At 41.1% G+C, this 144,179-nt stretch overlaps 3 protein-coding genes across 3 annotated transcripts; 2 read left to right on the top strand and 1 right to left on the bottom strand.

The window, feature by feature from the left end:
- The first annotated feature begins 24,070 nt into the window (after positions 1-24,070).
- Positions 24,071-54,148, top strand: wnt2bb (wingless-type MMTV integration site family, member 2Bb). The gene is made up of 5 exons (XM_088922189.1): positions 24,071-25,045; positions 39,294-39,514; positions 43,250-43,527; positions 44,355-44,619; positions 52,930-54,148. The coding sequence occupies exons 1-5, from the start codon at positions 24,852-24,854 to the stop codon at positions 53,157-53,159; spliced, it is 1,188 nt and encodes a 395-aa protein (XP_088778315.1). The 5' UTR covers positions 24,071-24,851; the 3' UTR covers positions 53,160-54,148.
- A 17,829-nt stretch (positions 54,149-71,977) lies between these two features.
- LOC148830832 (suppressor of tumorigenicity 7 protein-like) lies at positions 71,978-106,983 on the bottom strand. The gene is made up of 15 exons (XM_088921871.1): positions 106,795-106,983; positions 105,087-105,169; positions 104,357-104,516; positions 103,865-103,919; positions 102,469-102,584; positions 98,525-98,603; positions 97,719-97,807; positions 97,137-97,237; positions 96,894-97,008; positions 96,282-96,354; positions 95,060-95,162; positions 87,528-87,678; positions 87,095-87,187; positions 85,499-85,638; positions 71,978-75,434 (listed from the first exon to the last, which is right to left on the bottom strand). Exons 1-15 carry the CDS (start codon positions 106,961-106,963, stop codon positions 75,339-75,341), a joined length of 1,623 nt encoding a protein of 540 aa, XP_088777997.1. The 5' UTR covers positions 106,964-106,983; the 3' UTR covers positions 71,978-75,338.
- Positions 106,984-109,613: 2,630 nt separating this feature from the next.
- Positions 109,614-143,905, top strand: capza1b (capping actin protein of muscle Z-line subunit alpha 1b). The gene is made up of 10 exons (XM_088920147.1): positions 109,614-109,699; positions 129,578-129,641; positions 130,651-130,702; positions 132,307-132,370; positions 132,968-133,174; positions 136,237-136,316; positions 137,406-137,484; positions 138,529-138,600; positions 139,415-139,477; positions 141,243-143,905. Exons 1-10 carry the CDS (start codon positions 109,661-109,663, stop codon positions 141,381-141,383), a joined length of 861 nt encoding a protein of 286 aa, XP_088776273.1. The 5' UTR covers positions 109,614-109,660; the 3' UTR covers positions 141,384-143,905.
- The last annotated feature ends 274 nt before the right edge of the window (positions 143,906-144,179 follow it).

Here is a 144,179-nt window from a genome sequence, read left to right as displayed (position 1 = left end):
AGTGGTAGGCAACCCCAAGTTCCTGATTAATACCTGGTCTGACTGTACTTCTTCCACTCTTAATTGGTTTATTTAAGTCTTTAAGCAAGAAGGACTTAAAAATGGAATAAAAAATGATGGGGCTTAGAGGCATCGAGGACAGAGACATCAACCCTCAGATTCAGGTCTTGCTGAGCTTTGAGATCTAGGCACGTCAGGCTGTGGCACAGTGTGTGTGAAGGCTGTCTTGGAAACATCTGGGTTTATGCATTTGACTAAACATCCACAGGTTCTTGACTGCTGTATAATAGACAAGGAAAAAAAGGGTAGAGAGAAGAAAAACATTTGATTTCAAGACAGAGGAGAGAATACCAGGGATAGCGTCCTGATGGAATGCTTGTAGAGAGCTGTGACACTTGCGCAGTGCACTGTGGGAGTACTGGGCCTAGACAGAGAAGACTGAGAAAGAAAGGGCAGAAAAGCGAAGCTGAAAAGCACAAAGAAAGTGTTAATTGAAACAAAATGCAGCAGCCAGGCAAAGCCAAGGATGGGCAGAGATCCCGCTTGGCTCCAACTTCAAAGGCTGCCCTTGCCTGGCTCTTCAGGAACACCTGCACAGTCTTAATGGCCTGGTGTCATCGCCCGGGGTGCCGAGAAGGCCGCGTCGTTCTCTGACAAACTCCTGCCTGGTAGATTAGAGCTGGGAACCTCCCTCGCACCCCTTTCAAGGCCCTCAACCTGCTTCCCAGCCCCCGGCCGTCCACATCTGCTCTCAGTAGACAATACAACGGGGCAAATGACAGCCTTCCGCATGGAGCAGCATCGGTTCCAAACAGACAGAGCCAAAACAAGCTGTCAATAACAGGGCAACAACAGCACAGATACTGGCACCATTTCATTACTCCTACATGGAAGGGTCAGGGATGCGGGATGTGGAACCTGAGCCGTTATTATCTATTTTCAAATCAGATGAATGCAGGGCCACATTAGAGGTGTTTTGACATCATTAAACCTGAGAACCATTGTTTTGCCTTAGTCCTGCTGAGTAATACAGGCTGTTCTGTTTTTGAGCAAATATTCAGAGAGACTGAAACTCCAATTAGTCTGTGTCTGCTGTTTAATGCTTTAATCTCCTTTTCCCACCTAAAATATTTCAGGCATATGTAATGTTCTGTACAGACATCTGTGTGGATGTGACTTCTTCTCAAACTTAAAAAAACCAGGTCAGATCACAGCAGACCTAGGCACAGTTCCAGGAAAGGTTTCCCCAATCGTGATCCAGCACACTTTCTAGGTCTCGTTAAATCACCATAATCTGCTCTCACTACCACAATGTTGTGAATTCAGGCACCCACTGAGAACAATGGTGTTAAATTAATCCATTTTCTAATCGCTTTATCAAATACAGGGTCACTGGGGAGCCTGAGCCTATCCCCCCAAGCAAGGCAGGGTACACCCTGGACAAGTGGCAGTTCCAGCACAGGATACATAAACACGCACACACCAAGGCCAATTACTCCAGAGGCCAATTAACCTGCCAGTATGTCCTTGGACTGTGGGAGGAAACCTGAGCACACAGAGGAAACCCACGTGAAGGCAAGAGGAGAATCTCCATCCAGTTCTGCGAGGCAGCAATGCTGACCCCTTTTTCCGATGCCACCTCTTAATGGCATTATATCTTTTACCAAAATACTTCGCTTTGATTGCCTCAGTCCGGCCAATGATAAAAATAGTTAATGGGCATTGATCAGACTCCAAGACAAGGTCAGACTCTGTGAGTCAATGGTCTAGATGTGGTCTATAACATCTGGAGAAGGGCACATCAGTGTATTAGAGTCTTAATTTGAACACTTTACCCCTCTTTTTAACGTTTTAAGATGTTGATGATTTAAAGAGGCTTAAAAATGGCGTTTGTTTTCCTTGCAATAGACTAGCATCACATCTAGGGTGTAGTATCACCTGGTGCCCTGTGCTTCTAGGATAGGATCCAGATTTCTGGGAATCAGCTGTTTTCTGGTAATGGATTGGTAGATGTATGAGTAGCTGTTGGGTTGTGGCCCTGAGGAACCTCTGCCAATGGTTTAGTCTGATGCAGCTCAGCTGTATGGTCTGACTGTTCACTTACTGTAGATCAAAGAGACCGAAGTCCGTATGCAAAGGGAATAGTATGGACAGTTTTGTGTTTTATTTTTTTATTGTGGGTTTTTTTTTCCTAAAGGGCTCGGAAGCAGAGGTTTATTCTGCTAAAATAAACAGTTGAGCAGCTCAATCTGGTACGCTGCTACAACAATGTCAAGGCCAGCAGTTCACAGGTCTAATCTCATTCCTTCCTCTTAACTTCACTTGGCCTGCAGCCTGCAAGTTGACTGTCTGGACCCAGCCAGCCAAATCAATAGGGCATGATTCCAAAGTGAGATGACAGTTCTGCTGAAAGGGCACTTTTGAAAAGCCTCCATGCTTACAGATGACCCAGAGAGCATTAGTTTACGAAGACTTTAAGGTTAGTTTCACTTGTTGCACCTCCACGCCCCTAAAAAGAAAACTCCACAGGAGGTTTTCCATCCCTACCTGGTTTATGAGGTTGTGAATTCACTCCCTGCCGCTGCTCATACACCAGTGTGGGAGTGAGGATACCCCTGCACACATTCTTCCCATGCAGTGAAGGAGCCATCTGCCATATTACCTGCTTTAAAGCCTACAGCGCCCCCACTGATTAGTACACATGCCCCTCACTGATCATACTACAAGCTCACAGGAGCCTTGAATGTGTTTGCAATGCAAGCTTAGGATTTCAGCCATCCAGCAAGTTTTCATTTTGTAAATCACTGTTTCCACATCCTCATCCCGAAGTGTTCCCTTCTGGTTTTAATTCCAAACGGACCTTGTAAAAGCTCTTGAATTGAATGGTTTGCCTGTATTTCCAAAACTGTTTCTGCTCCGAAAGAGTAGAGCAGGTAGACATGAACATCATGAATTGCATTCCAAGGAAAAAAAATATGCTGATGCACAAACGAAATGCAATACTCAAACAGCAATGTCATGAGGTGCTTAGTCAGCCACTGTTTTTTGAAATGAGGTTACTGATAGTTACCATCTCAGGCTATTTTGCGGTCTGGATATAGTGACAATGCAGGTGTTTGTCTTGGACAGAAAGGGCCTAGCAGAGGCTGAGTGAGGCACCGGCACTGTAATGCACAGGAATGGGTAGACAAACACACCAGGAAGGAAAAGATCTGTCTCCCTCATTTATTTAATTCAAACATTGTGAGGACAGTGGGCTAGAAGGTAGAAGATCACTCTAGAAGGAAGTGAGGTTGAAGTAAAACCAATGGTCTGAGAGTAAGACGCAATTATGGAAATAAAAACAGGATTTTGCTTTAGCTGAATAGGCCAGATTCATCTTTTTTGTTTGTAAGGGTTCATTTATGGAATCTATAATCGATCCATTATTAATTTTATTGATTATTTTGATATTTCTAAGAAGTCAGACGACGGCTTTGTGTTTTGTTTAATGATTTAAGCTGTTTGTCCAGGGCTGACCTGGCCATCACAGAAAAGCTCTTCTGGGAGGGACAGTGAGTTTGGAATCCTGTTTTCAATTTGAGTCACAGTCATGTGCATTGAATTGGTCTGTTGCACCTTATTCCACTGGTGTTGAACTTCAGAGACTTTTTCTGCCACATACTGCATTTTTCTCATGATAGAAATGAATGATTGTTTTTATTCTATAAAAGAGAGCTAGAGCTTGCCTGTCCTTAGTAGGTGGTGAAAATACTTTGTGTGCTGAACAACCGGGACTTTGACGTCTGCAGATGCTCCAATAAATGGACACATCACCTCCCATCTATCTCCATTTAAATGTGTGAGACAAAACTCCAGAACAAAACACAAGCAGAGACTGATAAACAATGGTATCAGCTTGGCCTTGTGCTTCTTGCAGACCCTGATATTTGTAAGCTAGTTCAGGGGGAGCTCATTTTCAAACGGCAGGACTTTCTGTCACGTCCACATCAATGAGCTCTCTACTGTTGTTCCTGCTCAGCTATGTGACATTCTGGCAAATCAGTGTGGTGTGAATGAACGAAAGGATTTGGGATAGTGGAAGAATAGCTGCAGAGCAACAATCCATCAATTGGTAAACAGACACAGGCAGAAAAAGCCCTTCCTGGCAATAATCTGAGTTCTTATCATGAAGTGTTGTTTTGTTGGAATGGTTGGTTAGTTTGCCCAGCACTTAAACCTTTAAAAGGGACTTTCATCTGGTTCACCATTGAAGATCTATCCATCCATCCATTTTCTGACCACTTGATCCAATACAGAGCTGCAGGTGAGCCAGAGCCTATCCTGGAAAGCACTGTAACCCCATTAACCTAGTATGACTGGTAAATCTGGGAGGGAAATGAAGCACCTAGAGGAAACCCACATGAACACGGGGAGAACATACAAACGCCATACCAGGAGCACCCCGGGAATTGAAGCCAGGGCCCCAGCGCTGCATGGCAGCAATGCTAACCACTGCACCACCATGCCACTCTACATTTTTCAATAAAAACTAAGACTCAGGTGGACACTGGCAGTGTTAGTGCCCACTAGTGTCCTCTCCTGTCCAAAAGAATCTGCTCCCATTTGTCCCATCTGATGATGGAATACAACTTGTCAAGCAAGCCAATTAACTTGAAAAGCATGCCATAGATTACCTGATACCCATGCAACATTAACCTAAATTTGCCAAGCCTTATCTAATACTTCCAGCATGGCAGCACTTCCGTATCAAATACTTCAAAAAGTGATTTGCTTTTCTGAAGTCTTGAATTACTTTTTCATAAATAGACAAAAAAATACATCTGGGACTCATACATTTCCACACTGCACCTGTTATTTATAAAAAAAAATCTAATTTGGCAGAAACTTTTATCCAAAGTGACTTAAATATACTTTTAAGTGAATTTAGGGTTTCAGTAACTGCAACAGTATCTGAAAGATGAGACACAAAGATTTTGCATTACACTACATACAGTTTTTACTTGTAATTATCTTGCTCACCTCCTAACAATTGAGGTTTTGGTTTAAATGAGTTGACATGTGGGCTAAATAATAAGAAAACAGGGAAATATTGTAATGCCACTGTTAATGTTTCAGGCTCTTGTTTGTCCTGGGGCACTGTGTGAGAAGAGGAAGCAGGATTTTGTGGTCTTTTGCCGGTGTTCATTGGTCCCTTATTGTGAAAAACTACTTCATTAATCTCCTAACTGACATGTTCATTCCATCTACAGCATGAGAGAAGGCCAGGGGCTGAACAGGGGCCAGGGGGTTGCTTTCTAAGTGTTGTTCAAGTAGGTAAATTCATCAGCATGTGTAGGCTGCAAAGGAACAGATAAAGGTTTATTCCATGGTGAAGAGACACCTGAAGAAGGCTCCACAGTCAAAATATGGTGTCTCTTTTCTTTTCCTTTCTGCGTGGAATAAACCTTTACCTGTTCCTTTATAACAGTGGTATTTCTTAAGTAATTTGAAATCTCCAACTTTGGAGTAGAAATAAGAACAACTTGCAAAGGTTATGACCCAGCAGCTTGTTGGCTCAATTAAAGATTCATTTATGAAAAGAGCTTAGCTACAATAAAAACCAGGTGTGGACCTCCAGGCTCAGGATTGGGCTCTTCTGGTGTAGTGAGTAAGCCTTTGGTCTAATGCCTTATGGGTTGTGGGGTTGTGTCCCTGCTGCAGACACTACTGTTGTTTCTTGAGTGAGGTACATTACTACAGTTGCTCCGGCGCATCTAGCTATATAAAAGGGAACCAACACTGCAGGGGGAGAGGGGGTAATCCCTGTAATGGACGTCCTACCCAGGAATAGAGAGACACACATGTTCTCTGCTTAAGTCCGATGAGCATCTGTGGGTCTGCTATGGACTTTACCTTCTTTAATGTACATGTGGATTTGTTATATTATACTGTTTTATGTGCTGGGTCTGCATAGATTCAGCTTTGTCAACTCTTGACTTTCAAGTATGTGGTTTACTCTTGAGTGAAGGGGCTTCATAACTTCAGTTCAGCAAGACTGTCTTAAACCACTGATTACAAAACAGTTTTCTGCCTTACTCTAGCAGGAAATATCTTTGTTTCTCTTGCAAACCTAAAGCCATATTAAAAAGAGCAAAACCATCTCCCACCTAAAGCAGTGTGACCGTCGCGGTTCTGTGCAGGCTTGTGCCCTCACCGCTCTATCCCACACCACCTGGGGTGCGAACCCAAGTCTCTGGCATAACACAATAGGGAACCAGCCGAATGACCTAAAGGAGACTTCCCCCAGCCCAGGTGACTGAGGTCCCTGCTACGCGCGGGGAGGGCGATGACATCACCGTGCCCAAACTAGCTCTGCTACACCATCAGACACTCCTTTGCAACACTGATAAAAACTATTGTGTTTTTGTATTGGTTGTGATGTTGCATGTGATGTGATGTACAATACGTTGTAGAAGTTGTACAATACCTCCTAAACATGTTCTGTATGCCACTGATTTGGCAGGCTCTGTAGCTGCAGGAACCACCTGTGAAGTCTAAGCCAGCAATGTGATCTGTAGCATTACCCAGCCATAATTTCAGGCTGGCCCTTGAGTGGCTGGGCACCTAATTCACTGATATGGATAAGCTGGCCAATTGTTCTATGAAATAAGTGAGGCACATTGGTGCAAACAAAAGGAGTACTTGGAGGCTAAAGAGAAGTACTAAAAGTTGGATAACTTTAAATCCCCCAGTGATCTAGAGATGCAAAAATAAGTGTTCAAACACCTTGTGTCTTGAATTAGTTCCACTGGACATCTTACCAACTCAAGATGAATAAGTGTTCAGTAGACTCAGAAATTATGCCATTGTCAGATACTGTTTATGTAGAGTTTCATTCTCTAAAACTAGTCAATAACATTGGTTGAGATGGGTGGGGTCTCGACACAAAGAAAGAGAGCTCCATTGTAGCTCTTACATACTGAGAAGCATTAAGAAGCTTTTGAGCTATCAGTGGACAATATTTGTCATCATAAGTAATGGAGCGCTTTCATATTTAATGCAATAGTGGACATGTAATCCACTTCCATTTAGATACAAATTTCTTAGAGAACCATTTCATGACCTAGGGCATGAAAAAGGTCTCATTCAAATGGAAATTATCATTCTGTGATTCAACTAACTTACTTCTTTGACTTACATTCTATTAATGTTGCTGTTCATCTTGAAAATCATCTTGAGTTATATTGGGCATATTATTTTCCAGATTTCAGTATTTACTTCCATTGGGGTAGTGAAAGCTATTATTAAACACACAGTAGGAAATTAATTAATTAAAAAAATACTACCTCAAATAATTGCACCACAAATCAAATGACAAAATACCTTCAAAATATCTTGATAAATTATATTTTCTTTCTCCTTTTCTGGTGTCAAATACATTTTTCCACAATTTTCTGTATTAAATGTCAAACTGTCAAACAGCTTTTTTTTTCATACTCTTTTGTATTTTGCTTTTGGAGGGAAGTGAACCATTAATATCTTGCAGGCCTTTCTTGTGCATCTCTTGATGTAAAATGTCTGTACACCTTTCGTGTTCTCTTATGCCATTTGTGTTTATTTTAATAATTGGACATGAAGCAGAGATGAGTGCAAAACACAGCTTTCTTTGACTTTTTTATTTTTCAACTTAAACATTCTTCAAAGTTTCCCACGGTCTTTTCAATACTAACTACGGCAAGTCGCCAAGGACAAACATAACACACCTGGTATTTATTTCCGCTAGCACCAGAAAGGGGTCCATACTGTATTTGTCTAACACTGAGAGCAAGACATTTCACAATCATGAATGGTTTATCACCTAGTAAAACACAATCCTTGCAATGGGCCCAGTGTGTGTCTTCAGTTCCCGTTAATATCCACAGTCCTGCTTGAAAGATTTCAGAGACAGATCTCCAGGAAATATTTTCATTTGTGCTGTCACATTGTCATCTCTCATCTCATAGCTTTGTTGAGCTATCAATGGACAACGTCTGTCCTCATGAAAATCATGAGGACATACTGTATTTTGACATGGAATGTCATCACCTCAGGATGGGCACACTGGAAAAGCAGTAAGTGAGGTCGCATGACGTGATCAATGTAGTTCCATGTAATGATGTTACCATTAACCACTGCACATGGTGTTCTGTAGCGATTAGACTCTCCTGCCAAGTCCATTGCACTTGGATTTCCTCATCAATTTGTTTGCTTGTATGTCTAATTGTTGATTCAAAAGACAATATCATTCTGTATGTCTGCCCCACACTTATTCACACTGACCTCTATCATGGAGCTTGACCCAAAGTCTTGATTCATCTCTAAGGAAGATGCCACTTCACTGCTGGCGAGTCCACCTGAGGTGTTGTTCACTCTTTAGGAGGAGCATATGCTTTCCTCTCCATGTTTCTTTCTCTGTTTTCTCCAGGCCTGACCTTCAACAGATTGTCTCGTCCCATCACCAATCAGCTCCCTCAGTAATTGGGTGATTTTATCGCTTTTACAACAAAGTCAATTGAGTATACAGTACCACAGTCGTAAACGCTCAATTAATCATAGTGGTGCTAAAAAAACTTAATTTCTGAAATTCATATACTGTATTTCTTTCATGAAACAGACATGCATAAACAGTGTTAGATTTCTTTTCATGTTCAGTATATACACTATGTGTATTATATATAACATGCAGTCTATTATTTCTGGGATATTATATCACAGTATCCTGTCATATCTGGGGTTCAAGAGGTACTACATGAGATTGGGGATGGGGAGTGGCAGACAGACAGACAGAGCCTGACAGTCAGGCTTGTCTAGACATTGTGTATACTTAGCTAGCAGAAAAGTCATTTCTGCTTACCAGGAAAGTACATTTTAACCATTGGGAATGTGGTTCTCTGAGCATTGGATCTGACATTCTTTGCATTAAAGGGGAAGCTTTTCGTCGTCTCTCACGACATGTTGTTTTAGCCCAGCCGTGCTCACCAGATCCCACACTCTGGAATAAAAGATCTGGGAAAAGCCCATTCGAGTGTTGTGCGTGAGAATTGTTACACACAGCTCCCAGGGCTGTTTGAGCCATCGAGTTAAGCACCCCATTCACACATGCTATTGTACCAGCAGGCACTGCAGGCAACAAGCCATTGTTACGAGACTCCTAAGCGTGCCTCACATTGTCGCCCATTGTATTTGGCTTATAAAATTTACACTGGCCGAGGAGTGGGAACTGGGAGTTTCGTCAGTTTAACCCTTGCTGCCTCCTTTTTTACTGGTGGATCAGGCTCACGAGAGGCATCTAGTGAGAGCTCAGTTTGACAGATTGGGGGTTAGAACCTGGGCTGCGACAGGAAGGAGCTACCAGGGGCTAACTGCCACTTATTCCGACCCCGCCAGAGATGGGCAGAGTTTGAGATCGTTTGAGATCGGCTGGGAAAGTCTTTGGAGATGCAGTTTGTTCCCTGGGATTCCAGGGCAAGTACAGTAGAATCAGAGGGTCTTGCCACACATCCAAGCGTATAAGATTCATGCAATTAAAATATAATGATATCTTAATATATCATATATTGTATTTAATTACAATACTTTAAGATATACTAATATCTTCATAGATAAATAAGGGTAATTGAAATGTTTTGTGCCCTCCCCCTGATCTGTGCCCTTATAAAATGTAATCCCTGAGTGGTTTTGAAAGCTACTGGACCTTAATCGTTGAATCTTTGCCTGAAATTCACTAGCAGACTGAGACCTTACTTAGACGTGTATTTATTCCACTGTTATTGCACACATACAGAAGCCACTCACCTTCTTCTCGTGCCTTGTTTAGGCACAACTAAAGTAGATTTGTCATGCTGAAGAGTGTGCATACAGTTGTAAAGACTATTCTGTTTTTATTTCTACTGTAATAAGCTATTTTCTTTTTTCTTGTTTTTTGCACTGAATGTGTGAAGTGATTTGTATATATAAGAAATATTAATTGCCACTTCAAAGTGTTATGAGTGCAAGCTTTAAAACACTGTGTGAAACCGCTTAAGGCTGATTACTTTAGCAAGGCCTTGTAAAATCCATGTAAAAACATCACTACACACCCTCCACTTCTTCCGATTGTTTTTTTTTTCCTGGACCGTTACCAGCAAGAGGAATTTAAACAGAATCCATGTGGTAAGACAAGTCAGATATGAGGATAAATCAGAAGGTAGTTAAATGGGGTTTGCGATACACCAGACACGTCTTCGGAGCCAGCTAGAGGCAATCTTCCATGCCTCACACCTGATTCACAACTGAGCTGTCTAAAATAGCCCAGCACTCACAGAAAGGATCCTCAAAAGGATGCCATAAAGGGATGACACTGCGTTCAATTCATTTATCATGGGGGTGTTCAGCTTTCTGAGTCGGGGGGGTGCTGGTAAAAGCGTTGGTGTTGCTGTCAGTTCACCTGCTGTGGGTCTTAACTGGCAGGGCTGACGGCATGCCCCAACGATCTTGGAACAATTTGTTATAGAGTTGTCACTGTAAAATCTAATTCTGACTGCCCGTCCCGGGGATAAAGACAGAATGGGTCACATGTGGTGTGGATTAATCTCTCCGGACTCTGTCTGATGGTGATGTAACCAAAGGGGACATTGCTTGGGAGCTTGCCTGGTGTGTGTGTGTGTTTTGTGTTTGGGCATGTATAACACAATGCAAAGGCTAGCCAGAGTCAGTACTGGCCTATTTTGAGAATTATAACTCCACTTTCTGGAGGGTGTACTATCTCCTGTCAACAGAACTATATATATATGAGACAATAAAGTAAAAAAAAACCATGGAGTAGCTGTTAGGAAACCAAATAGGAAACCCTTTTTGTCACCTATCTCTTACTCCACCCACCCTTCACCGTCACTCGTGATATTTTTAGGGTTCGGCATTGTTGCTGACCTTTAGTTCAGTTTCCGACTAATGCTCCTGGATTTGTGCTGATTAATTAGAATCCAGCTGTTTATGCATGCTTCTCTTCTCCCACCAGGCCCCCAGACCCTGGCTGCCCGAAATCATCCTGCGCTCAACACTGGGAAGCATGCACAGGGAGCGGTAAGTAGTACAAATGTGTTCCGGTTGCAACTGGGCTTTTACTAACTACTACCGAAAAAATTAAATAAAGGAGACGCCTGAGGTCTTAGGCTAGTCTGGACAGCCTTACGGGAAAGGTCTCTCTGAGTGAACAAGAGCAGAATTCCTGTGTCTTCTCTGGAACGACAGAGAGAGAGAGCACTGATTTTATTTGGGCTTTTGCTACTGCTGCTGTTTGTGTTGTTTCATTTTTACTTTTTATTACCAGAGTTTGTATTACCTGACATTTTGCTGAGCAATTTACTCCAAAACCCTGCTAGGACAATTTCTCCAGATGGCTGAAAATAATTAACGGTTTCATCATTTTTTTTTTTTACATTTTGATTTGTGTTTCACAATGTTTTTCTACAGTAAAGCCTTTCCTTTCCGATCGAAACAGTAATCCTGATTGAAATGTGAAATCCCTCGGTTAAAAATGATTGTAAAAACCACACTTAAAGTTTATGCTCATGTACTTTAGCAAGGGAGGGCAATTTATTTCCTGTTAGAAAATCTTGCGGCAAAGAAGATGTCAAGTCTAATTACCATCTAGGTGCCTTTCCTTTTAAGGGCTGTGTCTTTTGGACTGGTTTGCTCTGTCAAAAAAACAGAAGCTTGATCTCACAGGTAGTAATATGGAGTTTAAATTCGAGTAGATTTTTGTTGTATTTCTTGTCTTACCTTCTTCTTCCCTATTGTGGTTTGGTCCATAATCATTATAGCTTAATGCATGTTATTTAAGTAATCATCAAGAAAATAACCAGTTAGCCCAATGCCCCTTCCTAAACATTGATTTTGGTCAGCCATTTCTGTTACTGATAAAGTTAGTTTCAATACAAATGTAATTCCAATATTAACAGATAGACTGGTAACTACATAGATGCTATAGAATTGAACTTCACAGAGCCAGCCAAGATCAGTTTTACAGCAAACATCTAGTCAAGCCCAGAAATGTTTTCCGGTGCTGTGCAAAATAACTTCAATTGGAAAATAACATGTCATATAAAATATTCAAAATTATTCAACTGTATATTATTTATTACATTTCAATTTTAATATTTAATTGTGTAAAAAGCATGCATTATATACAGTTGGAATAGAAAATATTGACACCCTTGGACCTCCACCACATTTTGCTATGTTACAACCTCTGAATGCAACACAAAAATGAAAATACAGAACTGAAAAATCCAGCTAGTAAAGTATTCACCCTTCTGAGGCCTTAAGCATTTAATATTTAGTCCCTCACTCTTGTGCAGCAATTACAGCTTCAAGTCTTTTGCAGTGGTTGTAATCAGGTTTTTACATCTTGTGGGACTACCTTTCACCCATTCTTCCTTACAAAATGCCTCCAGCTGTTGCAGGTTACTGGGGGAGTGGTGGCGAACAGCAACCTTCAATTCCTGCCACAGATTTTCTATGGGACTGAAGTCTGATTTTCACTGGGCCACTCAAGGTCTTGCACCTTCTTTTTAAGGCACTCAAAGGTTGCATGGGTTTTGTGTTTGGGTGCATTGTCCTGTTGAAATGCGAATCTCTGTCCCAGTTTCAGATCTTTTTGCAGACTGTTCCAGGTTTTGCTCCAGCATCTGGGCCATCCATTCTACCCTCTATTATGAGAAGCCTATCCAGTCCCTGCCATTGAAAAGCATCCCCACAACATTACCCTGCCACTGCCATGCTTCAGTACAGGCATGGTGTTTTGCGAGCGATGAGCAGTGCTCTTCTTTCACCAGGCATAAATCTTGGCATTAAGGCCAAATAACTTTTTTTTTTTCTCATTAGAGCACAGATTTTTTCCCCACATATTTTCAGAGGCTCCTATATGCCTTTTTGCATATTTAAGACAGGACTTCATGTGAGTTTTTTTTTTCAAATATGGCTTCCTCCTCACCAATCTACCATACAGTACATCACAGATTTGTGGAGTACCAGAGTTGTTGTTGACTCACTCAGTTTCTCCCATCTCAATTATGAGACATTGTAGGTCTTTGAGGGTTGTTTCTGGCCTCTTGACTGCTTCTCTGACCAATGTCCTTCTTGTCTGGCTGCTGAACTTTGAAGGGACAATATGGTCACTGAAGATTCTGGGTAGTTTTGTGTGTCCTCCAATTCCTGAGAATTGACTTAAAAGTGCTGCTTTGAATACTCAGTGCCTTTGGAATATTTTTATATTCCCTTGCCTGATGTGTCTGTCTACAAATCTGTTCCTTTCGAAAGCTCCATCATCTTCATATTGCTTTGTACAGTATGCAATGTCCAATGGTGGGAACACACAGACAGGTGTGTTAAGCTTAAAAAGACAGGTGTGTTCCATCTGAATGGTTAACCACTTTAATTGCACACAGGTGGATTTCAACATATTGAGCAAATTCTAAAAGCAACTGGTAAAGGCAGAGCTTATTAAGGAGCATTAATGATAAGGGGGTGAATACTTTTCCAATGAAGATTTTTAGGGGTTTTATTTAAAAAAAAAAAAATTTTAGCTCTAATCTTTTAAACACATTGATTTTGTAGAGGTGGCTGCATGGATCAAACGGTGAAAAAATATGTACATCTATCGAGTCTTCCAGTTGTTAACACAACAAAATGTAGCAAAATACAATGAGGAGGTAATTTCATTCAAAACACCCATAATGTTACAGCCAGAATATTCAGAATTTTAGAATTGGTGAAGAATAACAATATATTTTGCAATACCTCAATCTGGACTTTGAGCAGTTTAGAGGTCATTTGATATGCAATTTGCTGCTGAATTGCTCAACCAGTGAAGGTGTCTGTTTGGAAACAGGCTGAAAGCCACAATCGCGACACAAGGCGATTCAAACCTGGTTAGAATTAGCTAGATGTGACAAGGATCAGATGCCCAAGTCATGACTAATACCTAATGGCTGAGATTAGTTTTTTCTGTTCAAAAGCAGTCTTTGTTAATTATTGAGGCCAAAGAGTTCGTTGGTCCAGAGAACATAGTTCCAGAAGTCTTGTGGGTCATCAATATGCTCTTTGGTGAAATTCAGACAGGCAGCAATGTTCTTTTTGGAGGGCAGTGGTTTTCTCCTTGCTATTCTTACATGAACATCATTATTGTTCAGTCATTGTCTGATATTTAAGTTATGAGCATCACATTATCCAAGACAAGAGTTGTCTGCTGTTCCTTGGATGTTACTCTTTCTTGGATGTTGTAACTCTTTCTAGACTGATGAACATCAATAACTTTTTGTGAGGGGACCTTTTTCCAGATTTCATAGTTTCTGGTTCACTTTTTAGTTGATTTTGTGCACCTGCTCCCTGTTCCAGCCTCCCTACAAAAGCCAGACGCTCACTTAGTTCCGGGCTCTGCATTGGAACACGGACGCCCGGAGGCTCGCCTATCACCGAGTCGCCCTACGTCCGCGGCTCGGGTGGCATTCGCCTCCTAGGTGTCCTGAACCAGCCGAGCCCGGGACCTGGAGCATCTGGTTCCGTTCCCCCTTTCTTCTCCCCGCCCCTTCGCCGGATCCCGCTACGGTTTTTAACTTTGTCATGTCTGTCTACAACCCCTTGCCAGATTCCGCTCCGGCTTTTTACTTTGTTTTGTTCGTCTTGGATTTATCACCCGGCTCTGGACCTTCACCTGCACTGGACTTCCCTTTGGATTCCCTTTTGGACTGTTTGCCTGGACCACGCCCCCCGGAGCACCTTCGTCACGCCACCCCCAGTTCCTCTACCAGCCCAGTTCCTTGTCTCCCTCCTGTGTGTGTTCATTCCCTTCCGGATTGTGTCGTCTGCATAGGGTCCTGAAAGACACTTCATAACAGGAACTGGTTACTATAAACCCTATTGGGTATTTACATAAAGAGTGGTTTTGATTCAAGAAGGCTGTCATGGTAAAATTATGAAATTGCCATAGCTATTTATAGGGCTCAAAAACCTTTTCTCAGCACTGTATACAAATTGAGAATTGTAGAATACATCTTGCAGAGTTTTCATTCATGAGAGAACGGACTGCAAAGGCATCACTACAGGCAGTGCCATCAGATGAGGACTGAATAGAACATCTGAGAGCATAGCTGTGTGCTTTTGGACTGCTTTGCTCTGTGAACAAAACAGAAGCTTGATCTCACAGTTAGTAATGTGGAGCTTAAATTTAGTACTATACGGTCTTACATTGTGCTTAACCAAACCTGTCTTTTACTTTCGACTACGACAGGTTTCTTTGTCCTTAAAAAATATTATTGAAGTCATTGTGAATCTAGCCATTAATGCACCCAAGTATTAAAATGTGTCTTTTTGTAAGCAGCTACAAGAGTCTTTCATCACTATCTCTGCATTGTTCTTCCCTATTGCATATGGATAGCATTATGTTTAGCTGTGGAAAAATGACTTTTATATAATATCTCTTTAGACAGCTCAGAGTCCAGATAAGCAAATATCTAGTACTGGGATGGGATACTTCCAAGGAAAACCAGTTCATGGTGATAGTGGACCAGTAGATGGCACTCTTTCCTCTGGACCAGAATTTCCAGCCTAAATTACCAGTATGGTGACTGAGGATAGTGTTGCTGTAACATGTGCTGTCTTTCGGATGAGACGTTAAACTGACAGAAGACTGATGAGGTCAAGACTAGTCAGTCATTAAAAATCCCCTAGGAAAATTTGTAAGTGTAGAGCTTTGTATTCAAAATTCCACTCTGACTACCTTAAATGAGCCAGTTAATTCAGAGGGTGAAGTATTTTCTCATTCTTCCACCTTATTGGCTCTGTTGTTAGGCCTTTCAACCAGGTGGTGTTACTCTTCAGTGGGGGGTGTAGTTGTAACGAACAGTTCTTTCCAGACCCTATGCAGACGACACAATCCGGGATGGAGTGAGGAAACACTATGAAAAAGTCATGCAGGAATACGGGGATCAAAACAGGGGGGCGTGTCCAAAGTGCGCAGGTGTCCAGGGGGGTGAGTCTGGGGCAAACAATCCAGTGGTAATCCAAAGGGGGGATCCAAACACAAGCAGTCCAAAGCCGGGGGGTCCATCCAAGAACAGACAGGATAAAAACTGGAACCGGGTCGGAACCAGCGGCAGGGGAACAGGAACAGAGAATAAAACCCTAACGGGACCAGGCGCCTCCAGGTCCAGGACTCGCACGATACGGAGATCAGATGCAGAGCCCGGATTGACTTCAGCGCCTGGCTTTTAAGGTGGACTGGAAACGGGCTGAAACAGGGCACAGGTGCAGAAAGTCAAGTCCGAAGTGAAAGGGCTGGAACGCCCTTAAGGAGGAAGTAGTGAGAGTAGTGAAGTTATTATTATTATTATTATTATTATTAGGTGTTTGTTGTTGACCATAGCAGTCAGGATTATGAGTATGAAGATAGTATGCTGGTTCTAACAATAGAAAATTCACCTAACCATATACAGTAGATATGTATTAACATTTACAGACTTTTAAACAGAATATTACCATAGAATATTACCATATACAGATTAGTGATCTTTAACTTGTAGGTTTGGGGGAATTTTAAAATGTAAAGGGGACTCAGGGTATGACAGATTGCAAAATTATTAATTTTTTGAGTCCTACATGTAGTCTGTGAGGGAGGCAGATAAATGTCAGAGAGATACAGTAGGTCTTTCACAAAGTGTCTTTTGTGTTTTGTACAGGCAGCCTGACTCCGTTTTGACTCCACTGTTCCAACATTAAGATTTTTAATCATTCAATTTATTCTGCACTTTCAACACCATGCTTATAAACAGCACACTTACTTGTCACTCTAATGTCATATCCCAAAAATAAATGAATAATGGATGTGTTCTGAATGCAGAGAGCACTCTGTCACATTAAAAATAGGTTTCATATGAGCTAATCTAGTGCCAAAGTAAAGGCCATATAGAGTTACCTTTTAAGGTGTTGGCCATTACATACTTATACAGTATCTGTAGTGTTTGTTTAAAATATCAGGCAAGTATGGACAATGGAATAAATATTGTGAATACAGTATAATGTACAGTATATATTAGATATGTTAACATAGATTTTTATAAGTATCAGTGCAATTAATGCCATGTATGCCTGGGATATTGCTAATCATATCATATCTGGCTGGCAGAGGGAAAAGACAAATCTGTTCTATACTCTGCGTTCTCACTAAAAGACCTGCCATTTAAAATTACAGTTAAATCTTAAAAGCATTTGGACTTTTTATGATGGCATGCCATAACACCACAGAAAATTAAAAATTAAAGTAATAACAACAACTTGCTTATAGCCAAGTAAGAACATTCTAAAACTCTAGGATTTCTTTTTGTATTGTACTTGAACAGTAAATAAAGGAGTCAGTTTATCTTGTATCTGGAATAGCAAAAAGTCACAGATTAAGGTCATAATTTCAGGGAAAGTCTAAGTACTTTTTAAACTGTTGTCAAACTCATGAGACTCAATACTATCTGTGCAGACAGAGTTTACATTTTCTGGGAAAGGTTCTTAATTATGTTTTTGCTTTAATTAATTAAATTTCCATTGATTGATTAGCCCCTATGTCAGATGACCTCCAAAACTTGATTTGCCCCTAAAGCGGGCTCTCCAGCCCTTCTCTCAGAGAGCTCCAATCCAGCCAGATGTACATGTCACCTGCTTCTGTAAATGATTGATCAAATAAGCACGTAGTCTGTTGAAAGTATAAACTATTTGTTCCTAGAGGGCTTAGGAGTTAGGTTCCAAATGACCATTTGATACTTAATTTAATTAATCGCCCATTTAATTAATCTCAGTGAAAAGGTCTGTAAAAATTGGCAGCCTTTAAAAAGTGCTGGATTGGTGCTTAATGGGGATTCCCCTTTTCCAGTACATTAGTTGTTAATAATTTTACTACTTACCTATCTCTGTCTAACTATCCATCTATCTTTTTAACTACTTTGGCCGACTGTTGCAGTTTCATAGCTAGTAACACTTACAATGAATCTGCATGTAAATGTTTAGTATTCACAAAGGAGAAATAAAAAAATATATATTTATTTCTGGAGAGGGAGTTAAGGGCTTTAGTCAAAATAAAATGTTCTACAGCTTTATTGCAATGTTTGAAAGGAGTAGTTGTGGTTAAGTCTGTCACAATAGTTTAATTTCCAGAAAGAATAGTTTTGCCATTAGTGTGTTTAGACTGCATTGTCAGTACCGATAAAAACAAATTTGTATACAACACCTTTAAAAGTCCTTATGAAGCACTTTAATACACTTAATTAATACATGAATACACATATCACACATATCACAAGAAATTTAAATTAAAAATTACAAAGCTGAAAACAAAAGAAAAATACAGAAGACAAAACCGTCTAAAAAAAGCCTTTCTTAAATGTTGACATGCTGGATTTAAAAGCACCTAGTCTGGCTGAGTCTCTGATTGCTTTCAGGGTGATGTTCCAGTGCTCTGGGGTTCATCAGTAAGAGGCCCTGTCACCCACAGAATGTGGCTCAACAGTGGGGTACATAATAGACCAGAATCCTTTGAGCAAAGAAGGGGAGTAATGGAATAGTATATCCCTACGTTCAATGGAAGCATGCCACGCACAACCCTGAACATGAGGAGAGATTAAACTAAATACCTAACGGAAAGCCAGTGCAGGGACTCCATGAGAGAAGTGACAAGATCACTTGTGTGAAACCTGGTCAGGATTTTAGTTGCCAAAATTTTTGCGTATTGTAACTTGTTAAGTTAGATTTAGAGGCTCCTGAAAGTAGGACATTACAAAAGTTCTTGAAAAGGTACAGTAAATATATAAAGCAGTCTTTCTATAAGACGTAGCCTGGCAATATTTTCAAAATACAAAAACAAAGTCTTTACAATATTAAAATTTGTTAAAGATAGAGTATGGGAAATTACTGGTTACGTTGTAAAAACTAGACTGCCACACAACACACAAGGATTTGTGTTATCTTTACATCACATAATTTTAAATTATATTAATTTATATCAATGATCTAGATGCTGATGTCTTTACTAAAGTAGTCAGGATCTCTAATGGCCAGCAGCCATGAACCCTGCAACTCACAATTGGCAACCCACTGAGGCTCAGCAGGTGTGAGTCTGGTCAATTCTGGATGGGAGACCTCCTGGGAAAAACTAAAGTTGCTGCTGGAAGAGGTGTTAGTGAGGCCAGCAGGGGGCGCTTACCCTGCGGTCCAGGTGGGTTCTAATGCCCCAGTATAGTGACGGGGACACTATACTGTAAACAGGCGCCATCCTTCGGATGAGACATAAAACTGAGGTCCTGACTCTCTGTGGTCATTAAAAATCCCAGGGTGTTTCTCGAAAAGAGTAGGGGTGTAACCCCGGCGTCCTGGCCAAATACCCATGCCTCCTAATAATCCCCTTCTATGAATTGGCTACATTACTTTGTTCTCCTCCCCCCCCCTCCCCTCTGACGGCAGGTGGAGTGACGCACCGGTTGGAGTATTTCTCGGTCGCAGTTAATGGCAACGTCAGCTCAAAGATTTGGTTCAAACCACCAAATGGAGACTGGTGTGCCGACAAGCGGACCCTGCTGAGGCGGGATTAACGCTAGGAAAGAGAGAGTCAGGATATCTAATGATACCAAAAATGACATAGAAATTACAAAAGAATTTTAAATTTTATTTCTTAATCTTTACGAAATTATTCTTTAGAAATTTTACTTAAGCCATAATTCAAGACTGGGCTTGTTGTTAACAAGCACAGAGTGTTATGTGCAGGAGAAAGAAATTAATCAACTAAAAAAAGATTTTAAAAAAAACTAAAGAAATGTGCAATAGTAAGACTTCATTTAGAATATTGTGTGCAGTATTGGTCACCACTTGATAAATTAAGTTGGGTGCGATGGAATCAGTCCAGATACAAGCAACCAGACACATTCCCAGGTTCAAAGGTATGTTTTAGACTTGAACAGAGAACAGAACAAGATACAGTACACATATTCAAACATATTGCCAAAGTCAACCCAATGCACTTCTTCATAAACAACATTGAAATATGAATGAGAGGGGGCAAGTGTAAACTGCAAGGGAGTGCATTTAAAAATAGTGACAGGAGGGATTTATTTACACGAAGGGCTGTAGGAGTACAGAGCAACTATGATGTTGAAGTCAATACCCTGGTTTCTTTCAAGAAGCAGAATGGATGAGATCCTCAGATCAATTAGCTAGTAGCAGCGCAATTATGGGTTGAATGATCATCTCTCATTTGTAACTTTTAAGATAGTGTGTTTGACTTATCTTGCTCCTTTTAATGTTAGTAACTTGGTGCTCAGGGTCTCATCCATCTGTACCTTGAAGGATGCCATTTAACCTGTGTCAACAACATGGCTGAATCGTGTTGTACCAGACTCCCACAACCTTTTGTGTAAAGACAAGCCACATGCTTAATCCCCTAAATACACTTTCTGCTTAACTTCAAATTGCACTTAAACAGGAAATTATTTTAACAAGGTGTATTGTAGAGCACAAGATGTAATAAAAATATTCAAGTCCCTTTCAAGTAACTTGTTCCGTTGTTGAACCGACTTTGACAGCTTCTAATTGCTTTCCCAGTCTGACCAGAGGTCGGGCGCTGTTCCATTAAGGTGATGACTGACGATTCATTAATTCAACTGTATGCAGCGTGCAGGTGGACAAACCTTAAAATGATAGATTACTGGATAGATTACACTTTGGGGGGGGGGTCGCACTTTGTGAAACGTACAGTGAGAATTAATTACGTTACGCTGATGTACTGTATTCTTGTTATTTTTAAAATGTGAAGAAATTGATCAGCGCGTACAAGTCCTAAATGGTTAAAAAATAAACCCTTTAGATTTGAAACCAGGTTTTATTATGAGGTAGTTTCTGAGCAACACAAATGTAAAGGTGGAATAACACTGTATTAAGCCTGTTTGTAACATCAAGGTGTACAGGTATCGCCCATTGACTGTTCTTTACGATAGGGCTGTTGACAAGTTGTGCTTCTTAGTTACACCTCCAATTGGAAGTTGAACTTGAATGACCGTAAAATACTAAAATATAGTTTTTTTTTAATTCTGTTGTGAACCTTAGGCTGCAGAGTTAATTATACCGGAAAAGAAAAGGGTATTCCCTTTGAGGGACAGGATAGTTCCCAGATTACACTCAGTGTAAACAATTGTCAGAATATTTACATCTTGATTTGAAAGTTAAACATCACTTTAATTCGCAAAACCTTGTTGAATACATGTGCCCAATGATGTACAGAATTGCAACCGGGAATCCGTGCCTGTAATATGGAAGCCGCCCTTTTACGCTTGCCAAGATATTTTGCATACAAATACAAAATTCCTAGAAAACAGACTCCAGTAATTTATGTCTGGAGGAAGAAAAAAAAACGCTGCGATTCGTGACAGAGTTCTTCTTGGTGTGCTTATTGATTCTCTTGTAGAAGTGCGTTTGGAACACGTTTTTACGCACGGATCGGAAGGTTCAGCGAGTCGAGAGGTGTAAATCACCGAGAGGAAGAGACCAACCAGAGCGGTCTATAGACTATGCAAAGGTGTAGACAGTAAGACGCAGAAGTGGAGGCTCAGGTGGTGTTTGGGCTGAAATTGGAGTCGGCGGTATTTATACACAGTCTGCACCATTAGTGTTGCTCGAATCTCCCTATACATAAACACGCACACAGAGGGAGTATCGTTTTCCTGGCGGAATGCATCCCCGAAGGATACGGGCTAGTCTTCCATGGCGACCCAACGTTCATCCGTTGTCTTATCTGATCAGTGCCTTAAATGTATTCCGAGATTTTGAAGACATTATTGTGACTTTAGCGTTTCTAGTCTTATTTTTTATTTTAATTTTAATTTTTGCACATTATTGCAAAGCTGCTCACGTCTTTCAAAATAGTATTAAATTCTGTCTTTAACCAGTGTTGCAGACTATTGTCTTTGGCCATTGCACAGTATTTTCAGTTCTGTATTCTCAGACATTTTCTATTGCGTGGATGTTAGGACCTAGTTAAACGGCCCATACTCGAGTATCTATTCAAGACAGATGGGGGTCACTTGGTTTTCTTGATCCCTGATAACTGACTCTTACTGACCTTTTTCATTCACTGAAGGAAGATCTATTAAACCTATTATTCCTTAATTTCAGACCCCTGCATAGTTGCTTCAAATGTAAACGGGACTTTAAAAACGTTTTATTCTCTTCTATTTTTTCAGTTATACGGTATATGAGCGCTGTACGACTGTTGCCTTTTCAGCATTTAGTGGTTCAAGATGTTAGAAGGAATAACTACAGGAGGACATCGCACTGTAAATCAGACTTAACACGATATGAAACAGTTATTGTTTTAAATTATCTAGGTGAATAGAAACATGCGACAAGCCCCGTTTGTTTCAATATCACTGAATGTGATCACATGACACTGTGACAGATGGAGATTGATGAAGGATGGAGTGGGGAGTGTGTGTGGGGGACATCTTGCCTTTTGAAAAGTTCTGGACGTGAGGTATCACAGGAATGTTTGAGACATGTATCAGCCCCCACGCAACTATGACTCCCCTGTCGTAGTCAGACAAACGCGTTGTTTCTGACAGCACCTAAGTAACGGGGATTAAGCGGAGAAGGAACTGAGTGCTTCGTCGTCGTTCTCTGGAGTTGAATGTTAGAATGTTAAGCATGTAGGTTCACTCAATTGTATCCTATGTCATATGCAGTTAATCTTTCCCGTCAGTGTTCAATGGTGACATCACTTCAAAATTTATAGTGTTATTTAGAGAGCAAATGAGAACGTCTTGGATATTCGCGTAATTGAATTAATTGCATGGATTGGGCTATCCAATGTTGTCTTTTCCACGGGAACGCACACAGAAGTTAAGGTTTGAGAATTATAGCAGCTGGGACACTAAATAAACACCATTTATGTATACTGTAAATTTTAGGCCTAACCACACTAGAGAAGACACTAGTTAACTCTCCTCTGGTGAGGTTTGAATGCGAGCTGAATTAATTAGCAATTTCTGATTTTTACATATCGTGTGAAAAACACATACCATGTACATGTGTTTTCTTTTTGTGGAATGATAAAAGTTAGTAAACCTGTAGGCCCGTTTTGAAGTTCGTTTTAAGTTCCTCTCATCACAGTCAAACATATACTGTACGCGCGCCAATTTCTGCTTTATTAATCATTTTAAAACACAAATTTATAGACATGTTTTTATTTAGTAACAGCAAAGTACGCACTTTTAAATAATGCATAAGGGAACACATAACCGGCAGTACAATTTCCCCCGTAGTGCTAGTGTGTCTTTCTGGGGTGAGCGTCTGTATCAGGCCCTGCTCGGTGCAGTGACCCTACCAGATACCACTGCGTGCGCACTCCAATAAAATACTAATTTAGGTTTGAGACACATGCTATCTCTATATCAAGTCCTTTATAATATAAAATGGCATTGCAAGTTTCGGTCTCTTGACACTGTTTTAGACTGAAGAATGCAGCCGTTTTCCTATGCTTTTCAATATTTCTAATGCTGACAAAGATACGTTGTGTGATTCACTCACAAATACCAAGAAATCGATTTCTTCAGCAATGAGGTATGTTAAAAAAATAAGATCCACGCAACCGACGTGAAACATGCCCATTCTAAAAATGGGCAATGATAAAAAATGAGGTATCTTTGGAGGGAGTGAATTGAAGTGTGAATAAACCCAAAGATTTAGTCGTGTTTTTCTTTCTATAATCGTTTACTCTAAAAGACTAACTAAAAACATCTACGAAGCAGAGATTTACAGTGTTTGTGACACCATTCGTGAGCACTTCCGCACTAATGCAGCAAAGGTTAACCCTCCCTATAGATTAATCGCCTCCAATCTCGAAGTATTATCTCTGTCTTTAATCCGATTTACTGTTTCTGGTAACAGTAGAAGATTTGATTCTTCAGGCGTGTTCAAGTTATCGGTCAAAAGGGACTGTGGCACGAGTTGCGTCAGTATTGACATGTCTGTTATGTGCTGTTTGACAGGGGTGTCTGCGGGTAGCCGGGTACCTGCCTCCTGCCCCAACGGATGACACCTCTGCACTCCTCCCTTCCCTACGAAATCGCACGGCAGCGCATCCCACACAGCAGCCAAAGGCATCCCTCCGTCCCCCACCGACACTGCCCAATGAGGGAAGAGATCCAAAGGGGCTGTCAACATTTTTTTTTGCTTTTTCCCCAACTCACTTTTACAGTTTCTTTAGTTCATCGCTTCGGCTTACCTCACACACAGGAGGGCAAATGACCGTGGGAGGAGAGGAGAAGTGTCTCTTTGGAGGGAAAAATAAAAAGGTTTAGAGGAAGGGATTTTTTTTCTTTTTTATAAAGGAGCAAAGCTTGGTATTAAAGAAAATAAACTCATCATCTGCTCGGGTAATGGGAGAGCGCCGTGCAGTGTCGGAGAAGAGACGGGACTTCAACGAAGCGAAGTCATGCTACTCGCCTGTTCCTGATAGTTCGGGCACCCGGTAGCCCTCCTGGACTGGGATTACAGTGACTTTCTTTAAGTACACGTCTCAACAATGCCAGCTGTCGGAATTGTTTAGGTGGTACATCTTTCCCCCGTCTGGTGAAATGAATATTTAAAAAATTAAACAGTATATGTATAAATATATAGCCTATACAAGGGAATGGAAGGTATCGCCCGCACAACCCTTTTTGTGTGATTGATTTTCAACTTGTCCCAGTACTGAAAACATTCTTTGCACCCAAAGAACGCCTGTGTCCGGTCCCGTAGATAATCTGGGAAAATAAAACCAAAGGAAAATGTTTGGTTTAAGCAGAGGTCAGAGTTTTCACCGGCTTCAAAGCAAACCTTCTTCCAGCGCAGGGGGTGAAGGATTAAGGCATCTGCCCCGACCCGGAGCATCTTCTACAGACTCCAATACCACCTCCAGGCTATATTTCGCCTTTGTTCTTCTCCTTCTCACGCTCACGCCTCGAGTGGATTCTTCGTGGTGGTAAGTACTGCACGCCCCACATTCACTTGTGAACCCCCAAATCCCTCCATTTCCTTCTATTCTGCGGGGCTCGGGATGGTTTTAACTAGTGTTACGTTTGTTTTTTTTGCGGGTGTGATTAAAGTTAATACGGATCTACCTTAAATCCCCCCGAAGCACAGCGGGACTGTTGCACGTTAAAATAAAAGGCGCCCGACTGCTAAGGTGCTTATCTAAATGTGATCCTCTTCTGTTTTCCTTTCTGTCTCTTCTCGTGTTATTTTCTCTGTGCCAAATTAACATCAGCGTATTATCCGGACGAAAAGGGTTTTCTGGCATCAATCTAAGAAGTGCTTTACAATCAACATAAAAACTTGATTTATTCAGGGTTTTTTTTATTTTCCAATAAAAATAAAAATTATTAACTAGGCTAAATAACCCTTTAGTTTCACATTTTAACAATTCGTGTGTGTACAGTCGTAACCTAACCCGCAAGGGCTGTGTGTTAAGACTGTCTTTATTGACATAGAACGTACCTACAGTATGTTGTACATTCAAATTACTTCTAATTCACTCAAAGCGCCGATTTACCCGTGTAAATGTATCAATTTAGTTCTTATCCTGTTGGAAACAATAGTTTTGAATGATATGTGCACCAAACGATTCATCAAAGCTCTTTTTAGTATGATCATTTTTACACAGCAACGAGGCGTAATCACACGTTTTAAGGTTGTAGACTACAAACATATGGTGTATATAGTATAATGACCATTTTAATTAATTCTTATATAGAACTATAATGCAAATTCTTATTAATATAGTATAATTTAACTACAAAGATACCAGAGACTATTGTAATCTTAGTCGATAAATGCAACCCTACGTTCCTGAAAAGGATTAGCACCTGTTGTGAACTACAGTCTCTTCTGTGCGATTGTCTTCCACGTCCTGAGCAAAGAGCGGCGACTGGTGCACTATTTTCACTGAACAGAAGGAATGTCTTTGAGCTTCCAGTAGGTAAGAAGGCTTTTGGCCGGTCTGTACATATCGTTCTAGTGTTCATCTACAGTATAACGATATGGACTATGCATTATAAAGCCTCTACATTAAGTGCAAATCACCTATTTCTATCTCATATAATTGTAGCTCATGCATTATGTGCTGTAGCCTAGATTATATATATTTTTCACTTTAGACATAAATTAAAAGTAGAATTCAAAAACTTTCTAATGTAGCTGTCCCGACCCTTCAAACATAAGCGTGACATTTCTTCTTACTATGAAGTCATATAACCCTTTGCTACCAGGAATTGCAAATGAACACCTTTCTGGCAACTGTTGTCGCGAATACATTATGATTTATGTATCCGGAAAATGCTTGCTAACCAGAAGAAGTGAAAATTGAGAGTTTCATCAGTTTAACCCAGAGCTTTTCTCCGCTCTTGGATTCGTGCGGTAGCAGTCGTGCATTGTCAGCCTCCGTAGCTGGAGGTTAGGCAGTATCGGCACATACACAGTAGCTACAAATGGATTGACTGAGGCTGCAGGTTGTAGACTCGATTCCAAACAGATAAATGAAATGTCCTACATTGAGCGCTAGCCGACACTGCTGTATCTCGTTCATCATCGTGTCATTCTGTCTAAGAGTACTATTGTAGTAAGACCCTTGGTCATTTTAATACCGATTATTATTATGTCCACAAAAATGGCAGAGAATCGGAAATTTGAATTATAATATACGTTTGGGTTTTGAAAAAAAAGCCTAATGTAGAGATTTTCCGTGAAACGACCAAATAAGAAACTGGGCAGTTACAATACAAAAAGCAGGAACCATGAGTCTGGTTTCCAGATTAGAATAACAGAATTAAAAGTACTGTAGATATGATCACCAATCAACTGTACAGCCTGATTTGACATTCGTTTGGTATTGTAGGTAGGCACTAAAACACTTTTCTTATTCAGTCAACAAGCACTGTGTAGAATGCTGTATTCCAAAAACTGGAAGTGCCACATCCGCTATCCGGTTTAAAAAGCTACGATGTAAATACAATCAAGGCTGGATTGTATAACTAAATGGCCTCTACTGTAGATTGATTGATAAGCAGCCTACTGCAGACTGATAGATTGATTAAATGGAGTATACAGTTAGGCAGTTCCTTGAATTTGACTTTTTCCATAATATGATATGATTTTTTTCATGTGGTTTCAACGTAACTGCATTTTGTTCTGGTTAGAACTAAGATCTTGGCATGTGTGCCTTGTTAAGTTACAGTACATATGCTTTCAATGTGTGTGGCTCTGTGAATCACAGGCACACCTTAAACAGTCCAGTGTTGAAGCACTTGGAAAACACAAAATCTGCTTCACTCTCAGCGCACATCCAGATTGTTGATCTTCCCTAGTCCCACATCATTCAGGTTAGAGCAAAGTACCTTTTCCCCAGTAGTCTTAAATCCAAATAGAAATATGGTGCATTCATTCTGGCACTATAGCATTTAGTGTTGAAAATGAAAATTCAATTGCTGATTGTCTATTAGCTTCTCAATGACACATCACAAGCAATGTGACAGATAGGTGCATGGCCCAGAAACAGACATGAGTCAGAATTACCAAGAAAAATGTCTCCACGTTGCCAATGTGAGATTATTCCCTCAAGTGCGGCTCTGTGTCTGGCTAAAAAGCAACACGCAGTGGTTATTTCTGTTTGGAGAAACAGAATGAAAGAAGACAGGTAACACCTTAAGGATGCTAAACAGCCAGAACACTGTTTTTTTCTTCTCTTTACACTTTTCAGCTTAGAAATAATGTCTAGTCCTTCACATATAATACAGAAATACCAGGGCCATATTTAAAATAAGGATATGGTTTGAGTAGCATCTTATAGCATAATTCATAAGCCTCTCAAAGAAACAGAATGATTTAAATTTCCCATTAAAAGAAAAAGCTTTTCAAGAAGTCATGAGCCATGTTCTGTGTTTGCGTAGAAATCAGAATTTTGGCTTTCTGGCTGTGTTTCCTTTCAAAACATGCCGCATAAGACAACTGGCTGGCTAATCCTAAAATAATAAAGCCGTAAATTTAAGAAGGCCCCGCTGGCGACCCTTTTACCTGGCACAGCTGGTTGCCAACAGGCAGAAAGAAATATATCATAGAGCAGAGCAAGAGCAACCTTGCATTTACCAGTTATTGAACAAAGCAGAGATGCCAATCCAAATGGAAATTGGAAATTGTAAGTGAAACATAATTAAACTAGAGGGGATCTGTAAAGAATAAACTGTTTTGAAGCCCCGTATGTTTTTTGTATAAATTGGAAGTACTGATACCATATGTGAGTGACAGCCCCCACTTCCTTGTCTCAGTTTTCACGGTTACAATACAATTTAAAGGCGGTACAGGTTTGCTTAGGAAATGTTCCCAGGAAGATTTACAAAAAGTTAGAATTCTGTCTTATGTGTTAAGGGTTATGATGTAAAGACTGATACCACTATAGACTTTATGATGTCTTGGTTGTTTGGACATGATCAATAAGCAGCAACCTCCCACTGTTATTTTTATATTTAAAAGTCCTATGGAAGTTCTTTTACCATGGTAAATGCCTACAGACCTTCCCCTCAGTCTTGTCATTTTTCCTGTCACGCATTTAGTTCCCTTTGGATTATAATGTAACCTGTGTTTGGGAAAGGATGCCTAACTACACTGTTTGTTTTTGTGTGGTCTTCCAAAGTTGTCAAGAGACTGGCTGTTCGTCAGAAAAAAAAATCTTGTCACCAGGAGGGCAGTGGTCATACTCCGCTAAAGCTGTCAGGCCATGAGTAAAATGTTTGGTGGGCAGTGTTTTGGGACACCACATTCAACACTAATGGTCTGCTGTAAAAAAAAGGCAGTTAGCTCATCCAATGTGCAGGTAAACAACGAAAGGGGAAAAGGCATTCCTAAAGGTCCACACAAAGTCAATATGTATAAACTACAATCTGGAAGGTGTGCACAGGTGTTTACCATGGATTTTTAAAATAAATAATAATACATATCTTCATCTCAAAGGATACCAGAGTTTTTCACATATGCCGTAGGAGAGGGTCCACTTCATCCACCCAGCATTATGCTCTAACTGCTTTAATACAGCAGATTAAAGACACATTTCTCCACCAGCTGAATTAAGGGAGAACTTTAAGAAGGCCGGGTTGTATAAAGTCAGGGTGGAATTTAGCCAAGGCAATCAGTTTACTACCCCTACTTTTCTGACCAGTCTTGGTGTAGTTAATGACCAAATGAACCTTAATTTAATATCTCATTGAAAGACAGCACTGCCTAGAGTCCAGTTTCCCCAGTCACTATACTAGGGCATTTGTTTGCCAATTGTAGTCCAAAGGAAAGAAACTACATTTCCACCAGTAACCGGATTTTCTGGGATGTTCTCCATCCTAGCACAGATCCAACTCCTTCCTTGCTTGGCTTCTGAAATCAGATGAGATAAGGTTATGAGGTGGTATCATTATTGCCCCCAAATCAGGTCATGTTACTAGATTTTGTTATTCGCTTAAAGAAAAAAAGCTCAAATACTTAATTAATTGACCCCTTCATCACATTAATGAGGTCTTAAGAGATGTAAATAACCCCCTTTCCAGATAATGTGCTGTATTAACTGCTATTAGTTAATGTGTGTAATTCAATCCCAGACAATTTGCTAGGCCACAGACGTTTCGCAGGAACAGCACGATTTCACCTGTGTCTTAAATCATGACGTTTTGGAAGCTTGCCATGTTTAAAAACCTCATTCGCCGCTGATGAATAAGTCTCGCACTGCAAGACAAAGCACAGATGAGGGTGGCTGCACAGAGTGATGTTTGTTGAGACAGTCTGAGACACCAGGGGTCTTTGCGGTAATCAGTCAAGTACTGTACATTGGGGCAGGCAGAGGAGACACTTGAGTGCATCTGTGCCGCCGGCTGTGATGGTGACATTTTTGAGACTGATCCTGGAAGCAAGCCTTTACTCAAGAGGTGTCAAATCCTACCTCCACTCCCTGCTCCTTGATCTTGTTTGATGTCTCCTGGCACTCACTTGATCAGAATTCATTTACCCATTAAAGTGTAGAACCATATTATCAGCTCCCTAGATTTATCAGAATGTTGCACCTTCTTAGATTATTAGCTGCTTTCTAAAGAGCATTAAAAAAAATCATTCCGAACAGTGAATGGGACCAAAGTATGTGGGGATGCATATCAGTGCTGCAACTACAGCAAAAGGCTTTGCTTACTGTATAATGCTGCTTTGTCTTTTTTTCCTTCATATCAGCTTTGGTAGATGTGTTTCACTGGGCCACTTTGGCAAAACAGTGAATGCATCCAGCATAAAGTAGTATTCAACCTCAGCTTCACAACCTATAAATAATAAATAAATAGTAGTCCTTACATTTATTTGTGTTTTCTGGACACTCCACTCAAAACAAGCAATGGGAACCCCCCCCTCCACCATCACCAATGTGTAGCACCCACCTGGATGATGCAGCACCTTTTTACAGTATAGTGTCCCTATCACTATAGTGGGTATGACAACCCAGGATGAGCTCTCCCTACTGGTCCACTTCTTTCAGCAGCAACCTTAACTTTCCCAGGAGGTCTCCCATCCAGGTACTGGCCAGGCTCATATCTGCCTAGCTTCAGTGGGTTGCCAGTTATAAGTTGCAGGCTGATACAGTTGCTGGTGCTCTGGGCTTAAAACAGTGTTTATAGACCCTTGTCTTTGTCCTGTGACTCTACATTACAGGAAGATGGAGACCTTGAGCAGTTTGAAAGACTGAAAAGACTGACATGTCTGAAGAAACAGATCTGATCCCAGAGCTTTTCACTTACTCTGGCCGTTGCTGGACAGCACACTTTCGGGTGTCTTTTAGTGTAGTTTCGAGTCTGTCACCAGACGTGCTGATGTGCTGGAAATTGTGCTGTGGTTTTGTGACGAGGGTTTGCGTGCAAATGGGATTAAACACAACAGATCATATGCAAAGTAGTTTGTAGCCAAAAATGAATCTCATTCTGGCATCCAGACAGGAAAAGCCTTTAATAAGTGAGTTCCGACAAATATAAACTATGTTACCGTCTGTGCTGGAACAGGCCTCTCTCTATTGGTTATGGATTGTGCCAAAGTTCATGTGCTGTGCAGAGGGTATGTGCAGCTGTACAAAGATTAAGGTAACCTGCGGATCAGTAAACTGAACAGTAAATTCGGTTTCTGGGGGCATGGCAGTATGGCACATGAGTGGACAAGATTAAATTTAACATCACTTATAGCTAGCCAGCACAGTGGTGCAATGGTTAGCATTTTCAGGACATTGGGGTCCTGTGTTTAGTTCCGGTAGAGGGTTCTGGCCTGGGGTGCTATCTGTGTGGAGTTTGTATGTTCTACCCAAGTTCTCATGAGTTTCCTCCAAGTGCTCTGGTTTCCTCCCACAATCCAGAGACATAATTGGCTTAGGGGAACATTGGCCCTGGTGTGTTTGCAAGTGTACCCTCGCCCTGTGTACTGTATGTGTCCTGCGATGGACTGGTGTCCCATCCAAGGGCCACTTGCACACAGGCCTTGCACCTGTTGCTTGCTGGAGAGGCTCCAGTTTCCCTGTAACTCTGAATTGGAAGAATGAGTCAGAAAATCACTTACAGCCACTAACATTTTTGCAAACCTTATTGCTGTGATCTTTCATTTATACAGTATGTACAGTAAAATGCATTGGGCCAATGCCAAATAACGTGTTGGGCTCCTGCAAGTGTAAAGAGCTCAGTGAACAGAATACAGAAGGTTCTGAAACATTTGCAGCCCTTTCCTTCCTGTTCTTCAAGAAGGGTCACCTTCAGTTGAAGTTGCTTTGAGGGTAATGACGTGTGAGATGGAACTGTACATTCCACCCGTTTTCAGTAAGATTGAAATCTAGGGATAACCTTGACCAGGGATGATGGGATTCTGTCTCAGGTATTATATACTAATCCTCAAATATTTCATCAAGGATGTAAAATCCCCGGTTTAAAGTTCTTACTATTAGAGAAGCTGTACCTGTATGTTTGTTTTTAGCTGTTTTTGTGAGAGACATCACACAGAAAGCAGCCTTCAGAACAGCACAGGATGCATGATCTAATCAAGAAGCTTAAAAGCTGGTTAGGATATGAACACTGATCATGTCTGAGTGCGAAAGGGGCTCTGTCACATAAGAACCGGAATAAAGAACAATGTTGGTACAATAATAGTACTAATAACACAAGGTCTCACCTGTAGGAACAATGAATGCCCAGAGACTCCACCAACCATGGTGGTTGAGAGACAAGAAAAGGGAACAGGTGTAATTGTTTCTAGTTCATCCTTTGAATATTGAACTTTGCACTAATTGTGCCATGTGAATTATTCTTTGTGGAGCCAATGATCCTGCAGTGTGGGTCTGTATTGTCAAACTGCCCTGAGTGCTACAGCCGTGTACACAGGGGTTATACTGAGGTAGTGTGGGGTTTAAAGGTGGGCTGCTCTGGGAGAAAGGTGTCTGATTGTGTTTTTATCATTCCGCACTTGTGGAGGCAGAGCTCTTAGGAACTACCTGCCTTAGACCTCTGAAAAGCAACTGTGTGTGTGAAATAATAGCAATTGACTTTCTTCATTGTCCTGCAGAGACTAATAAAACACACTGCCACTTTTTCAAAAACGTATTTCATCAAGTCCATTGGAATTATTGTACAAACTATTTGGCTCGTCAGAGAAGCAGGCTGTGACACAAGGGGTATGATAATTAAGTATGAGCATGAAAGCGCTAGTTTTCATAGTCTTTAAATGCTGGTGAATCATCTTCTCGTAGTGTGGTATTGGCAGAGTGATATTTTTACAATACATTTTTGCATGAGGCAATGAGGATAGGCATAGTTTACAAATGTTTATCTAGTAAGAATATATGAAAATGTACACACTCACACTGTTCACATTGGATGTATAGCTTTGTCAGCGGGTGTAAAGTAGACCTCCTGGGAAAACTAAGGTTGCTGCTGGAAGAGGTGTTAGTGAGGCCAGCAGGGGGCGCTCACCCTGCGGTCCATGTGGGTCCTAATGCCCCAGTATAGTGACGGGGGCACTATACTGTAAAACGAGCGCCGTCTTTCGGATGAGATGTAAGACCGAAGTCCTGACTCTCTGTGGTCATTAAAAATCCCAGGGTGTTTCTCGAAAAGAGTAGGGGTGTAACCTCGGCGTCCTGGCCAAATTTTCCATGCCTCCTAATAATCCTCGACACGCCGGTTGGAGTATTTCTCGGTCGCATTTAATGGCAACGTCAGCTCAAAGATTTGGTTCAAACCACCATATGGAGACAGGCGTGCCGACAAGCAGACCCTGCTGATGTGGGATTAACGCTAGGATGAGAGAGAGAGCAGGTGTAAAGTAGTAATGTAGGGAAGTAAATCATTTTTGGTCCCTTTAAAGCACCACAACCAGTGGATAAGGGTTAAATTAGCTCAAACTGGGGATCGTTCACAGAGTTCCAACGGAGGATGTCCTTGGCTTCTTTTGCAAGAGCAAGCCCTGGTACTGGCTCGGCACCTCTGAATCAGCTTTCAGTCTCTTCGGTGAGAGCTGGTTCTGTTCTCTTTGTCCTCTTTGCCTGGGCTCAGTCATTGTCACTTGCTGTGTAATCTGTCATTTGCATGATGTGTGCACTGTCTTCATTTGTCCTGCAGTAGTACCAAAGAGGGTGGCACAGTGGTTAGCAGTGCTGTCTCACAGCACCGGGGTCCTGGGTTTGATTCCTAGGGTGTCTTTCACATGCAGTTTGTATGTGCTCTGCATGTTCGCAAGGGTCCTCCAGGTGTTCTGGTTAGTCCAAAGACATATTGGTAGATTAATTGGGTTCTGGGAAAATTCTGCCCTTTGATGGACTGGCATCCCACCCAAGGTGTACCTTAGGGAGGGGTGGTGGCACTGTGGCTAAGGATCTGCGCCTGTGGCTGGAAGGTTACTGGTTCAAATCCAGCAGCTGGCAGAGGAATGCTACTCCATTGGGCCCCTGAGCAAGGCCCGTAATCCCAGCTGCTCCAGGGGTGCTGTACAATGGCTGACCCTGTGCTCTGACCCCAAGCTTCTCTCCCTGTCTGTGTCTCATGGAGAGCAAGCTGGGGTATGTGAAAAGATGAATTCCTAATGCAAGAAATTATATATGGCTAATAAAGTGATCTTATTTATCTTATCTTACCCTGTCCTGTGTCCGTTGCTTGCCAAGATAGGCTCAGGCTCCCCTACAGCCCTGTATTGGATAAAGCAGTTAGAAATAAATGGTACTAAGGGTTTAGCAGTCCTCCAAGCTGATTGAGAGCTGATCATCTCAAACAGGAAGACGAGTAATAAAAAATTGTCCAGTTATGCTCTAATTGATCTGAACAGTCCCAGAGCCTTAAGGGTTTAGCAACCTGCTAAACTGAGGCCTTCCAGGATGGGAATTCTAGACTCCTGCATTAAAGTCCACAACAGTTACAGTATAAACTCAGCATTGTTCCTGGACATCTCAAACCTGCAAAACAGAAAGAAGATCTGGGAGAGCTAATTTACTGAATGTTTGCCAGATAAGAGGAATGTTTGTAAACTGTGAAGGGAGACGTGTCAAGTCTTTCAAACAACACGTACTTAGTGAGCATAACTGTGCTGCACAGCTCCGTTAAAAGACATACAGATCATGTTACTTCTCACGAAACCAAATTGCCCAAGACTTAAAACCTGAAAAAATATTTATATCAAAATGAATTACAGGACATTCACTTAAAATGCAGCGCACATATATACTCCTCGTTTTGGCGTTTTTGTTTAATAGAGTGTTTTTGAATAGGATGGATTTTGTGGTCAGGTCGCCCAATGAATCATTGAGGATTAAGTGTCCCTTCAGGCTTAAAAACACTGTGGTTTCAATGTCTATATACAACAGGGGCATGTTGAGACACTCTGTCCGCACTATCACCATGCAGACTTCAGTGTGTGATAACGACTGAAGGGCTGCATAACTATGTAACTGGCAAGCTAGAGTTCTATATCCATATTAATCTGTGTAAAATGGAATGCTTTTTATATTGTTTTGTTTTTGAGAAACCATCTCTGGATCCTTTTAACAAGGTCTGGGCTTAAGTTATTTCAAAGATATACTGTAAATGATATATACGTACTCACCCTGAACAGAGCCAGCTTTCAGCTGTTACCAATATCTCTCTCCCTTTGTGTATGTACCCTCATATGACAAGCAGGATGAAAATGAGGACAAAACTGAATTTGTTATTATTACATTACATTAATTCAATTTCTGTATGTGTGTGTAAATTTATGCTTAATGTCTTAATTAAGACAAAATGTAATAATAACTGACACCAATGGTGATGGAGTTTCTAAAATAACAGCTGCATCTTAGCATAAGGGGAGATATAAAAAATAAGAGCATTTCCAACTCTATTTCTATTTCTATATATATATACTTATATTAAAAAAGTAGCACTCATATATAATGAATATATCCAAATATTTTTACATGAATGTCAAACAATATTACATTAGATGTAAAAAAATACAGGTCAGAGATTCAAAAGACTTGATCAGAACACATGAAACACGACACACTGCCAAAATGAAATTATTACCTAATTAAGCACATAACAATGGTACAAACCAAAGGAGGATATTCGACCTTTCTAGTCTTTTTACTTGTTAGTAGATAATGGATCCCAGGATCTTATCTCGCTGTCTCTTGAAAGTTAGTATTGGGTATGACCTCCCTGAGCACTGACACAATCCTGGCAGTGCTAACGCACAGACCCCATCAGCCTCTGGACAGATAGCTGTGGGATGTTTTCCCACTCTTCCTGTGCAGCGTCTGCCTCAGTTGTCTATAGTTGCAAGTTGGTCAATCAGATAATCTGCTGGACACAGATCAGGGGAACGAACTTAAGGTCACAGGTAGACCTTAATTTCTTTTTCCTGAAGCAGCGTCATTGTAATCCTGTGTTTTACTGAGCATTTCAGTTTAGTAACCCCATGGATATGCAGATATTTATGCTTTCCATTCTGTAGTCCAATGTAGTAATGAAATACGTATCAGTTTAACACCATCATGCTACTTTAGTTGTCCTACTGTATATACATATATACACAATAAACATTGTGTATGACATGTATCACACAATCTTTCACTTCCCTTCTCAGGTGTGCCTCCTATCGTAAGGATAATATGCCAAATATTGGCACCTAGTAAATAGCCTGGCATCTGTCATAACAACTGTCATTCCACCCCAACTTACCCTCAAAAGTGATTTGAAGCTGCTGTGATGGAAATAAAGGTCAACTGAGACTGATACCCATGTGCGTGAGACAACCTTGCTGAGATCTGTGTTTATTTTACCTTTGCAAGTTTTCCTAAAGGATGCAAATTGTGTGATGACGAGCAATGGAAGCTTATTCTGGCCAATGAGGGACATTTAGAGAGAAATATGTACCATGAAACCATACAGTCTGAATACAGAGGTTGGGCAGAAGATGTAACTGAGTTTGTTTGCCCAACACCCAAATACACTCACTCTTCGGCACCTCTGTACTCCAGTAATGAGCCGTTCCTCGTGGGAAGAGGAGGCATTTTTACAACGTAGATTTCGAAGAGGTTGTATCTATATCTGAACGCCCTGTGCTCAAGTGGGTTCAAGTCTGGACTTAGGGTGCTATCTGGGTGGAGTTTGTATGTTCTACCCATGTTTGCATGGGCTTCTGCTGGGTGCTCCGGTTTCCTCCCACAGTCCAAAGATATACTGGTAGGTTAATTGGCTTCTGGGAAAATTGAATCTGGTGTGAGTGAGTGTGTATCTCTGTGTATTCTGCAATGGACAGGCATCCCTTACAGGGTGTGTCCCACCTTGCGCCCATTACACCTCTCCCCCCACCCTGTATTGGGTTAGAAAATGGATGGATGGATGTATCTGAAGTGGAAAAAAATCTGAAATTGCAGAGATCCCATGGTAATCTAAAATCTGAGCTTCTGGTAAGGCAGGAATATACAGTACCATTCACAAATATTCAAAGTGGATAATTTGCTGCTTTTACATTTCTCCCATGGGTTTACCATGTTTATACCATGTATTTACTTTGCTCTGCTGTGATTTCCTAAGGATTGTATCAGGCCGTACTGTAACCCTACACACCTCAACATGCCTTTGCCATGAGTCCACTGTGTTCTTCAGCACTGTAGTTTTTAAAATGGCAGACTTTAATGAGGGTCAAATTGGCGAAGGGGACTATTGGCAAAAATATCATGTTGAATACAAACCCTTGAGTAGTGGAGCAAAATCAAATGGTTGGACTGTTTATATGGGCTTGATAACCCCCCTCAAAAACAAGAATGCAGGTAATGCTGCCTCATTAACTTATATTACTGCTTCAGGGGCAGACATTTTATCAGAAAATCTAAAATGACTTATTTTGTAACCATGCTTATTGTACTCTGATATCCACAATGATCTGTCTCAACACACCTGTGTTTTTCTTAGGACCCCAAAAGGCCAGATTTGCTCAAAAAAACAGCACACTGTATTGACATGTAGCAGCCAATATGTCTAGTGGGGCTCCCATTCCAAAAAGAAAAATGTTTGTCCAGCATTTTGTGCAGCTTCAGGGGAGGTGAGAGGTCACCGTTCTCTCCCAGTACGCCCATTACTGCATCTTTTAAACAATTCATCTCAGGGCATGGTGAGGCTGGACATTAAGGTCTCCAACCCCAGGTGTGGAACTGACAAGTTCAATGTAAGCTTTAGAGCTACACACAACAATTATGGGATCAGTCCAGAAGTGATTCCTGGGAGGAATGAAGGGCATTGAGTGAGGTGATTAGCACTTAAAATTGAGGAACGGCCCCAAGCGTTTCTGAAGTTTAATCACGACTCTGTAGAAAAAAAGAAAAACAATTGCTTCACCCAGTGAAAGAAGAAAGATATTTACCTCGAGTGCTATGTTGGGGAATTATCCTAATTGAACACAAAACCTAAATATAATTTAGTTTAAAAAAAATCAGTCTCACTCAATCATAAAATTTCCATCCTGAGATCACAAGTGCTGTTAAATAAAGTACTCTAGTCAGTTGCTTATGAAATGCAGTTTATAATCATCCAATATAGCCCTACACAGCTTCTCAGTCGACCTGGTAACACTGCCACACAATCTGATTTAAGATGTAATTGGCTGTCTTAAGGCAAGAGGCGTGATGGACAGGAAGACTGAAGCATCCATCCTTAGTGCTCCTGGGGGACAGAGGCTGATGGTATTAGATGGGACAGGATTAAATGGGTCATGCAGCAGGTGCCTTCACAGATTCCATTTTGTGGGGAAATTAAACAGATGTCATCAAGCATGAGCAGCTAAGGCAAATGTTAAAATTACAAAAAATGGTGATTTGGCAAAACATGTCCAGTTTCACAATGAAAATAATAATAATTACACTTACATAATAATAATTTCACTTACATAAGTTACACTTTTATAGCGATTTTCTGGACACTCCACTCAAAGCCCTTTACAGGTAATGGGGACTCCCCTCCACCACCAATGTGCAGCCCCACCTGGATGATGCAACAGCTTACGCTCACCACACACCAGCTATCAGTGGGGAGGAGAACATATTGATGAAACAAAATCATAGATGGGGATTATTAGGAGGCCATGATTGGTAAAGGCCAATGAGAAATTTGGGCAAGATGCCGGTAACACCCCTACTCTCTTTGAGAAACAGCCTGGGATTTTTAATAACCACAGAGAGTCAGAACCTTGCTCTTACATCTCATCCAAAGGACGGTGCCTTTTTACAGTATAGTGTCCCCATCACCATACTGGGGCATTAGGACCCCACACAGACCACAGCGTGAGCACCCCCTACTGGTCCTGCCAAAATCTCTGCTAACAGCAACCTTAGCTTTCCCAGGAGATCTCCCATTCAGGTACTGACCAGGCTCAGTAGTGATTTGCAGGGTGATATAGTTGCTGGTGAGTTGACTTGACAAGTTGACTCAGAGACACATCTTGGGCCAATAGGAAGTTTTTCTGAGTGATATTTTCAGTAAAAGCACCATGAAAAATTAGTGCCATGACTGGTTTGCATACAAGTATCTGCCTAGCATGCAGTTTTAATCAAATGAAATGGGAATCTTAGCACTACACTGCTTTTGTTGTTGCGTTGATCGCCGTAACTGAAACTCAGTGGGATTCCACTAACGTGCTGTTTCTGGCCATCTCGTTAGGTACATCGGGGCCCTGGGAGCGAGAGTCATCTGTGATAACATCCCAGGGCTGGTCAATAAACAGAGACAGCTGTGTCAGAAGCACCCAGACATCATGCAGTCCATCGGGGAAGGAGCCAAGGAGTGGATCAGGGAGTGCCAGCACCAGTTTCGTCATCACCGCTGGAACTGCAGCACCCTGGACCGTGATCACACTGTCTTTGGGAGGGTCATGCTGCGCAGTAAGTGTGTGTGTGAATTTCTCATATATATAAGTGCAGTTACTTTCACTATTGCTATCTTGAATCAGTATGGCATTACCCAGTTTCTCAACTGGAATGTTCATTGCACCATTGTACATATGGGAGGCAAAGAGTATGTGAGGCTTGGAGACTAAAGTTTGGGGGAAAGGAGAGAGAAGACATTGCAACCTTAAGTTGCCTCTCCATGTTTCTGCTCATCCATCCATTTTCTATTTCTTTCAATTCCATTGAATTGGAAGAGCCAGAGCTTATCCCAGCAAGCAATGAGCTCAAGGCAGGGTACACCCTGCACAGGACTTCAGTCTATCACAGGGTAGACAGACACACATAAGTCAATTAACCTGCCAGTATGATTTTGGACTATGGGTGGAAACATACATGAGATGCAGGAGAACATACAATCTCCATAAAGATAGCACAGCAGGAATTGAACCCAGGGCCCCAGCACTACAAGGCAGAAATGCTAACCACCATGTCATCCAACTATGACCCTCTAAGTTCATTACAGCTTAACACTATTCCACATTTAGGAAATTAGGCATCAGGCTGGGATTTCTGCTGTAGAGTAAACAGCAACTCAAGAGTATTTCCTGGTATCTGCAGCCTTGTAGGGGTGTGAATGAGAGATGTGCCTCTGACTCTCTCCCGACTGGCACTGCACAGCTCTTACAGTGCATCAGGTGAGGAATGGCTGGGCAGGTGGACGTATCTGAAGAGCTGATGTATGTGAGTCATTCTCTCCTAGGAGTTTTCAGCAGTCCCCAATAGAGAACCTTTTAGAGTTTAAATAAGTGAATTTTGGTTTTTTTGCATAGTGTACTCCTTCCTCCCTACACTCACTGTCATGCCGTCAGCAGCATGCAGACGCTTTCTAATGTTTACAGCAGCAAATGGACAGCAGCAGGGCAGAGTCCGTGGTCAATAAACACTCAGAGCGTTACAAGTACTGCTATCATCCTAGATTTTATGCCTGATGCCTAAACAGTTTATGCAAGAGCAAACAATTAAGTGGTTTGAAATTTCTGAGCCATATGTGTGTCATGTTATGTGGTCATTCCTCTTTCCTTTTGTATAGTGTTTACCTTTTCTTCTGGAGAGGATCCATTTTCTTGTTGACCAAATTGTGCCTTGAACATTGAGTTGGTGAAGAATGATCTAGAAGCATGTATTCTATGAATGCTTTCGCGCTCGTTTCCAATACTGTTAATAATGTGGCCAAAGTCAGGAATCATTTCCTTTCAAGTTTTCCTCTTGTTCAGGATCCCTTTATTGAAATGATATGTGAATTATCATAGTTTCTGTCATAATCCTTTTAGTTCTGTTCATGTGCAAAGGGTGTTTGAGAATGCGGAAACACCTGAGGTAGATTGGCCTCAAAGTTAGACTATCCAGTATTGTTTTTTAAATTGTAGCGATTCTTCCTTCCTGGACACCTGCAGGCTAGTAGTGGTGTCAATGAGGAGCACACTTCTTGTCTAATAGCTGCTGTACCCCCCGAATGTCTGTGCAGAACTTGTAGTATGTCAAAAGATAACCAGTTTGTTGTTATGAGAATATGGAGGGACATATCTGCTCCTTCTCATTCTCCCCCTTTGGGTACAGGGTTCATTGCTGTGAGGTGGGACATAAAGCCACAATCATACATCTGTCCATCCAAATTTTTTTCTTCTTCCAATTCGGGGTCCCAGTAAGCAAAGGGTACAAGGCAGGGTTTACCTCCCACCAGGGCCACCGTACTGTATGTACAGTTAATGTAAGCAGTGCTCGCCTGTAAATAAATACAAACAATTAATCATATACTTGAGTTCTAGCAAATGCTTTGCAATTGTAAAGTTATTTTGTACAGATGCCTTCTGTACCCCAAGAACAATAATATGATGTTAACTGTTAATTGATGTTAACTATGATGAATTTATGATGTTAACAGAACCATAAAGAAGGGAGTCCAATCAATATGTTTTTTTCTTTTTCCGCAATACATTTTAATGTATAGTACAGACATAGAGTGACCACTTTGGTTTCACCCCTGGGTGAACATCATTCCTAAATCACTTCTGCACACCACTGTTTGTGCTTAATTTTGCACAATGTACAAGTACAGAGTGATAGCCGAAAGCCATCCAGAGCTAACATATCTCACGTATTTCGATGCATCAAGAATTATCTGTTTAAATGATACCATCCAGATGATCATTTCTTTATTTTTAGTTTTAAAGCTGCCTTCACTTTCACTAAAATCTTCTGATTTGCATAGGGGAAATTGTGGAAACAATAAGCCGCTTTCAGCTTAGATATATCAGATGTGACAATACTAAAATAACACAAGATGGAAAGTACAAAATCTGCACCTACTAGTATTGGACTACAGTCATCCTGTGAAATGATTGCATCCTTTACCACCACCCAAGCAAGTCTGTCGCCCATTTGCGCAGTCAGTGTTCTCATGGTGCCCGAATGCGAGTAGCAGGGAGAAAGATACCTCAGTTGGGGCAATACATAAACAGAAATTGAAGATGTAAATATTTGGAAAGAAGTTTCTGGCTCAGAGCCGGACTCTAACTCCTTGACTTTTAAGCCACATAGTGATTCTGTTTATGAAAGGGAATGAACACACAAAGTCCAAGTCTCGGCTAATAACCTGAGGTCTCTTCACTTACACAAACAAACACTCTTACTGGGAACGCAGTCCCCTGCACATGGACAAGCACAGCAGCTCCTCATTGTGAGGCTTGAGGTCTGAGTGTACACTCTCTACTCTTAATTTAGGGCTGCTAGCCAAAGACAAAGGAAAACGGGCCTCAATCTCAAGATCTATACAGAATGTTCCCACAGAATTCCTGAAAAAGAGGAAAAACCAGCATCATTTTAGGGACCTAATTCTTACAGATTCCTGCGAATTGTCCCTCAGAACTCCTCTTGAAAACACACAGGAAAATAAAGGATTCCTGAAAAGGTTTATCTCACATATCCAGCAGGATTTGTGAATGTGTCTTGTAGATTTGTAGATTTGTGGAAACCATACAGGACTATTTCTTGTGAAGAGTGCTCCTCTGATGGATTACTGTAGTTTGCTTGTAAAGGCAAATACAGAAAACAAACAGTGCAAATATGCATAACAGTTTTTAATCTGAATTAAATACTTGGGGGCTACATGGTGGTAGAGTGGTTAGCATTTCTGCCTTAAAGTGCTAGGGCCCTCGGTTTAATTCCTGACCTGAGGAGCTATCTGCGTGGTGTTTTATGTTCTCCTCATGTTCACATGCGTTTCCTCTGGGGACAAAATTTTCCTCCTACTGTTCAAAAATGTACAGGTAGGTTAATTGGCTCTGGGCAAATTGGCCCTGGTGCACGTGAGTGTCTGTCTGTGCCCTGTGATGGACTGGTGTCCTGTCCAGGGTGTATCCTGTGATCATTAAAAAATTTTACCAGTCATGGCCTCCTAATAATCCCCAACTGATTGGCTTCTCACTCTGCTCTCCTCCCCACTGATAGCTGGTGTGTGGTGAGTGTACTGGCAGACTATGGCTGCTGTCACATCATCCAGGTGGGGCTACACATCGGTGGTGGTGGAGGGGAGACCCCATTACCTGTAAAGCACTTTGAGTGGAGTGTCCAGAAAAGTGCTATGTAGATGTACGGAGTTATTATTAATTATTATTAAGACGGGCATGCCTTCTGTCTGAGTTCAAGCTTGTGGTTCTTCCTGCCACGCAGGCAGCCGTGAGGCAGCGTTCGTCTACGCCATCTCATCTGCTGGGGTGGTCTATGCCATTACAAGAGCCTGCAGCCAGGGGGAGCTCAAGACCTGCAACTGCGACCCCCAAAGGCGGGGGCGAAACCGAGACAACAGTGGCGACTACGACTGGGGGGGCTGCAGCGACAACATCAATTACGGCATCAAGTTCGCCAAGGCCTTTGTGGATGCCAAGGAGAAGAAAGTGAGGGATGCACGGGCCCTGATGAACTTGCACAACAACCGCTGTGGGAGGATGGTAAGCAGTAACTGTCTGTGGTATCAAAGAGCTCCTGGGTTGATTAGTTGCCAATGTCCGGCACACAGATATCAGCTTTATCCAAATAATCCCTTTTAAATTGTATTCAAATGGCAGGGGCTGCTTAGAGGCTAGACAATATCAAATTGGAGGCCACCTATTATTCTCCATTTCATACGCTCTCAGTTTGGAATCATTATTTATAGACATTGCACCACAAAGCTATAACTCTTGAACAATAGGGGATTATTTAAGACATTGTGCTTCTCCAACAAGCCATCAACCTGAGCTGTTCATCCTTTAATGGGACGCAAGCTCTACAGCATATTACAAGAGAGTGAGTCCACACTGCTTCATGCTCACCACTGGCCATTAGATACCCAGCAGGTCACAAGAGGCACTGTTGCACCAACAGCTCAAAGAACTGGCAACATCAGCAGCGCTTGACTAATTATAGACCTTCGAGGCCTCTTGCTGACTGGGCACTTAGGAGGCAGCATGATTGACTTATGAACTTTAGTTTTACTCTGGCTATGGTGTACTGGACTATGGTAGAACGGCCTCTGCAAAACATAGGATCAGCCCTAACATGCTTGGGGTAGTTAATTAATCTTGCCCAGAACATTTTCAGGCTAGCAAACAGATATGTAACCAAGCCCATTTCACTATCTTCCGTGTTGTTTTTAATTGAGCTGTCTTGCAAACAAGGGCTCTATCTTGACAACTGGGTTTCCTGTTTCAAGAAGCTCAGCAGATACAATGGCTTCCATTTCTGTTTCCATGCTTCCCCTCAAACTGTGCTGTTCCTCTTCAACCCCCCCCCACAGGCCGTGAAGCGCTTTATGAAACTAGAGTGCAAGTGTCATGGGGTGAGTGGCTCCTGCACGCTCAGGACTTGTTGGTTAGCCATGTCGGACTTCCGCAAGACAGGAGACTACCTCCGCAGGAAGTACAATGGGGCCATACAGGTCACCACCAACCAGGACGGCACGGGCTTCATGGTGGCCAACAAAAACTTCCGGAAAGTCAACAAAAACGACCTGGTGTACTTCGAAAACTCCCCAGACTACTGCCTGATGGACAAAGCCGCAGGTAGGTCAGAGCTCAGATTGAGCCACTGTTGCGTTCCACATTCACACACTGAGCCCTTCAGTCTTTCAGCGATAGCATCCCCTCCACCTGCCGGCTTCTCGAGCTATGATGAAGAGCCATGGAGCCTTCTTTTGGCACAATGTGGCATCTTTTTGCAGTGGACAAAAACTGAAGTGAAGTGTTTTTTTACACTGTGGCTTGCGTTTTGCTCTTTTCACGGTCTGAGGATCACAGATACTGTAGATTGAATACTAAAAATAAATGAAAGGCAAGAGATTTGAAATGGAATCTAAAAGAGCTGTGATTTGTTACCTTATTTTTTTTATTTCCAGCTGTGACAATCACCCTTATTGTCAAAAGGATGGTCAGGCTGAAGCAGGAAAGCATTTGCAGTCTTAGCAGCTGTTAGCCACATTTTAATTAAGTTGCCGGGTTAGTGCAATGTCAGTTAGAACACAGACATTTTCATTCATTACACTCATTCATGGGTGGCATGGTGGTGCAGTGGGACTCTGGGTTGTATGTTCTCCATTCGCTCACATTGCTTCCCTCCAGGTGCTCCACTTTCCTCCCGCAGTCCAAAAACATACTAGGAGGTTAATTGGTTTCTGGGAAAATTGTCCCTGGTGTGAGTGTGGGTATGTCTGTCTCCGTGTGTGTCTGCCCTGCAACGGACTATCGTCCTGTTCAGTGTGTGATTCCTGCCTTGTGCCCATTGCTTTTAGAGACAGGCTCCAGCTCCCCTGTGTCCCTGAATTGGAAGAAGCTGTTAGAAAATGGAGGGATGGATATTCATTCATTTTGTAGGATGTACAAAAACAGGCTTTGCGTCTGTGATTTAAAATCTTGCCCGTTCACACCAAAGGCACTTCACAAACTCTCATGGTTCAAAGAGAAAATTTATGCGAAATTCTGCATTCTTCATTCTACAATTATTCATACCCACATCTCATTTTTCTGGTTTGTTGAATTCAGAAAAGCAGACCGCATTGTTGGATGCCTTCCAGATGTAAAGTGAAAATATCATTTTGCTACAACACTGACACAGGTATTCGGGTCCCACTGTCAGCATCTAGTCTCTGAAATTCTATAAATTTATTTTGCGTTTTTATCAGAGTGACAGCAGAAATTGTCTTTTGTTTGACATGCCTAACTCTTTATTTTCCCATTCTTCAATTTAGGATTAAAGGATTAAGGATTAAATCTTAAAAAAAAGTTGCAATTCAGTAATACAGTATGTTTTGATCAGCATGGGGTGATCTATAATTGTTTATTTTTATATTTATTTTCCTGTATCCTAAAGTTAATTCATTGGAACGACCATCTGCAACTGGAAGAGCTCAGGATTCTGGTTAATATTTAATGCACGTTTGGAAAGATATATCTCTCCTCATTTATATGATGTTGAAATTAATATTAATTAATAATTAATATAAATGGGTTCAATCCAAGTCAGAATAAAATCAATGCTCATGACAATCTAATCTTGATTGTAGTTTTGTTATGAAAAAATATTATAGGCACATCAGAATTCTCATAGCCACTACTGAGAGGCACACCAGACAAGGGGAAAAAATAAGAAGAGTTTCAAGGGCAGAACATTCAAAAATCTTAAATCAGGACATTAGAAATTCCTTAGAAAGGGCCCTGTGACTATGAAATAAGAAAGCACATGAGGAACTTTTGGAGGTATTTTTCTCCAGAAACTCCAGAAACAAAACAAAATAATAAAAATGCTACATTAAAATACATTTTCAAATGTTAGATTTGTGGGGGCATTCTCAGAGTTTTGTTATTGTACACAGGCTGTTGTTAAAAAAGCCCAAATTGAGCCTTTGAAAAATATAGTGCTGTACATCACCTTGGGTTGCTTCAAATATTTAAGGAATGCTCCTTTACTGTGTTCATATATTAACTAGCTGTGAAGAGGCTGCAGGTTCTCTGAGCTAATGTTCAACATGTCAGCTTGCAAGTGAGCAGTGTGGGATTGTCTGTGAGGATCCTCAGTGTGTTACATCACTTAATGATGTGACAGAAGCACCCATGTTTGCCAGAACTCCTGCCACAAAATTCTTCACAGCAGAAGACCAAGAACTGGGTAGGAAATTCAAACCTGGTGGTCAGTTCCATTCCATCCAAGAAAATGCTCCCACACTCCAGTGTGGCAGTCTCACAGAGGGTCTTGGAGTGCAACAAGCAGGGAACAGACTGCCACCCCAAAGTGAAAATGGGGTGCAACAGGGAGAACAGTGGACAGCAACTGCTAAGACACTTGATGAGTAGCCCCTAGGTGTTCCAAAGGTCAGTCTAGGTTCTACCCCGAGTTCAGAGGAGCAGGCATTAGGTTTCCAGATAAAAACTGTTCTTGACATCAGAATTTGTTGTTTTGGAAGATGAGAGAAAGGCACGCAAAACATTCTAAGCCTTTTTTTTCTCATTTGGCCCATGTTTCACGGTTGACTAGTGAGTCAATTAGGCTTGGGGTAAATAAAGCAGGGGCCTACCCATCAAATCCTGGGCAAGCCGACATGCGTCCCCTGTGGGCCTGAAATCCTGGCCGGCTTAAAGACAGGTTATAATTGTTTGACCTCCTGCTGCCCTGTAATTCCAGCAAGAGGTATGCAGCCATGCCCTGTAGACTGGGCTAGTGCCTGGAGTGAACTGATAGTGCCTGCCACAGATGCATTCAACACTGCGCAACCTGGGATGATGCTGGTTCAAGTTTGCTCATCTGTGAATCCACACTCTCAATCCTACAGTCCCACAGGGGACTAAAAAACACATGCTAGCAAACATCTTTGGCTTTTCCTTATTCTTTCAGAGCCGTGGAAAATTCGGCCTTTCTGTAGCAGGTGGTGCGCTCTGACAAAGTTAGTCTGGGGAGGTGTGACACCATGAGAGTTTCATTCTGCACTGAATGAGGCTGAAATATAGTGTTTTTATTTTCTACCTGCTTTGAAGAATGCGTAGTGTTTTTTTGGTCGGGGCAGGGCTTGGTCAGTAATTTGAAACGTGTCAGCACACTGTAAAAGTAAAGCACCGGAGCTGTTCTGGGACCATGTATTAGGACACAATTTGGCCTTTCTAATCTGCTACTAGAAGCTTTTACTACAGTCTGTTGGGTCCAAGTCTGATAAAAAGAACAAAAAATCAAGACCTGTTACGTTTGGACTATATCCAGGTTAGCGAACTGCTGCCAGACGCTGTCCGACACAAACATGAAAGGCACCACCATAAAATAAATATGTAAGGTTTCCAAAATGAACAAGGTATAGGTTTAATTTTCTGACGATCTGTTACGTGAAACATCAATCACTCCGTAAACTTTTCAGAGACGGTCTCTTTATGTAACATCTGAGCGTAATAATGTGCAAAGGTGGTTCGCTGTTTAGCTTCTTCCCACAGACCAAAACCATACTAGAAGATTAATAGGTTGCTGTAAAAAACACTTGGTCCTGGTGTGAGTGTGAGAGTATACCCTGTGAAGACTGGTATCGTGTTCAAGGTGTATCCCCCCGTGTTCCCATTGCTTGCTGGGATAGGCTCTGGCTCCTCCGCGACCCTGAATTGGATGAAGTGGCTGGAAAGTGGATGGCTGGGTAATGTACAACTTCCTTTTAGGACATTTTGGACATCCAAGTATTGTTGGGGTGTCATTAGTTAGAGCACAACACCTAAAAGTTTAGTGCCAGAGGGCATCATACCTGTTTTTGATGGCTTTTGATGCCCGAAGACATTACCAACCTGATCAACAGCAAAGTGAAAAGCACAGCTCACGTCCTGTTGTGTGTTGTGTGCGTAATATATTTTTATTTGGGACAATGGAGATTCCAGACTGGGGGAGGGGGAGGGGGAACTCCTTACTCATTTTCTGCTTTCTGGGGGTAAAGGCGGTAGTGGGAGTGGGGGGGGGGGGGGGGACATTGCCACAGTGAATTCCACTGTGACCCAAGCAACTAGTTAGTACCGAGTTGGTCAGCTTTTGATTTGTTCATAAGACGAGCCCTATAGTCCAGACATCACTGTTCCCCAAGCGAGAGCACAGAAGAGGGCAAGAACTGCAGGGAATGTGTGTGTTGAGCCAACTGCTGTGTGTGACACAGCAGGAACCCCTGGGACATGTGGGGTACTTGTTGGCTTGCTGGTTTGTCAGAGAGCAGTGTCACTCTTCTGCTCACTCGCAGTACAAAAAGAAAAGCCAAAAGGTGATTCCAAGTTACTTGAAAAAAAAAATCTCTACAAAGTGCCTATTTCTACAGTTGTAGTCACTACAGTACAAGTGGTGTCTGGTATAGTGTACTACGTTGATGACTTAAAGCCAGTCTGGACTGAGTAAGAGCTCTAAGAAATAGATTCATCTTCCAACTGCATTATGAATTGATGAATTGTTCACTATTACATTACACAAAATGTTACTTATGTAATATATTCTGTATATAGTGTGCCACAGTGAAGGGCCATATATATTTCAGCGGTTCTAAGCAATAAACATATCAACACACAGGCTCCCTGGAGAAAACTATGAAAAGCCCATTGAACTGTGAGGGACCATGTCTGTTCTGAATTAAATCACTGAAATTAGATATTGCTCTGACAGGTATTTAAAATAAAAATGTTTGGGATTTAAATATTCCAGAAGAAGTATAGGACAGAATTATTCAACAGAAGAATAAGCAAAAGAGGTGGAGAAAGAGACAAAGAAAATGCTGCAGAAGAGGACCACACATGATTTGTGACTCTTTCTATCTGACGTACACTGTTTTTAGACATCCCTCCCCCACAATTACTCACTCCTGCCCCCTGTTGACATGTCTCAGACAAAAGCCAGTGCCTCCCTGGCCAGTTAATCCTTGTCACTCGGACTCTCCTCAGCAATATCCCCTCTGGGGACAGCTGGGACTGCAGGACCATGGACAGAGGATGCTGGGTTTTCAGAATTTAAAAGGCCAGATCAAATGAATGACCATGTGCATGTACTATACATATTTATGACCATGCTAATCCAGAGCAAGATTCAAAATACACAATAATACATCATGTAAAGGCAAAAAAGAACTCAGGAAATTCACATACAGTAAAAAGTAAAAATGCAAATAACAAGACAAGCAAGCCCTCAGGCATATGTGAGATATGCAAGGCTTGTGCAGCGCAGAGCAGGGTGAAAACAATGTGCATCTAGCAGTTGATTTCTGGAAAGAAGGAATGCCTTTGAGCAGAACGTAGTATCGGTCTGGGGTAGAAGTTCAGAGCAGAGTAGAAGAGATCACAGATGCTTTCTGGACAGATGAGACTTGAGGAGAAGGTGGTCAGGAACTAAGCAGGTCTGGTTTCATTGGGTAAATCATACCTCAAATGTGGAGCCGGGAACGAGAATGAACAGGACCTTGAGGTGTGGGGAGGGGATATATGAATTATGGAACTAGTGTGGTGCAGTGGTACAAACATGTGCTTTGTGGATTTGCAGTTGTCTCTTGCACTGAAACCCACAGTCTCATGATTACTTGCACAGAAAGCTGCATTTTTACAGTATATAATGAAATACTGGAAAACCCTGTAATGCATAAAGGAATTAAAATGTAGATTCGTTTTAATTACTTATTTGTTTAGTTGAGATAACTGTGATCATTAGGCGCTGACTAAAGGAGATTGCTTCTGCAGTACCAGGGATGCAGATCACAAATAGAGAATAAATCCAGCAAACTTTCTATATCAGCCTGAGAAGTCATACACATGAGATCACAATTTTTTTTGGTACAAATTCTTTTCAAATTTTACAGTACCCTCTTTCACCTGATTGCAATACCTGTTTTTCCTGTTAATGTTGCTTACTGTCCAATGGTCAATGACTGAAATGCCTGTAGTTTTGCCCTCAGCATTTAAACCACACTGGACACACCTGCAATATGTAAAAGGACAACTGGAATCCTAATGTGTTTTGCATCTCTCAACCTGCTTCAGACTTATCCTGCTAAGCAGAAGCTTTGGAGCATGTCATAGCATATTAATTGTGCTATCAATCTGCTGACAAATGAGCTTTTTAATCAAATTTAGACTCCTACACACTTTAAAAACAGCCCTAGGTAAGGATGTAAATGCACTGATGGCTGCTAGCTCAGAGTTATTACTTGGTTTTACTCCTCTGGACCTTAATACTTAATTTGATACCATTAATCACGACATGCTCATGATCACTAACATAGCATTTTAGGTATTTTAGCCTCTGATCTTAATTGGGTTAAATTTATTTATTTAACAAAAAGAATTCTGTTAGATAATCTGGTGGTTTGTCAAGCTCTACATTATTTAAAATCAACATTCTTCCTTTCGGATTCAGATTATGATTAATATACCAGTGATGCTCTGTAGATCAAGCCCTGAAAGCAAAAATGTCTGTTTCTGTGTTTCTAGATTATTTCAGAGATTAGGTTAGGAATACTCCAAAGTACTTTGAAGCTGCGCTGTGAAGAGACAGAAGCAATGTTACTTGGTTTTGCTGTTTACCCAGATTTGTAACCATTTCCTGCTGTGTCTGATTTGGAGAACCTTATAAAATTATAAACTATTTTTCTTATCGGAAGGGCCTTCCTTGTGTGTTCTTGATAGACTGGTGTTGTTCAGGTCCTGGCTGCCTTTAGAGTTTATTTTGATATACATGAATGACTCACCCAGTTCCATCACTCAGGCTGTGGTCTGAATAGCCCGGTTAGTGTGGCATTCTGCTACAGTGGACTATTACTGTGAAATGCTCACCCAAAACTTATCAGAGATTCCATCTGTCTGAAATGTATTTCAGTACTTACACCCATATTCCAATGTCCTTCTCTAGGAATATTTAACCTCATGATAATAATATTTGTAATTCTATTTAACTCAGTTCCATACTGTCTCTTATCTCTTTAGAATTCTATTATTTTTTTGTTGAGTGCTTAGAGCAGTTTTCTTAGATTGCTATCATTATCAATTTGCTCCTTTTTCAAATAAGTATTCTTTTTTCTCTCCTTCAAATGATTTTCAAAAGAATACCATTTTAGCATTATTTTAAAATAGTAAGGGCTGCTGTAATGACCAATATCCTATATGTTTGAACACCAAGAATAATAGCACTGCAGGACATTTTCCAGAGTGTTTTTACAGGATATATAGTTTTAGTACTGACTTACATACATCAAAATCTGCTTCTTATGTGCAGTGTAAAACTATAATAAATATTTGTGCACAGATTGCAGGTTTATTGCTAAATGCAAAAAAACATTAAGAATCCAATTTTATTCCTGTTGATAAATGATTGTTCTGAAGAGAACAGAAGTTGCTTCCCCAGTATTGGAGCTAAATAACCATTACTCCTGGTGCTCAGACTCAATCTGCTCCACTGGGTGCCATTTAAGCTGCCCACAGTCAGGAACACAAGCACCGAGAAGCTCTGTAGTCAAAGAAATGTACCTGTGACTCTCTAATCTTTCCCTTTATCACTGAGGCCTGATATGTGCACACATTCCTTGGTGTAAAGTGGAGTCATCTTTGTTTTTTACTCACTTGTGGGGGGGGGGGGGTGCTTGTAGTTCTAGCAGCTCCAAACACTCAAGAAGAAGAGGTCATTCTTTTCCTCCATTAGTCTCCCTGCACTTCGGAATTCACAGCCCTAGGATGCTGCAGTTCTACCCCGTCTCATTTTTCAGACCAGGGTTTTATTTTCATGCGAGGTCTGCGAGGAATATTAAACCTGCTGATGTCACGGCCCTTGAAGCCAGAAGGCATGGTATTGCCACCCCCTGCACAGGCTCACAGATATCTGGAAATAGGTCTGGAAATGGGTAAAACCAGATTCATGGCTTGCAGTACAAGGATGTTTTTGTGGAACTGTAAAAATAAAACTTTGGAAATAAAGAGCTAAGTGAGATCCAGAGCTCTTACCACAAAAGGACTTCATTAAACCATCTCCCAAATGCCTAGACCTATATTGGGCCCTAAAGCTTTGGGATTTCTGGTCTGAAACACCACCAAAGTTAAACCTCTAGATGACTGCAAATAGGATTCTCTAGTTGGCACATCATACAGTAGGTGGCCAGATGCTTTCAGGTTTGGAGGAGTAAGGAATGTCCATTTAAACAGGCCACATATTTTGGACTCTGCTGCATCAGATCTGTTGTATTAGCAATTCACAGTCTGTGTCAGTGTCTTTGGTAGCATGTGGCTTTGTAACAGTACAAAAGCTTCTGCTCATCCATGCTCTGAGCAGTTTGAGTATGTGGATGTCGACGGCGCTGATGACAACGATGGGCGTCCTAACAGGCCTTCTCTTTCTGCTTCTAGGCTCTCTGGGCACAGCGGGGAGGGTGTGCAACAAGTCTTCGAGAGGAACGGACGGCTGCGAGGTGATGTGCTGTGGGCGGGGCTATGACACCACGCGGGTGAAGCGCATCACCAAGTGCGAGTGCAAGTTCAAGTGGTGCTGTGCCGTGGAGTGCAAGGACTGTGAGGATACAGTGGACGTGCACACCTGCAAGTCCCCCAAGCGAGCCGAGTGGGCGGACCAAACTTGAGGACCCGCCCCCGCCAAGGGAACCGCCTTCCTCAGGACTTCCTCTGGGCCGTGGCATTCTGGGATCTGTAGTGCAGTCCCCCTGCCCCTCTCCCCATCTGCCTCTCCATTCCCTCTGTTGCATGGCTTTTATTTAACTATTACTATCAAGCACTAAAAAAAAAAACTACACTTCTCACAAATCGCCCTGGCCCTTTTGCACAATATACTCCGTAAACCCGCTCCTCCCCATATTGTGTTCCGTTAGTTGGGCTGTTGAGGCCAGGCCTTCAATATATGCTTAAACTGTGACCTCCTTTGTATTATTATTATTTTCTCCGTCAGGAAAGTGGAGGGAATTTCCTTTGAGGGTTCTGTTTTGTTTGCCTTTCTACTACTTTGACACAGAGAAGTGCGAGAGCTTGCACAGGTGTGCTGCTTCGAAGATGCATGATTCTTTTTTCAACTTAAAGAACATGCAAAAAAGCATTTGCAGTAGTAGTATGATGGCATTTTCTGTGTATTTACACTTTTTTGTGTGGAAGCCACTGGTTTGGTTCTGTCAAACAATCTACCCGTGACCACTATATTCAGCTTTATCATTAAGTTAACAAAGTTAAGCAACTTATTGGAAGGCCAAGACTTTAACAACATTTTTGCTGGTTGGCTGTGACAGAACAAGGATACACTAATGAACAATGGACTGTGAGAACAGGATTCCTGATGTGAAATTCTCAGGTGGGATCTGGAGATCTGTCCACACAGTGAAGTGCAAACTGCCTCCATTTTTCTATTGTAGCTGCCTAAAAATCAAAGAATCACTGTATGATTCAATGAAAAGCAAAGACAGCAGCTCTGTTACTTCTCTGAAGAAAACCCTGCACTAAGGACATTAGCCTGATAATGGACAAAATACATATATATGTATATAAAAATATATGTGTGTATGTTTATACATATATACATATGCTTATAAAAATAAATAAAAAACACAACACAACAAAAAAGAAACAACTGATGTGGTAACTGAAGGTGTGAATTCTAAAAACGGTAACAAATGTTCTTATGAGAAAAAAAGAGATCAAAAGATCCGAGATCTGTAATCTTTATTCCTCTGGGTTGTGAATGGTCTCCATGCTGTTTCTTGTTAAATTCACCTAATTTAACTTTCCCAAAAGCTATGTGTTTCAGAAGTGCTTCACAAAGGTTCGAAAAAGAAGTCCTGTAAAAGGTTACTATGGGATAGTGCGGTAAACTAAAAGGAAGATCTAGTAGAATCATGGTAAAGCACACAGAGGTATGATTAAGTATAAATCTGACTTTGTAAAGCAACGCAAATGTATGGAAAAACCATAGGAAATAAAACATAGGTCCCATGTAAATAGACATCAGCTGTGCATCTTGTTTATTAAAGGAACCAGAAACGTCTCTTCTGATGCTTCTCAACTGTTGGCTGTAAGGTTTGATACAAAAATGGACAAGAATATCTCAGCAGCTGTGTCCAGTCATTCAAATGGTGCATTAACGAAGTAGATCTCGCCTTTTCTTTTTAATGTTTTCATTGTAAGCTATTCCTATTTTGTCCCGCACTAGGTGTTTCGCCTCAATAAGATGCAGAGTGGTTGGGGCCTTGAACTCAATGCAGTGGTTGTGGGGTCAAATCCCAGGTGGGGTGCAGTTGTTCTTCTCTTGAGCAAGGTGCTTCACTCAGAGTGTACTAGGAAAATGCCCAACTGTAAAATGGTTACTGCCCAGGTCGTTATTGTCAATGAGAATTTTGTGGTGGTGTTCCCAGTTTGAAGACTACTGATTTGTGACTAAAACAGAGGGGCTGAAAAGCATTCTCTTGTCTCTCTTCATTTTGAACACAGGGAGAAATAATGTTGTTTGCTATTTTATTTCCTCCAGCATCGATTCCCGCATAATTTGTTCCATGTGCACAGCAGCTGACAAAATGCTGGCATCCTTCCTTGAAAGCACTGTAGTTTTTTTAATTAACCTTCCATCCATTTTCTAACTGCTTTATCCCATACAGGTTCACAGAGGAACTGGAGCCTTTCCTGGCAAGCAACGAACAAAAGGCAGGGTACACATAAGATGAGACATCAGACAATTGCAGGGCACATCCAAACACAAGCACACGCACACTCATACCAGTGCCAATTAACCTACCAGTATGTCTTTGGACTGTGAGAGGAAACCAGAGCACCCAGAGGAAACCCACATGAACATGGGGAGAACATACAAACTCCACACAGATAGCACCCCAGAACTGAATCCAGGGTCCTAGGTGTGTGAGACAGCAATGCTAACTAATGTGTCACCATGCTACCCTGTTTTTGGTTAATCTTTAATTACTTTCGTTTAGTTTTGCTGATAATCTAGTAAGGGATCACTTTGTCACCTTCTAACCTTGGTTCTGTATAGTTTAGACACTCCTTGTTAATTTAAATGACACAGGCTCCTTATTGTGGCTCATTAGAAAATATCGGACTTCACTGCATTTCAAAAAAGATATTGATCATTTTATTTCCATTTTCAGCTGTATACCAGTTGGGAGAAAATTAAAATAAACCGTGTCCACTGTCTGTACGAAGTTATTCATCTTTCATTCATGGTGACCTGAGCTGTACCATGCTAAATATTAGCACCAAGATGACAGGGGAATTCAGATGTAAACAAGTGTTTTTTGGAACAAAAGATGACTTGATCAGTTGTGAAGAATCAGAGGTCATTAATGGGGAACTGCTGTCCCAATTTCTCAGGCCAGTTATTAAATCTCGGTAACAAAATAAATTGATGTCGTAGAAAAATTTTATAGACTTTGAATTAAGCACAGAAGCTTGAACTTTGTGAAAGTACCGTAAGCCGCCATTGTTGTCGCAAACCCCTGGTCTCACCACAGGTGAGAGAGACAGTTGCGATGCATTGAGATTTGCTGCGTCCCTTTCTGCTCGCTAGTCACTGTAATGTCATGTATCAACGAATGAGTACAGGTTGAGCAGCAGATATTTCACCACAGTAAGTTTCTAACATGATCTGCACGGGGAGTTAACAAGTCATTTCCATTTATCGGCAAACCATCTTGACGTTGAGAGACATATTTCTATTGGATTTAAAGAGATGTATTCACAAGCCTGCTTGTTTTTAGTGTAATAAGACCACTTTACATCCCCAGAAGTTTTGATGTCTCATTCTGAATCGCTGAATATGGTGTTGCGCATAATTGAAACTTTAATCTATTTTGTGATGTAAATTGTAGTTTTTACAAGTTACTGTGTACAGTTTACTTTTATTGTGGTTTGAGATGCACTCATCAATGCTGATTCTTTCTTACTCTGACATAGAAAAATAATGTTCATCTTCCTTGTCAAGGCAGGAGTTGGTGAATTTTCAAAATGAGGCTGTAGTGGCTTGAAGACTTTAATTGCATGTCTGTTTTTTTTTGCAAAGGGGGCTTCTGTTGAGTTATCAAAGTAGCAATTCCTGTGCAATTCCCTTTAATTCTCCATTCAGTTGAATAGCATTGGTTTTGGGGAGCGATGGCTGTTTTACCTTTAACCCATCATCACAAATGATTCCACTGCTGCCTCCCAAACAGAAAGACCTGGGAAATGGAGATGCGTATGGCACATATCTGAAATAGTCAGCCTATTCTTGTTTTTCTATTTCATTGTATCTACACAGTTATACTGCAGACTTGAATGAACAATTACATGCTTGTATATTCTCATGATCAATGAAAGTATTAGTGTGTTTTTGAAGATTACTTATTTGCTTTGTTTTGGATAAAGGGTGCATCCAGTTCAGTTAAAGACGATATTATCAGAAGAAACTAATAAAGCAGACTGAACACCAGAAGATCCCCTATCTCTCAAAGGCCACTTTGAAGTACACCACACAACCACCATCCGATATCTGTAAGTGGGTGGGTTGCATCTCAACCAGGGGTTTTCGAGGACCATGGGATTTGTAGTCCCAGAAGGGTGTGAAGGCTTGCATCACACTGGGCTGTTGCCTAACTGAAATCCCAAGCTACACTCCTGAAAGCCTTCCATGTTCCGCAGTCTCTCTTCCTGCAGAATGTTCCATGTAATGCAGTTTGACAGGCTATGTCTCCCACAGGAAATGAGCTCATCACATCTTAACCTGGAGAATGGCCTCTGACAATCTGATTCACATTTCTAATACGTGCTGAAGACAGGGGAGTAATGCTCACACAATCTGTGTTGTTGCAACAGGAGGTAAACTCTTGAGGAAATCCACAGGATCTGCTGTATTTTGATCATTAAGAAAAGGCCTTTTCCCTGTCTGATCAATAAGTCCCACCTGTTTCAGTACCACAAGCGTCAGCACTCCTGAACCTGGGATGGCATTAGGATTTCTTATTTTACTTCACGACATCATTGGATCAATCAGTTAGAACTTCACATATTTTATAGATCTCTGCTTACTTACCATTTAAGGCTACCTGTAATTCTTGTAGGACTTGCAGAGTTGCAGATCACTGTACTACTATAATTCAACAAGAATTAATCTGAGTAACAGGCTGATCTGAAAAATGAAAATATTGTTTAATTGCATTTGAATAGAAAATATAAACTTAATAGAGTATTTTAGAACACACTGTGTGTCCAAGTGTTAAATATAATTTCTGTGCATATGATGATTTTGCAGTAACAGACTTCTGTTTTGCATCTTTTTAAAATTAGTTTTTAAAATTATATTTCTCCTGCTGTTGAAGGACAATTGGAAAAATTCCCAGAAAGCTGAATGGTATATGACCTGCATTGGCTTAACATAGCACCAGCTGCGGGCATTCAGGCATGTTGAGATTAACTCGGTGCCCAGGACTGCTGCTCCAAAGTAATCAAACTACCAAAAGTTAACGCTAGTCTTGGGACTGAAGCAGCACCAGGGCTACTATGCTGTGTGACTTCTGTCAGACATGAAAGGAACATCACAGCACATAAAAGCAGCTGTACCAACAGACAGCCTGCCACATTGCACTGAGGGAAGGGATTTGTTGAGCTAAATCCCTTATTTTTGCTAGCTTCCCTCTTTCCCCAAAGACTTACCATCATCTTGGTTTTGTAGTGTCTCATCTGTTGTAAAGGCAAAATAAAAAGTAACATAGTAAACACAGTAAAGCACTGAGATGAATGGTAGAGAATGATACAAGCCCTGACAAAGTAAATGCATGGCTCAGGAATGATTTGATCATTAGAGAACTGCAAACCATTAGGAGTGATTCTGAATAAGTCGCTCCACGTGGTGAGCACCACTTTAGGGAGACATTGCATTTGTTTGTTACTTCTGGGTTACCTGTGTGAATCAGACGAACTCTTCAATGTAGTCTTCCAGGTTTTCTGTAAAAAATATCACAAAAGCATTATGCTTGATCCAGCAAGGGGATTAACTTATGAGCTGTGATGATTAAAACCGATGCCAAATGTGACAAATTTTCAGCGTTAGTAACATGGGACCTATGGTATTGTTGCAAAAGCACCTTTCGTGTAACTTGGAATCATAAGCACACTGTACAGTATGTACCAGCCTTCAGGCTTAAATGAAGAAACACAAACTCAGATTCAGACATTTAAACAAGACAATACGAAGTTTTAGGCTTAATTTAGGTCATGCAAAGCACAGCAAAGTGTTGAAGAGTCTAAGACAATCTAACCACGGTTGTCTAACAACTTATCCAGTAACAGGTCTGCTGCGTCCCAGTACAGGGGGAGCTGGAGCCTATCCTGGCAAGCAACGGGTGCAAGGCAGGTTACACCCTGGACAGGACACCAGTCTATCACAGGGCAGATGGAAGCAAACACTCTCGCTTCAGGTCCAGTTTTCCTAGAAACCAGTTAACCTCCCAGTATGTCTTTGGACTGTGGGATGAAACCAGAGTACCCGGAAGAAAACCCATCCGAACATGAAGAGAACATACAAGCTCCATACAGACAACCCCGGGAATTGAATCTTGAGCCCCACCGCTGTGAGGCAGCAATGCTAAGAACTATGCCACCACATCCTTCCCTCATTTGAAACATGCAAAGTCAGCATGTGACCTCTGCCGCAGAAGAACCAATGGAATTTATGCTTTTTCTTACAACAAGGAAGAGAAACTGGATCCAAACACAGAAATAAAAACGTGCTACCCATTGTATATTAGCACGGAAATAAAATCTCTTTGAATGTAACAAATTTGACAGAAAGAAATGACTGTAACTGGCTTCTCCAGGTCACCGGGGAAGAACTGGGTATAGTTGTTCAGTTAATTCCCCAGCTTTCCAGCAAATGGGAACTCTGTAGCTTCCCAGGCTCCTCCAGTCCATTCAGACTCTCCTGTCAGGCACCATAGAGCTCGGCATGGGGCGTGTCAGAGGAATATGACCACACATCTCTGTTGCTTTAGAATGTACAAGCGTAGCTGCCAAAGATCTGAGTCTTAAAACAACTAGTGAGTCCAAATTTTTTTAAAGAAGAAGTAGCCTAAGCCAATGGTCACCACACCCAAATTAGCTAATTTCTACTGATTCTCTGGGTCTGCTCTTGTTTGTCAGCATGAGCGCATGGATGGCTTTTGAATTTTCCCTGTGTTAGGAGCCTGTTTTTAAGCTTTTGTAGCTTTTTATGCAATCATTTATTGTATCTGATTTTGGCTTTTTACTAAAGGCTAATGTGCAGGTAGGGGAAATGTTAGAGAGCAAGATTTGGCACAACTCTGACAGGCAAATTTAAGTTCCTGCCATATCTTCAGGATCAATTAAAAAAAAAGTACATCTCTGAAAACAACTGGACCAAGCATGTGGCATGACATCCTTAAGGCACTCTTCAAGTAGATCATCATGGTCACAAATTAGATTAATTTAATAGCCTTTAAGATATTTTATTGGTTCCAGAATGCATTGACTTTTTTGAAGCAGCTAGATAACTATCTTCTTATTCAACACCAGGTAGATGTCACCTAAGTGCAGAGTTTACAGCAAGTCCAGGCTTGCTTTTTAAAAGGGGAATCCCTATGTTTGTTTGAATTTGCTAGGATATCTGACAGATACCCATTTGATCCAGCTTTTGTCTGTTTCTCCTGGCTTGTATATAATCAGAAGACACTGGCAATTTATAAGATTTGATTGGTGATCTCAAATGTTTATTGGAAAAAAAATGGATATGGTTTTAGACCACACATTTTAGAATATCTACGCAAAGGACAATATTGAAGAAGACTGGAGCACTGACCAAGAAGTCAGGTCCTCAGTTTATTGTGTCAATGAAAGGGTGGCATCTCCTGTCTCTCATTATACTGGAGTATTGATCGGAAAGTTTGGTCCAGGGTTAAGAGGGCTACAGTCTGGTCCACTAGCACTATTTACAGCAAACAGGTTTTCCTTGGAGGTCCTAATTTCAGTACTGAGCAGATCTACTGTACATTTGTTCAGCTTCTGAGATCTAACAAGATCACATCACAAGGTATAAAACTTTGTTTTCACTCAGGTTTCAATCTTGGCATGATGGGTGAGACTTGAGCTCTCTGCAATTGGCCAGTGGGTAGCGATTTCAGTTAGATTCAGTCCGGGTCAAGGTTTTAATTCTGCTACCAACTCAGTTTCATTCAATTCAGCAGCTTGTTACTAACTTTTCATCAGAGTTGACTGAGACAAGAGCAGGGGGAGACATCATAATCTCTGTTCAATTTATCGTTCTGTCTTTCGTTTCTTTCGTCCTTTGACTTTGTCGTTGTTATCAGACTTCGGTGAAGTTGGAAACCACATCGTCCCATCTACAGTGTTCTGTTCTTCAGCCCCTTACACAACTTCTCAGCTTAGTTAAGAAAAAAGCTTTTGAGAAAGAAGAAACTCCTTGGATGCTCCTTTTCTTTTAGAATAGTTTTCAGTCTGTTCTTTTTTTTTAAAAATCAAAATCTTTCCCCAGCGAGCCCTCTTCTGCCGTGTGAACAAGTGCTGAAAATTATGAATGGTCTCTCGGAAATTTCAACACTCCCCCCCCACCCACTCTTCAACTCCCTTCTCCGTTTAAACACGTTTTGGCGCGGGCAGGGCTGTATCGACAGTAATCAAGATTTATGGGCGCTGTCTCATGTCCCAGCAGTAATGAATGTCAGTCTGCAAATTATCCTTGCCAAGTGACATCAGCAGCTGTCAGTGGGATAAAGTGCAGTGTTATCACCATGTATGGCCGTTCATGTGTCAGGAGACTTACTTTTATTTGGAGGTAGTCCCATCGATATTCATTGGGAAGCCGTTCCACTGTGCAGGAATTACGGTTGTTTTCTGAACCTTCTTGAGACAGGAAATAGAATGTCTAAAGGCCTGCATGGGTATTCATTCAAAGTGGGTTTTGCTTAGGTTAAGGCCTTGTTTAAGATGAGAAAAGAGTCTAAAACCTGGTGATATATCTCCTCACCCGAGCCAGAACACTCTATTGGTGTCTTTAAGTCAAACCGAAGACTCTGCAAAGTGACGGTCACAGATAATGTGGCTAGGCACTGCTAGCACAATTGAATTTCAGAAATCATAAAGATTTGGGTAGAATCAAAATGTTCTTCATCTGTTATACAGACCTTTCCTATATTGTTGCAGGGAAAAGTGCTGATCTTATTTTGCAGCTAACAACATTTTAAATTAACCATACAAACACAGAAAAGTACAAATGAGAAAGGGACATCCAATGTCCTATTCTACAACCCATTGGCTGTTAGTAGCTCATTGAACCAAAGATCTTATCCAGCCGCTTCTTGAAAGAACCCAAGCAATCATCTTCAACAGCATAATTTGATATGTCCAGACAGAAGAAATTCATTTCCTTTGATGTATCCATGTCTGACATGCCTTCCTGGCCTGAATTTTTCTTGGCTGCTCTTTGAAACATTTCTAAGGCAGCAATGTCCTTTTTATAGTGCGGTGACCAGAATTGTACATAGTATTAAAAATGAAGTTTAAGTAAAGTTCTGTTGAAATCTTTTGATTGAAATTCTACAAATTGCACTACATACCCATACCCATTAAGTTTGAGACAGAAGTGTTATTTAAGAAAGAAAATCTGAATATACAAATTCTTTGTAGTGTTTTTATTAATTAGATGTTTTAGGTCACTTGACACATATGGTAATATCCTTAGCAGCCTGATTCTTACACTGCTGAAAAAAAACACTTTTCCCTTAACTTCTCCTTTATAGCTGATTACACATTAAATAGCAGAAATGAATCTAAGTCTACTGTTAGTCCTCTCACTGCTCCAGTCACTGTCCTCCCAGGCAGCTGAACTATGAGCTGAAGATTAAAGATTACTTGCAAGAGCGACTCCTGACCCGACACCAGCTCTTCCACACTGGCTCCGTCATTCATTCTCGGCTGATTACCTCTGGGGAGGCCCTGGGCGTAAATTGCATTAAAGTTAATATTTGATTGCAGCTAATTGGAACTCACACTTTAATTCTAAAGTATTCTCAGCCCTGTTCACACCCCCCTCCCCAGGGACCTCAGTGGAAACAGCTCATCGCCGATAGAGCTCTAAGAAAGAAGAGAGGAGCACAAACAGCCCTGCATGGTGTTTGCTGTAGGGCCAGAACGCAGAATGAGCTGTTTTGCAATGAAGTGTCATAAAAAGCCAAAGGAAAGGGCATTAAAAACCATTGTAAAACTATAAAAATAATATGGTAAATTGTAAAATATTGAATGAATCAATGTCCATGTTGTGAAGTGGATTAAGAGTTTGGATGACTCACCCAACTCCCTTTCCCCTAAATGGATGGGTCACTTTCCTATTGCACTTTTGCATTTTTGTTCCCACTCACACTGGTACCCAGATTTACAGTTGGGGGGAGGGAGAATGCAGGGCCGGGTTTTGGTGTTTGTAGGCCCTAGGCACTTTCACTCCGAGATGTGCAAAAAGAGGGATTAACGCCAATTGAATTACATTGATTGACGTGATGCACTTTAAACTATTCTAATGCTCAACCACATGATTGATGGAGCGAGTCAGGCGACCATCACTTTCAACACTTCTGGTTTCTAGAACAGCCGCTAGATAGCGTGTGATTATTGATCTGGAGCACCCAGAGTCGATCACAAGCGTGTTGTTTCAGTTTGTTTTTCGTTAGTCACTAGTGTTTCCCTCTTTCGTAGGCCCTAAAAATTTAATAGGCCCTAGGCACTCTGCCTACAGTGCCTAATGGGAAATCCAGCACTGGGAGAATGGAGCAATGGAATTAAGGTACTTCACTGAGGAGCAGGTACAAGCAGCTGCCACTGCATACAGAAGCAAGAACCTTCTACTTCACAAATTCAAACCCATGGCCTTTGCTCCATAATGGCCCCTACCTGGTTAGGTAAGCGCGGATTAACATTGAAATCATGATCCTACCATAAAAAATATATTATAAGGCACAAGAAGGAAGGACAGTAGCTCAACAGGTCATGTGCATTGAGCCAACCATTGCCAGGCAGGTTAAAGACAGGGGGTGTACAGGTGCAGGACAAGCAGGTAGGCCTTAAAGGAGCTGCAGAAGGAGAAACCCCAGAGCCAGGAAGCACGGGGGCAAGAGCTGTGCCAGCGTGTTCAGCCTGTGTGTGTTTGTGGGGGAAGACGAGGTTGTGTTTCAGAGTGGCCCAGCGGGCATGTTCATCAGCACAGGCATCTATCTAATCTTAGCAGGAAAAAGAGCACCGTTCACCCCTAATCAATCTTCATGGCTGCACAGCCTTCCAGCACATTCTCCTTGCTTACGGAATCCTGGACAGGGCTGAAAAGATCGGAGAGATCCCAGAGCAAACCAGGGGCTGGGAGCACCGCTGTTTGACTCCTGGAGGTAGTGTGGGTGGGCGGTACATGTCTAAATACAGTCATGTCAGGCCCCACAAGCCCCTGGGGAATATCTGTCCTGATGCTTCATCTTCACCAGCTCAGTGAGAAGCTCGATGACTGAGAAATTTCCTCACGGGCTGCTGCACCCTGCCGTTTGTCTTCGTTAAGTCATGAAGTGCCCCAGTGTCAGCAAATATTTCCTATCCAGCTCTTCTGTCTCGTTCAGAACCTGTGTGGTCGACATTTTCATCAACGAGACTGACCTCATTCTGTTATGCTGTTTCCATCATTTCTTTATTGGATGATGGATTTTTTTCTGAAGATGGAATCTTTATTGATTTGGGGAGTTAATAGGTAACCTCACAAATGAACACATGCACTGTTTTGTTACAGAAACGAACAGCAGAGAGAGTATTTTCAACAGTGTTGGAAGAGAATGTGCAGCACAGATAAATTATGTCCTTTTCATGTATAAAAAGAAAATCATTTATGAGGTTTATGACTTTCCATGAAAACCTAATCTGAGTATTGCACTATGCAATAGTAGTGTTACAAAAAGACCTGATCACCATAAAAGACCACATTAAATTTAATGCCGACAAGTGCAAAACATTACACGTAGTTCACTAGGAATAACAAAACGCAATAATTAAGCATATTGAAAATGTTGATTGCGTATTTTAGACGTAGTGAAAGTGGCTTGCTCTGGGTTCAATTCCAGATTTGGGGTGCTATCTATGTGGAGTTTGTATGTTCTCCCCATGTTTGCATGGGTTTCCTCCCACAGTCCAAAGATCTACCAGTAAGTTAATTGCAAAGGAATAAGTAAAGGTTTATTCCAAGCTGAAAAGAGAAAAAAAGAAAGACAGGGTTTTGGCTGTGGAGCATTCTTCAGGTGTGAAAAAGGTGGTAAGTTGAGTGTATTGTGGGAAAATTGGCCCTGGTGTAGGTGTGTGTCTATGTTTGTGTCTGTGTGCCCTGTGATAGAATGGCGTCCCGTCCAGACTGTACCCTATTTGCTCTTGTTGCTTGCTGGGTTAGGCTCTGGCTCCTGCGTGACTCTGAATTGGAAGAAGTGGTGACAAAATGGATGGATGGATCTTTGGTGCTGTTTTTCCTCCTGAACGTTTGTTGTAAACCTAATTTAGTAAGAAAATATATGTATGAAATGAGTGGCACCGAGCCAGTAGAAGTGACTTACGAAAAGGTTTTGGGCATTTATATGGACTCCCTGTCCTCATTCAGATCATCAGGTGGGATAATAAAAACACCAAAAGAGGGGTAATTTTAGTCGAAGGATATTTCAGTCCTATCATGCAATAGGATGCAACTGTCTACAGTTTTGATCCCCATGTTACAAAGTGGACTTTGTGGTTCTTGAATCAAAATAGATAAACCAGTCTAATTTCAGCCTTGAAGGAATGTCTTTTGCATGTGAGGAACTGTTTTCCTTTAGTCTTAAACAGATGAGATGACTAGGAGAGCTGATCCAAAGTGTTCAAAACATTGAGGGAACACAGAGGACACAAGTGGAGAAACAAGGAAAAAGTGATTTTATAGTTGCTTTACACCATTTCAAACCCTACTCCAGAGTAGGTTTTATACAGTAGGTCACCACTAAATCACCAATTTCTAATTACAATTTCAATCAGTGGAGCAATTTCACCACACTAATTCAGGAGGTGATTTGTTAAACAATCAGCCCTTAAGACACGTGGTTCTGCTAATTATTGACCAGAACACCTGCTTAATTCATCAGAAGCTCACAGGTCTTGCCAATTTTTAGATTACCTTTATAAAACTAACAGGACAAGGTCACATGGATACAAGGTTTTTATGAGTTTGAAAAGTAAGGAGCGAAACAATGAGGGGGAAATTCTCCGATAATCTTTTACATTATTAATTATACCAAGGAGTCAGTCCGTTATTCACACGCTCCTTACACCCGTATGGATCCAGGCGCTAGGGACTCTAGATACTGTATCTCGTTGGCGCACACCTGCGCCTGCTGGGTGTTTCCTGCAGTCTTCTTCACCTGTATGTGTAGATCGAGGAAAGCACGCCTTGCCAAAACTATAGGCAGCAAAAGCATGTTTGCGTTTTCGGAAGCTGACGGTGCGTCAGCAACTACCTTTGTGCCTAAAGATACATGATGAAAATTTTGTATTTCCCTCGGAGTGCTCTTTAAAAACATGACTTGTTTAAGTGTCCTGGAGATTTGGGCATGTACAGTACAACGGCAGGAACGGGGGAAAAGGTAGTGGAGACACGAAGAGATTTCGTGCCTTTTCTATTTCAAAGCCGACCCCCCTTCTCATAGCCGCGTTCTCCTAACCTGTCACTGCCGGAGAAGGCGGACTGGCAGCGGTTCTCGGCCCCTAGCAGATTTATTTGGAAGTTTGGACTAATATTTATGTAACCCGTAGGGACCTGCGTGGGAGTTCTTTTTTTTTCTTCGAGATAGAGCGGCAGGTCCATTAATACCGCCAGCAGCCCGGGCGAGAGGTTGCAACGGGCGGCAGAGGATTACCACATAAAAATTATCTGGTGACTCAGCAGCCAAGAATGCTCCAGTCTAAGAAGAGCTCTGGGGAGGGAGGCTGTACAGCGCCACTTAGAGCGAGAAGGCCATTCTTCTCCGATAGCAGCGGCTGCGAGAGCCTCTCTCCCAAGCTGGTCCACGGGGCTTCACGTTCATCAGGTGAGTCGGTTTCTCAAGCACAAAAATGGATTGGGAAATTACTTGAAAATAACCCAAATGATTGCCAATAGCATTGCCCCCAGAAAGTACCTGTGCCCCTCTTCTTTATTGTAACACTTAGTGCAATGATCTGTAATTGCAGTTATTTCAAGTGCTAGTGCCTGTGATGGAATACTGTCAAATGTTGCACACTCAATGGAGTTTATCAAACATATCAATCTTCTTAATTCTGCTTGATCTAGGCTTTCCCCCATGTCTAGGCGACGTAGTGCCAAAAAAAGAAGCTTCCCTGAGCTGTTTTTTGGACTTCTGTTTTTGTAGATAATATAAATCAATGTGTAATCATCCTGTGTGCATTTACTAGACTTCCAGTGTGAAAAGCTGATGCAGGTTTAGTAATTTTATTAACAACCCTTTTATGGTAAATAACTGTTCTCCAGTACATCGTAAAGACATTTGGTAAGACTGGGCCTGAGTAACAGCTTCTACCTTGAAAAAATTAAAATGAGAATCCTTGTTTTTACTCTTTTTTTTTACCAGGGCAGACTCTGCAGCGGATTCTTCGCTTGGACTGAAAAGGCAGAGATTGACTGGCAGCGAAGGATTTTTTTCAGGTGACTTTGAAGATGTTTATTCTTCTTCTGAGTGGAAATTTACACAGGCTTGACTGGGCCCCCCAGTGAAAGTGACCCTGGACAGATAAGCAGAATTCCATTGGGAATTCCGATCGGGTGTGTGTGCTGGGGTGGAGTGGGGAGGGATACAGCCACTGCTCAGGTCTTCAGAGATCGGGGAAACACCTAAAGACCTCTGCAGGTAACATAATCAATCCCATGGAATAGCCTAATTTTTTTTTTTTAATGGCTGTTTAGAGAGGGTTCAAGGGCTTTGAAGTTGATGAAAGCTCAATTTTCATATGAACTGTTTCTTTCTGCAATTGCTTTCAAATATTCCACTGGTATCTGAAGTGCCCACTATCATGTTAAGATCATTACAAGGCAAGTAATCTATGTGTCTGTTATCAGGATCCTTTTGTTAAAGATCATGGCAATCTGGAGCCCATCTTGGCAGCGCAGGACGCAAAGCAGGAGCACACCATGAGGAGCAGTGTTAGTGTGGATTTGTGGCATGGGCTCGGAATCTTTCGTTAAAGGGTTGTGGGTTCACATCCTAGCTGAGGTACTGTATGGTCACCAGCCTGGACACAGCAATTCAGGTCATAAATTCAGCACTTTTTCTGTTTTTGGTTTGATTATATCATCTGCAGCTGCTAAATGGCATTGGCCATTTGATAAGTTTCATGTATTCCCTAAAAATGTAAATATGACCTGTCACACATTGTACATAGGATTTACTCAAACATGAATAATATGTAAATTACACAATAGGCTCAGTAATGCAGCTGGTTGGCAATTCTGTCTGGAGGTGAAATGGAGAAATAGATTCATTCAAGTGTATTAGTTTATTAATTGTGCCTATGTGGAAAATGACTTAAAAGGTACCATGGTTTGCATGTTTTTCACTGAAAAATTGGTTTTATATTTACCTAGTTTAAACCAATTGTGTGTGTGTGTGTGTGTGTGTGTATATATACATATACGCTAAGTCTGTGATTTTATGCTGGGTCATCTATTTGAATGGTCTGTATAAGGCAGTGCTCACTTTGGTAGTGTTTTGCATTTGTTTAGAATTGGTTGGTGTTGGTGGTTTGCCTATTGTTTTTTTTTCCTAATCTTTGAGTTTCCATAACCTTCTGCCAGCATGTGATGTACTGTATATTGGCATACAGGGACTGGATGCCTATCAAAGTGTCCAGTCAAGACGTGGTCTGGCTGCACTGTTACTGCCAGATAACGGGGCTCAAAAACTGAAACGTCGTCTGGGTAAATGGTTCATGTTGAGAATTTTTGGTCTTCAAATAGGTTATGGAAATGTTATGATTGTACGCGTATAGTTAAAATGAACAGAAGGGGGGGGAAATAAGCAATCTGTAGGGACACCCACTGAAATTTGTTAGAACATTGCATGGTTTAATTTGGTAATATGTGGTCATTTCCCTTCATGGCGTTGCTTAAAATGTAGTAATCAGCCTAAAGAGTGGTGGAGCAATTGCAGATGTCACACTTGATTAACTGCCTCCTTAGAGAATGAGTAATGTCTTGTTGATGACATGCCTTCATCAGATACTTCCTTATTGGCGGAAATAGACGTGATTCAAGCCGGATCCTAGTCCAAGTATTAAAATCAAGCTAAGATTTTTTTGATTCAATCTCTTGTATATCCCTTTTCAAAGAGCCTTCCACAAGTGTCGTGTTTCCTGTTTGACAGAATCACAGTATTAATTCTTTGCATTTTGTGTACTGCTTTTCACTGCAAGGATCCCAAGACTTGTGAAGGAGAGGCCCCACTTTGCCATTGAAGTGCAGCTCCACCTGTGTGATGTGCAGCAGCCCCATGTCCCAGCCGATCAGGGGGAGAATTGAGAAACGGCTTCACCAAATGGATTAAGGGGAAACTAGGGAGGCTGGATTGTGCAAACCCAGAGTGAAATTGAGCCAGGATTAAGGCCTCAACCTGTGCAAATGCTACCATGAGATCTTTAATGACCAAGTAGTCATGACCTTTTGGTTAATGTCTCATCCTAAGGCTGGCAGCTCCACAGAACAGTCTCACCAGTAACCATGTTGGGGCATTGACTTGAGACTCTGGTCCAGTAGAAAATCTACATCCACCACTTGCAGACGTTACCTGTTCTTCTTTGGAGGTCTCCCATTCCAGTACTGATTGGAGCAGCCTTGCTTAGCTTCCAAGATCTGACAAGATCCGATACCATTTTTGAGGTGGTAATCCTGTGCCTAGAATTGCAGTATGCTCCTGTATGTGAAAATATTTGGGGAGAAAATGGACAATGCAAACAATCCCATTTATAGGAAATAGGACTGGTTTGTATATTGAACTTTTCAGAATAAAAGCTGAATTACTCATCTCACTTCATGTTCTGCCTCTTCTTGCTTCCACAAACACATCCCTGGGAGATGCTACAGTACATCAGTGCAAAGAATCTCATTTGTCAGTCTTAACCTGTGGCAGACTTCTTGTCAAATATTTTTTTGTAGCACTTACTACCTTTTAAAAATGTGGAAAGCAAACACTGCTTGAATAAGTTGGTAAAAAAAATATAAAAGCAACAACTTGCCCCCCCATATTCTTAAACGGCTTGGTATGGAAAGTTCTTGTAACTGTCTAGCTGCCATGTTGCCCTTGATTTAAGTGCTACATTTCTACATGATTTTCCCTCTCTGAAAAGTAGAGGATGGAAAAAGTCAGCTGAGGGTGAATGTTTCCTCCATCACAGACTGGGCCCTTGGTCTATAGCACAGTACTCTACAGAAGAGCCTATCCAAATGCCTGTAAACGATATTTCACCCTAAATTCTGAGACTCTTGTGTGAAACTACCCTACTTCAACTTTGTAGTTAAATCTATACCTTTAGGTCTTTTTATAGTTGATTTGAACCAATGACTTTTTAAAAAGGACAGTTCCCTATAAAACAGTTGGTGTCTTGTTAGAAAGTGGTGATGCAATTAATTACTCCGGTTTTGTAATGCAGTTTGGGCGAAACAAAAACCAGAAGGTGCTAGTAGGCCCTCCAGGAAATTGGTTTGAGACCCCCCAGCTGGGGTGTTCACGGAAGGGACCCTAGCTCATTGCTTTTCCTCTGCGTCGAGGGCTCTGCGAGAGTGCCTGCGGAGCAGACGGAGGGCGAGGTGTGAGGGGAGCAGCTCCAGGCAGGCACTGCGCCAGCATCTTGGCAATGTAAGAGCCCCTCGCCTCCCTGCTGACCCGAAGCGAATCAATCCTCGTAATGAGAAAGCAATTTGAAGGAAAAAAAAATGTTGCAATTACATGGCCTGCATGGCCTCCGTTCCCCGTGGGCTGATTAAAAGTAAACAGCGACGGAGTCCTCAGAACTTTTGTTTTTCTTTCTTTCCCGAAAAACCACAAACCTCAGAGGTGCTCTTAGCAGGATTAACAAAACTAAAGAAAGCTACATACAGCTTTGTGTCTGTGTGCAAGTGTGCATAAAGTAGACTAGTTTATTCTGCACTGTGCTGTGGAACAATCAGAACCAGCTACTGTATTGCTGATAAGGTTACTGATAGATCTGAACAACAGACATCAACAACCCTGTAACCACCCTCCTCTCACCACCAACTCCATCTCTCCTTGGTTTCAGCAGACGGCTCACTCAAGTAGAAGGAACGTGCGAGGACTTTCCTGTATTCTTTTTTTTCAGGAACTTTCACTGGGAGAGATGTGATCAGGCCCTGAGCCCTGTCAAGGAAGCTGACTTTGAGCTACTCCAGCTCCAGGCGATGATGCATGTACAGATCCTTCCATTAATAACCTCACACGAACCCTGGATTCTGTTCAACTTTAAAAAGCCTAATCACCCCCCCCCAACCCTCCTCCAGAGGGCCTCACGAGATGTGGAAGTGTGAATACATGAGCCTCCAATGTTACAGTACATGCAGCAAATACTGTATTCTCCTCTTAGCTGCGTTCAAACACTGCAGTCTAAATAGAGAACGCTGCTGGATGGAGTTGATGTGCTATGTACTGTTGACTGTCATTCTTTGATGCATAAGATCAGGTTTGATCTCAGCTGCTTGTCTCAAGCACTACCAGTAGACGGAAGGAGATTAATACACTTTTCAGGTCCTCGGTTTAGAACAAGATAGCGAGTGGGTGTGATCGGCGTTTTTTTAGGTGAAGTTCAGTAATATGGGTCTGTTGTGAATGTCCACAAATGACCAGTGTTTGGCAATGGAGGTGATTCAGAGATCTTCAGAGGAGCATCTCCCAACCTAAGTGTCTGCTAGTTTGGCATTCTCACTGTAATCTACTGCGATTTTCTGGGATTGTGGCCATTGTGTTTGGGAGACATGTTTGAAATAAAACTGGTTTGCTTACTTTAGCTCCCTGAGTTAATCAGGGATTTCCATTTTTATTTGACTGGGGGACCCCTTTTCAATAAATCCCTCATATATTGCAGGATTTGAAGCAAAACAAGGTGAAATATATAACTGTAAATCATTAAATTATTCTAAAATGTTTAACACTGAACTGCAACAAAACAGACACTTTGTATGAGTTATGAGGTTACACACAGCTATCCTGGAGTAGGAGGTTCCTTTATTTCTCGGGGGCTCCCAGAGTTGCCTAGACCCAATGATGAAGACCCCTGGCTTCTGCCAGTAATGCAATATTGAAAGACAAGTAGATCTAAAAAGAAAAAACACAGGCTGGACCAGTGCTGTTGAAAAACATTTTTACTCTGAGCTGCCAAGCAAACTATCTTTCAGTTTTCCCAAACCAACATTTTATCAGAATTACAGACAGAATTGAGACCTATGTTGCTTTATTATTCACTTTACTGCTGGAGTGCTGCAGTCTTGTGTGTTATTCAGCTTCAGAAAAAGCTAGTTGGCAACAAATTTTTCAAATTCCGTCTTCACTGTCAATGTCTGTCTGTACAAATTCACTGTGGTTTTCTATGTACTCTTTTGACTAATTTGCACTTTAAATCATCCAATTAAGTGAAGAATAATAGCTTATAAAAAAATCATGACAAAGTGTTTTATATTATGTAATTTTTAAACTCGACCAGATAATTAACAAGGAGCAAATGGGCACGTCTCTGAGCATCTATAAATTAAACTGTTATACTTAGGTTACCAGAGCTTAACAGGACTACACGTTGTCATTTTTTTACCCTTTTCCCCATAAGGCACAGCTATCTGTATACAGGTTGTTTTTCCTGTTTGCTGCTTAACTTTGAATCTTGTTGACACTGTTCACTGAGTCTGCACAGACAGTCGTAGATCTCCTGGTATTTAACCAACTAGGTAGTCATTAATTCAGAAGAAAGAGTGAAAAGGGGAGGTAGAACGGGGGTTATTGAAATGTCTCAGTATGAATAGCAGTGGTTAATGCAGAATATATGACAGAAATATAATATCATATCAAGATCTAGCAGTCTCATTCCCACTACAAAGGCACAATTCTCCCACCGCTCACATTTCCCATTGGTTGCTCTGTTGGCAGCACACAGCCCAGGTTAACCCCAAACTCTGCCCCACCTGCCAGCCCAAATTCCCAAACCCAATGGATGGGGCTCGTTCTACTGGGAGGGCGAGAGAAGCCTCAGGCTAAGAGAAAGCTACCGCCGAGTGACAAGTTTGTGATTTGCAAACTGCTGGGAGTTGAAAGTTCTGATTTTATCCAGACTAACAATTACATCCAGGTGAACTGAGCAAACAATGAAAGCAGATGTTTTCCCAGATCAGCCCTGGGGTCTACTGTTGAGAAAAGGAGCCCTCTTAATCGGTGTTCATTAGGCTGACATGGCAGACCATCGTTGGTCACAGCTAAATTGAACCAACCATCAATTTACAATTGGATTATTGTGTTTTTTAAGTTCAAAATGTGACCAAATCATTGCTGAGTGCATGTTTGTTTTTAGAAAAGAACAGCTGTTCATTGTTCCTGTAGATTTCTTTCTCCAACACGTTACAAGTGTCTTTCCTCTGTGCTGTTTAAGATCGTGACAATTATAGTCCAAACATAATAGATCACCTCTATTATCTCATCATCTGCAACAGGGGGAACGTTTTTTCAGCACTGTTGCAGAACTGAGAGGTTTGCCTTATACACAGTGCTGTATACATTAAAACTTGCACTCCAAATAGTCTAATCATAAATCTGTTTTTCCAGATCTCTGAATCCAGCCTGCACTGTATCATTGAGCGCCATTCTGTGAGATGCTGGCACTCGCTCATAGAATCCATGCAAACAGGAGCATGTGTCACGCTAACTTGAACACACAGGCATGCGTGAAAAACTCCTTTCCTTTCTCAGGCCAGGTGAAATGTTTCTCTTTTTTCTTCTCCCAGAGTGCTGAATAACCAGTGCAGGACTGTGGCAGCTGTTCTTCAACTTGCTGTATTAAATCACCCCAGTCAGCCTAATACTACCCCTCCATATACCCAGAAAACTCCATCAGAGTAATCAGATAATTGTCATCGAGCTCTACATGTGAAAGATTTTTTGCCCTTTGGGTACTGAAAAAACCTTGAAATAATTAATTCAATTGCATGGCTCTGATTAATGTGAAACAAGAGAAGCTGCACCTGACTAAATCACTGCGTTTTCACTCTTTTCTTCAGAGCCTGTGTTAAACATGGTTATCTCAGATGAGATGAGAATGTGATTTATCAGTTATACTGCCAACAGTATGGTAAGGGTAGTAGTGTGAAATTCTCATGACAGGAGTAGAGTCGCTATGGAAATTCCAGATATAAGAAGGAATATGGGCATGAGGGTAATTAGTATGTCACCCTTCTTATAAAGTTACACTTTTGAAAAATGGTTGGGGGGTGACATTCATGCATACACAGCCAGCACGACCCTCATACAAGGGCACTTAGACACTACTATCAATCTCTATGTAGCTTTTTGTGAACCTAAGCATATGAACTTGGGGTTTTCACCTAGCCTATTAAAGGAAGCCTTTTCATTTACAAGCCTTCTTTACAATGTTTTGGCTCTCCACTTGTCAAATTATTGCTAGCTGTACTGCTGTTTCAATTTTATGACAGTGCAAACTGTTTTTAAACTGGAAGAAAGAAGAAAGCTTTGACTAATGTACTGTAGCTCCAGCTACAAACAGCACTATATCAACAGGGAAAAGAGCGCCGTCCACATTTATCTTGTCATTAAACCTTCGCATGCTGCCCAAGGCCAGGATGTTATGATTGGGTTTGCACGTGCTTGGTGGTTAGGTGCAGCTGTACCATCTGCTTGTTGTGATGCAGTATCAGTAGGGCCCTGTCATCACTGATAGCACAGAGCCTAAAATGACAAAACTCCAGCGGCAGGTGGAATCTGAGCCTGTCATCACACAACTGAGTTTTTCTGCCCTGTCTAAGTTGGGAATGAAAAGAAGGATTAAGGAATACCAAAGCAAACTTGGCAGAATGGCAGAGAGAAAGCAAGACAAGGCAGAAATAATAATCCAAGTTTCCAATAGACTATAGGGCAGGAAAAGAATACTGTTTTTTGTATACCTACTGTATACTTTCATATAACACACAGATGTTATGTTACAAAAATTCATTTCTTCTTTTTGTTGAAGAAATTATTTAAGAGATTTTATTCATATTTAGAGAATGCCAATCCAAATTTCAATAGAAAGGGCTTGAATGTATATTTTTATTACCTAGAAAGTGTTTTTCTGGTCAGAGACAAAAGGTTGAGAAACTAGTGAAAACTGATAGAATATTTTAGGATTATGATTTGCATTTGTAACCTAAAAATGTGAAAATTCAATTTAAACAGATTAATAAATATAGATATATTTTGGTGTTGGCTGTTAAACAGATGGTCCTGGGACTGTGCTGTTTCAGGGGAGCTGCCTGTCAGTGCAATATTCTGCCTGATTTCTGGTACATTTCCTCAACCTTTAATTGCGTAGACAGGAAAACCTAAAACCACAGTAAATCAGTTAGGTCACTATTGCTGAAGACAGAAGCTGAAACCTTGTTGCCGGCCTCCCAGTGTTGCTGAGGTTAGTTCTGCAGTTTGATGGGATCTCTCTTCTGTCTAAAAGGTCCATCAGATCCGGGTCAGTTGGTGCCAGAAGCTGGACGGCATGAGGCTCTCCATCTTGTCCATGAAGAAGCCCAGAGGAGCAAACAGTGTGCTGAAGAACTGCAAAGACAAAGGAAAGGCATTGCTCACGGTTAGTCACCTGGCTTTGTTACTCTGCCATCTTGACAACTAGCAGCAAAGAGCTAAAATGGATGAGGAAAAAAAAAAACTTCTACTGTCCTAGTGGTATCAACCCCACAGGCACCAGATAAGCTCTGTGAAAATCATGCACATGTGTTGGAAACCCTGTGCCTGACGGTGCTATTTAACTCATGCTGAAGTACCATGGACTGAGGAGCAGCTTTCAGCTCGATCTGTAGCACCCTTGTTCCTATGGGGGTGAAGCTTCCTTTCTACAATCACCCAAGGACAATTTTCCATTACCTTTTCATCCCTGTTTTACAGCAGTGTTCTGTGACACTACAGAGCTTTGTCCTGACATCTCAGGCCAGTCTCACTCCTCTGACACTTGCTGTGATTTTCAACATTTTAATATTTATTTATAGAGGTAAATCTGAACAGCTATCATTGGCATATTTGTAGCATCTAGCCAAACTTGTGCACTTAAGCAATTCTGTTAACAGAAATTTCGTCATTGCTTTCCATGACTTGTATTTTGATTTTTTTCCATGAACTATAATTCTGTGTGGTTTTCCGGGCTCTTCGGGGATCTAGCCTGTTTCTTTCACAAGCCCATCTCAGCTTTAGACCTTTAACTATGTTGCCAACAGGACATCTTCAATTGCTTCAGGTTTACCAATATAACTTACCAACACACTGTCCTTAGATATTAATAGTGCCAGACCACAAGACACACAGATGTTTATTTTCTCAACAGCAGACACAGTGAATGAGAAAACAGTGTTGTATAGAGTGACCCGCCATCCAGACAAACTGATTGACCACTGACATCTCCCCAGCAGTAGCAAGAGGTATGAGCTGTCTCTTTCCCAAGAAAAGCATGTCCCATCTGTGGTTTGTAATTTTGGAAAGTAACAAGTCGCATTTAAGGAATTACTGTATTTGGATTACATTAACCAGTTTCTAGTTAAGACCTTTGGTCACTGTATAATGATACCACTTGATCCCCCTGCTGTAAGCTACTTTCCTTTATTTGTAACAGTAGGGATTCTTATTTCAGATGGGTATATAAATGTGTTAACATATTATTGGCTGTGGGAAGATAGTTATTTTGCGATACATCTAGAAAATGCTCTTGTCACTGGTGCTCAAGAATGAAACACTCTGGCTCACATCTGGATTGTACAAAGGTATGATAACCTATGACTATAAAGCAGCATTGGCAGATTTACATACTGTAGGTCACTTTAGTGCACCAGTTGAAGCAAAACATGATTATGTTTTTTCATGCAAAAAAGCTTCTACTTTTGGCACTCTTTGCAACAACCATAGTAGTGCACCTCTCTTAGTTTTCAAAAATATTAGTAACTATAACTCCACTTGTTCAAGTAATTTGTAACTATAATGGGATTACTTCAAAAAATAACTATTTCAACAGAGATGCTTCGGAAACAACAGATCCCATTCTTCCGTGAAGGGTAAAGTGTTTGTATTTATATGCATTGTCCAGTGGGCAGGACCCCACTCTCATTCTTCATTCCCATTTCCAAGGCCCACTGTTACCCAAGCTGATCACCACACTTTAAACTGGCACGCACAGATTTAAAAATATTTAAACTCCAAGAATGTTTTCTACCATAAGCAAGATGTTAATGTGTTTATCAAGCAACGAAATTCATAACTCAACAGCTGCTTAGGGCAGAAAAATGGGAGCAAAACTACAAGGTTGAGGTAGAGTGCCAAAGAAAATAAAAAGCTTGCTACATTCTGGACTAAAAAATCTTTAGCTCCCTGTCACCCCTGAACTCTCACGTTCTGCCTCCATTGGAACTACTGCTGTGAGGACAAGGAAAAAGAGTCTTGGTGGTTATAAAAGAGTGTCTGACAAAGTACCCTTTTGAACTCTCTGTGTTTGAAAAACACAAACTTTCTAGTAAACACTCCAGTACACAAGTATCCACTTTAGTGCCAAACTGTGCCTTCAAGATGTTGTGAGTTAATTGTACTTTCACTCACTTCATTTAAGAGAATTTCCCCTTCATGTAAACGAAGGAGAGTAACATTTTACCAACAGGAGGTTTGCAATAACAATCACAATTATACCCCTATCTTTTAAAATGTTATGTGGAAATTCCGTTCCACATTTTAGAGAGCCTGTTTGTAGTTATAGGGGAATTCACAAGGATCAGAACATTTGGAACAAATTCATTATGTAATAACAAGGCCGTGTAATTTACACTAAGAAACCCTAAAAAGAGGTGTTCTCCTCTCCTGTTGGCTCCTCTGCTGTTCTGTTCCTGTACTATACAGTATGTCAGCCTTCTCCATGGCCATCTGCATGAGGCTCTGCATGATGCACAAAGCTAACACACAAGGTGAATGCTCAAATCGGTCTGATTGGTGAAGTACCACAGTGATCTGTACTTAGGACCCCTCCATTTCTTCATTTACAGCAATGATCTAGATTCTCGTATATTCTGGTATGGCTAGTAAACTAGTCAACTTTTTTTTAGATGGCACCAAAACAGGAGGATTAGCTGACACTTCAAGACAGGGTAAAAGCTTGACGTTGATATTTGTAACGCAGTGCAGAGTTTTGCATTCAGATAGCAAAAGCATGGAACAAAAATGGGAACTGAAATGCTATTTTTATTTTGGGATTATATTGAATCAGAAATGATGAGTGCGTTTCCAACCACAATTTAACCACCAAGTGCACGGTCACATGTAAAACGTGCAATTTACTGTACATCACAAAAGAGACTAAGTTTCACTGTGTACCTAGAACCATATTGCTGTCATTGTCTGAGATTATGAACATGGCAACAAAACTTCAAGTGACACAAAAGGCCAACTACATTGAAAAAGTGCTTTAGACCAAGTGAATTTTGTGACTATATTCATTTTAAATATTTGTACCAACATTGGGTACTTGATACTTTTATTAAGTATTGCAAAAAAGGAGCAACCCTGCCAACCAACTAAAATACATTCATGTTCATTTTCGAGTTTTCCCAAAAGTGCCCTATCATTTACATTGGTGGTTATTTTATGGTAAATCACACTTTAAGGAAGAATTCTAGCAGGACTTATATTTTTGAAGGACTTGCTGTGCCATAGTCCATTCCGTGACCTGAACAGTTGATTTGAATGAGTGCAATTGAATTGAATTCAACATACTGTATTGACTTTAAGAGAGATTTGCTGACAAATACTATTTACTTGATAACTCAGTATGCTGGTGAAATGTCTGCTCAACTTGTACTTATTTGATCGTATATCATGCTGAATCTCATCAAGAAACTTGTAGATGAAACGAACTTCAGTGCCCATATCTATTACTCATCTCATGGCTGGTTGACCATTCCTTGGAAAAAAGAAAACTGTGTGACTTTCTGCTGATTAAAATATGTATGTGAGTTCAAAAAGACAAAAAAGGCTAAACTTTGTTAGGAGACTACATTTCTCATTCGATTGCAGAAACTAGGGAGCAGGAAGGGCCTCTTTAAGCCACAATTCGCATGAACTCTCGCTCTCACCTGTGACGAGACCAGCAGTTGCTCATTTGCTAGTAATAACATGGCAACCATACAGTACTTTCACAAAGTTCACAATTTTGCACTTCATTCGAAATTTGTACATTGTTGCGATACCATCAATTTTGTTACTAAGATTTAATATACGGTAGGATAAATTGGGATAGCAGTTTCCCTTTAAATACAATGTAGTAGAAACTGAACTAAAAGAGGCCATTTATAGAAAAAAAACATTTATTTCTTTTGGACAATCTGAAAAAAAAAGGAAAAAGCTGAAAAATGTTAGGATATATACTTAAAAGCACAAAATTTAAATCAAGCGATGTTATGTAAAATTTTATAATGCACTAGTTAGGCCTCATTCAGAAATGTGTGTACTATTTTGGTAACCACATTATAGAAAACATATTGCTTCTCTGGAATAATGTCAGAGAAGAATAACCAGATACATTCTGTGGCTTAAGGAAAAGTCCTACACTAAGAGGGTGAAGGAACTGAAAGTCTCAAATCCTGAACAAAGAGTAAACATAAATAAAGGCTTCTTTCATTTTGCTGCTAACTACCAAATGGGCTAGCTGGGCCAAATGGCCTTCTCCAGTTTGTAACTGGTGTTATGTTCTTATATCATGGCCTGTATTGTTAATACCTGTTCTGTTTTGTTCTTGATGTTGTGACATCTTTTTGTTGTGACATAAACGCTGCGTGTTGGGGTTCTAAAATTCCAAATGGTCACATGCATTGGCCACATGTCTAATCTTATTGCTGCATTATTTGCTGCATCTCTGAATCGCACTGTAAACATCTTATAATTGTGTAGAGTATACAAGTTTTCAAACTGTTCCTTAGTTCCATAGGCAGCCTTTTGCCTATCCTAGAAAAAGCCTCTTCGAGAGCACAACAGCCTCACCAAATGAGAGCACAACTTCACAGTATCATAACCCCTCTACACTTTTATACTGTACAAGTATGTAAAGCTGTCGGAGGCCTCATTCAGCTCTTTCATGCACACAGTGCGTTAAAGACATACCAGCCACTGCTAACTGTATATCACTGAGCTTGACACTACTTGGCTGTACGCTGGAGATATTGTATATAATGTATATGGAACACTTCAATTTGGATTTGAGTTTTAGTATCAGAATTCCAGGTCCCAAGTGCTGAAATGGCTTCCTGCATTTCTTTTGGTTTGATCTGGTTAATCAGCTGAAGAAATTATTTGCCTAATTGCTGGGATGAGCTCTTGGGTTCTATACAGATATCTGTAAAGGAAACATCCTTCCCCTAAAAAATAAAATAATCAGTCTTACACAGTGGATTGGCCCTTTCTGTGTTAATGGTGGATTTGTAACCCTTCTTTATTTGTAATAAATTACATTACTTCTAATAGAAATAGCATTACTTGTGATAGAAATCTCGTTTCCTCCCACAGTCCTTTAATTGAACGAAGTGGTTAGCAAATGGATGGATGGGTTGTTATTGAGAACAAAGTCTAGAAAAGTACTCCTATACTGTAGGCCAGGAATGATAACAAGCCCTGGCTTTTAACATGTGAAAAACAATGTCCAGTTTTAGCCAAATCTATCTATTTCCATATAATAGGATGCAGCAAATTCATGAAATGTGTGTTTGGGGCTCATCCCAGGTATCCCTAATCATTTTTTTCCATGCACAAGCCAGAAACGAGAAGTACTTCCTAATGGAAATACTACCGACAACCCCCACTGTCAGCCACAGCACTGATAACAGAGGGTACAAAGGAAATATGACCAATTAAAGAGTGAGGAAGGGGTTCTTCTGGGTACAATTTAGTCCAAATTTACGATGTTTTAATTGTTTTATGGGAAAGAGGGGGGGTTGGGGGCAGAGTATCTGTTTTTTCTCATGTTTAAGGCCTTGCTGTGGTCTGCCACAGGGGCAGTGCTGTGCCTTAATCTAAGTGTTACAAAAGCCAGGCTCCCCGAGGGTGCTGTAAAAATGGTATCTTGGGGAGCTTTTCCCAAAACAAAGAGCACCTTAAACATCTCTTGGAATTTTTTTGTTTTAGGTGTTGCTTACACTGCGGAATTTAGTTCCTCCTTCTCCATTTGTTGAGTAGCTCATAAAAAAGAAAAATAAACAATCACATTGTAAATGCAAGGTCACCCCTGGTATGGTATGATACAAGAAGAACAAGAGGAATGTGCTTGCAAATCAGGCCCTCCTGCCTTTTAAATCTTCTTAGAATCAGTTACCCTTTAAAAGGTCTCAGAACATCTTGAAATTAAAGTTGTTTTTATGTACAGAGTGATTATGGGATTCTAGAGCCAAATAAGAACATTATTCTATGTTAATAAAAAAGGATGAATGAATAAAGGTAAAACAAGCTTTGTGAAATTGTTTAAATTCCTACAAAGGTCAGATTTGGATAAAAATAAAACGTTCCTGTTTTAATGGGTAATTTCATATTTTATTGCTTTGATTAAGTGATGTCTCTGTTGTTTGCTGACTGATAGCAGCTTGCACTAGTCTTCCCCTGGGCCTGTAAAGAACTGGAAAGAAAGAGGAGGGCTTCAGGGCTTCATTGTTTCGCCATTCATTTTCCACATTGGATCCCTCCTGTTATTTTTGTTTGGCACAGTAAAAGCAGATTGAATCATAATAAAAGAATGGGAAAGAGCAGTAAGACTTACTAACTGCTGAAAACAGGTAAAGCAAGCAAAAGTAAAGAATGCACGAAGGAAAAGGGGAAAAAAACATGCCAAATTTTACTGTGCTACAGTTTCATAAGGAATTCAGAAATCTCCTCTTTGAAAAAAAATTGTGTCGCTGCGTTGCTTAACTATCAAAAGAGATGAGGAGCTGGTAGGGGGGGAGGCAGCAATTCTGCCCTGCATGTCATCAGATAAGTGCTCTAAAGATAAGCATTAATGGAAAGACCAGGAGCGATACAGGCTACAACACTAGGGGTGCATTGCAGGAGGGCGTGAGCCAGCACTGGACAGGGCAGATAAGAGGAGAGTGCACTTCAGAGAGGGGGAACAGGGGTCCTTCACTTCAGAAGGGCTGGGTCCACAAGGGCAAAGCTCACTTCATCAGCTGTTATCTCCTTGCCGTGCTGCTAGGAGTTAAAGGCATACCTTTGCTAAAGGGGAACCAGAGCCAAGCTGCGAGAATCTGGATGCGGACAGAGCTGTAACAGTTTTCGCTGCGTTTCAATGAAGATCATTCCTGCATGCAGCTCTGAACAGGGCTTGCATGTGCTTTGGAAGAGACCAGATTCATTTTGTAACATACTGATTATTGGTTCAGAAGAAAGATTGCCAATGGAAATTAGAAATCCAACACATTCAGAAAAAATGACAATATAAAAACTGCATGTGAATGTCCAGTTCTTTGCAAGAACAGGAGTGAAATTCCTAAATTAAGAATTCTTAAGCAGCAAATGATACTCAACAGGAAGGTTGTAAACTCTTGTAACAATATAAGTCAGTCATATATAAGTCAGTTTTGGAATAAAAAAATAATTTTGCCTTCCCCATTAATTGCCCAGAGGGTGTGTAAGGTTTTGAAACCTAACAGTCAGGGGATGGTGCACCAAGAAGAAAAACATGAAAAGCCAAATCAATTCAGGAATGTGTTTGACACAAACAGGCTAGGGAGAGATTAGATTGCAGGCTGCTCATTTTTGTTTCTGTTCGTTTTGCCTTTTCACAGATCTTGCACGAAAAGGGAGTTTCTATAGGCAGGAACACGAACCTTCACTAGTGTGCCAAACTGGGAACTGTGGTTAAATCACCAATTTTATAGGGTCAGCTTCTGGGTTTAGATGCTTAAACATATTTTTTAAAATAAAGTCTGCTCAGGCTGGTTTCTTCATAACTTTCCTTTTCTTTGAAATACCTAGCCTACTACCTTATTGCACAGATTTCACCCTCCCTCTCATTTCTACTCCATTCCATCTTAGTTTTATTGTGATTCTTTGTCATTCATTTTTGTCCCATGTCATTATTTGCATCATATCAAATTATAGGGTTTTCTAGCCTATGGGGTTTGGTGGCAAATTATGAACCTTAATCCATACCTGAAATCTCCAGAAGTCTGAATATATTCAACAATGCCAAATGCAGAACATACAAAAAGGGACATTTACATGTGATGGAAGCATTACCACCTAATAGCTTCTCAGCAGATCTTGGAAAAATAGGGGTATGGGTCTGGTCAGTACTGACATGGAAAACTCCCAAGAAACCACACTGCAGTGGTGGTAGTGAACCAGTAGGTGGTGTTCTTCTCTCTAGACCAGAATTTCCAGCCCGATGCCCGATTATGGTGACTGGCGACACTGCAGCGTAAGAGGTGTCATCCCTTGAATTAAAAATTAAACCAAGGTTCTAACAACTTGATTTTTGTCGATCCCATGGTACTGTGGGGTATTAGTCCTGGTGTCTTGACTAACTCCACTCATTAGGTTTCCCTTTAATTTGACTAGTGAAGTAATTTCTTTCTTCTCTATCTGATCTGCTGTGTATTGGGACTGCAGTGCGTCAGCGATGTATGCTGTGGATCCCCACCTAAATATAAAGCACTTTGGGACTGCAAGTGCTATATAACTGTAAGGATTTTTTTCTTACTATTGCAAAGTCTTCAGTGTACAGTGCTTCTCTAGTAGTTCCCCTGGAACTTGGAAAATTGTACAGCATTTGAAAAATCTTTTCTTAATCAAGTTTTGTAGAAATAGTTAAGATGATGCAAAATACAGATATGTGGATTATGGAGATTTATATATAATATTACCAAAGAGCCTGAAACTGAAAATCAACATATTGGGGTATTGCCATTCCAGGAACGTGAATAAATCTACCTCATAAATGGGTTTTATGGTTAAACGTGGCTTGAGGTCTTTATAGTTGCTGTAGAAAATAAAATCATGCTAAAACCCTTCCAAATAATACCTGTCTTTTAACAAAAACTATTTCAGAATTTAAATTACTGATACTGAACATTTAATAACTGTCGCTGCAATTCAACATTATACACTCATGTATAGCCTATGTTGCTAAAGCCTATGATTCTTTTAATGATTTGCCAGCGCAAGTTTCTTGTGTGAGCAAAGAAACTAAACCTTCCCACTCCCGACCACAGGCAGCAGCTCCCCAGAATCAAACAGGCAGGACAGTATTTCCAGGAAGAGCATCAGCTCATTGTTTCTAATAATCAAATTGTTGTGCCTAGACTTTTAGTCAGAAGGAGCCTCTCCCCCACTTCAATGGACTGAAATCTTTGACCACTCCACATGTAGCTCTGTTGCACTTGAGGGATTGCTCAACAGCAGAAAGACAAAATAACTATAATAACACAAACAGCGACCCTGCAGGAGCAGTACCATAAGATAAAGCATTCTGAAACTCTGAGAAATCCCCTGCGCCTCTGCTTGTTGACAGTGATGGAAGGCAGTTTCAGAACAGAAAGCCCTGAGTGATAGTAAACAGATTTTTTCTTTGGGGGGGGGGGGGGGGTGAAACTGTACAACTTGACTTCGGGTACTGAACGGCTTGTTAAAGAGACAGCTTCTCACAGAGTTCCTCTGAAAGACTGGTGAACATTGTCTGGGTGTTTAATTAGGTTCCCCTGACTCACTGCAGTTGGTGTGCTTTCGGTTTTTCTTACAGTTTTTAATTTATCCCCCTAAGCTGTCAAAGCATTTGTTTCTTGAAAGAAATATTAATGTTTAGAAACCCCGGGACGCTTATAAAACCTACAATTGTTTTCTTTTTGGGTAGGGTGGACCACCCAGGAGGAGCAATCAGGTAGCCTAGTTAATTATTTCACTTTGTTGAAATTTCATTTTTTTATTCCCATTGACAATTTTAAAACTACAGTGACCGACTATTACACATGGCAGCAGTTTTTGGCAGAATTGCCATTGTAAGTCTGTGCACTGTAGGCTACAAAGTGTATAAATCAGGAGTAATGCAAGCTCTCTTGTTGACTGAATCCATGCTGGGGGGATTCTTGAGTTCTAGTCATCATTAAGATTATTAGGTCAGGTCAGTCAGTGCATCCTGGCTTGCTATGGCACATCAATACCTGTGGGTGGCCAGGTACTTTCGACATTGAGTTGTGCTATAAGCCCTATTAGTTGATGCAAACTCTGGTGTGGGCACTGCGAGACTCATTACATTAGCTTGCTACTTGTACGGTGGGTTCTTGCTACACTGTGTGTCCTCAGTTTTGAACTGGGCTGGTACCGACTTCCAGAATTCCAGCTGACTTTTAATGGTTACCACTGAGTTTCTTTATACCGGAAAACTCTGGAATAAACATTGTAGGGTTCCGGCACTGGAAACCGGGACAACTATTTAAAATATTTAGGAGACCAGTTATACAGCTAATCAAGAAATTAGAGCACGTAAGCAATGGATACTGTGGCCAGAAGGAATGCTGCAGGCTACTGCTGCTGCCCAGGAACTGAGTTTCTGTCTGCCTTCCAGGCAGATGAAGTGCATTGGGTGGGAGGCGCAGACTTACGGCCTTGGCAAAGACGCCCATGAGCTCGGGGAACTGGTGAGTCAGCATGGCCAGCATGGCTGTGAAGGAGCAGAGCCCCGCTGTGAAGAGGATGAAGAAGGGCAGCTCCTTCTTGGGGTACACTGACACCTCGTGAAAAGCTGCCACAAAGGAAGAAAGAGAGCTGCTTTTAAGTTACCCTTGATGTAATTTAGAATTTGGCTTTTGTCATGTAAATAGTTTAAGATTTTTTTACTCTTTATTCTATGTCCCATACAGTATACCACTTCATGCTACAAAAACATTTTTTCAATTCAGAAGATATGCAAATAATTCATACTTATTCATAATTAATTAATTAATTAATATATTTTTGCATCACTAAGAAAAAATATAGCCAATACATACCCAGATTGCAGAAACAACAATAAAAGCTACTGGAGTATAAATAACTCTCTTTAGATATAACAGACAATTTTAGAATTTTCTTCACCGATGTGAAGAAAAGCACTATGAAGACATTCAGCTAGGGCTCAGTCACATGGAAATTAAACCTTGAAAAACACTTTTGTAATAGCAGCTGTTAAAGTGGAGCCTATCTGATGTAACCCAGATGAAGGTTTAGAACCTTCAGCTTTAGCAGTAAAGCACAATTAAGATCATGGCATAGTTAATATTATGTTTGTAAGTGAGTGATGCTGTAACATACTGTAGTGCCATGGCTGTCTGTTAAAAAGTGAAGGTATGTTACAGATTTTATTAGGATACGGTGGAAGTAAGGGTTTGGAGATTAAGGCTTGAAAGAACAGAGAGCTGGTACCCTTGACAGAGGAGAAGAGCTGTACTGAGCCACTGGAATCTCTGTAGGTTACCTGTTAACCGGTTTGTTCTTTGATAAAGCCTTGAATTTGGTGTCTTAAATGCATGTAACCTTGCAGCTTTCTAAAACTGGTGGAATCCAGTATTATAATGATTGCACCATGAAAGATGTTCCTTGTAAGAGACATTTAAAATGTATTTCAGTATAAATAGTATAATTTATAGAATATATATTTTATGTATATTCTTTCATATGTGTAGAGTGTTTCAAAATCAGCTAAGCCTGGAAGATTAAAAAAGATTTGTCTTTCCACACAACTATAAGAGTAGTGATAACATGTTTACCAATCTGAGCTCATCCCATTAACAAACTGTAATAGAAGAACACTGCTCATCTTAAGCACACAGTAGGACTATTAACATTTGCCTACACATATCAGTTAAAATCTGAAGCCTTTCATTGAACCAGTCATTCCATAGATTTTTTTGACGTTGCAGTAACTGGCAAGTGTTGCAAAAGAAACCAGAACTGGCAGTGTTTGTGTTTGACAGCCTCATTGTACAGTACATCACACCATGTTAGCTAATGTCTACAGATTGTTGAGGAATTTGTTGTTAATGTCTTTTAAAGACATTTTCCCAAGCTACATCATACTTATAAAATAGCATATTAGCCTTTGTAACTTAAATGTATTTTTTCTTGGAGATCCTGGCCCCTGTGTATTCTTCAGATGTGGGCCGTAGGTTGTGTCCCTGTATCTCATGACGTTGTGTCTGGTTTCTAGGCCTTTAACTTACAAGGCAGCAGCTCTCGATCTGCCGTCTCTGTGCAGCCAGGGTAGGGGTAAAAGAGGTGCCCTTTCTCCAGGGGGTAAGGAATCATCCGAAACGCTGGCAAGACAAGTTCACACAAGGATCAAAAGCTTAAAAATAATATTACACAGCAAATGAGAATCAAACAAAAGTGTAAATTACAAAAATTAATTAGCAATACTTTCTTATAGCAATACTATAGGCGTAGTATAGAGATGTGTTGCTATCGTTTCAAACTGCAGATGATGTGGCAGAGCTGCCAGGCATCTCAAGGCAGTGAATAATGTGCCACTCCTAAGTACTGGTAGATGGGTGTTTAATAACTATAGAGGTTATAGCCATAAAGGTCAGACACAACCATTAGGCCACTCTGAAATGGATGGGTATAGCACAGAAAATGCTGTGATTGGATACTTACTGCCCTCCCAGGTACAGTGCAGCAGGTTTAGAGCTCCTTCTACCCTCTTCCAGTGTTGTAGGTGAAAGAAGGCATAGGCCACTGCCTCGCTGTCTCCTCGCTTCAGAATATGCTCAGGTGGCAGGATCAGGCTTTTCATTTCTAATAAATACTGCAATGGAATAAAAGTCATGGTAATGTGCATGTATCATCTGCTGCACGTGAAAAAGGTTTGTCAAATATAGAGATTTTGATTTGACTGCAGTATTACAAGACAAATTTTATCCTGTATTTTTAGTTTTATAAATACCGTACAAACAAAATAACTGCAGCCAATAAAACAATCCCCAGAGCTGAGGTTTGAATAATGAGCCTCTTTACTCTCTTGAGAATAGTCTTGGAGTATGTTCTCACTGAGATGACCTGAACTCTAGTTAATGCTCAACACAGTAACCTCACCCCTCATCAGGTTGAGCAAAGCAAATTTAGTTCATCAAGGTACACTCCTGTTCCACACCCCCAAATTTGGTTGTCTAAATCTCCCGAGGGGGATCTGTGGGATACTGGAGTAGAAATACTGGTCACAGTCCAGCAAGACCACCAAAAAGTACAGGCAATGACAGCAGACCATGCCTCATGTATCCTCTCCCCCACCTGTCTAGCTGGCTGCTCTATGACATTTCTTTGAATTCCCCTTTTATGTTATAAAATTCAAAGATATCATGCTGCTACAAAAAGTGCACAAAGTATAAAGTTTAGGTTTAGAATTTAGAATATGAGAATTATCTGTAGTAGGAATGGAAGCTCAGGCTCTTTGTGGATCCTTTACATAGCTACAATTGCAACTCAACACCACCAAATAAAAAAGACACAAACACATTTTTAGCTTGGCCTCGTGCTTGTGCCTGTAGGACATGGATTAGTTCACCACAAGGACTGTGGTAAAATCACATAATTCCACTTGCTATTTTCCAGAGGGGGCGCACATTTTAAAGAATGGTCTCTTGACAAGCTACATCATTCTGCAACAAGGGAAGAACCAAGAAATCACAGGTCTGCAATCTTGTGAAAATCCTCTAAACAAAATGGAATACTCTCAAAAGGGAAAAAAAAGATCATCAGTAAAAATGAGTAATCTTTACTCTCTGGTCTTGCAGGCCTGAAAAAAGTGAGTTGAAGAGGCATCTACATTTGCCTGTGGAGAACGGGCTGTGGAAAGATCACAGCAAGACATGGGCAGCAATCCAGCTGATTTTTTTATCTGAAGGACTAGCATTATAGCAGCACATGGTTACTTGCTGGGTAGTAAAAAGAAACACAAATAGGTTTAAAAGGTGGGGAACAAATTCAATCATACAGAAATAAACTGCTGCATGAGTACTACATTTTGAAAAAAGACATCAAATGACAATCTTTTTCTCCCAACCTTTACCAAAACGAGCAAGGTCTCTGGCACTTGATCAGTGGAAATGAGTCTGCATTCGTTCCAGCACTGATCTTCCCCCCTTCCTCAGCTTTCTTGGAGTAGACAAGCAGTTCAGGGGAGGAAGGGTGCAGGTAAGGGTAGACCCTATGTGCTCTGTGCAGCGAACAGATAGGTTAATTGGGGTTGGCCATTGTCTGCCTACCCAGGGGGAGACGAGGCAGGTGGGAGCAGCAGGAGCACCTCTTCGTTAATCAAGAGAGCTAACTCCTTTACACACCATGAACACAGGTCCCAGAGGGTCACTTCCCAACTGCAGGAGGTCTCACTGAATTTGGGAGGATCTACGAGTCAGTGGCTGTGGTGGCCACAAATGGAAGGTTGTTTTTTTTTTAAATAAAAAGTTTGTTTTTTAAAGCTGTGGCCACAGCGATGGAAAAATTAGAAAAGCGGCCGCAAACCACTTCAAGGGCAAAAGAGAAAAGCGGGTCCCACTACAACATAGCAATGGAAAAACATATATACTGGAACTGGACCCAGTTATAGGTTACACACACAGCAATGCACTTACAGTAAATGGACATGAGTAAAACAGGGATTTTGATTGGGCTTCTTTATCGTAGATGTACTAAGATGAAACACTTAAGTGACACGTTTTCTGTTTTTAAGAGGAAACCAGGCTATGAACATCTGATCTCGTTTTTTGAGTGGACATGCACATTTCATTTCATAACTGGCAAAGAATATTGGAAACAACTGAAAATGGCTTTTCCTGTCAAATAAATCGCCAGGCAGTACTAAAACCTTAACGTGGGCGAAGGCAGAGCTGAGCTGGTTTATATGAGGTTCCAGACTGCTATGATTGCTTTAGTTTAAAGCTAGCAAGATACAGCAGGAGGCAGATTACTGTCATTGCTTTTGATGGGCTGAAAAGAGAGGACAACTCATTTTGACACTGGGTAAGAGAAAGAACAATAGCATAGCAGTTAGCATCTGTATATGAATGTAGCTGAAAAATGCAGCTGTTTAAAGCACAATTTTAGAGACATTATACATCTTGTTCATTTTGGGGGGGGTATAGTTTATCATTGTTGAATTACAAAGGAAAACATTTATCTAGCCTTGCAGTGTGATCGTGAATGACCCTGGGATGAATAAAACATTGTGCAATTCATCTGTACTGCACCCTGGGTGTTCTGTGCAAGCAGCTGTATACAATGTAGGGTGATGTTACCTGTTTCATGCAGATTACAGAGGAAAAACAAATGAGGTCTAGCTGTTTTCAGGTACCAAATGTTCATAATCTTTAAATTAGTATCAGGTTCTTACTGGCCCTTTTGCTGTTTGACCTTTGAGAAGCTATAAAATAACAGGCCGCCGATTAAACACCAGGGACTGGTCCATGAGCAATCAATATTAATGAAAAACTGACCAGCCCATTTGTAGCCATGAGAGACAGGCTGCACCCTCCTGCATCAAAGCCACTCTAATAGTTTCCAGTCCCCTTTACTTGCAGGGCGTGGAGAATGAGTCCGTTTTGCCAGTGGAACATGAAGTGGAAAAAAAAATTCCCCGACTTCATGACTCCGATTGGGGAATTACATTGTTTTATCAAATTGCTCAGATACAGCTGAATTAAGTGGAAATTAACATACAAAAACCCCCCAAAACACACGGAGGAGAAATGTTTCGCTTGGGGAGATTAAAGTAGTCACTGAGCATTAAGGTTCTGCAGACTGATCAGCCAGAAGTGCACCATGGGACAACAACCCCAAGGAGGGGCTGCAATTACTTAATCAGGTAAAAGTTTGGCAAGATATTTACTGTCTTGACTGAAGCATAGAGCAAAAGTTGTTTTTATGTCTGTTGTAATTTTGTGTTAGACACAAATTAATAATAGTAATGTAAAAATGTAAGCAGATGGATGAGTACGGATGGGTATTTTACTGAAAAAGATCGGGTAAAGTACCTTGCTCAAGGGTACTTACCCAGGATTTGAACCCAAAACTTTCCAATTTTGAGTCCAGAACCCTGACTTCTCCTCCATACTGTGGATGCAGAGATAAAGGGTCTCATTTACTGCACATCCATGAGTGACTTCCGAGGCCTTTCAAGAGGTTTAAAACCCCTTTAAACAAAGCCTTCAAGATGAAAAAGAAACCTGGGAAACATAACATTTTCATTTTCAATTCCTTTCCATTCATCCAGTCAGTGTATCAGTTTAATATTTAAGAGCACTATTAAAGTCAAAATCCTTATTAACTGGGATTTATATACTGTATATGTACTGAAGGTATAGAATTGCAGTGACAGTTTTTTTTGTTTTAAGTGGCAAATACAAAAACATCTCCATAAATTAGCAAATTAAGCAAGAACATTACCTAATCATTGGTTTAATGTGCAATAGGATTAATGTTTTCTTTACAATGTTTAAAGATTTCCATAGTTTGCTTTTATTGATGTGCTAATTCATACCCTTAAGTAGTACAGCAAAATTCTGTGGTTCACAGCTTTGGGATACACTGATCTGCTTATTCACTGTCAAACTTTTGCTCTGTTCACGGCTTGCTGTGACTACTGGAAAGTTGGGTGAAGTATAGTACAGATGTCATTTCTCCACCATAAGACCACCTAAGACAACAGCAAGCAGCAGTCTTTAAAGTCTCAAAAAACTTTATAACCACAAGTTTTTGTTTTGTTGTGATAAATTTAGTGACAGTGGCACAAAAAAGGAAGTTAACTGGTAATGTGCCTAGTTGATTTGTCTATTGTCCAGGAAATAGCCTTAAGTCTCTCCATCATCGCTATCATTAAAGGTAACAACATTTTAACTGCTGACTGTTAATTTCTTTCCAGGTTATATACCATTTATTTTCTTGTTTATCATTAACACTTGTTAGATTTACTTTCTTTAAGTATGTCAACAATTAATAAAATAGAAGAACACACTAAAGAAAACACAAACAATTCTTAAGTTAGGAAACCAAGCCACACCTTTTCCATATTTTCTGCCCTTTGCATTGTTATCAGTTCTTTGTTTTTGTATTTCTGATTACTTTTTGTTAGGTAACTCTGTAATCCTTTATGAAAAAAGTAATTTCTTTCAGAAAGTCTGTTTTAGCCCCCTTTGTCACCTGGGTTCTCTTTTTAGAAGTCATTTGTGCTGTAATAATACTGTGATACTAAGCATATCTTTAACTGATGATTTTGCTGAGGTAATCCCGAGTTACCAAGTAAGAGGGTACAAAACATTTCAAGTGAAATGGACCATGTGGTTTTCAGAGCATTCACAAGAAAGCCAAGAATCATACATTAAAAAAGAAGCTGTTTCTGCACCAGTGCACTACAGCTCGGCCATGGTACCACTTGTAAAAAGAGAACACTACAGCTGGGCCATGGTACCACTTGTAAAAAGAGAAGATGTTGGCGTGGAACAGTTCCTAACAGTTTCTTTTTAGGTGCATGCAATCTTCTTTTGTGCCACATTTTTGTTAAAAGTGAGGGATCATAAGGTTCCTTGCCAGTTAACACAGGGAGATGGTGATCCTGCCCTTGAGCGTCTTTTATTTTACGTGAACATCCCCTGTATTACAGACCTGGGATGTTTGTACTCCAGAGAGCAATATCTAAGAGGCTGTTTAAAAACATCAGATGAAGCTCTTGTTAATAAGCAGCCAGATGCAAACATGCAGGCCTGTACGTTTCCTGACAGATTCTTTCATGCTCAGCATCTGAAGCAAAAATGGCTCCTCTTCAAAACTGAAAAGGATGATTTTCTATTTCAAAGACTTTACAAGTGCAGTCATATACTGTATAAAATTGGAATCGAAACATCTGTTTTCCATCTTACATGATCTGAATGTGGCTCTGGTTACTGCCAAGACAGTTTTCCTCACGATTAATATTGTCCAAGGATTAATGCGGCCTGTTTCTGATCTTCTTCTAACTGCAGACTTCACTCAGACAGATCTAACAAGAACATCTGACAGCAGAAACAGCCATGGGGGTATATGGGACAAAATGGGCTCACAGTGGTGGAGTGTTAGATCAAGGCCAAGCAAGACAGACGAGTCACACTGAGAAACAGTATGACACACCATCTGTATATAGTCCCAGAGTCCCGTGGCATCAACGTGAAAACTTCGCAAAAGTTGTGAATAAGAGGAATCTGATTAGCCTGTCATGCCTTTTGATTTTAAAACAAGTTTAAGAGATCCTCAAGGAGGTTTATTTACAAACTGTATTCGACGAAGTTGCTGGCATTGTTTTTTTCTCTGTGGAAATGCCACTCATTTTGAAAAACTTTTGTCTCCTAGCTTTAGTCAGGACTCAAGCGCCACTCAGTTCACAAAAAGGATGCTCTCCATCCTCTTTCGAAACCTTACAGGCCCTGCCAAAGTGCTCATTAACTATTCCACAGCTGCTGGGGTAAAAATCGAAGACTGTATTTGGAAATCCTAAAACGTCTCATTCCTGTTTTAATAGTACTAGAACTGGGATGCAGGTTTTATTTGTTTTTATTTGGAGGGGGAGGATTAAAAGGACCAGGGTTTCCTGCAGTCCAGTGTTGCCAACACTAAAGCCTCCTCCATCCAGCAAATTAATTAGGATAATGGCAGCCACGAGATGCGTGCCTGCAGTCCACAGGGATGTTACACAGCTAGAAAGTATGAGCCCTGGAACAGGGAAATGCTGCCAGCACAGCAAGGTGGTGCTGTTTGTCAGAATTAAATACCTCAGTGGATCCTCTGACTCTCCAGGCGAATTAGTTCCAGGACATAAAACTGAATGGGAAAAGATTGTACTCTTTTTTTCTTGCTTAACAGTTCATTACCAAGCTACGGTATCTGAGCTACGGAGAGAAGTTATTTGGAGCACAGATTTTGTTTGTACACCTCAAGTACTGAACAGGTTAAGATAAAGTGGACTCCAAACCGAATACCGTCCTTGATACCACAACCAGTTCAAGCCAGCCAGACAGAACTGCAGCTGGGTCTTTCTGCAACAGTCGCCAGTTATTTCTGCTCTGCTGTTAATCACACACATCATTGTAAATCTTTCACTAAACAAAATCAAAAAAAGTGCTCACGGACTATATGGGAGAGAATGATTTCATGTTGCACAATGTTCTGCACAAAGCCACTAAAAGACGTGAGCTGGTGTACCAGCGGTACTTTTTCCTAAAGAATATTGGAAATACAGAGCTATACCATTTTTTCTGCTTTTAGATTGTTTTAACATGAAATGGTTTGTTTTTTTAATAAACAGTAATATGAAAGCCCTATATTTTCACTTTTCCACATTTTGTGAGTTGTTTCAACTAGATTAATTCCATTGGCACTGCAAACCACAGTCAAATTTATACCACAACAGAAATATGCAGAGAAGACAAAACTCAACATAACTCAGGAAAATGCTAATCAAATGCTCATTAGCTACAATGTTATGTATCCATGTCATGGATACTTTTGTGAAATGTTTAAAGTACCAAAAAAGCATTCCATGCCTTTTGGGAACAGGGGATTTATTTTGCATAAAAACAATGGGATGCATTAAAAAAAATCTACTACCACATGTATGTCCACCTTTTTATGCGAGCAGAATTTGTAATGCTACTTTATTTTTTCTTATAAAACAGTGACACCTACTGACGGTCTAAAATGTAAGAAGATGAAAGTGAGTCATCACAGAGGAAAAGTGTCATGGGGGACTGACTGTTATGTGAAAAGATTTTATTAATGACCTTTGAGAATTAGAAACATCACGTCAAAATTAGACTTGATGACACAAGTAGTAAAGAATACCACAGAACACCGAGAACATGCTGGCCTGATGCACCAAGCTGCTATTTGATACCACTGGTACAAAGGTTTGGAGAACGACAGGGCAATTCCCCTCTACTGGCAGGTCTTTGTTTTAACACTCTGTTCAACCTTGAAAATAGAGAAGAAAAGAGCTTGAAAACGGAGCAGATGTGTGCACACAGACAAGAACAAAGCAGCTGCTGCTGTAATAAAGTCTTATCCTGGGGTGAAAGGCAGACTTTGGGTTTCATGATGGGAAATCCAGCAGGTGCAATGCCGTGCGCTGCTGTTGCCACAGAGGTCTCCAACAAAGCACAGACACTCACCTTTGGCACGTGTGGGTTAAACTCCACAGCTCTGTGTATGGCTTCCACTGCGTTCATTTCTGCAGTACTAAGGCCCCTCCTGGAGGCTGCTTCTGGGGAAAATCTGGGAGAGGCAAGTGTAGTTTAGGCTAGAATTAGGGAAGGGCATAATTCTTATTCCAACTGCTAACACGTTTTGACATATTTTCAGGTTTTCAATGTGTTGACACTATGTTTGCAAACATATACAAAATATACAGCATACTACAATTTGTCAATTTGTACTACATACTTGTACAGATATAAGTGTGTTGCACTAAAATAATGTACTCATTTTCAGTAGTAAAGTTGATCACACTTTTGTGCATTGGTGACCAATCTCTTTTTTGGACTTACGATTGTGGCAGTTGATGTTTATTTTTTTTCCTCAGAATCAAACAAGCATCAGTGTTTATAACACAAAGACATGGGACAAATGTTTTGGATCCCTCTCTAACATCTTAAATGACTATATTGTATGTGAAATACCCTAATAATAAATTCTCCTATCTCAACAAAACAAGGAACACTATACGTTTGGAAACCATGCCCTAGATCAGTTTGTGTCATATGTTCAATTTATTTACACCATAAGTCCACAGCCTATTATGCAGGACTTTCAATAAAATTGTGTTTTCCGCATTGCTATACTAATGATGAATGGACATGCATACTAATATCATATCCTCAAATTAATGGAGATCTTCAACAAACATTAAAAGTTTTAACAGCAATTTCGGTTGAACAAGGTTTTTCAGAGTCTTCCCACACACAAAAAAATCAAGCACACAATTACATATTATTTTTTTTCTTGTTATTTGTTACTTCTTTTTTGAAGTGGTGGTGGTGAAAGAACACACAGCATATGGAGACAGCACTGTTTAAATCATTAGAAACTGGACTTCAAAAATGTGCAACAAAAACATGGTATAAAAGATCTGAAAACAAAGACAGAAACTGAAAAGTAAGCAATGATATTCACTTTTTATTTTTGTATTTACGTTTATAGATAATATATGTAATGGAAATGAGTGGGGACCACAAGTGGGAAAGTCCTGCAGTCTGAAGCTCTATGAGACAAATGTTCCCATGTCTGCTCATTTATGTGGATGGTACTCGTTTACTTGTTGATTATTTAGCTAATCAACAAAATGTCCAGGTTCTCTGTGTCTGTCTGATTGGCTGTGAGGACATCCATACTCACTTATCTGAAACTGCTCGTGCTTTGAGGAGTGCAGAAGTGTAGCATATAGTTGCAGACTTTGGCAAGCTGATATCTGAAATAAGGGAAAAAAAGTTTTAAGCAATCAAGTAAAACAAGGTACTACAGATATTCAAATTCACAGTTTAGAGTGACCTCCTGCACATTACTTCCCTGGCTAATTCTGAATCTTTGTTGGACTCAATCTCTCATTGTGATCTGCAACCCTGGTGTGTAGAACTGAACTCCCTCACTGGCTAAAGATAACATGGAAGTCTATTTCCCAAATAATCTAATAACTGAGAGGTCAGCTGGATTAAAGATACATTTCTAATTTATTTGTGTAGTGCAGCAATTGTCTTACAAAGAGTTCTCATGTTTCATGACCTTAATCTGCTCCTTTATGTCTCGTAATTGATTTAAGTAGGTTAATCGTGCAAAAATGCTTTTATTGGAAAATGAGGAGGCAGATAATGTCATGTTTATCTTCCTTTCAGTTATCTTAAGAATGACGGAGACTCAATTTTCAAATAAAATAAAGACTAAGTCCTTTAAGACCCATACTGCTTCCATGATTCATTTTTTACAGTAATGGAATGACTGTTTCCTCCTTACCATCATACTTTGCAAGAACAGCTTGCACATCAGCATAGGCTTGCATTTCTAGGAGTGCTTCCAGTAAATTTTCATGTATGTTTAACATTCCAAGGAGGGGGAATTCCTTCATTAACTGGAAGAAAGAAAAGAAAGTGTTTTAAATTGTTCAGAGCAAATCAGTACAAAAAGTCAGTTTTGAGTTTACTCAAATTCTAAACTTGCTGGAGACCATCCCAAAGCAGTTTACAAGAACTGACTCACATCTCTCATCATTTTTACGGCTTCCTTGATTCTTCCCAGTTTGCGAGCGCACATCGCCAACCTGCGCTTGATGTAAACCAAAACATTGGTATCCTTGCCAGCTGAAGAGAAAGGAATTCAACATCTTACACAGAACCAGTTACCTGTGGTATGCATATCATCCTGTGTTCTAAAAATAATGTATGCACCATTTATATAATAAGATTTATGCATGGTCTGGATTCATGCATGGTTTATTAAAAGCTCAAAGTCTCAGTATATTATTACCACGCATCAATCCAAATGTCACTTTCTTCTGGAAGCTTCTTTTCAATTTGCTAGTAATTATAGAGAAAGCATACTGTAACTCCATAGTGAGAATGTTCCAGAACTGTGGTATTTCTTTAATCTACCTGTACATCGTTAAGGACAGAGGACAGCTTCAAGGTCCTGCATTTTAAAATGAATGGACTGCTTTCACTTCTGCCATTCCTCTGAAAACAGGCCTGCCGCCAGGTGAAACAGTGTAGAACAGGCCAGCAATGGGGCCTAGTGCTGCTGTCCTTAGTGCTGAAAGGGCAGCCCGGTGATCCCAGCTCTTACCACTCTTCAGGGCCTGCTTGAATAGCCTCTCTGCCTCTGTGATAGTGGTTGCTTCCTCCTCGGCCAGTAGTACATAGGCTGTGGCACACCTGCAGGCCAGGCGAATATGGCAGAGGAGAGAAGACATACAAGATGCTGACTGGATCTATAACTTCAGTGTCAAACAGAAACCCAAGAAACACACAACCCTTGATTAAGGATTTGCCAAACAAATAATTGGTCACCATACTATTTCTTCATTCAGAATACATGGAGGTGCAAACTTGGTTCTGGGGAAGCCCTAGGGAAACGTAACCTGGTTTCATTGACTTGTATGTTTTCCATTTCTCTTACATCTCCTGTATTATTATAATAATCCAGTGTTTTATAGAAGTCAAATTACGTAGGAGTCTAAATCCAATTAATCTCTAAGATGTTCATTAAATTCACCACTTCTCTCCAGAGTTGTCTAGCCAAAATCAAAAGTAATATGCCATGTGGAACCTAATGACTTGTATACAGACTCTTTACCAGAGTGTGTACGTGCATAAGGCCCACACAAGACACAAAAATCATGTAGGAATTCCCATGTAGTAGATGGGAGAGTTCACAAACAATTCTGCACATTCTGCACTCCAGGTTTGCACAGCACTTCCAATTTATCGAAACCCTAGGTCAAGCTAGGAGTGCTGGCTATGACTGGGAATGGTGCACCTTTTTCTGTGTCTCTGGTGTTCCCCTGCATCTGTTTTATTTCTCATTTCTCACCTGCCTATAGGCTCATTACCTATTTAAAGAAGGAGAGTGGAGAGAGAGAGCATACTCACTCGTGGTTCAATTCGATGGCCTGGTACGCAGCTCTGATCCGGGCCTGAGGATTCCTCTCCCTCCAGGCTTTCTGCATCACTTTGAGAGCATTAACATTTCAGAAACCGCCGTGAAAACACATAAATAAAAGCCCTGGATCCTTTCTACAAGCTAACTTACTGCAGAGCAATAACAAGAGACTTAGGCTGAAAAGCCTGTGTGCTAAAATGTCATTCTTTTTTTTTTGCCACATTGTTTCAGATGCGTTTCTCTTATATCTTCCGCATTATTACAATAACCCAGTGTTTTATAAAAGTCAAATTAGCCAGGAGTGCGACTTCAGTTAATCTCTAAAATGTTCCTTCACACAGTTTTTCAACATAAAAGTATAAAGTAGTTTGGAAGAAACAATGTGTAGGAAGATGTGTAAAAGATTTTTACCACTTAAACATTGTTCTGTAGCAATGTAAACTTTTGGAGTTTCATTTCAAATACTGTATTATCAACTCTTTCTTTTTGTATATTCTCAAGGCTTCTTTGAATAACATTCAGTATACTTATTTAGCTGTAAATTTGGGGATTTATTCCCACTAGCCCATCTTTCAAACTGTTTTTATATCACTGAATGTTATTTATATGTCTGAATTCAAGCCAATTCAAGAGAATTACTTTAGTTGTTTGGAGGGTGGTGGTGGATGGGGGAGGCTAACACCAAAAACGTCTTTATACTGTAGATTTTTAAATTAAAATTATCCATTTTTCCCACTGCATATCTGTGCTTGTGACAATAAATGCACAGGACACTTGCTGGATCCTGATCCATTTTGTGCTGGGTGTTTTGGCTGCTAAGTAAAATGAGGCAGGAGCTTTTTATTACAGAATCAGGATTCTGAAATATGGAACAACTTTCCTGGCTCAGTTCTATGGTAACAGAGCCTGTAAAATGCCATGGAGTATGGAGTACGAACAGCATTGTTTTTTAATTCAATGTGCCACTACTCACATAGACTTACAAAGGAATCAGCACCAAAATACAGCTTAGCAGTTGCATCTGCATGTTCCAGTAAGGCAGTCTGGGGCTTCTTATTAATGAAGCTTAGATGGTGGTGTCAGCCATAATGCTGAGAGGCAGGCAGGGAGCTGACACAATTGAATCCCTTGGCAAGTTAATCCTTTTGGCCCCAGGCCCTGGTAATTACAGACATCTGCAGGAGATACTCCTTTGGTCTTCCTATGCTTCACTTTTCAATTCAAACTACCCACTTCAGTGCAAGCCCAGACCTAATAACAGAATTAAAATAGATTCTGCCTTTCTAAAAGACGTTTTAAGCTTGAATTAATAGCGTGTGATTGGGTGTTGAGGTTCTTATATTCATGGGTTATTTTTTAGGCACTTTTGGAAAGGCACGTGTGCTAGCCTGTCTTTTATTAATCTCTTTTCAGAGTCCGGGGGTGGCATGAGACAGACAACTGCCTTAAGGACACATACTATACATGTGCTGCATGACATCTTAAAAGTAAGTAGAACTGACTTACAACTTGGGTTTTAAGTATTGTATGGATGTAAGGAAAATACACAGACACATCACCTAAACACTTACAGTGACACACGGTGATGTACATAATAACGCAACCTTTTAACAGAATTCTGCTGTGTCATCTTTCAATGTTAATCACTTCACTCAGAGCCTCTCTAAACCTTTCAATGGAAAACACTTTCAGGTCAATTATTTTGGACAGCTCTGTGCAGCATTATAGTAGAATGCTGAAATACAACCCCATGTTATTTCTTTTCAGTATATAGAGGAGCATTTGGGAGATATGTTCTGCTGAATTATGCAGTTTGTCCAATCCAATAATCCCTTGCCTAAATTCAAGTATAGGGTAAAAAGGCAGCAGAGGAAAGTGTAGTGAGTTGTGGTACCCAGCTCCATTCCACTAGATCCTGATACACTTCCATGCAAAGCAGCTCACATGTTGAACTAAAGTTCCCTTTTCTAAAACTAACAACAATTTCCCTCTTCTTTCTTCACGTAAACTTCACAGATGCACTTTCAGGAAGCAGGTGCTGTTCTTATCCTTTAAACAGTTTTCACATCTCCATGTAATAGGCTGTAAAGTAAAAGCACTGGGGCTTTGATTAAATCAGCACTGCAACCTTGCAAAATACTGGATACCAACCCTTTGTGAAAGAATACTATCTCTCTATATGCATATCATTCAGGTAAAGACAATTATCCAGGGTGGAGTCTTTCCCAACAAGACCATAGTCTGCTTCCCTGGAAGCATATAGAAAACTCAATTAAGCCCTCTGGCAGTCCAATTAGAGCCTGTCGCTTGCATTAACCTCACTGGGCTTTGCATTAACCCTACAGACTGTCAAGCCCCTCTAGATGTGATGTGTCTTGACAGGTCTGGGTTGCGGAATGCACGGAGCTGCAGTGAGGAGTTGGAGCACGTCTTGTAGTATTTAAAGGAGTGGTAATCAAACACCCATGAACTCTTGCCTGCCTTAAAAAGGCCACCCACCATCTAAAGTTCACATCTAGCAAACCACAGAAGTCCAGCTTCCCCAGAATGTGCACTTCAAAACTATGTATTTATCATTAGTACGAACACAGTAATATATGTCCTTGCCAAATATGGCATCTGTTTTTCAGTGTTGTATTTGCTTTCCCTTTTAATATGAAAATCATACTTATTCGTAACATAAAATGATGCGTTTTCAATCATTTTTACGAAAGGTTTCTAATCCCCTCTTCGATCTATCTTATAGGTAGGATCATATAGAAGACTTTTCCATTTCTGTTTCTAGTTAAGTGGATATTTCTTGGTACTTTCTGGTCAGACATTCCTGTGATAAAAAATATTATTAAGAATGCAATTATGGTGAAACATACTTCTTTTCCTTCATCCTATTTTCTCTACACCATTCAAGGGTTTTAAGGTTTTCATTAATTTTAAATTGCAGGTGTTCAGTGTGCCTAATATCACAGCAGATTTTCCAAGCACAATAATTTTGGTAATATGGTGCTACTTAAGTGAGCTGTGCTGAATAAAAATGTGATCGTTTGCAATTCTTGTGTAAGTGAGCAGGACTTCCCAAATTTAGTGTTTTATAATCCACAGTGTGTGTAGCATTAACATTCTGATCTGAATGCACTGCTTTAAATCAGGTAGGGCTGCGCAGAGTTGCATTTAATATACGTGGAAACACACTGATTCATACAGGTTAGGAGAGTGGCAGCATCCAATATTAGCTGGGTAAAAAACAATGTACATCATTGTACATTGTACAGACATTGTACATCAGGCAGATATGATTTGGTGTTTACTTGTTGTTTATAACCACAAATAAGGATCTAAATTCCATCTGACAATCTGAACTTTACACTGTCCTTGCTGTCAGGTTTGTATGGGGCTTCGTTTTCTTTGCAGACATTATTTTTTTTTATTTTAAGTCAAGTTTCCAAGGTGTTCTCATAAAGACAGGACTAGCACTTTGCCTCTCCCTCAAACCATTTGACTCTCAATATTGCAATTTGAAGAAGATAACAACTACAACAAATCGATCTACACTGCAATACGTTTGACAAGCATACTGTACATGCCTTACAACAAAAGGTGTTTGTGATGTGATCTTCCTTAACAGGGGCTTTTATGCAGTGTGGAGCTCATAGGATCGAATGGATAAGCTACTAAATAGGCAAAGCACTTGTAAAAAAGTGTGCATCAACTACAGTGGCGTATGAAGTAAGGAACAAAGGGAAGTTGAGTAACAGAAAGTGAGGCAGATCTGGGAATCAGGAACCTCCAGAGAAACTTTAGCCTGACTGCTGGACCACCTGGTCTCCCTTATTTACTTTTCTGTACTTTACGCAGAGGGTAACAAATGCAATCTGTGCAATTAATTTTTGAAAGGGGGTTTCCTCTGGTTCCTCACTGTAGCAAATAAAAATAATACCTGAATCTTCAGGCCTTAGCTGCTCTGTGTCGCTGGAGAAGAATGTCTGATGATCCTGTGCAGACAGATTCATATCATAATATGTCAGAGGGTCTTTTCCGGTCACCCAGGTGTACCTTGAAATCATACAAAACAAGGAGGGGAGATGTGTTTAGATAAGACAGATCTGATATGCAAATATCCAGGGTCAGATTAAGGCTTTGGTGGGCCCCCATTCTGTTAATCCCCATTTTTCTCTAAGGCAGCAGTCATATTTTGATATCCATCAAAAGCCCAAAGACACACACAAGTTCACTATCCTCTTTGCACAATTTAATTACATTTAAGTTTATGCTAGACATATTGAATTTGCAATGATATAAATGTGCAAAGAAAACTTGTCCTCACAGTAAAGGTAAATTCCTTGATCAAGTCATCATAATTAAGGAAAGTATACTAACCACTCCCTCATCAGTACCTTTCATTTTCCTTTTTATTTCTAAAGAAATGTTTCTCGGTCATTTTACAGCTCTTATATTTCCTCTCTGAAGCAGGAACATTTCCAAAGTTTGTAACAGAGTTGCAAACGTTTTAACAGAAACATTTCCAATGTTTCAATAGAGTTTCCAATGTTTTAAAGAGTTTGATGAGAAATAGTTGTGCAGTTTATCGCAGTTCAAGTCAGATGAACAATTTGTTAAACAAAATGTTAGACCTCTTCTAACATCTTCCACTACTGTCAATATCTGTTGCGATGTTGTCAAACCCCCTTGAATTCCCACTCCTGGTGCCTTTGAAACAGGCTCTGGCCTTTCCACTGGCTGAGATAAACATGATGTTACCGATGTAAGGAATCCCTCCATTAATCCCTCTACATCATCTTCCTTCATCCTTTTCATTTTGTTTATTCTTTGCTGCTCTCAAAAACGGTATGTTGTATCTATGTTGAGGACTCTGAAATTAACTAAATTTAATTTCTGATATTATAGGTAGAATGTTTTTGACATTATTTTCTAAATATCTCGGTAAAAGAATTGACGATTCTTTTAATGCCCATCTGATCAGACTTCCTTGAACTCTTGACCCTAGCTGCTTGGTCAGTTTGCCTATGCCTTAATCCGACCCTGCAAATATCCTGTTACCCGAGCGGTACTAACCCTTAAAACATGATACTTGTCTCTGATAATCGCAGGCAAATGCGTCATCTTAACATGGAATCACCAACAGACATCGTCTTGAGGGGAGGAAGAGAAAAGAGGAAGCACAAGCTCTTGTGAGCTGTTACAATTTAGAAATGCAACAGGAGTATATAGAATAAAACCTGTCTGCATCACACAAATCACCTTTCAAACTTTCTCATACTCTCAATAACCCTTTCCAGGGACTGGCACAGACATATGGGCTGCCAGAAACGCACCTACAGTACTCTGCACCTCGAAACAGGTTTAATGGGTTCCTCCACACCTTGCATTCTGCAAAAGAAACAAGACAGCATTACAACAAAAGGAAAATAGCTTTTTTTTAGAGCATACACCTCTCAATTCAGTACTGTGGTCTGATCAGGGAAAAAAGGATATTATCTTTTAAAGGTAACATTTGCATAGTTTAGTCTCTTTAAGCCATTGTTGTTTATGAATACGCTCTAACACACTCTAATTGAGATTTTTGTTTTGATACACAATTCAGTTTGTAAAATCAAAGGCAGGGGTTCTACTTCTGCTACAACAAGAATGGAGCTAAAGTGCTCCCATTATATCACACACTGCATGTGTTTCATTCTGTTGAGGTCAAAGTGCAGGAGTCTTTTTTATTACATCTGGTGACCAAATGATCACAACAGGGACCCCAGTGTTTGTGATCAAAAAAAGTTGCAGGAGGAAAAGGCTTCTAAAGCAGCCTTAGTCTGTACCTGAAACATTCGGTCTGGGCTCTGTCTCTCCATTAACTGAGGAGAACAGGCCAGAAGGGCTGCCATTCTCCACTCCGCCCAGCAGGGGTCGCAGATGGCTAACAGAGACTTGCTCAATAAAAGAGGTTCCATATTTGCGGAAGTACCACCATTCAAAGATCTGGAAAAGAAGTATTTAGAATAAGGAATGCAGCTCACCACTGCTGTTTCAGGTTTGTAACCACAGAAGGCTCAAGTCATTATTTAGTTTTTTTTGTAGCTTGTGCTAGAGTCCAAGGTACAATATATTTAAAAACTGCACTGTAAAAGGTACATAGAACTATAAATATAAATGCATATAGAGCCATAAAAACTTTAGATTTTGATCCTATAAATTACACAAGGCATCATAATATGCTGGACATTTCAAGTGTTTACATATGCATGCATGGCAAAGAATATGAAGAGCAAAAGAAATACAAGATGCAGTAATTGTATCTGCTAAGGGACTTATGTTTACAATACAAAACACTACATGAACAAATGCATAATTAATAATAAAAAGGTCTTATGCTAATCTTTCATATCAACAAACTTTGCCAGTTGTATGGTGATAATCCATTCTACAGTTTCATCCTTTTCTGTTTGAATTATTAAGCATCAAATTTCTGAGAGCAACAATGCAAGTAAAATATTGTTAATAAACTGAAAGACCAATTCATTTTTCTCTAAGGCAGCAGACAGCACTCACCAAAATGAGTCCAGAAATAAGTGATGAGGTTCCAGTAAGCGCAACATAGAACTTGGGGGTAAGAGTGTTCAGGAACACAGACACTGGAAGGAAAAAGGCTGATTAGCAAGGTGTTCACCTTCAACTGCAGGCATTTCAGTGCTTAACATTCCCACTCAACTGGATTCTTGTTCTGTTTTCACCCAAGACCAGTATATTCAGGAGGTACTTTCTGCAGAAAGACTAATATCACATGATGTACTTCCTACTATTCATTTTTAGTTGTGAGGTCAGTACAGAAATTTACAAGGGAAAGGGTGATTTAGGGAAAACGACAAGACTCCCACTGAGTAGGAGCTTGAAACATTTCAAGTTTACGGGTTAAAGGCTTTCATACAGGCATCATAGTATGCTGGATATTTATAAATAAAAAAAACATACATATATAATAATATAAAACTATTCTACTTTATACATTCATCAGTGTGTAACGCAACGGGGGCTCAGGCGGGCGCCCTTGCCGCATTAGGTCGGCCACCCACCATCGGGGGCTCGAACCCAGGACTCCTGCGTCACTCAGCAGGGACCCAGCCCGGTGAGCTAAAGAGAGATCTCTCTACAGCCCAGTAGCTGTAGTCCTGCTATCACAGGGAAGGGCGGTGACGTCACCTGCTCTGGTAAGCCGGCTCTTACACAGTACCTGTCGGCCGTAAGCGTTACAAGTGCATTTGTGTAAGTGCCTTCTGTAGATCCTTAGATGTAATCCCGTAGTTCTTTTTAACAGATACATACCACAATGCCTTCTGGTACCAAGCTATAGTGATAGCTCTAATGTGTACTAGGACTCTCTATTCCATTATATAGGCCAACTTTTAAAGTATTCTGTATCGAAATCTTATATTTTGTCCTCTACAAATCATACAGGCATGAATTTAAGATTGGCTTATACAAAAGATTGATTTGTTTTTACTTTACCCAATGAAATTAAATTTGGATCAGAGATTATTAATATTTATTTTATGATAGATCATAATGTAAGGACCAATCCAAATGCAATAGCTCTGTACGATTCTGTAGCTTTTAAATATCTTGTTTGACGTACTGTTCGCAGCTATGAAGGCAGTGTGGTGGATGAGTACAGGCGTGTTAGGAGTGATACGAGTTACACACTGATGAAGAAAAGGGTTTACATGGACACTTTTTTGTGCATCACATACTAATACACACAACAAATGACGTTTTCTGTTTTAAATTGACAAGAGGTGTCATACTGAGAATATTTTAAGATAGTTATATCCCTAATTGCAAGTTAGTATGTTAGAAATATGATGACCATTTGTATTTAATGGGTTAGTTAGTCGGGTTACGTGTTTGCAATAGAATGAATTAACGTGAGAATGGCGCTTACTGTCTTTTTCACTTTACGAAAATTAGAAAAGGCCTGGAAAAGCAACGATTTCCGATGTAGAGGAACATCGCTCGAACCGTCATAAGGCAGTGTGTCCATAAGGGAGTACAGACCGGTCCCAAAATCTCCTTTCATGCAAACGTGAAGTTGACAGTCAGACATAAACACCTCTCCGTACTGGGGATGCTTAAAGGACGCAGAAATACAGTTGCACACTCCACCCGGATCGTATAAAAGTAACTGTTTGCAAATTTCCCTCGGCTCGAACTGAAATCTGTCAGTTCCAGATAGCTCCCCTTATCATCTGATTCAAGTTTTTACCTGTAGCGAGGTTTTCCTGTAGCTTCAGGGGGCTCCGGAGAATGTAGACTAGAGCCAACAGCATAGCAAACCAAAGGACCCATAAATAAGTCCAAGACCACGAGAGCCAGAATTTTAATTTCTCCGTAAATCCGGGAGACGATGAGCTACTGTTGTTTGCATCCGCCATGTTTACCCAGAAAAAATATAAACACAGGAACTATGGGATAGTGGAGGACTGTCCTCTGCAGTACTGTTAGCTGATAAGAATTGCTACAGCCAACGTGTGGAGTCACTAAAGCGTCATATATTTATTTAATTTTCAATGGTGAACGTCAGGCGTTTGCAGCTGTGGGCCTAGAGACCCCTGGGAGGCGTTTTCACCTCTTTTTAATTTACAGTGCCCCTTATTTTAGATTTAAGCATCTATAGAAAAAAATAAATATAGATCTTGGATGAGAAACCATAATGTATGTTACTGTCCCAGTATATTCTCTGTCCAGCCTGGTTTTGTTCCCAACAATAATGATGATTGTACTAATGATACAAAATATTGCACATTTATTATCATAATTATATAAAATAAAATAAACTGTTTTTTATGTTTCTGATGTAAACGTTCTGAGATTTAATTTTATGGCTCTGAAGACAGTTCAGATGAGATATGGCAGAAATAGTATTTAAATTTAACTGGATTGCTAATATTCAAAATAAATGACCTTAACATTTTGGTTTAATTTTGATCAAATGAAAAGGGACACTTACTTAGGATTTTAAAATGTATTTGAAAGTGTCCTTCAAATGTTTTGCAGTTTACAAATACTGAGATGTTAGCTTTCTTGGGCTGACGTTTTTTTTTTTTAAGATGGCATATTATGTCAGAGTGATAGTCATCTCCCTTCAATCATTCAATCACCAAATACCATTAAACATTTGAAAAACATTTTCAATTTAGCCCTACTTATACCACAACCATAGAAAAGCTAACAAGATTAAACTGGCAAAAGAGGAGAATTCTATAGTACATATCCGTATTTTTGAATAAACTTATTTGTGTCTGTGGTGGTGTTTATTGGGGAGTGGGGGAGTGAAGTCATCAATGTAACAGTCTGTAGGTAAATGGCCATTTTCATGTATAAGTAACTTTTAAGGACACCTATAAGTTATAGCATAATCCACTATACATCATAGTTGTCCAGTTTATATTTTGTGCAGAAATGTATGTCGGTAGGGTGGCACAGTGCTTGGCACTGCTGCCTCACAGTGCTGGGGCCCTGGGTTTAATTCTGGACCTGGGGTGCTATCTGTACGTGTTCATGTGGATTTCTTCCAGGTGCTCCACAATCCAAAAACATACTGACAGGCTAATCGGCTTCTGGGGAAAACCCCAGAGTTTGCCATGTCTTTGTATACCATGGCTTGTGCTCATTGCTTGCTGGACCAGATTACGACTCCCCTGAGAACCCTGAAAATGAATGGATGTACGTTAGTACATCTAGCCTAAATTCGAACTAATTTCATTTCCTTAATATTTTCAACCTTAAAGGATTGCAAAGCGCTTTACATAAGAACACACTTCAGCCGCCGCTGAAGAGCCGCATCTACCGGTGTGACATACAGGCCATCATACATGAGCAGTCCCACTACACGGGAGATTGCATCACCACTTGAAAATGTCAGGTAGGCTAGACTGGCCTCAGAGTGGAGTATAGCCTTCAAACCAGGTTTAACAGCCCTACTCTTTCAAACAGGGATCTTATAATGACGAAGCCATCATCCTCTGTTTAACTTCTCATCTAAAGAGTGACTCTTTCTCCAGCACAGTATACTCTGGCATCACCTTAAATCACCACTTATCCTGTTCAGGATCTGAGGTTGGACTGGAGCCTATCCTGAAAAGCACTGGACTCATGGCGGAATACACCATGGACAGGGCACACACAGACATGGGCATGCACATATACTCACACCAGGGCCAGTTTTACACAAGTCAATTCACCTACCAGCCTGTCCTTGGAGGAAACTATACTGAAGCATTGGTTTGGAATTTCTGGACCAGGGGAAAGGGTGAAACCTACTGGTTGACCAAAGCCACTTAAAGGTGCATCTCAGCTTTCCTTAGAGGTCTCCCATTGCAGTACTGACCAACCTTGCTTTGAGATATGGCAGCAGAGTGGTACACCTTGTTTGAGCTCTTTAGTCTCTGGCCTTCTTTCAGTTCCCAATACAAGACTCCAAACACTTGGAGACTGGGAGTTCTGTTCTGTTGCTCCAAGGCTGTGGATGATCTCCTATTCAATCTTGCATGCAAGTCAACACTTTGAAATCCTGTCATAAAACCCACTTTCATACGCCAGTTTTTAATATTGTTACAACTTCTGCATACCTGTCTCTTTTGTTTGATTATTTTATTATATAACTCTTGAGATTGTGCCATTAAAGATGTTATATAAAATAAAGTTATTAAAATAATTATTTGCTAAAAGCTTCACAGATCTATAAAATTGAAAAGGATTTAAAAAATGCAAAACAGGAAACAAATTGTCAGTTAATACACCAATATAACACAAACACTAAAATATAAAACATACAGTACAAAGACGATTGGTAAACTCTGAAAGCAATGTACAAGTTAACACCTGAAACAAATGTATTACTACACCAAAATTACAACGATAAATTAAAGTGAAAAGGTGTAATTATTAAGCGTCAATTTCAGACTTTTAAGATGTATTAACCGGCAGAGTGACCAATAGTCGGCAGTAGCACCCCTTTTTTACCTTTTTGATGTGTTTGAAGAGGCCATATTTAAAAATAATAAGACTGCAGACGGCTTGTGTGTTTCCCATGATGCAGCGCATACTGGGGCTGGTCCAGAGGAGCCAAGATGGCCGACTTCGAGGAGCAGCTTACTGATGAGGAGAAGGTAGGGAGCTGGTTTTTAATGTTTTTAATTTAATTGTGGGCACCCATTTTGCAGATTACGTTTTTTGGAGACGTAAAAAGCCCCAGAGTCGATTCTCCCAATATCTCCGCGCACTTGCTACTTTTTTCAACCATGCAAAATTGTGTTTTCAGCTGCTCCGCTGCATGATCATTTAAAAAGATTCAATATTTTTAAAAAAATAATCTTGCGGTTTTATAAAATGTGAGACAGGCTTGTACCCACTTCACTGTGTTATATTTTACATGCCGTTGCAGTCTTCTTAGATAAGGCTAAAAGTGTGGTTTAACTGTACTTGACAGGAATGAAGCCAAGTTAGTTCCGTCTTTGAATCCGGATTATGGAGAACGGTATTTAATATATTTTGTAAAATGTCCTATGCTCGGGCGATCGCGTTATTTCAGGAACAGTGTGGTATGCCTTTTCATAGTCAACAGCTACTGGCGAACTTGTATATTTGAGTTCCTCGTTAGGGCCTGTTTTGGTGTTAAGTAGCTGGTAAATCAGGTTAGATTTTGCAAACGACTTCCTGTTTCAAAGAGGTCCCCCTCCCTAGTGCCAAGTAACTGGGTTGATATCGATACTGTATCTTTTTTTAAAAAAATGTCGACTCTTTTCTCTCTCTCGATTTGTTTTAGTCATTGCTTTGAATATTCTTATCAAATGAAGCCGCCTATTGCGCAAAAGTAATCAAATTGGAATATTCAAATAAGACTGAAAACAAAGACAAACTTATTGTCGAGACCCAATTGTCAGTTTTGCGTACCAAAACAGGTAGGTGGTGTTTCGATTCTAGATGGGAAACGTGCTGTAAAACGTAGCAATCTAGTTTGCATGGACAGACATAGCTCTTCTAAAATAAAATCTTCCCGTATAACACCTGAACTAAGTGGTAGCTGGTAACTGAGTTGACGCCAAGAAAACCGTAAATGATTTCTACTTTGTAACAGACATATCTGAAAGGTGTGCAATTATGCGCTATGCTGCCAAATTAGTGAATACTTGGGGATTTTTATGTTTATAAAATATTAGTTGTGAAGTGCTGAGCGCAGTCTGTGGTGCACAGAAAATGGGACAGTACCTTCACCTTTAGACATGTTTAATTCTAAGGACAGCCACAGACACTCCCTTATTTGCAAGCTGTACTGATTTCTTCAAACGTGGACAGCGCTGTGCTTAGTTAGAAATGGGATTAGTTCCCCTTGAGAGCAGTTTTTGGTTACGTATTGGGAATAACGGAAAGCGAGTTAAATATTACTGGTGAAACGAAAATGTACGGAGTCACTTCTCACAGGTGGTTCTTAAGAGATTTTAATCAAAGGGAAACGGCTACCGCTGCGATTTTTAAAAACTGGCTTGCATTGCGAAAGAGCGCTTGTGCGCAAGCTCTTCGACCACTGCTGTGGGTTAGGGAGTATCTCGGTTGCTCGAACTGGCGCTGTCATGGAGTTCCCTTCTTGCTTGTCAGTTCGATCTCGTCTTGAAACCCGAATCTGGCGAGGGTGTGGTAGTTCCTTAAGTTTGCTGAAGTATTGCTGACAGCGAAACTTTCCTAAACGCAAACTCTTAGCTCCGGGCCCTGCTATTAACGGAGCCTTAGAGTCTAAAGGGGAAGGCGAGGTGATGTTGCGCTCTTATCCGATACGGAAGAGTGCGATTTATTCGGACCTGCAGGAGAGCAGCAGCAGCGCTCTTCAGAAACTGCTGAGACTCGTGTATTTGACATGAAACGTTCAGGTTTTGCCCCTAGGTCTGCGTTCATTACTGAGCACTTTTCTTAATGCAGCCTCTTGTTTAGATATCTCCTGTTCGTGCAAGTGGGGGAACTCACAAACTTTGATTTTTAGGGTGTTTTGGATTTGTGTTGTGGAAGAAAGAATTCTGTCTTCACACAGGGGTGGTGCAGTGGGGTTAAAGTTATTAGTTCAGTTCCCTTGTGGCGCTGACAAGTGTAGAAATGTGAAAGTGCAGTTGATGAACTAAATAATCAATTTAGTTTAACTAATGTAAAGCATGCAAAATTGTCCTGTTACTGTAATCTCCAGATGTTGTTTTTCCCCAAATAAGGCCCACACCCCCAGCCTTACCAGTGCCATGATTTTGACTAAACCACCTGGTCATCTGTAGTAAAGTGTGTGCACATCTTTATTTCCTGTAATTGGCCTTACAGTGAATAATAAGTCTGTGAGAGTGATGTTGCTTGCCTGGGTTCTTGTGCGCAATCAGAGATCTTGGAGAGATCACAGGGGATTCTGGGAGAGCAGGCTTTTGGCATGACCTTTCAGGTGCTACTAACTGTGCCAAACACCATAGTCCCAGTCCAACCTCAGATGCAACATATATGTTGCATGAAAAGCAAGTTTAGATTAATAAAAAAATGTTGTCATGCTTGTATGCTATATAATATCATCTACTTGTGAGAAATACAGAATTAGTTGCTTGGCCAGATCACTGACATGTACTGGTAGAGGAGGGGGACTTCGGAGGGAGAGAGCCTTACCGGAAGTGAATTAATTTCAGTTTGTTTAAACAAATAAGGTAAGCAATCAATATCTGAAGTGCAATAAAATCTGGAGTCTTGTGGCCCTCAATGAATGGTTGAGAATTTCACATCCATTATCTAGAAGCAGCCACTCAAGCACATTCATCCCAGTGTTTGAAGCCCTATTTATCTCCTTGATATGAGGTTTTTGTCCCCGAAGCTCAGATGGTAGTGCAGTGATGAAAAATGCCACTGTCTGCTGTACAAGACACCGTATTACAAACCCTGATCAGGAAAGCAAAAGATCCTTTCTGACGTGACTTTAGTCTCAAATCCGTCTTAACCTGGAAGCCAAAGATAAAATATTCATATTGGCACTGGAGCTCGAACAGAAAAATGTTTTTTTTCCAGTCACGGGTACTTAAAGATGTTTTTTTGCAATTTGAGCTAAGTAGAACCTGACACAGTCAGCAAATAGTTTCAAAAAGTGAACCAAACTAAAACAATTGTCCGTTTGTCATCATGTTCCTGTTGCAGGATCCCTGTATTACCCGTTCTGTAGCATGACCACATAGAGAAGAGTTCCGGTCAGGGTGGACTGTTGGTACAAGGAACTATTGCACAGTAGTGGCAAACATCTCTTTTCATGTACTGAAATTTCTCTCTTCATACCTGGACCAAATTAAAGTAATCTGCACCCTGTTAGCTTACTGTAATGTGCAAGAGTTTCTATAAATGTTTTTTTTTTAGCCGTTCCGTAAACAGATCTGATGTTGAGGCCCTTTCTTCTTGCTTAGAAATGCTGCCAATGGAAAATGTGAGAAGTTTTTTTTAACTAAAGTGTTGCAAGATTGGAACATTTTTTTTTGTTGTTTGGCGTAAGCCTTTTTTTTAAAATCCATTCTTAAAATCCCACACCCCATGTGCTGCCTGAATAGTCTGCTGTCAAAATAACTTTTGTGGGACATTCAAACAAGCACGCAGTGGAAATCTACAGAAACTAGGGTGAGAACGTGCGGACTTGAATATAATATGTTAGAATGAAGTAAATCTTATTGTACGCAATACAAATATATAGAAATTAAGTTCTGCTGTTGTACCTTTGAGCAAGGTGCTTCACCTCGGTTGTTCCAGTTAATAACCCAGCTATAAAAATGGCTGAAAGTCATTTTGTATAAAAGCACCAGCCAGAAAAAATAGTGAGAACTTTTTTTTTTCAATTTGGGAAATAAGTCATTCTTGTTGCACAGTGCTGGTTTATTTAATGTATTGTGAACGTGCTGAGGTTGCGCTGACCTATGTTCAAATTCGGCTTTGCTTAGGTCTTCTGCAGGCAAGTTAACTTCTTTAAAAAAAGCGAAGTTTGTTCTTGTGTGTTCCAAAAGTGGCTCGAGGTAAGGATGCAGCCCTGAAGTTGCGTCTTTAGACGAAAACTAATTGCCTACTGGATTGTCCGTTGTTTTTCACTGTGTAAGTTAATTGACAGGCTGGAGCACTTAGCTAGCATTCCCCCAGCGAACTCAGTAATGGAATGTACCTGTATACATCTGATTCCTCAATCTGACGGCCTCAAAATAGTGAAATGGAACCATAATAATTAGGCTTTTGTTGTTTTTTGTAAGTAATGTGGGGATTTTAACTTTTTAAAAATGTTCTTGACCCATCACTTAATGTCTCTCTATTTACAGTTTTTTCATTTTTTCCGCCCCTGTTCTGACGCATTAAATCCTTTGCGGAGTTTTTTCTCCTTTTCCCATCTCCGTCTGCCTTCCACACTTCTCTCCATTAGTAGGTCTGATTTTCCTGGCCTGTAAAATGACAAAAATAGATGGTAGCTTAGCAAATGATCAGATTGGATGGCTAAATTTAACTTGGTTTACCTTGGCAGTAAACATTCAGACTGGTTTTAGAAACCACAAACTTCAAATCGCTCGACTGGTAAAGGCACTCACCCGGGCGCATACTCCACCATAGCTCTATGGTCGCGGGTTCAAGTCTGGGTCATGACGCCAGCTGACTGACCTGGGTTTCCCATGCGGGAGCAGTTTGGCCAGTTCTGTAGGGTGGGATTCAGTTCAGTCAGCCTGGTCTCTATTGGGTCTTTGTGACACAGTGACCCCTGTGGCCTCTTGGGGTGTTGCAGGCAGTGAGGAATTGAGGATCCTCCAATTGGAGCTCATCCTCCAGTACAGGACTATGTTGCTGGTGACGTGTTAAAAATGAGTGGCTTGAAGGTAGGCAGGTCAGAGGAATCCGTCTGCACTTCCTCCTTCCTCTTTCTCTCCTGTGTGCGGTCACGGGGTTTGGCGCTGCAAATCAAGACTTGAAAACGCACACAATTGGCTGTCCCAAATCGTTAGGTATGGGGAAAAATGATAGGCGAGTCTAAATTGCTATAAAAATGATTTTATCAAGCACGTGCAACTCAGGACCAACATATTTTGCTTCCTGAAAAGTGTCAGCTGTGGGATAAATTGCAAGGTAATGATTGAGAAATGAACAGATCTGACAAAGAATTTTTACTTATTTGCTTGGGAGCTAGTGGTGTTCTACAACAGTATGCGAAATGGCACTTCTCAGTTGAATCTGAATATTTTTAAACAAGATATATTCAGTTTTTACATGTCTGGGTATTTACTGACATTCAGTCTTGATCTGTCACCTTATTAGACACCACCTATTAAGCTTTGGATATTAGTATTGCAAATATATGGAGGAAAACTGTGATTTGGAATTAGGAGATTTAAAAAGTAAAAATCTCTTCCAGATTCAAAAGTGATTTTGAGAATTTCTCAAATTATAATAGAATAATAGAATTCTAATATTATAAAAATATAAAAGTTCTAATAGAACTCAAAAGTCTATTTCAGGAGTTAAGGTTAGGTCTGAATTCTGTGGTATCAAACATAAAAGATGTAGAATATTTTTACAAATTTCACAGTGCAGATAAAGGATATTTGGTACATCAACAGTGTATAGTTGTTTGCAAGTTACTCTCTTGTTCCTGTACATGGCTTTGAGGACTAAAGCCATCAGTATTGACATTATTTAACTTTTTGAAGTTTTTGATGTGTGCTAGTTTCTTTAGAGTCTTAGCTCTGGGCTGTTGTATAATGGCAGGGATAAAATCTTCTTGTTCATAAAAAAGACTCATTCTGCCTCAGATCGCTGCCCAGAGTCCTGAAAAAGGGCTATTTTTACCATTTTTTTCCCTGCTGATGAAAAATTGAAACCCTTTAGTACTAATGCAGCGCTTCAGTGTCGACACTGCCAGGCCTTTGTTTTAAACCACTCAAGCATGTCTGTAGAGAGAGGACCTGTGAAGAACAGATTATTAGACTAAGGGCTAAGACCGGCCAAGGCAGTACAGTAACAGGAAGCAGTTCTAGCAAGGGAAGTTCAAAGGAGGGGTGGCACAGTGGCGCAGTGGTTATCTTTGCGGCCTCTCAGCGCGGGGCCCAGGGTTTAATTCCAGACAGGAGGTGCTATCTGTGTGGAGTTTGTATGTCCTTCCTGTGTTTGTATGTTTTTTCTACCAGTGTTCTGGTTTCCTCCCACAGTACAAAGACATGCTGGCAGGTTAACTGGCCATTCGTAAAAAAAATGACCCTGGTGTGAGTTTGTGCCCGTGTGTGTCCTGCAACGGGCTGGTGTCCCATTCAGGGTGTATCCTGCCTTGCGCTTGGTGCTTGCCAGGATAGGCTCCAGTTCCCCTGTGACCCCCGAATTGCAAGCAATTAGAAAATGGAACATCTCCGTTTGTCTACGATTACACTAGCAATATTTATGTTGAACAGAGTAATCTGTAGGGGTGATGCTGTAGGTTTATTTCAGGAACACTAAGTATAGTATGCTGTTTTTCGGGTGTGGTTTATGGTCTTCCTAGTTCCATTTCTCTATATTTTGCACTATTAAAACATTTAAGACAAGTACAGTACTATTTTCTGTATTGGCCTGGGGTTGAAGTCCCTCCTGCATGTTTCACTCATTCATGGTGGAAAACAGGAGGGACAAAACCTGCAACAGGCGCTTTTCTTCATGCTGCACTCCTCTGCTCGTGTTTGTGTGCCAAACATTATTTGTTCCAGGAAAGCAGACGGGGTCAAATATCCTAAAACAATTTTACACAGAACAAATGTAGTTGCTGACTCTTTTCCTGCATTAAACGAACCAAAAAGCCATAGAATGCAGACAGTCAAACGCACAGATTGACGAACGTCTACAGGACGTCTGATAGAGCCTTCAGACCATTGGACACATCTCGCTCCGTGCTCGGTAAGCCCAAGGAATTGTAAATGTCAACAGAGACGAGTTAATCCGCAGAGACAACCGAGTGTCAAAGCCCCTTTACTTAGTAGACATAGGTAGTAATAAACCTTCATCCATCCATTTTCTAACCACTTCATCCACTTCAAGGGTTTGCAGGGTGGTTAGCATGGCTAAATCGCAGTGCTGGGGTCCTGGGATCAATTCTGGTCCTGGGGTGGTATCTGGGTGGAGTTTGTATGTTTTCCCCATATTTGAGTGGGTTTCCTCCCGGTACTCCTACTGGGAGGTTAATTCTGTGAAAATTGGCCCTGGTGTGAGTGAGTCTGTTTATCTGCCCTGTGATGTAGTGGTGTCCCATCCAGGGTACATCCTGCCTTGCGCCTGTTTGTCGGGAATAGGCTCAAGGTTCACTACAACACTAAACTGGTAACAAACCTAAAAGATGGAAAAAAGGCTCACATGCTCTGACAGTTTAACTGTTTTCACATTAGGTTTTTGTGGTTTACTACATTGTTTAGAGGCCAGCCATATAAAGTCCTAAACACAAGCTCACGGGGACAAATAATTTCACTTTTTCTATTCAAATGGATTGAGTAATGATGTAATTTCTTGTAGAAACCTGAAATGGCTTGAGCTGAGGGTGGGGGGTTGTCTCATTTTTGGACATCTGTGCTAAACTTAAAGGGTTTTTTTAAATTCTTGTGTGTTGTTCTTCCTGTCCCGGCCGGAACGAGACTTTCTCCACCCTTTTTTTTCCCTCGGCGTGCTCGTGCAGGCTCGGGCAGCGTGTCGACAACACGTTGAGTCTTGCGCGGCGCGGAGACAAATATCCGAAAAATGTTCCGACGCAGCGCAAACTCCAAAGAGAAGGAGCAAAGACAGCAGTTCCAGCCTAAGGCCACGTCAGTGTTAGAAGACAGTCAGGAGACTCGGCTCTTTCAAAAACCTTCTCTGCGTCTCTGGTAACTGGGACGGCACAGCTTTCTGTGTTGGGTCATTGAACCAGATTTTAACACAATGTGCACATGAAAGTGAGCTGCAGAATTGAAACCATTTAAACTTCTTGCAGGAAATTGTCTCTTCTATTCAACCAGTTTGCTGCCATTGTAGTACGTAGTTTCCAATCTAAATTTAATTTCTGTTTGGATATTGGCCAGTTTGGTGTAGAGAAAAGTGTAAATGCAGTTCTCTGTTCATTATTTATATTTTTGTATGATTGGCTGACTTTACACAGACGTCAGAATCGTTCAGTGTTCACTCTGTGCTTCTCCAGTGGAGCATATTTTGTTCAGGACTATTGGAGATTTCGGTAGGTCATGTGTTTTCAGGAAGCCTCTTGCACAACAGAGAGAGAGTCTGCAGCTGATGGGCAGATCAGTGTTTGGAAGGAACATGATCTCTGCTAAAAGACCCAAAACGTGTTAGAACTTGCATGCATCTGACTTCTTTAACGTGTCTGTGCACAGTATTCAAACAATGGTTTGCACAAAGGGCTTGCAATGGAAGCGAGCACAGATACTGCACTGAGGCGATATAGACGACGAGGGAAGGTACGGACTTCTCTAAACAGTGAACCCTGCTCAGCACTTCCACATTCAGTAGCTTTGACTAGGAGCTTGTGTAGCTTCTGGTTCAGTGATATCTCTTACAGCCTGAGCAGAACAAAGGTTATTTCTCCTTTAAACATTTGAGGAAAAAAGCAGTAAACTTGAGTGTGATTTTTCTTGCCAAACAGCACATCTCCTGGGAGTTAAGATCATAAAATTAGGAAGCTTGCGAGAACAAATTGTCAGGATCAATTATCAGCGAATATCTTGAGAGTTAAGTTTTATTCTTCTCTCCTCTAAAGCTTTATATTAGAGATTGCCAGTTGGATGAGGATCTCATAAGCCTTTTTTCTAGTGAATTTTTGCACTCTACATATTTTTAAAGGCTGTTTTCTTAAAATTTAGAATAGGCATTTCTTTCTTCTCAGCGGTAGCCAGTTTTCCAACTGCTTACCTCCCTCAGCCCTTTAGTGGGTTGGAAAAGGTAGAAACATTATCCCGGGATGTTCCGATTGTGGGGGAAAAAGTGTTTTTACTAAGAGCGTTAGTGTGAGGTGCAGTTGAGAATGCTCACGGCTCTGAGCGCTAGTCTCCAGTCTTGTAGGCACACTGAGGGCATCAGTAGTTGCTGTCACGTCCCTGCCGACACCAGCTGTTTGCAATCTACTGCTCAGCCTCTGTCGGCAATCGGCTCAGCCCGGACTATAACCGACAGCCTTGAGCTATAGGATTCATCATGTCTGCAGGGCAGAGGAATTTTTACTGGCAGGCGAAACCTTTTAAACCACCTGCAGAGTGACTTGTGATTTGCCATTCGTGTCAAGGCAAGTAACTAGCAATTTGCAGGATCAAGAGGAAAATGCCGGTGCGAGAGCTTGTATAAAAAAGTGACAGTTGACAGTTCACAGCACGTTATCGGTGTGAGAGGATCTTCATTTCACAAGTATGTTTCGATTTGCACTATGTGCAGAACCCTTGAGAAGTCTCACACTGCTTTATAGTCAGTATGTTGTGGAACTGTTTGCTAGTCGATTACATATCTTGTCTTCGCTTTGTGAAACGCTTGCCATGCATTGAATTAGATGGTGATCTTCACTGCAAGAAGAATAATTCAGATGATCTACATGCTCTTTGCTCCCTGGTCTCAGTATTAAACAGTTCCAAGGTGTGATAGCCCACAGCACAATCATAAATCCCCAGAGGGCTAAAACATTGCCATACCCTCAAGCATTTTGTGTGTGTCAGGTCCGGTGGGTGAGCCACTGGTCTGGCCGTTCTTGTCTGTAGTCCTTCTCGAATAGGTGAAGTCTGAAAAGGGAGTTTACAGGACTCGCATTTTGCACAGAGGGCAAGATTCAGCAGATAGTTTTTGCCTTGTGTTTCTCCGGTGCTTCTGTACAGACTGCGACAAAGGGTCAACTCTTAAACAGGGAAAGGAAGCAGTAAGAGGTGCCTGTATGTTGTTCTTTCCTTTCTTTTCTTTCAAGCCCTTCAAGTCCGTGTTCTCACGGTAACCCCACCCCACACGGCCAGTCACAAGAAAGTTGAGCGAAAGGAAAAGGAAATGCTCTGTTTTCAGTCTCTCTCCCTGGTGTCAAATTAAACAGAAATCCCCAAGGAAAAAAAAAATCTTGTTTTGACCATCCTCATGCTTTTTTGTTTTGTTTTGGGTTTTTTTCTGCTTAAGATTCAGTGCAGTAGGATGTCTGCTTATTTAGTCTGAAATGCAGAATTATTCCAGTCGAGGAAAATAAAGAAACCACACTGGAAACCTTAATAACAGATGGCCAAAAGATGCCATTCCAGCCAGAAGCGTTTTGTCTTTTTTTTAAACAAATTCCAAACAAAACATGGAAAAACTGAAGAAGAAAAAACAAATGCTTGTGAACTGGTCTCAGAATACAAAGCCTTAACTCACAGAAGCATCGTCTGCCCATCAGTCAGGAGCGGGAATTTCCCAGGTGACTTCAGAAGAGATTTCTCAGGGAACTGAAGGCAGTTTGATAAACTGCCTCACCCTTCTGACTCAGTGTGCTGGAATGGGTCCCTTGGTAGCCTCCATACATTAAGACAGCTATATACACAGTCTTCCAGCTGGGAGACTAAGTCTAACTTTAACCCCTTTAAACTCATCATTCTCTTTATTATACTCATAATTATCATATCATTATATTTCACATGTAAAAGGTAAAGCAGAATTGCGGGTTCGGCACTCAGTGGCTAAGCATAAAGCATAGCCCCCGTTTGATTAATTTAAAAGCTTATTTGCCATTTGCAACAAATACATTGGCATTCTTATTTACTTTTGTTCTTTCTGCACAGATAGGTGAAGACAATAGAAAAGAAAATGAAGGTGAAGGAAATAGAAATATGCAACATACAATGTACAATAGTAAACAGTACAGTATGCAATGCAAAAAGTACAGCGTTCAACAGCTGGTGAAATGGATGGTGGTCAGTCAGTCAAGTTTGCATTTAGCTGTTAGTTATTCATGACGCGTCCTGCTGGGGGATAAAACCTCTTTTCTGAACCTGATGGTCTGTATTTTGACCTATACCGCGGTGAGAACAGTCGATGTCCGGTGTGGATTCGATCCTTCACTGTAAGTGACGAATGCTAAAGTGCTTCTTTGTGTTTTGGGGACTACCTGGACAGTCTCTGAGGAGATCCCTGCTCCTCCCCACACCCCCTGCTTGCGATCCACTCCAGCTTTAAACTGGAGTTTGAAGTCACTCCTCTTAATTTATGGTTAAAAAGCTTAACACTGACGGGAGAGTAAACCATAAAAAGGGAAACACAATCTATTTCTGTCCTGCTGATTGTGACTATAAGGGAGAGTCCCCATGGCTTGTTAAGTAAGAGAGGATGTAGGCTTAGTAGACCCATTCAGTCCAAAAAAGCCACTGCGTTTTCTGTTGTTTAAACAGAAGTGACTTAAATGAGCTAAAGAAACACTTAGTTGATCTTCCCAAAACCCTGAGTATTCTTCAACTTGAGTCATATTGGTCCATATAGTCCTGATGGGTGCCAAACACTTTCCTTTATTTACTTTTAAGTATGCTCTTAAAAGTAAAAATATTTGAATTTGTCAGACTTTTAATGTGTAGTCAGTAATGTAAGACTTTAATGTTTAGTATTGAAAATTAACCTTGTAGAGGCAAATCTTGAGGGAACAGGTGAGGAATAAATAATTTTCATAGTATCGGATTTCTTTTGCTGCGTTACGGTTCGCCTTTGCGCAGGTTCAGCTTGGGTGAAAGGTTTTTGCTTCTGGGAAGAATGGGGCCTGTTCTGTGGTTCGGACTGAGTTTAAAGTAGGAGGCTCTTCAGAGAATTGATCATGGAGACTTTTCCTGTTTATTATCCTAGCTGTCGGGAAGTTCTGATTATGCATTCCGAGAGAAGAATTTTAATTAAAAACAGATCTTACGTTTATTACTACTAACCAAATCCCAACACATGGGGCATGTGTGTGTGTGTGTGTGTGTGTGAAGAGTTCATTTCCTCTTTGGCCAGACCAATCGGAGCCCAGACTCTGACTTTAGTGCTCATCACCTCAGTTGGCATGGTTAAGAGAACCGGCAGTAACAGAGTAATGGCCCTGGGCACTTCTGCTGGGTTCTGTGTCAATGTGGGGTGCGGGATAGGAACCGAACTGGCACGGCCTCCAGTAGCCATCGGGGGGGGAGCTGTAGAGCACACTTCACAGGAATTCAAATATGTGGTGAGGCGCACAGATAGGCTGTGTGTGATTTGCATAGGGAACCCCCCTAGCACTTATTTTCCAGTTTAACCCACAGCTGGATTTGCATGGGAATCTTGGTAGTCCCAGTCCCACCCTTGGGGAGTTGTAGTGTCCTCTCCCTGATCGGGCTGTTCTCCAAAGGTTAAAGTGCAGGTGACTGGGGAAACCTGATGATAGTAATAACTTCATTACATGGGTCCTGAGGAGCCAGCTCAGGTTATGGTGTCGGTACTCTGCCAGTGAGAGCAAGGGCATGGCGTATCTTCCACAATGGTTTGAATATTTGTAGCTCACTCCCCTCCCAGCCTGGAAGGGTTGCCTTCAGTTGAGCTTGAAATGGCGTGTGGGAAAGACCTTCTTATTCCAGTGGTTTGGTGAGGATTGGGATCTGGGATTGTGGCCCAGGTTGGTGATGAACATCTGTGTTGTGCTTCTCAGGCCAAACAAGCGGTACTATGGTCGGTCATGTCTCTGGTACCGAATGATGAAAGGGTAAAGATTCCCATTCTGAACTGTACTACTGTCCCCCACTCGTTAACTGCCTCACATCTTGATCCTTTTCCCAACTGTAAATACCGGGCAGAAAATAAGCCATCTAGTTTAACAAAGACGTCTTCCACTGTGCGTTGTGTTCTTGCCATTTTCTTTCTGAGCCTGCAGTTTCTGTTTGTCAGAAAGACTTGCAAAATGATTAACTTTCCTACATGAGACCCGATAGCCCCATTCATGGGAAAACCTGATGGGTCTGAGCCAGGTAGAGAAGACCTCTATGAAGAGGGGCTGTTTCTTCGGATCTTCTCCTGTTTTAAGCAGATGTCAGTTATGAGAGGGCAGCGTGGAATAACTGGGAGAACAGCGAGTGCTACCCATAGGAAGGTGGGAATGACTATATCAAGCGCTTGCGTAATGCAGGAAGCATTCAATGGTGTGCATGAGCCCAGCTGTTTAAATGCCAGATACCTACTTCATGTGCCTGTGCCAGAATGTGATTGCAGTCACTCATGGGCTCAGGGCAGACACGGCGCTACTCCATACCCAACGGGCAACTCCACTGTGCCACAGACATAGCAAAACTCTACACTGTCTAGGTTTCAACATGTAACTGTAACATGTAGAGTGCACTGAGCCCTTTTACATGTACACTGCTCATTTACGGGACGGCTCAAAGCTGCTTAAACTTCCAGATGACCCTAAGCTGTCCTAAAACTGGCCAGTTCCCCGGGTGGCCCTGGGCCAGCTTGGGGACCTCCTAAAAGTGGCTGGCTCCCACACAAAGTGAGTCTCACCAAGCAACTCCACCCCTCTGCTGTTACTAAAGCCGTCCTCGATTTAGGTGCAGAAAATGCATCAATGCACTAAACAGTGAGTCAGGAAAACAAGATTATTGCCCTAACGAAGCCCTGCGTTGTTTTGTCAGTTCCATTTGATCTTGTGCCCTGTAGTTCTTGTGTCGACAGTGTTATTAAGTCAGTGTTGTTTTTTGGGAGCTATGGTTAATTTCTTCTCCCGTCTTGACACAGTGCTACCTCAACTGGGGAACTGGAGCTCTCGCTTGAATGCTGGACCCGGGGTGCTATCTGTATAGAGTTCACGCATGTGTTCAAGCAGGTTTCCTCCAAGAGTCCAAAGACATGATAGTAGGTTCATTGACTTGAACCTACTGGCCCTGGTGTTTTTGTGTCTGTCTGCCTTGCAATAGACTGGCGTCCCGTCCAGGGTCTATCCTGCCTTGTGCCCGTTGCTTGTTGGGATAGGCTCTGGCACCCCCATGATCCTGAATTGAATGACGAGGTAATGGATGCATAGTCTCCTGCCTATTGTTGGCTTACTGAGAAAACTAGTAGTTCAACTGCACTAAGATCTGTGAAGTGGATTGCTGTAATATGCTGACGTGTGTGTGTGTGGATCAGACCTGAGCCTGCTCAGGATCACTTCAGTAAACACAATATGACAACGTTTAGGTGGCAGTGGAAATGCAAATTGATAGCTCTTCCGCACCTAGATGTCCATGGGATAAATGCTCCTTACTGAGCCTGGGCACCTTCTTGAGAGCAGAAAGCCATTAAAATGATCTGATCAAACAAGCAGTTTAATTAAGACCATTCATTGGAGGAATGGTCTTAATTATTTCTATTGTTTCTGTTCATTTCGAAGAGAAACCAGCAGATACAGGTGATTTATGGGCTAGAACCCTGAAGAGCTTGCAGCATATCCTCAGTGTTGTGGACTGCTGTCGCTCCACACACTAGCTGCTGCAGGTCATGCCCATGCAAAGCAGACCGCTTTAGCTAGGAAACATGGTAGCTCCAGTACTTCAAGTGTAAAATCTTTAATTTGCTATGACAGAATTTTGTATTGTTTGTTCTCCATCACAGTGCTTGGCAATTAAGTAAAACAGGATCCTATGAGGGCTTTTCTGTTTCCATTTTCTAGCTGAATAGCTCATTTTCCACCGGGATGCTGCTGTAACGAAGTGCCAGCAGGTGTAATAATTGATGGAACAGTGTGTCCAAATGCGCAAATACATGCGGGCTGTATTTCGGGCCTGGATTCTCCTTGTCCTGACAAGGGTAGCGTACGCCTCTGTTGAAAGATGTGCGCTAGTGTAAAGGTCACTGGCCTTGATTCAGACTCCCCGTCTGGCATCGAATTTGGTTTATGTTGCCTGGTTCAAGGACCATGAAAACAAAAGCCGGAGAATGCCGTTATCATTCACCGTGAGCATGTGTTGGTCTTGATGTATGTGATCAGGCATTTACTTTTAATCTTCGAGAAATCATACCTGAAGGGTTCTGATGGCCAGGTCTAAAAATAAAATTGTCTATATATATAAAATAATAGCCTCAGAGTGCTTTCTGTCTCTGTTAATGTAATATAAAAATATAACTAATCTAAAGGGTGCTTACAGTTAGTGTAGTTCAGATTGATTCAGTTATAATTATGTGCATACTTATACAATACTGTTTTGGGGGAGGCAAACAGGGTTGAGAGGGGTGACCACTGCTTCCCTGTGGCCAGTCCTCTTCCTGTTTCAGTGATGTCAGTGAGAGCCAGTTAATGGGATTGCTAGACAAACATGATACTGTCTGGATGAATCTTTAAATGGCCACAGGTGAGGAGATGTGTGTGTGTGTGTGTGCTGCTTATATATATATCTGCAGGCGAGGCAGGGATGTCAGTTACAAAAGATTTTTTTTTAGATATTTAAAGAGAAGGAACGATATCCTTACTCTATTAAAATGAACAGTCTTGATTGGCATAACCCGGGCAATAAATCTTCATTTGCTAGAACTCTGGATACTGACTGGAAATTTCTGCATGAAATTTGTGTTGCTTTTCTAGTCCTTGGATATTTTGTGGAAAACTTTAAAGAAATGTTAAAAAAAGCTGCACGACCTGTGGCTTGGGGTTGGTATTGCCCACATTGCAGAAATCGTAACTCGGTAATAACATATGATAATGTCTTTGGGAACAGAAAACCCGCAGGGATTCTTGTTTGCTTTAAATCAAGTAGATCTGTACTGGGAGGGGCCATTGGTGATTCATTTTACCACATACCAGTTCACTTTATTAGCCGTATACAATTTCTTGTATTAGGAGTTTGTCTTTTCGCATACCCCAGCTTGCTCTCCATGAGACACAGACAGGGAGAGAAGCTTGGGGTCAGAGCGCAGGGTCAGCCATTGTACAGCACCCCTGGAGCAGTTGGGGATAAGGGCCTTGCTCAGGGGCCCAACGGAGTAGGATTCCTCTGCCGGCCGTGGGATACGAACCGGCAGCCTTCCAGCCACAGGCGCAGATCCTTAGCCACAGAGCCACCGCGCCGCCCTTGTGACTTTAAACATATGCTGGAGAAGTCTTAATGTTAGCTTTGGATGACAAAATTACAGCCTTAGCGTCGTGGGGGGAGGTGTAATCTTTTTTCATTGCTTGTTCATTAAGGTGTTGGCCTGTAGGTTTGTGATGACTAAATCTATTTGTTCCACTGATATTTGCTACATGGTGCTGACAAGCTCATGTTACCCAGGACTCCAGGATTTCCTGTAATCTTTCAAAAGCAGTTTGCCTCTTGTTATTAGCTTTTATTATTCTCTCTTTAAAAGGAAGAACTAAGCTATATCTCGTTAGACAGCCTACTGTTCATACACAATACACTGTAGGATTCTGAGTAGCAATCAAAGTGCCTCAGGGTAAAAAGATGACTTTAACAGTGCCGTGCAGACTTTTTTGTGTGCTGTTTGCATGGAAAGAAAAATGGCCCCCATCCGTGAACATGAATGTTTAAGAATCTGAAGAGCAGCAGGTAGGGCTGTAAGGTGGTATGGAAGTACACATCTGCTTCGCATACCCCCAGGGTCCTGCGTTCTGTTCCAGATGGGAGTGCCTATCTGTGTGGAGTTTGCATGTCCCCCCCCGCAAATGTGTGTGGGTGGTGATTCCCATTGTGAGCAAGATTTTTGTTTGTGACTAAAACTGAGCCAGATGAACAGGTTGGGCTGACTGCCCTCCTCCTGTCTGTTGCCATTCTCTGACTAATCTTGAGATTAAAGTACCACTCTCTTGAGACACATGTGCCTGTAAAATGAGAAAAAGAAGGACGTTTTCAGCCATTCCTGTGTTTTCTGGATTTGCTTGCTGTGAGTCCAATTCACACTTTTTCAGTTACTCATTTTTCAGCCGGCTGTCCAGTCAGACTAGGATAGAAACAACTAGTACCTTCAGCTTAACAATCAAAGGCAACCTACTCACTTCAGACCAAAGCAATTGTAAGGATTGAACCTAGAATTTCACCGGGAGAGTTGAGGGATATTACCTGGGAGAAGAACTGGGCAGTAAAGCTTTACTCAAACTACCATAACAAGGAGTTCTGAGTCACGTGGGTCTTTATTGAATTATTGATCAGAGGATGGAGGACATCTGCTCTTCCTGGTTCATAGAAGCATCATAGAAACCCGTCTGTGCTGTGCAAGACTGATGAATGAATGGATGTCAGGCTTTGACATTAATATGAGTGATAGATGTAGTCATATTATATTTATCTAGCTTAGGGGTTACAAAAAATACCTTTGATTCTTTTTTATTTTTCCCTGTAGTGTAGATTTTAGCCTGCTTCTCTTCCTTCTTTTGATCCAGTTTAGCCAGGATTACTAGCTGTGCAGTGAAAGCATAAAGTCAGATCTGTCTTCTGCAGCTGAGGTGTCACCTGCTGGCTATCCATATTGCTTTCCAATGTGACACAGTGGTTCGCATTACTGCCTCACAGAACTGGGGCTCAGGGTTCAATTCCCAGGGTGTCATCTGCGTGGAGCATGTATGCTATCCCCATGTTCACATGGATTTCCTCCAGGTGCTCCGTTTTTTTCCCCAGTAACACCCTGGTGGGTTAATTAGTGTGTGGGTCAGTGTCTGTGTGTGCCTTGCGATAGACTGGTGTCCCATCCAGCGTGTACCCTTTCTTGTGCCTGTTGCTTTGTGAAATAGGTCCTAGCTCCCCCGTGACCCTGAATTGGATGAAGCCGTTTGAGAATGGATGGATGGACTAAAGAGCTCACAACAGGCACAAACAGTGTCATGTTAAGCACCTCACATGTTTCTTCCTCTTAGTCCTTGGGTTTTGAAGGTCTCTGGGGAAGCCTCCTGTAGCCCGCTCTGTCCACAGAGAGAGTGACTGCCATCCTTAAAATACTGTAACAGTATTCCAGAAAATACGGGTTTTAGAATGATTTGTTTTTCAAGAGTTAACCAGGTCTAATCTGTGTTATTTATGAAGTATTGCCAGAGAACTTCAAGGTCTTCCTTTGCGTAGTAACCTGATTCATTCCACATATCTTGAGCTGTGAGCTGTCATTTAAGCCAAGCTCAGGTGCTCTATAATTCAAGATGGCTCCAGTCCTAGAGGTAGATTTACAGAAGTACTGCAAGGTAATTCATTCTATGGCTTTCCTTCCTGCTAGGCCTATTTCTGCCAGAATCGACTGCTTGTGAAACCTGAAAGGCAGCAAACTGCTGTGCAATAGGAGTCTGGTGTCTCTGCAGACCAGCCTGCAGCAATTCTGAAAGAGGAAGTTGAGGCTTTTGCCGAATTCAGAGCCTTTACCTGAAATGGTAAAAATCTGCAAGGCTGCCTAGTGAAGCAGGAAGCAAAGAACGTCTCATTAAGACTGCGCTGCTGAATCTCTCTTTCTCTCTCTTTGCCGGCTCATGAAACCGTTTTGCAAGAATTTGATTGTGGTTCCTTACTCGGAGATCGCTTTTGAAAGAGCTGACAGTGTGATTGATTGTGTATGACAAATCTGCTGAGGTGTTCATGGCTTGCATGCTAAAATCATATTATAAGGATCTTTAATACACCATAAATCGGATAATGCTGTAATTTATGAAATACTCTTTTTTTTTTTAGTTTTAGGGTGTCTACACTGAAAATTACAGTGCACCATCTCACACTGCGGGTTTATAGAAACCGCAGCAATGACTGGATTAATGTAGTTTACTGTGCATGATTAATGTAGTTTACTGAATATTTCATCTTTTGAGGGCCTCTCATTTAATATTTTAGTTTATTCCAAAAACCTGAGAAAGCCCCAAAATATAAAACATTTGTCTTCATCATGTTCATGAGAGGTAACCCAAGCCCCTGTGTTAGGCACTTTGTACTGTGTCCCGTAAATGTGTTCTGAGGTTTCTGCGTTGTATTCTTCGAAGTGGACGAGCTTGCGCCGAGCATTGCAAATATCTACCAGGGACATCAGGGGTCTGCTTCCTAAAAAGCTGCAAAATGAGCAACGTCTCAAGGTGGCAGGGGAGTTAAAGGGTGGTGGGGCGCTCCTCTTCTTGGTCAAAGGCTCCCCTTCTCTAACGTAAGAGCCCAGACCTGCGCAAGCCTGAAACAAACCTGTCAAACTAACCCCCCCCCCCCCACACACACTACCCCAGTGTATCTCACTGCCAGCAACAGATAGCCTACATGCTTACATGTGCAGTATAGCTTACTAAGAAAAGCCCAGGATAGAGTTCCTGCCATCTAAGGAATGGCAGAGATTGAGAACCTGCAGAGAAGGTATTTTCTCTCCCTTCTGTTGACTCTGGTGCCCAGTATTGACCTCTGGTAACCTGAAAGACTCTTACTGTGCTGTAGTATTTCATAATCGAGTGTGTGGTTACTACACTGTGCTTTTGCAAGGGTTAGCAGTCAGGCCTCTACCTGTTCTCTAGCTCCTGTCTTCAGGGATGGCGAGACTCTGTTTTAACAAAAGAGAAATTGAGAAACAGAAACAAATTGAGTCAATTTGACTTTTCCAGTCCCGGTGAATGAAATCCAAACTCATTTGCGCATTTCTTGCGCCGAGCATTGCCTTTTCTGCGGTTTGCTGTCGCTCCCAGCTGCTGGAGAAGTGCCAGCCACAGTTACTTCCCCTGTGTGAAAGTTGAGAGGCAGGTCTCTCTCTCTCTCGCGGCTGGGTGTGACGTCAGGCCAGAGGACGAGGGACTTGCTGTGTAACGTCAAAAGTTTAGAAACAATCATGGGCGTGAAATGTAGACCGCCATCTCAAGTGACCTATGAGACTGTAGAAACACGCTGATACCCGTTCTGGCATTTACACAAAACTGTTAAAAAAAGCATTTGGAAAAGCTGAAAAGAAGGTCACAGTTTAAAAAAAAGAACCCTGTGCTGTCATGGCAATAGCAAAGACAAGAGGTTAAAAAAAGGCAAAGGAATACATGTGCTGTAGGTTTAGATCGGGCTTTAGATGCTATCTGCTACTTCTCTTTTTCACATGAGATTTAAGTTTTTTTTATCTTGCTATCTGTTCCACAGGTCCGCATAGCAGCCAATTTTGTCACCCACGCTCCTCCAGGAGAATTTAACGAAGTCTTCAATGGTGAGAGGAGCTGTTTTGCGTTTTGCTTCTGTGAGCTAATGTCAGCTTGGTGGACAAATGTCCGGCTGCCTTTAAAGGTTAATCAGTAGCAGGAGTGATTACGGCAGCTTCCAGTGATTGTGTCAGCCTTTTCTTTAAAAAAAAAATGAAAGTCATTTATGAGAAAGTGAGGAAATATTGATCCATATCTGAAGTCTTTTTGTCCAGTAATACCAACTCCTAAAAAACGCCTCTTTAGTAAGAAACGTCTGTTCATCAGTCTTTCAAAACTAAATGTTTTAGTTTTACATTTTTTTCACAGTTTAATAATGTGGGTATTGCATAACATTTGGTCTGGTCTGTTAGCACTTCTGTGACAAGCTGTTCTGTTGTGAGCTTTAAATAATAATGGTAAAAGCAGTATATATTGTCTAAGGTCTCACATTCATCACTAGGGCTGAAAGATATCTTACATTCTGTTCATAATTGTACATGAAATCAAATAGTTTAATTATCAGTTAAAGCCAGTTCATACAGAACCTCTTTACAATGAGAATCAGGCTCTGATTTGTTTGCCCTGTCAAAGTTGGCTTGGATATAAGTGTGTTTTTACTCAAGTTACAGTTTAAGCTACAGACACTTTTCATAGTGTTTGTAATGAAAATTAAAATGTGCAAACAGAAAAATGACATTCATATAGCATCCAAGCATTGTAATAGAATGAACCTGACTTATGTCAGTCAACACATTTTAAATTCCTAGCTAGACCTAGGAGATGTGAATAGCAGGGACTGGCCTGTTCAATACACTTGTGACCTTAAGGTGACAGTTCACCCAATGGGCATTGTCTTCTTTTTGCTAGAACATCTGTTCATCTGGGCTGGATGTCTGTTGCTTGATTAAGTTATTGAGGTGAACCTGCAGATTAAGTATGTTATTGGCTTGTCTGGTGTAAGGGTATATAAAAGTTTCAAACCCGCTGTCCTGAGCCGGAACCAGAAGACCCAACTCTGTCTCCTTCCTTTTGCAGATGTGCGGCTACTGCTCAACAATGACAATCTTCTCAGGGAGGGGGCGGCACAGTGAGTACTTGTCCTCTCTTCCAGATTTCAGGGGGTTTTCAGTGGGTTTTGAGGGGGAAACGTCTCCTTTGCCGCAGGGCATGACCCTGACCAAGCAGACATCTTGCCCATCTTTTTTTGTGTCTCCTGTATGAAGTAAATGCTGGGATTACAGCCTGTGCAGGTGGCCGACCCTGTTTCTAGGAAGTCTCAGTAAAGGTCTTTTCGAACCTGTTTTTCTAGTTTTCTGCCCAGTTTGAATTCTCAGTTAACTTAATCTAATTGTTTTCTATGACAAATGTTTTTTTGCCTCGAGCTTAAAACATGCAGTTCATTCCAGATATAGTAGTTTCAAACTGTTGTGGGGCTGGAAAGAAGGAAAGCAGTTACCCAGTTAATCCCACCAAATCACAGAACACTCTAGTGCAAAGCCACTTTTGGACCAAATCTGTTTCTTTGTATGTAAAGAACATAAAATCACAGGTCTACCTTGGGGATAGTTTCAGTTTATACAGCCGTTTTAAATATCTTTAGGCCTCCTGTTTCCGAGAAATGAGCTTCAGGTTTTGCACCCTTCCTTCTTTCTTAGAAAAGATGCATCAGCACAGCATTTTCTCCCTTGACTTCCCCTTTGTTTCCTCTGGAAAGACTACTGGCTTTCATTGGAATGAGCGTCCCAGTTTCTTCTGCTCTGTGAAGGCAGCAGTAACGCCTGTCACTGGTTTAGTAGACACTGGTCTGTGATGTCCTCTAGAGCCTGGGAATATTGAACTATGGGTTTCACTGTGACACTGAGAATGGGCTCTACTGAGAATCAGACTCTTCTTGGCCTTTCTCAGCGTGGGTCAGCTCTCAAAGAGAATTCTAGAGGAGCCTGAAAACTGGAGCCCATTACTCTTACCAGTAAGATTGGAAGGTACTTTCTGTCTGAGAACATTCAGCAGGGAATTCACAGTTGGCTCAGCACAAAGCATTAGTTTGGTTTTGTGCACACTAGAAAGTAGTAATATCCAAGCTATATAAAGGGTTCTTTTCTATATCTGTGCCTAAACTGGGGTTATAAATGTACTGCTGTGAAAACGTCTACACATTTTACTCAATGCTCAGTGTTTTTCCTTTTCTATGCAGAAACAATTCTGTAGAACCCTCCTGTTGAAATGCTGGCTATTTGTCTTAAGCTAAGTTAGCTCTGATCTATGTTTTGTAGGACAGAAAAAAAGATTTAGACTTATGGATATATAGAGAAGACCAAATTACGTTAAGGATATGGAACCCTTGACAATAAGTCAGTATTATTTGGTTGGTAAATGTGATGCTGCTACGACAACAACACTAAGGCTGTTCATGTATAGTTACCTGAATTGGTATGATCAGGTTGTTGATGATTCTGGTCACAATTCAAGTCTAGGACTTTTACACAGCAGGATATCGATTTGTCATACAATACCCATATCCAGGAGCAAAACTGACAACAGGCTGTAAAAATCTGCTGCAGCCATGAGGTTGGATTTTGCACATCATCATATTTAATGGAATTGGAAATGAATCTTTTTTTCAGCTCGAGACTCATTTGGTTCCATTAATTCCTATCATGTCTAACTTTTTATTTTTTTGTTCTGCCACAGCGCATTTGCCCAGTACAACATGGATCAGTTCACCCTTGCCAAAATTGAAGGGTATGACGATCAGGTGAGGGTAGATGATATTTTTGTCGAGGTGACAGAGGTTTGTCACATCACCCTGGCTGCGACACTGCTTTGTAACCTCTGGATTTATTTCTCATGATTTCTTCTCGGCGTTCTAGAGCTTTTTTAAAATGCTTGAGGTCGATGCCATTGTGTCACTTTGCTTGATCATAAGTTTTCAAAGGTCATGAATGGGTGAGACCTGGCTCCATGAGGCTGTAAATCGCAAGTAAGATGGTTGAATGATGAAATGACCGGTATAAGCTGCTCACACAGATCAGATTGGTGCCCTCCCAGAGTTCTAATATAATAGCAGTGGTATAGAAAACTACATTTTGTGACTAGTGTTGTACAAACCATGCAGTACCAAATAATGCAAATATTTTTAATATGCATAAAGATGTAATTGATTGTTCTGAATTACACTGTGTTTTATGATTGACACTCAGTGTACTCTTGTAATGGCAAGTATCTGTATATCTGGAGGAATAGTCAGAGATCGTGTAAGATCGATATAGGTCAAAGCGCCCGGCAGGACAGGAGACGAGAGTGGCACACAGCAAAGGGAGACTTCCTTCAAGCGCGCCGTCCTCTCCTCTAGGTCCTGATCACAGAGCACGGAGACCTGGGCCACGGCCGCTTCTTCGACCCCCGGAACAAGCTGTCCTTCAAGTTCGACCACTTGAGGAAAGAAGCCAGCGACCCGCAGCCCTACGAGGGGGAGGCTTCACTGAGGTCGTGGCGGGACGCCTGCGACACCGCCTTGAGGGCCTACGTCAAGGAGCACTATCCCAGCGGCTTCTGCACGGTGCGTACCCGCTCCCGCTCCCGGAAGAGATTTTTGGGGAATTAAAAAATGGAAGTTGGATTTTTTACATCTTGGTGTCACTCTTTCTCTTGAAAACAAGGGGTTGTGAAGACTTATTCTGGAGGAAGCACCTATTGTAATAGGTTCTTAAGAAGTAGCACCCATTGTGAGATGGTTAACAGGTGCAGACTGACCAAGGTTCCTCAAGCAGCTCCTCCAGAATTGGGATGGTTTGAAGTTTGTGTGACCCCTGTTGCCTTTTTTTTTTTGCCTTGAGCCTGAAACATGCAATTCATTCCAGATATAGTAGTTTCAAACTGTTGAGGGCCTGAAAAGAAGGAAAGCAGTTACCCAGTTAAACACAACAAAATCGCAGAACACTCTAGTGCAAAGAGATTTTTTGACAATCAGTTCATTTGCATGTAAAGGACATAAATTCACAGGTCTGCCTTGGGGATAGCTTCAGTTTATACAGCCGTTTTAATTATCTTTAGGCCTCCTGTTTCTGAGAAATGAGCTTCAGGTTTTGCACCCTTCCTTCTTTTTTAGAAAAGATGCACAGCATTTTCTCCCTTGACTTCCCCTTTGTTTCCTCTGGAAAGACTGCTGACTTTAGTTGGAATGAGCGTCCCAGTTTCTTCCGCTCTGTGAAGGCAGTAGTAACGCCCGTTTAGTAGACACTGGTCTGTGATGTCCCCTAGAGCCTGGGAATATTGAGCTCTGAGATTCCTGTGGTCTAGACATTGCCTCTTCTTGCAACAGAGTAAAGGCAATAGAATGCCAAGAACTTAAAAATCCATCTCTCATTCTTTTATTCACAATGGGTGCTGCTAAGATATCTCAGATGCAGTATCCAGTGTGAGGTGGTTAACAGGTTGGTGTGGGTGCAGACTGACCAGGGTTCCTCAAGCAGCACCTCCAGAACTGGGATAGTTTGACTTTTGTGTAACCCCTGCAGCTTGCCTGGACCCTCTGATCTCCTGTTAGAGCTGTGAGAGTTAGAGCTGTGCTGGTCCCACGTTGGTGCAGAATGCTGTTCTTGCTATAGCGCGGGGGTTGCAGAATGAGGAGGTGCAATGCAGGGCCTGACAATGGCCATGTAGGAGGAAGCTGTCATCTCGCGCGTGCTTGCCACTGTCCGCTATTCCAAACTGAGACAAAGAGAAGGAACCACAGGAGAAATCGATGATCGCAAACAGGAGATAGCAAGCTCTTCTTGGAATGGAGCGAGAAGCTTCATTGGGATTTTATATTTATGAAAAGAGTAGTAGCTAAAAGAAGGGGGATTCTTGCCTTCTTGCTCACTAACCATGCTCTCGCGGTTTGTCTAATCCGACATCATACGGGAGCTCAGGGGACTGAAGACGGGTGGGTGTTCTCAGATGGTGATGAGATTGTTCGAGTTCTAGTTGCATTACAAATATGACTCGCTTCAGGCTGTATTTAATGGTCTATTTTTCCACTGTTTTATTTTTATTTGTAACATTGGGTTAAGAGCAGGAATAAAACCTGTATTACAGACAAGGTGGAGCACTACAACCAGTAGTCAGATAAGATAACTCCATTTACTTTTCCTGGTTTATGTGAAATAATGCAATTATACACTTACACTTGTATTGTGCTATTCTGGACACTCCACTCAAAGCAATGGGGACTCCCCTCCACCACCACCAATGTGCAGCAATAGTGCGCCAGTACATTCACCACACACCAGCTATCAGTGAGGAGGAGAACAGAGTGATGAAGCCAGTTCAGAAATGCAGATTATTAAGAGGCCATGATTGATAAAGGCTCAAGGGAAATTTGGCCAGGAAGCCGGGGTAACACCCCTACTCTTTTCGAGAAACATCCTGGGATTTTTAATTACCACAGTGAGTCAGTACCTTGGTTTTACATCTCATTGGAAAGACGGCACCTTTTTACAGTATGGTGTCCCCGTCACTATACTGGGGCTTTAGGAGCCATACAGACTGCTGGGTGAGTGTCCCCTACTAGCCTCTATAATACCTCTTCCAGCAGCAACTTTAGTTTTTCCCAGGAGGTCTCCCATCCTGGCCAGGCACACACCTGCTGAGCTTCAGTGGGCTGCCAGTTGTAAGTTGTAGGGTGTATAAATAGTTTCAATATCCTTGAAAGAATTGCTCTCACCAGCCAGTAAAAAGGAAGCCTGATATAGCTGCAGCATACATGTCAAAGCAGTGCACTTTGAAAGTCACACAATTCTAATCGAATTGGCACTGTGGTTTCCTAATTATTTACCTAACAGGTAATCTGGCTTGTTTACCTGTCAGGGTAGAATGCTCATTTCCATAGACTTAGAAGAGAGCAGGTTTGCTTTTGCTAGATTTCTGTTATTTGATAAGATAAGCAGCTTGTGAGGACAGGCTTAAGAGAATTTCAGTTTAGTCATTCAGATTCATGTGGCTTTATCAGTTTATTGAGCTGATCCCTTTTTTTAAGAATGTCATTGCTTATAATGTTATAGAATCCTGAAGAAAAGTTATAAGGCACAATGTTCAACATTCTAACAAGCTCATAAATCAAATACACAAAGTTACTTATGGGCAGCTGCAGAAAAAGAGACTGAACTTGAACGGTGACCAGACAACATAAAATTTTCATAAATGATGCTGGTGACCTGCTCCTTTGTGTAGTGCCATAGCACAGGTTATAAAAACAGAGGCAGAAAACTGGAGCTGTAATAGGCCAGGTATGAGGACACACTGTGGGACCAAGTTAGAAAAATATGATCCTTGAGTGAGATCAGTGGAGAGAAACCGATAAGCATTCAGCCCATCCTGCTCAGATGTAGGACGTCTGAATTGTTAGAGGGTGTTTCTGAATTAACAGGATGTCCTAACAGGAAGTTTTTAATGTACAGATTTAAGAAAAAAAAATCTACAGATCTGTTGGTGGCAGACAAGATGCCAGTTAAGTGCTTATTATCTCCTTCAGGGAATTCACATTTATGCACGGGCATGACATTCCACATAAGCAATACTGTTTTGCACACAGTTGCTGTTTATTTCATGAGCTTATTTATGCCTTTTCTCTTTCTCCAGGTTTATGGCAAAACAATTGATGGGCAACAGACCATCATTGCCTGCATTGAAGGCCACCAGTTTCAACCCAAAAACTTCTGGTAAGAACCTGTTAATTTCCTGTCTTGAACAGAAGGGGTGTATCTGGTGCTGTTTCTATACAGAAACTAGCACCAGATAGTTTGTACAAATGCTGTTATGATAGTGTTCAGCAATTATTTGGGACACAACTGTGAGTACACGTCACCCTTCCTTAATTTAAACAATTTGCTTGATTGATCAAAAACATAAGTGTTTCTGATGTTTACAAATATCCAGCTGGGTGTAACCTGTGAAACCTAATGAATAGGAGCTCTCCAGGACCCCTACTCTAAAGCAAGTTAGAATAAATAAAAATCCAGAGTTGGGCTTCGCATTGATTTAGGAGAGAAGTGAGAAGTGTTGAATGAGGCGATCTGTTACTCTAGCAGTATCTGATCAGTCCTGTGGTTGAGGTTAAATCTGACCATCAAGATGGTGAGCAGTATGAGATGGACGTTTCAGGTTCGAAAGCTGTGATTAGCATTATCTTGAAACGGAGTTCATAAAACCGAACCCGTGAAGTCATAAAAGACATTCAAGGCTTTTTAAATGTGACAGAAACAACCAATTGAATAAATGCTAATGCAAGCCACTGAGTGGATTGCAAAAGTGACATCACTTTCAATGCATGTGTGGTTCCTAGGTTAAAGGAACATAAGAAAGGTTACAAACAAGGGCCTATTGAGCCCATGTAGCCTGTTTGGTTGCTAGTTAATTTATCTGGTCATGTAAGCATCTAAAAGGAAATAAAGTGATGGGGTAAGGGAAACTGTTTTCTCCAACAAGAGAAATTGCTAAGTTGACAACTTTTGATTTGCTCTGAAGCTAGACAGTGTGTTGAAAAGGGTGATGTAATATGATTGCTGAATGGCCTTATATCTGGCAAAAAAAACTACTTTAGGCTTTAATGAAAGAAGAGGTTGAAATGATTGGTTTACACTTTCTTGCAGTTAATTACATTAATTGCTGCTTATCACTTTAAACCTTTTAAAAAGAGATTCACCCAGCATGTGACACCTGAAATGGCTGAGCCTCGGAGAGAGAGCCCTGTTTCCCTCAGCTCAGAACATGGTGACGTGTTTTCGTTCTTTCTGTTCTGTTCTTTCTAGGAATGGCCGTTGCAGATCTGAATGGAAGTTCACTATCACCCAGTCCACTTCTCAGGTGGTGGGAGTCCTGAAGATCCAGGTGTGTTCTGCATACTGGGATGGATCTCTGAATAACTGTTTGATTTGCTTTTTGCCATACAAGGAAGGGGTTTTATTTCAGTTTGGTACAGGGAGCCCTGAAGTGACAAGGCGAGAGAGGAGCATGAGATCCACTCATTCCCTTGCCTTTAGTTTCTTGTTCCCAGCCCTTTTAAGATAGACACGGATTTGTATTGAACAAAACGTTGTGCAGGTTACAAAATATTAAGATATTCCATTCATCCATTTCTAACTACTTTATCCAATGAAGGGTTTCAAGGGAGTCGGAGTCTATCTCAGCAAGCAACTGGCACAAGGCAGGTTTCACTCTGGAGGGGGTGCCAGTGCATTGAAGGGCGCACAGACACAAACACAGACATAGACGCACACACACTAATGCTGGGGCCAGTTTTCCCAGAAGCCAGCCTACTCACCAATGTGTCTTTGGACTGTGGGAGGAGACTGGAGCACCTGGGGGAAACCCACACGAAAACAGAAGGAACATACAAACTCCATGCAGATAGCACCCCAGGTCCAGAATTGAACCCAGGGCCCCAGTGCTGCAAGGCAGCAATGTTAGTGCCACCCCTATTCCATCTTTTAATTATCTTACACTGAAGGGGTGGTGTTTGGTATTAAATCTCTTGCACCTAAAATCTACTTCAGTTGCTGTCTTTCATGTTCAGGGCAGTTTGTTGTTGACACGCACTACACTTAGTCTAAAGAAGCACCTTCTTTTTTTTCCACCGCACAATGTGCCAATTTAAATTTTTTTCATAGTGACTCATCCTCTTTCAGTTTTTGACTGAAGTGAAACTCTGGGTTAGCCTTTTGGCTTTGAAGAGCTGGGATACCTCCCTTCATTTCCTAACCTGTTTTAAACTATCCACTTGTCAGTGCTTCAGCGGCCACAGCAGTGACGAAAAAACAAAACAACTTTCTGTCATAAAAGGTTTTACGATTCCTGTATCTCGTGTATCAGTTATATATATATCACATGTCTCCTCTGCAATTGATTGTGCCTCTTTGTGTGTTCCCCATACAGGTGCATTACTATGAGGATGGCAACGTCCAGCTTGTTAGTCATAAGGATGTGCAGGAGTCCATAACAGTGACTGTAAGTACATCCTCCGCCTCTCTGAAGCAAAGCCGCCATGCTGGTGCGGTTTGCTGACTCACTTCCTCGCATCCTGAACTCCTGCCCTTAAAAGGAAGCTCGTTCAGATAAGAGTCGAGCACAGCGCTGCGGCAGGAGGCCACCCAGCCACGGGCCCACCTCGTGGCCCGCCTCGGCCTCTCGAGTCTAAAACACCTCCAGGAGTGCCGCTGGCTGTCGAGGAGCTCGAAAGCCAGTTCAGGCATGACGAAAGTTTTTTGAAAAATAGGTCACAAAAGCATGTCCAGCTAAGTGGAACTGCTTTTAAAAACTGATAACGGGAGGTGCTGGTTTATACAAAGGGTGGTGGGAGTGTGGAACAAGCTGCCCAGCCATATTGTTGGAGCTAGATGAGATCGGGTCGCTAAACTGCCATATGGGCTAGATGGACCCGATATTATGATAGTGTTTGTAACTGTTCTTATGTTCTTAAATGGGATGTTTTAACAGTGTTGTGCTGTTATTTCTATTTTGGTGTACAGTACTTGTGGAATAGTGAAAAGAGCAGAGGTATCAATTTCAAAAAATCAAATAAGAGTTTGCAATAAACCTGAACTTTTTTGACGTATTTACAGGACTTTTCTCATGGTGTCAGTTTAGATGGGTGGTGGGTAGCTGTAGTGTTCTTGCATGGCCTAGTAAAATCACACAGGAAGATAATGAGTTGTCTGTATTTATAAAAGCTATCTATGAGAGTGCTTTCCAGCCCCATCAGAAGTCTATGGGTGTGTTTCACCTTCTCTGCAATAAACCTTTTCTTTTCCCACTCTTGCAGAATGAAACCCAGACTGCCAAGGAGTTTGTGAAAATAATTGAAAGTGCAGAAAACGAGTACCAGGTAAGTTCTCTCACACCAAGCAGGGTTCAGCTTTTTTTTTGCTTTTTTATGATCATTTCAATTTTCGCTTTCTCTTTCAAGGCTTCATTTTGAGCTAGTGGTGATCTCCTCAGCCTTTGATTAGTTTGTGTTTGTTTTCCCACCTCTCTGCGTGTATGTGTTTAGGCGGGAAAGTCTCAGTCTGTGGCACCATTTAACATACATTTTTCCCCGGGGCAACACAAAACTTGGTTTCCTGTTCCTGTTGTGCAGTGAGAGATGTATTGCACAAAGCTGCCAGGCTCTTCAACCAGCGCGTTTTGCACAAAATGCTAAGTTGTTTATGCGGGCTGGAGGACACAGATGCATGACTTTTCTAAAGCACTGAAAACTTGCAAAGTTTTTTCATGTGGTTCTTTTATTTATTATTCTCAAGTGCAAAAAAACAAAATGTGATAATTATTCTTAGTCTGAACCCTAACCGCTTAAAATGTGGTCATTGACACGTCACATCTAGGAAAGAGGAAAGCTGCAAAGGTTCACTTGGTAATCAAGGTCTCTTGTAGTTTTCATTCCAACTGAGGATTGGACCCCGAAGAGAACCCCAAATCTGAGGGGTAACTTACATTTAAGAATTCTGTTTTTATTTATTTGGAAGAGTGGAGCCACCTATCAGCCAGCAGGGGCCAGTGTTAAAGGGCATACTGAAAACTCAACAAAACTGACTTTGGCTCCAATTGAGTACGGGAACCACTTGTATTTGTTGAATTTGTAAAGCCTCTACGTGTGTATCCATGTGGTAGTAGCGTAGGGATAGTGGCATCATAACTAAAAGAAAAATCCATAGAGCCTGAATTGTGGTGTACAGCTCACAGACGGAGGGCAGATGTCCTTTTGCATGTGTAAGTGGCACACAGAGGAGCAGACAAGCACTACTGTCTCATACAGCAGGGGGTACAGATAGGGCTGGGTGATATGGCCAAAAACATTATCACGATAAAAATGTTCATATCAGTCGATATCGATAATTATCACGATAAATGTCAAATCATTATTTCTTTCAAGTTTAAAGGCAGATTTTTTCTCCTGAGTAAAAGTTGAAGAAACCAGACAGTTAATTGGTAAATTAAACAACTTTTTATTTTAAGAACACAACAAACACTTGCCAAACAGCAGAAACATTAAACAAATCTGTTAGCTGCCCGGTCTGCAACATGCACGCGCACTCGTGCAGTATTTTGTTTGCATGCGCAAAGCATAAACATATACTGTATATCGAACATTTATCAAACTTTTGTTAAAATTATATCGAGGAAAATTATATCACGATAATTATCGTTATCCAATTATCACCCAGCTCTAGGTACAGATGCCCATTATGAAAGTCGTAGTTGTTAATTACAGCTGTGGGAGATATGTAGGAAAAACTGAGTATTTCCAGGGCGTGCTTAGGCGCACGTTCTGAATGTGTCAGGATTGCCGATAGCTGGCAATGAGAAACCTGCAGTGGGATTTATCTCGGGTACCAGTTTGATAGGCGGAGAGGAGGGGGGGGGGGGAGTCTAGCCCTGCCTCATGACTGGTTGGTATTGACATTGTTCCTTGTTTGTGACAAAATGACCTATTTTTTTGCAGGTAAGAAATGATTTTGAGACCAGGCCATTCCAAAAGATTGACCAAACTGCTGCAGATTGAGTGTCTAGAGTAAATTGAGAATCCTGCCACCTTATATAACCCTGCCTCCCTCCTTTTCCATTTTTTCTTCTTTCCTGCGTGTCCCGGGCAGACGGCCATCAGCGAGAACTACCAGACCATGTCCGACACCACGTTCAAAGCCTTACGCCGGCAGCTGCCTGTCACCCGCACCAAGATCGACTGGAACAAGATCTTGAGCTACAAGATCGGCAAAGAGATGCAGAACGCTTAGAGCAGATGTGCATGAGTTCGCTAATGTTACCAACGTGTGCAAAAAAAAAAAGACAAACTAAAACTTTGAAAAAAAAAAAGAAAGAGGCAAAGCAAGGTGTGGTCTCACGGAAAGTGTGGTCCGATGTTTGTTTTCCTTGGGGGGGGAGGGGGGAGGAGGATTGATTTTTTTTTTTAAAGAAACCAAGGTTTAAAATGGGCAGGGGTACTTTCGTTGCTCAGGCTATTGGAAAATCGAGATCTAATTGGATAAGCACTGACTTATCGGCAGAATTGAAGCTTATCTTGCATTTGAACGAGTTATTCTTATTGTTTCGTACACTTTGAGACAACAGAGGCTTTTCTCTCTCTCTCCCACCCCCACGCTCCCCCCCTCTATGAAGTCTCTGATGGAGGTAGTAACTAGTGCCCCATACCATGCCAACTGACATGCTTAGCAGTCAGAGCTGTCTGCAGCAGTCAGATAGTTTTAGCTCGCTTACATCCTTCTTCATTTGCCCGAGTTGAGCAGATCCAATCTTAAACGGTTTTTGATACACCTTTAAACTACATCCCCACTGCACCAGAGCTTCCGCAAACACGTTTCGCAGTGGCTGAAATAACTGCTATGTCTCCAATGTCAGGGAAATACTTTACAGTAACCCAGTTTGATCTTCTGCAAAATCTCTTTCCCATGGTAAAGATCCCCAGTTCAAGTGTGTTCCTTCCTCTGCGTACACAAGACAACGATTTGGTTATGCAATGTAGTTGTTGGGGGTGATTTGATTTCTGTAGTACGAAGTCTTAAGGCACTGTTGCCTGTTGGGGAAACTGTGCTGTGGTTTTGTTTCTCCCCTCTGGTCTGCACGGGCAGAATTGACGGATTTAAAGGCAGCCAAAAAGTTGGGGGGGGAAAAAAGCAGTGTTTTTGTCTATGCATCCACACGCCATACCTAAACCTAGCCCGCGGGGCTGGTTGCTTTGCAGTGTTAAAACTCCTTGCACAGAATTTGTGGTTCGACCTCTTTCTGTCTTAATTTGCGAAAAGCTGCCGCCCCCTTCTGGTGTAAAGTGTGAGAGTGGAGATGAACAAGTGGAAGTTATCCTGTCTCCATAGATGTCCTTTTTTTTTCCCTTTCTTTAGCTTTTAGTGCTAAATATTTTTACAACTGTAAGAACAAACATGTATAAATTCAAATGGAATAAAGGATTTGCACCAAAATGTGGGGTTTCCTTAATCCAGAGGATTTTATTTTTTTAAATAGCTTTTGTTTTTTCCTGGGTTCTTGGAGGCAGAAGGTGAATTGAAAACATCTCAATTGGGCAGCTTCTAGGACAGCATGTGGATGTTGACAATGTTAGTTGGCAACCCGCTTTCTGCACCTTTGGAATTCAAAGGGAAACTCCAAGATTGTAACCTCCGGGTTTTGAGCTGTGGGTGTTGAATCCTCTTGCCCAGGAGTGATGAATGCTGCATGTTCACCCTCTTATTCTCACAACAGCAGCAGTGTGGCTGCAGGACTGATGCAGCTCTCATCAATAACACTGCTTGCTTTCGGGTGCCAGGCAAGTCACAAGCAGGGGCACCCTGGTCGACTCAAATCTTGTGAGCTCCGGAATCGTTGAGCCACTTTAGTGCAATTCTCATCACAGTGGTTTGAAGTCATTGCACATGCTCTGACCAGCGATGTGTATAATATCGGGGAACATTTGCAGTCTGAAAGAGCACTGTAAAATAATTTCTTTGCTTGGGTGGGGTTTCCTTTGCCTGAGCTAGCTTTCCTTGGCCCTGTTTTTACCACTTCACAAAATCAGTAGGAGATTTTGGGGTTTTCCTATTCCTTGACTCGGAAAGTAATGGCCAACCAATTTACTCTTTTGCAGTCCCGTCACTGCCTCTAAAATAGTTCTCTTTTTGATGGTGAGAATATTTAAAAGTTTAAGGAAGTCTGAAATGTCCAGTGTGGGGTGTGTCCAGTTGTGTCCTAAAGGTTTTGGCTTGTGTATGAGCACTTCAAAAGGGAACGCCTATCTTTAATAAATAATGTATTCATCTTTTAGCTCTTAAGCTCACTCTCTTGCTGTTACTGTAGGAAGATGAAACTGAATGTGTAAAACAGGCCGCTAGCTGGTTATATCCACATTTTCTGGCTGTATCTGGCTTTTCTGGGGAATTGCAGAGCTTGTTTTTGGTCATGTTGTAGCTTTCACTTCCTGTAGCATCTGCACTATTAGTATTGTCTTTACTATCTTACGCGCTTCAGTGAGACCATACCTTTCATAAAAATTAAACGCTTGGGGAGCCTTGGATTAGTAGATTTATGCAAAAAAACAAAAGAATAGAGTGGCTCTGTAAAAATAACAGCACTACTAGTAACAGTTCTTGAAGCAATAGAGCACAGCTGACAGAAGTGTCTCTTCCTGTAAATGCATCTCTTTTGGAATGAAACCATCTGTATTATATCTCATTACTGTCATCCATTTATATCTTGTGGTCCTCTGTGTAAAACCATGTCGATTGGACAATACACTTGCGAGTTATTCTACCAGTGTCTCCCTCTTGTCTTCTGCTTGCTCTTGCTGTCTCTTCTTGTTGTGAATTGAAGATTGCCATAGGTGATCAAACTACCGTAGTATTTTTTTTTTTACCTCCAGGTACAATGGCTGTAGCCTTTGCTCTGTCTGCATTTCAGTGTGAGGGGGGCCACGATCAGGAGAGTGGTGGTCTTTCCCAGGAATGTAGCAGCACAGACAGAACTGACCACAGGATTCCTTGGGACCGGTGGTCCCAAAGTGAAGAGCTACAAAAGGGATATTT

Source organism: Atractosteus spatula, chromosome 7 (assembly GCF_055471065.1).
Source record: "Atractosteus spatula isolate fAtrSpa1 chromosome 7, fAtrSpa1.hap1, whole genome shotgun sequence".
Taxonomy (NCBI): domain Eukaryota; kingdom Metazoa; phylum Chordata; class Actinopteri; order Semionotiformes; family Lepisosteidae; genus Atractosteus; species Atractosteus spatula.
Note: the sequence above shows the minus strand (reverse complement) of the source record. Positions and strands in the feature narration are given on the sequence as shown.

Bases quoted from the DNA above. Each gene is read 5' to 3' on its own strand.
- wnt2bb (XM_088922189.1), top strand. From the start codon at position 24,852: ATGTTTGGTTTAAGCAGAGGTCAGAGTTTTCACCGGCTTCAAAGCAAA. The intron at 25,046-39,293 runs GTAAGTACTGCA...CCATCTCGTTAG, and splicing joins CGAGTGGATTCTTCGTGGTG to GTACATCGGGGCCCTGGGAG. The intron at 43,528-44,354 runs GTAAGCAGTAAC...CCCCCCCCACAG, and splicing joins ACAACCGCTGTGGGAGGATG to GCCGTGAAGCGCTTTATGAA.
- LOC148830832 (XM_088921871.1), bottom strand. From the start codon at position 106,963: ATGGCGGATGCAAACAACAGTAGCTCATCGTCTCCCGGATTTACGGAG. The intron at 98,604-102,468 runs GTATTATTTTTA...ATGCTCTCAAAG, and splicing joins GCTAAGGCCTGAAGATTCAG to TGATGCAGAAAGCCTGGAGG. The intron at 87,679-95,059 runs GTGAGTGTCTGT...ATTCCATTGCAG, and splicing joins TTAACCCACACGTGCCAAAG to TATTTATTAGAAATGAAAAG.
- capza1b (XM_088920147.1), top strand. From the start codon at position 109,661: ATGGCCGACTTCGAGGAGCAGCTTACTGATGAGGAGAAG. The intron at 137,485-138,528 runs GTGTGTTCTGCA...TTCCCCATACAG, and splicing joins TGGGAGTCCTGAAGATCCAG to GTGCATTACTATGAGGATGG. The intron at 138,601-139,414 runs GTAAGTACATCC...CCACTCTTGCAG, and splicing joins AGGAGTCCATAACAGTGACT to AATGAAACCCAGACTGCCAA.